This window comes from Pungitius pungitius, chromosome 15, assembly GCF_949316345.1.
Source record: "Pungitius pungitius chromosome 15, fPunPun2.1, whole genome shotgun sequence".
In the NCBI taxonomy this organism is placed as follows: Eukaryota; Metazoa; Chordata; class Actinopteri; order Perciformes; family Gasterosteidae; genus Pungitius; species Pungitius pungitius.
The window spans coordinates 2,139,822-2,280,332 of NC_084914.1; the positions used below are offsets into that span (position 1 = coordinate 2,139,822).

The following is a 140,511-nucleotide window of genomic DNA, read 5'->3' on the forward strand; positions in this document are numbered from 1 at the left end:
CCACCTGTAATTACCTTAGCTGTTATTTCTGCCTACTATAGTTCCTATTGACCAACTACATAAGGGATATTTCCACACCATGTTGACTATGATAAACGTATACAACTCTTATTCACATATGGACGTTGCACTTTAGAATGTGTATTGATTAACTCGGCATGTACCAAACCATATTGACAAGTAAAAAAAACAAAATATGACTAAACATGACTGAATAAATCACCGCCCAAAACATGTTAAAGATAAGTGGCATTATAAGTACAATTTAAGTGCTACCATTTGTTAGTGCTACGGTTTGCTAGTGTTTTAGTCAAGGTAGAGTCTAAAAAGGTGTGTCTTGAGTTTTCGACGGAAGATGTAGAGGCTCTCTGCGGTCCTGATGTCATCAGAGAGCTCATTCCACCATCTGGGAGCAGGACAGCAAAGAGTCGCCATCTCGTCGAGTGCTTTTCTCTCAGTGAGGGAGGAACAAGCAGCTTGCCAGATGCAGATCGGAGTGCGTGGGTTGGGATGCAGGGTTTCACCATGTCCCGGATGTAGACTGCTCCCGATCCATTCACAGCGTGGTCCGTCAGTACCAATGCTTTGAACTGCATGCGGGCAGCCACTCGTATCCAAAGAAGAGAGCGGAGAAGTGGTGTGGGAGTATTTTGGAAGGTTGAAGACCAGTCGAGCTGCTGCATTCTGGATGAGCTGCAGTGGTCGAATGGCGGCAGCAGGGAGACCTGCCAGCAGAGAGTTACAGTAGTATTTGGTGTATTATCAGAATACGATTAGGGCTGTCAACAGATTATAGACAATTAACTAGTTAATCACACATTTTGAAAAACATTTATCTTGATTACAATATTTTTTTCTCTTATATTAACTGTTTACAGTTTAGTAATTTGTTGTTTCAACTCCATAATGAGCTTGACGTGTGTATATTATTTCATTGGAATGAGGGGCATATGAATCATATCATTTAATGTTAGATTCATGCTCATTGTGAAGGAAATGAATATATAACATATTGAAAAGCATTGAAGACGCACATTACATTACGTGTCATTTAGCTGACGCTTTTAAACAACAAAGTAGTTAGTTAGCTGCTGCGAGCACGGTTCTACTCAGTGTGTAAATAAAGTGATTCAATCGGGCCAAGTTATTTAGGGCACACGGAAACGTAAACAAAGTGGCGTTAATAGCGTGAAGAGGTGTCTTTTGACGCTGTAAAGCTACCGTAGTTAGCTTAGCTAAAAGACGTATGCTGGGTGAGACTGGAGAACGCACAAGGAAAACGTAATCACTCACCGTCAAAGGCGTTTCCACTTCGTTGAGTACATGTGGACGTAAGCACCGGTGTGTAGTTAGCAAGCTGGCTGACTGGCTGCTCCATCCGGCAGCCGCTAGCTCCACTCGCTATCCCAGTTAGCTGTCCGTGCCGTCGAGCAGATATAACAAGCCCTTAAACAAAACGTACCTCACTGGCTGCACACATCCAAGAGGGAATGAGAACACTTTGCTTACATCCACATAGTAGTAATAGTTCCTGAAGTATAGGTGTGTAGTTAGCAGTTTAAAATACGGAGCGGTGATACTTTGCCTGTTCAACACAAAACCGGAACATGCGCAGACTACGTGCGCGGCTGTGCGCACGTAGTCTGCGCATGTCCGTCAACCAAGAATAGGGAATTCTGGGTGATGAAGTTCTTTAACTTAAAATTTCCCCGTAACATCTATTTACATCACCAAACGTGTTTGCATCTCCACCCGTATGTTGCAGAATACGTGTATTTAAATCCAGATGTAAATATATTGAACTGTCCGTGTTATTTGTCTAGGTTAGATATGTCAAACCCGCGACACGCTGCCAAACGGCTGCGCCGTGAGCCAGCTGTCCTGCATCAGCCTTACCTTCTTCTGTCAGCTGTATGCGCGGCCACGGAGCAGTTTCTGGCCTTAAACTGAAACGAGTTTGACATACCTGCTCTTAAGTGTACAAAGTCCATAACCTCAGCAAGGAGAGTAAACTGAATCATTTTGTCCGTTAGATCAGCCGGACACACGTTTAAAAAAAGAAGAAAAAAAAATAATTTCGCCGGGAGTCGATCCCACGACCATAGCGTCGGGGGGCCAACACCTTACTCACTGAGCTATTCTTCCAGATGGATTTTAGAATTCGAAAAGTCATTGAAATAGGATTGGTCACTCTCCGCCAAAAATACAGGTAATATTCACACTATAAAAATTATAACTGCCTTCCTGTTTGTTTTAGAGAAAATTCCTCAGAGACTTTTTTAAGTCTCCCTTTAATACATTTGGTAAAAAATCAGCGGACTTGTCAGTCAAACAGGGTGCGGGCGGGGCGTCGTCAAAATCTTCCAGGGGGCGCAATGGAGGCAATTTTTCACTTTTGATCCAAAACTGCACATCAGGTCTGTAAAGGTCATCACGTAGGATACTCACAGAGGTTTTCAAGAGTTTTGGAGTGTGCCGAGGCTCAGAAGATGTGCTTGAACTTTCATGCGAATATGGCGACGTCACAGCCACAAAGTTGGTCCAAAACTCCCAATTCTCACTGTGAGCCATCGTCACAGTCTTACGTCTTATATTCCCAGATTTGAAGTTGATGGGATTAAAGGGCTAGGAAATGGACATGTAAATGTAGAAACTTTGCATTGACCTAAGCCAATAGGTGGCGCTATACTTTTTCGAAAATCACTGCATGGCATTACTTAAAGGCCTACACAAGCATCATGAATATACATTTATAGCCAGAAATATCAATGTTCCTTGGAGTTATACCATTTTACATTTTGGAAAAAAATCTTCCAAAATTGTCCAAACTGCACGCAAGCTCACGCCCAGGTAGTTTTATGAAAACTCTTGATTTTAATAACTTTTGACCCCAAGGGTGTCAGGAACCAGTTGCCAGATTTTTAAATGGATCGGATTTAAACTCTCGGAGGAGTTCGTTCGTTTGTAAATGCAAAAATTGAAGGAAATGGCCAAAAATACACAGAATCACTACAGCGCCCCCTAATGTTCAAATATTCTGGGAAAATTTGGGGATGTTCTAGGACTCATTGTGAACATGTCCTCAAAATTTGGTGAAAATGGGGGTTGGAAAAAAAAAAGTTATAGGACTTTGAACTTTCAGGACACAAACCTACAAACTTCATTGGTCCATAACTTTATTGAAAAATGAGATATCAACATTCTTTCAATAACTTTTGATCGCATCGAGCCAACGATCATTTTGCCGAAGATTTCGTAAGAATCGGATCAAGCGTCTGGGAGGAGTTCGCAAAAACGTGTTTTTCACAAAATTCAAAATGGCGGCCATAAAACGGTAGGCGCATTTGCATACCATAATTTTTTTTGTGTACAGCACATCCAAGAGCACCTGTGTGAAAAGGTTCCAGGTCGATCGGTAAAAGTAAAAAAATCAATTAACATTGCGGCCACTTTGGGGGGCGCTAGAGAGTTCTTTTTTTTCTCCTCTAATTGCGGGACCCCAATCATACATCAATTTTGCGCACTTCTGATGCGCGTGCAAAAATTCAAGAGTTTTTGAACATGATGAAGTCCCCAAAAGTGCGTTCGAAGTGGCGAAATAATAATAATAATAATTCTTGCAATTTCAATAGGGCTTTCGCCCGACTTTCAGTCGGCTCAGGCCCTAATTAAAGCTGCAAGCAGCGATGAACGGGCCTTCGCCTATTCTCGCACGTCGGGGTGGGGCGGCGGTCGGCCGGGCTCGCGGGTCAAAAAAGACTAAAGAGACTAAACAAATCACTCTCGGGGCTTCCATTCAAACCTGAATCTGCGGCCTCGCGAACGGAATCCACCGACGCCGGGCTGTTGCCCCGCTGCAAAAGACCTGCGGAGTAATTGTTACGGGTCTCGGGCACGATGACCACAATAAGTATCACAGCAACACTTGTCTCGTTCTCCAGTTTGCGTCTGTATAATTGATTCAACACATATACACATCCAGTGCATTTTTCTTGTCCTGTATATCTTAGATATCATAGATGCAGTCTCAATCAAGGTTAATTCCCAGAAATATCCACCTGTAATTACCTTAGCTGTTATTTCTGCCTACTATAGTTCCTATTGACCAACTACATAAGGGATATTTCCACACCATGTTGACTATGATAAACGTATACAACTCTTATTCACATATGGACGTTGCACTTTAGAATGTGTATTGATTAACTCGGCATGTACCAAACCATATTGACAAGTAAAAAAAACAAAATATGACTAAACATGACTGAATAAATCACCGCCCAAAACATGTTAAAGATAAGTGGCATTATAAGTACAATTTAAGTGCTACCATTTGTTAGTGCTACGGTTTGCTAGTGTTTTAGTCAAGGTAGAGTCTAAAAAGGTGTGTCTTGAGTTTTCGACGGAAGATGTAGAGGCTCTCTGCGGTCCTGATGTCATCAGAGAGCTCATTCCACCATCTGGGAGCAGGACAGCAAAGAGTCGCCATCTCGTCGAGTGCTTTTCTCTCAGTGAGGGAGGAACAAGCAGCTTGCCAGATGCAGATCGGAGTGCGTGGGTTGGGATGCAGGGTTTCACCATGTCCCGGATGTAGACTGCTCCCGATCCATTCACAGCGTGGTCCGTCAGTACCAATGCTTTGAACTGCATGCGGGCAGCCACTCGTATCCAAAGAAGAGAGCGGAGAAGTGGTGTGGGAGTATTTTGGAAGGTTGAAGACCAGTCGAGCTGCTGCATTCTGGATGAGCTGCAGTGGTCGAATGGCGGCAGCAGGGAGACCTGCCAGCAGAGAGTTACAGTAGTATTTGGTGTATTATCAGAATACGATTAGGGCTGTCAACAGATTATAGACAATTAACTAGTTAATCACACATTTTGAAAAACATTTATCTTGATTACAATATTTTTTTCTCTTATATTAACTGTTTACAGTTTAGTAATTTGTTGTTTCAACTCCATAATGAGCTTGACGTGTGTATATTATTTCATTGGAATGAGGGGCATATGAATCATATCATTTAATGTTAGATTCATGCTCATTGTGAAGGAAATGAATATATAACATATTGAAAAGCATTGAAGACGCACATTACATTACGTGTCATTTAGCTGACGCTTTTAAACAACAAAGTAGTTAGTTAGCTGCTGCGAGCACGGTTCTACTCAGTGTGTAAATAAAGTGATTCAATCGGGCCAAGTTATTTAGGGCACACGGAAACGTAAACAAAGTGGCGTTAATAGCGTGAAGAGGTGTCTTTTGACGCTGTAAAGCTACCGTAGTTAGCTTAGCTAAAAGACGTATGCTGGGTGAGACTGGAGAACGCACAAGGAAAACGTAATCACTCACCGTCAAAGGCGTTTCCACTTCGTTGAGTACATGTGGACGTAAGCACCGGTGTGTAGTTAGCAAGCTGGCTGACTGGCTGCTCCATCCGGCAGCCGCTAGCTCCACTCGCTATCCCAGTTAGCTGTCCGTGCCGTCGAGCAGATATAACAAGCCCTTAAACAAAACGTACCTCACTGGCTGCACACATCCAAGAGGGAATGAGAACACTTTGCTTACATCCACATAGTAGTAATAGTTCCTGAAGTATAGGTGTGTAGTTAGCAGTTTAAAATACGGAGCGGTGATACTTTGCCTGTTCAACACAAAACCGGAACATGCGCAGACTACGTGCGCGGCTGTGCGCACGTAGTCTGCGCATGTCCGTCAACCAAGAATAGGGAATTCTGGGTGATGAAGTTCTTTAACTTAAAATTTCCCCGTAACATCTATTTACATCACCAAACGTGTTTGCATCTCCACCCGTATGTTGCAGAATACGTGTATTTAAATCCAGATGTAAATATATTGAACTGTCCGTGTTATTTGTCTAGGTTAGATATGTCAAACCCGCGACACGCTGCCAAACGGCTGCGCCGTGAGCCAGCTGTCCTGCATCAGCCTTACCTTCTTCTGTCAGCTGTATGCGCGGCCACGGAGCAGTTTCTGGCCTTAAACTGAAACGAGTTTGACATACCTGCTCTTAAGTGTACAAAGTCCATAACCTCAGCAAGGAGAGTAAACTGAATCATTTTGTCCGTTAGATCAGCCGGACACACGTTTAAAAAAAGAAGAAAAAAAAATAATTTCGCCGGGAGTCGATCCCACGACCATAGCGTCGGGGGGCCAACACCTTACTCACTGAGCTATTCTTCCAGATGGATTTTAGAATTCGAAAAGTCATTGAAATAGGATTGGTCACTCTCCGCCAAAAATACAGGTAATATTCACACTATAAAAATTATAACTGCCTTCCTGTTTGTTTTAGAGAAAATTCCTCAGAGACTTTTTTAAGTCTCCCTTTAATACATTTGGTAAAAAATCAGCGGACTTGTCAGTCAAACAGGGTGCGGGCGGGGCGTCGTCAAAATCTTCCAGGGGGCGCAATGGAGGCAATTTTTCACTTTTGATCCAAAACTGCACATCAGGTCTGTAAAGGTCATCACGTAGGATACTCACAGAGGTTTTCAAGAGTTTTGGAGTGTGCCGAGGCTCAGAAGATGTGCTTGAACTTTCATGCGAATATGGCGACGTCACAGCCACAAAGTTGGTCCAAAACTCCCAATTCTCACTGTGAGCCATCGTCACAGTCTTACGTCTTATATTCCCAGATTTGAAGTTGATGGGATTAAAGGGCTAGGAAATGGACATGTAAATGTAGAAACTTTGCATTGACCTAAGCCAATAGGTGGCGCTATACTTTTTCGAAAATCACTGCATGGCATTACTTAAAGGCCTACACAAGCATCATGAATATACATTTATAGCCAGAAATATCAATGTTCCTTGGAGTTATACCATTTTACATTTTGGAAAAAAATCTTCCAAAATTGTCCAAACTGCACGCAAGCTCACGCCCAGGTAGTTTTATGAAAACTCTTGATTTTAATAACTTTTGACCCCAAGGGTGTCAGGAACCAGTTGCCAGATTTTTAAATGGATCGGATTTAAACTCTCGGAGGAGTTCGTTCGTTTGTAAATGCAAAAATTGAAGGAAATGGCCAAAAATACACAGAATCACTACAGCGCCCCCTAATGTTCAAATATTCTGGGAAAATTTGGGGATGTTCTAGGACTCATTGTGAACATGTCCTCAAAATTTGGTGAAAATGGGGGTTGGAAAAAAAAAAGTTATAGGACTTTGAACTTTCAGGACACAAACCTACAAACTTCATTGGTCCATAACTTTATTGAAAAATGAGATATCAACATTCTTTCAATAACTTTTGATCGCATCGAGCCAACGATCATTTTGCCGAAGATTTCGTAAGAATCGGATCAAGCGTCTGGGAGGAGTTCGCAAAAACGTGTTTTTCACAAAATTCAAAATGGCGGCCATAAAACGGTAGGCGCATTTGCATACCATAATTTTTTTTGTGTACAGCACATCCAAGAGCACCTGTGTGAAAAGGTTCCAGGTCGATCGGTAAAAGTAAAAAAATCAATTAACATTGCGGCCACTTTGGGGGGCGCTAGAGAGTTCTTTTTTTTCTCCTCTAATTGCGGGACCCCAATCATACATCAATTTTGCGCACTTCTGATGCGCGTGCAAAAATTCAAGAGTTTTTGAACATGATGAAGTCCCCAAAAGTGCGTTCGAAGTGGCGAAATAATAATAATTAAAGCTGCAAGCAGCGATGAACGGGCCTTCGCCTATTCTCGCACGTCGGGGTGGGGCGGCGGTCGGCCGGGCTCGCGGGTCAAAAAAGACTAAAGAGACTAAACAAATCACTCTCGGGGCTGCCATTCAAACCTGAATCTGCGGCCTCGCGAACGGAATCCACCGACGCCGGGCTGTTGCCCCGCTGCAAAAGACCTGCGGAGTAATTGTTACGGGTCTCGGGCACGATGACCACAATAAGTATCACAGCAACACTTGTCTCGTTCTCCAGTTTGCGTCTGTATAATTGATTCAACACATATACACATCCAGTGCATTTTTCTTGTCCTGTATATCTTAGATATCATAAATGCAGTCTCATTTAAGGTTAATTCCCAGAAATATCCACCTGTAATTACCTTAGCTGTTATTACGGCCTACTATAGTTCCCATTGACCAACTACATAAGGGATATTTCCACACCATGTTGACTATGATAAACGTATACAACTCTTATTCACATATGGACATTGCACTTTAGAATGTATATTCATTAACTCAGCATGTACCAAACCATATTGTCATGTAAAAAAACCAAAACATGACCAAACATGACTAAATAAATCACTGCCCTTGCATACTGAACAAATATTGCATTCTGGATTCATTTTAAGTCACATGAGGAGTCTTGTGCATGCCAAGAATCAAACCCTGGTTTACTGCGCCAGGGGCCAACGCTCTGCAGATGACCTATATGGTCCAATACAATTTCACAATCGAAACGTCACTCAAATAGGATTGGTGCCTCTCTTGCAAAAATACAGCGAATTTTAATACTTAAATGAGAGCTAAAGGAGAAAATAAACGCAGTAGGTCACATAAGTTCTGTCGGATGTTCAAGTTGCCCAGAAGGATGAGCGGCGAGCTGTCATCTGGAAGTTGTAACTCTTCCATTCGTTGTAGAAGTAAATAACTTCTTCTCTGGAAGGATCATTTTCCGCTGTGGTCCAGTCGACTTGGGTCTTTGCCACGATTGCCCGCGGTTAAGCCCACCCGTGCCGTGTGGTGGAAGAAAAAAAGAAGGCCAAATTATTACATCCATCGACAGTCACACGATATGGAATGCTGTTGTACGAATGCGGGAAGAAGTCTTTTACAATTATGCAGACAGAACAAAATATACATAAAGAAATGCTTTCCCACCTCGCTGGAGTTGAAAGCCACGTGTCCCATGTGCCATTCCCAGTGATGTCCTCAGACTGGTGGCATGACTTTGCACGGGCCATCTGAAAATATTTGAGCACCAACGTGTATTATCAGAATACGATTATGGCTGTCAACAGATTATAGACAATTAACTAGTTAATCACACGTTTTGAAAACATTTATCTTGATTACAATATTTTTTTCTCTTATATTAACTGTTTACAGTTTAGTAATTTGTTGTTTCAACTCCATAATGAGCTTGACGTGTGTATATTATTTCATTGGAATGAGGGGCATATTAATCATATCATTTAATGTTAGATTCATGCTCATTGTGAAGGCAATAAATATATAACATATTGAAAAGCATTGAAGACGCACAATACATTACGTGTCATTTAGCTGCGCCCGGCTGCACGCTGCGGGGAGATTATAGACAATGAAGTTAAACAACAAAGTAGTTAAGTTAGCTGCTGCGAGCACGGTTCTACTCAAAGTGTGTAAATAAAGTGATTCAATCGGGCCAAGTTATTTAGGGCACACGGAAACGTAAACAAAGTGGCGCTGATAGAGTGAAGAGGGGTCTTTTATCCCCGTGAAGCTACCGTAGTTAGCTTAGCTAAAAGACGTATGCTGGTTGTTATTGTTCAGTGCTAAATAAAAACCCTCTTGAATGTAGAACACAACTCACGTCTGGCCTCATACCATGACAGGCACATTAATGTTGACAATTAACTTCGTTAGCCTTGTGTTCACCTTTCCTGCCGGTCCGTCTCTGACCGTAGTCGGAGTTTGCAGGGGGAGGCGTTGCTGTCTGCTCCAGGGCCAAAGTACTGTCGGCTAAGTAAACTTTGGGGTTAATTCCCTTCGTCCCGGGGTTGGTGAATAAAAGTCCGCTTTACTTTCTTTGAGGATTTATTAATCTAACACTGAGTAACAAAGTTACAGTACAGACAATTCTCCGGCCGCTACATCCACTCCGTCATCACAACAACAACACAACTTCCTCATGCGCTCTCCCCCTCCGTAGCCCGTGCGTGTAGCTCTTAAAGGGGCCGCACCATTTTCTCTAGTAACATCACCATGACGTATGTTGCAGAATACGTCTATTTAAATCCAGATGTAAATATATTGAACTGTCCGTGTTATTTGTCCAGGTTAGATGTGTCGTAACTCGCAACCAGCTGCCCGGTCCGCCAGCTGAGTGCCTCAGTCTGCTGTTTCATTCTGTTCATGTGCCACGGAGCAGCTTCTGTCCTTAAACTGAAACGATTTTCACAAACCTGCTCTTAAGTGTAGTTGTTTAAGTCAAACACATCAGCAAGGAGCGTAAACTGAATCATTTTGTTCGTTAGATCAGACGACACGCGTTTAAAAAGAGGAGGAAAAAAAAATAATTTCGTCGGGAGTCGATCCCACGACCATAGCATCGGGGGGCCAACACCTTACTCACTGAGCTATTCTTTCAGATGGATTTGAGAATTCGAAAACTCACTGAAATAGGATTGGTCACTCTCCGCCAAAAATACAGGAAATATTCACACTAAAAAAATTATAACTGCCTTCCTGTTTGTTTTAGAGAAAATTCCTCAGAGACTTTTTTAAGTCTCCCTTTAATACATTTGGTAAAAAATCAGCGGACTTGTCGGTCAAACAGGATGCGGGCGGGGCTTCGTCAAAATCTTCCAGGGGGCGCAATGGAGGCAATTTTTCAATTTTGATCCAAAACTGCACATCAGGTCTGTAAAGGTCATCACGTAGGATACTCACAGAGGTTTTCAAGAGTTTTGGAGTCTGCCGAGGCGCAGAAGATGTGCTTGAACTTTCATGCGAATATGTCGTCGCCACAGCAACAAAGTTGGTCCAAAACTCCCAATTCTCACTGTGAGCCATCGTCACAGTCTTACGTCTTATATTCCCAGATTTGAAGTTGATCAGATTAAAGGGCTAGGAAATGGACATGTAAATGTACAAACTTTGCATTGACCTAAGCCAATAGGTGGCGCTATACTTTTTCGAAAATCACTGCATGGCATTACTTAAAGGCCTACACAAGCATCATGAATATACATTTATAGCCAGAAATATCAATGTTCCTTGGAGTTATACCATTTTACATTTTGGAAAAAAATCTTCGAAAATTGTCCAAACTGCACGCACGCTCACGCCCAGGTAGTTTTATGAAAACTCTTGATTTTAATAACTTTTGACCCCAAGGGTGTCAGGAACCAGTTGCCAGATTTTGAAATGGATCGGATTTAAACTCTCGGAGGAGTTCGTTCGTTTGTAAATGCAAAAATTGAAGGAAATGGCCAAAAATACACAGAATCACCACAGCGCCCCCTAATGTTCAAATATTCTGGGAAAATTTGGGGATGTTCTAGGACTCATTGTGAACATGTCCTCAAAATTTGGTGAAAATGACGGTTAGAAAAAAAAAAAGTTATAGGCCTTTGAACTTTCAGGACACAAACCTACAAACTTCATTGGTCCATAACTTTATTGAAAAATGAGATATCAACATTCTTTCAATAACTTTTGATCGCATCGAGCCAACGATCATTTTGCCGAAGATTCCGTAAGAATCGGACCAAGCGTCTGGGAGGAGTTCGCAAAAACGTGTTTTTCACAAAATTCAAAATGGCGGCCATAAAACGGTAGGCGCATTTGCATACCATAATTTTTTTTGTGTACAGCACATCCAAGAGAACCTGTGTGAAAAGGTTCCAAGTCGATCGGTAAAAGTAAAAAAAAAAATTAACATTGCGGCCACTTTGGGGGGCGCTAGAGAGTTCTTTTTTCTCTCCTCTAATTGCGGGACCCGAATCATACGTCAATTTTGCGCACTTCTGATGCGCGTGCAAAAATTCAAGAGTTTTTGAACATGATAAAGTCCCCAAAAGTGCGTTCGAAGTGGCGAAATAATAAGAAAAAGAAAAATTCTTGCAATTTCAATAGGGCTTTCGCCCGACTTGCAGTCGGCTCAGGCCCTAATAATTAAAGCTGCAAGCAGCGATGAACGGGCCTTCGCCTATTCTCGCACGTCGGGGTGGGGCGGCGGTCGGCCGGGCTCGCGGGTCAAAAAAGACTAAAGAGACTAAACAAATCACTCTCGGGGCTGCCATTCAAACCTGAATCTGCGGCCTCGCGAACGGAATCCACCGACGCCGGGCTGTTGCCCCGCTGCAAAAGACCTGCGGAGTAATTGTTACGGGTCTCGGGCACGATGACCACAATAAGTATCACAGCAACACTTGTCTCGTTCTCCAGTTTGCGTCTGTATAATTGATTCAACACATATACACATCCAGTGCATTTTTCTTGTCCTGTATATCTTAGATATCATAGATGCAGTCTCAATCAAGGTTAATTCCCAGAAATATCCACCTGTAATTACCTTAGCTGTTATTTCTGCCTACTATAGTTCCTATTGACCAACTACATAAGGGATATTTCCATACCATATTGACTATGATAAACGTATACAACTCTTATTCACATATGGACGTTGCACTTTAGAATGTGTATTGATTAACTCGGCATGTACCAAACCATATTGACAAGTAAAAAAAACAAAATATGACTAAACATGACTGAATAAATCACCGCCCAAAACATGTTAAAGATAAGTGGCATTATAAGTACAATTTAAGTGCTACCATTTGTTAGTGCTACGGTTTGCTAGTGTTTTGGTCAAGGTAGAGTCTAAAAAGGTGTGTCTTGAGTTTTCGACGGAAGATGGAGAGGCTCTCTGCGGTCCTGATGTCATCAGAGAGCTCATTCCACCATCTGGGAGCAGGACAGCAAAGAGTCGCCATCTCGTCGAGTGCTTTTCTCTCAGTGAGGGAGGAACAAGCAGCTTGCCAGATGCAGATCGGAGTGCGTGGGTTGGGATGCAGGGTTTCACCATGTCCCGGATGTAGACTGGTCCCGATCCATTCACAGCGTGGTCCGTCAGTACCAATGCTTTGAACTGGATGCGGGCAGCCACTGGTAACCAATGAAGTAAAGGGAGAAGCGGTGTGGTGTGGGAGTATTTCAGAAGGTTGAAGACCAGTCGAGCTGCTGCATTCTGGATGAGCTGCAGTGGTCGAATGGCGGCAGCAGGGAGACCTGCCAGCAGAGAGTTACAGTAGTATTTGGTGTATTATCAGAATACGATTAGGGCTGTCAACAGATTATAGACAATTAACTAGTTAATCACACGTTTTGAAAACATTTATCTTGATTACAATATTTTTTTCTCTTATATTAACTGTTTACAGTTTAGTAATTTGTTGTTTCAACTCCATAATGAGCTTGACGTGTGTATATTATTTCTTTGGAATGAGGGGTGTAGGAGCCATACATCGTTTTGATTATTCTTTTGTATTATTCTTTCCTTCTACATTGTTTGTATGTGTGCGTGTGGTGTGACGTCATTTGTATCCACGACACCGTAAGGGGGTGTGGTGTGTGTGTGTGTGTGTATATTAGTGTGTGTCTGTTCACCTGTGGGGTGTGGTGGTTTGGAGCATGGCTGCAGGGTGAGCATGGGGAAAAACTCTCTTTTGACCGTCAGCGTCATTGTAATCGTCACCGTCATTGTTATCACCATCGTCAATGTCATCGTCACTTCAATGGAGTTTCATGTGCTTTGATACTCACTTGACCAATAAAATGCATCTGGTAAAGTAAGCGATTTGCGTATGTTACTTCTCGGTGAAACGGACGCGTCATTAGTATGATCCCCTCATGTCTTAGCCTGCTGCGGCTTTTTGGATATTGTTTATTGTGTAAAAGCCGCTATAAGGGGCATATTAATCATATCATTTAATGTTAGATTCATGCTCATTGTGAAGGCAATAAATATATAACATATTGAAAAGCATTGAAGACGCACATTACATTACGTGTCATTTAGCTGACGCTTTTAAACAACAAAGTAGTTAGTTAGCTGCTGCGAGCACGGTTCTACTCAGTGTGTAAATAAAGTGATTCAATCGGGCCAAGTTATTTAGGGCACACGGAAACGTAAACAAAGTGGCGTTAATAGCGTGAAGAGGTGTCTTTTGACGCTGTAAAGCTACCGTAGTTAGCTTAGCTAAAAGACGTATGCTGGGTGAGACTGGAGAACGCACAAGGAAAACGTAATCACTCACCGTCAAAGGCGTTTCCACTTCGTTGAGTACATGTGGACGTAAGCACCGGTGTGTAGTTAGCAAGCTGGCTGACTGGCTGCTCCATCCGGCAGCCGCTAGCTCCACTCGCTATCCCAGTTAGCTGTCCGTGCCGTCGAGCAGATATAACAAGCCCTTAAACAAAACGTACCTCACTGGCTGCACACATCCAAGAGGGAATGAGAACACTTTGCTTACATCCACATAGTAGTAATAGTTCCTGAAGTATAGGTGTGTAGTTAGCAGTTTAAAATACGGAGCGGTGATACTTTGCCTGTTCAACACAAAACCGGAACATGCGCAGACTACGTGCGCGGCTGTGCGCACGTAGTCTGCGCATGTCCGTCAACCAAGAATAGGGAATTCTGGGTGATGAAGTTCTTTAACTTAAAATTTCCCCGTAACATCTATTTACATCACCAAACGTGTTTGCATCTCCACCCGTATGTTGCAGAATACGTGTATTTAAATCCAGATGTAAATATATTGAACTGTCCGTGTTATTTGTCTAGGTTAGATATGTCAAACCCGCGACACGCTGCCAAACGGCTGCGCCGTGAGCCAGCTGTCCTGCATCAGCCTTACCTTCTTCTGTCAGCTGTATGCGCGGCCACGGAGCAGTTTCTGGCCTTAAACTGAAACGAGTTTGACATACCTGCTCTTAAGTGTACAAAGTCCATAACCTCAGCAAGGAGAGTAAACTGAATCATTTTGTTCGTTAGATCAGAAGACACGCGTTTAAAAAGAGGAGGAAAAAAAAAAAATTGATTTCGCCGGGACACGATCTCACGACCATAGGATCGGGGGGGCGGTTTCTTACCAGGAGAGCTAAACCTTCTGATGGGTTTGAGAATTCGAAAACTCACTGAAATAGGATCGGTCACTCTCCGCCAAAAATACAGGAAATATTCACACTAAAAAAATTATAACTGCCTTCCTGTTTGTTTTAGAGAAAATTCCTCAGAGACTTTTTTAAGTCTCCCTTTAATACATTTGGTAAAAAATCAGCGGACTTGTCGGTCAAACAGGATGCGGGCGGGGCTTCGTCAAAATCTTCCAGGGGGCGCAATGGAGGCAATTTTTCACTTTTGATCCAAAACTGCACATCAGGTCTGTAAAGGTCATCACGTAGGATACTCACAGAGGTTTTCAAGAGTTTTGGAGTGTGCCAAGGCTCAGAAGATGTGCTTGAACTTTCATGCGAATATGGCGACGTCACAGCCACAAAGTTGGTCCAAAACTCCCAATTCTCACTGTGAGCCATCGTCACAGTCTTACGTCTTATATTCCCAGATTTGAAGTTGATCAGATTAAAGGGCTGGGAAATGGACATGTAAATGTACAAACTTTGCATTGACCTAAGCCAATAGGTGGCGCTATACTTTTTCGAAAATCACTGCATGGCATTACTTAAAGGCCTACACAAGCATCATGAATATACATTTATAGCCAGAAATATCAATGTTCCTTGGAGTTATACCATTTTACATTTTGGAAAAAAATCTTCCAAAATTGTCCAAACTGCACGCAAGCTCACGCCCAGGTAGTTTTATGAAAACTCTTGATTTTAATAACTTTTGACCCCAAGGGTGTCAGGAACCAGTTGCCAAATTTTGAAATGGATCGGATTTAAACTCTCGGAGGAGTTCGTTCGTTTGTAAATGCAAAAATTGAAGGAAATGGCAAAAAATACACAGAATCACCACAGCGCCCCCTAATGTTCAAATATTCTGGGAAAATGTGGGGATGTTCTAGGACTCATTGTGAACATGTCCTCAAAATTTGGTGAAAATGACGGTTAGAAAAAAAAAAAGTTATAGGCCTTTGAACTTTCAGGACACAAACCTACAAACTTCATTGGTCCATAACTTTATTGAAAAATGAGATATCAACATTCTTTCAATAACTTTTGATCGCATCGAGCCAACGATCATTTTGCCGAAGATTTCGTAAGAATCGGACCAAGCGTCTGGGAGGAGTTCGCAAAAACGTGTTTTTCACAAAATTCAAAATGGCGGCCATAAAACGGTAGGCGCATTTGCATACCATAATTTTTTTTGTGTACAGCACATCCAAGAGAACCTGTGTGAAAAGGTTCCAAGTCGATCGGTAAAAGTAAAAAAAAAAATTAACATTGCGGCCACTTTGGGGGGCGCTAGAGAGTTCTTTTTTCTCACCTCTAATTGCGGGACCCGAATCATACGTCAATTTTGCGCACTTCTGATGCGCGTGCAAAAATTCAAGAGTTTTTGAACATGATGAAGTCCCCGAAAGTGCGTTCGAAGTGGCGAAATAATAATAATGAATTCTTGCAATTTCAATAGGGCTTTCGCCCGACTTGCAGTCGGCTCAGGCCCTAATAATTCTTGCAATTTCAATAGGGCTTTCGCCCGACTTTCAGTCGGCTCAGGCCCTAATGAATTCTTGCAATTTCAATAGGGCTTTCGCCCGACTTTCAGTCGGCTCAGGCCCTAATAATAATTCTTGCAATTTCAATAGGGCTTTCGCCCGACTTGCAGTCGGCTCAGGCCCTAATAAACCCATCCTCTCGTCTGTCAGAAGGAGGGAACCATCACAACCATTCCAGACATTCTTGGTTACCTCACTTGATGTCTTGCACTGATTGGAGTAAACCTGGGTTGCTTGTGAATGAAATTAGATGCATCTATTAGTTAGCAAAAAACGCTAATTAGCATTATTCTTCCGTTAGCTCCCAAGGTCGACCGAGCATGCGCGACGTGGTATTTTTTTTTCTCGACGCCAGACGATCTACCGGCACTGGTATCCAGAGACACCTGAACGGGCTATAGGGTAAATACATTTTCGTAAATTCAAAAAATTAAGAGACAGTGTTGAGGTTCGACGTCATTGTTTATTGATGGGGCAAAAAAAAAAGGCACGAAATGCAAATAAACTGAATCATGTTTTTTTAATCATAAAGACTGATGAAGACATTAGCAGAGGGTTTTCAGGTCACCAAACAATTGATGCTAATGAGCTTCAGAGCGTCCGTTAATACACGCCGCCCAACATCAGAGGAACGCGTCTCTTCTCAGGCTGATCATTTCTTGCCATGTGCTGTTGTACCTTCCACCCAGACTCTGCAGCTCCACTGGTCTTTAGCCTAAATTCGCCCATTCTACCGTCACTGGCACTCTGGTGCTTGACAGATCCAGTCCACATCAACATCCAGGACCCGGTCTAACCGTAGGTCCCTAACCCGCTCCCCCCACTCTGCATCAGTCTGCTTGCTGCTGCCTCGCAGGGAGCCAAAGACAACTCGACGGCGTGCCGGCCCGTTTTCTGCCTGGGCTTCAAAATGGTGGAATGAGCTCTCCAATGACATCAGGACAGCAGCGGCGAACAATGGCGCGTGGCACACTCTGTGGTTTGGCGTTCTTGAAGAAATTGTACTTCCTTTCTCGGAAAGTATAATTTCTTGGGTGGTTCTTGGTTGAAGGCACTTAATGCAAGTTGCTTTGGATTAAAGCCTCAGCTAAATGAAACCTGTGGATGTAATCTCAACACATTGGTTTGTTAATTTACTCAAAGCTCGTTAACTGACACATTAGTTGATTTACTCACAGTTCTACAATAAATACATGTTTTTGTTAATTACACAGCAAAATGTACAGACTCAAATGAACACTATTTGGAGTTCATTTGAACACTTTTAAAGTGTCCCATGGGGTCCACACTCCACAGTGTCAACGTAACACTTTTTAAAGTGTTGTCATTTTAACAGAGAGTTCATTTTAACTCTCATTAAGTTGAAATTTAACAATACTCAAGTGTGGGTAGTGAGTTAAATTGACTCTGAGAGTCTATTTTAACTATAAGCTGGTGTTTCTATTGTCCCAATCTTGTCAGTGTTAAATCAACACTCAACAATTTAACTCGGAATAAGTGTCAAAATAAAAACTGCTCATTGTTAAATACAACGTCATTTAGCTGAAGCTTTTATCAAAAGCAACTTATGTTGCATTTTTTACATTTTTTAATGTGATGCTGTACAGTTACATTACAAAGAGTTCATTTAACTCTACTAAGTGTCGCAAATGAACCTGACCTTGACACCTGGATGATGACTCAAACTCCTTCGTACACTTGACTCTGTAAGAGTCAAATGGACCCTTTTGCCCAACACCAGAAAATTAACTCTAAGAACTTTGCTGTGTAGCGACGGATCGTCGACTTACAGATGAGTTCATTTATTCACAGCTCACACATCGTGCAGTTCATTCATTCACAACTCCTCAACCGACACATTGTTTAGTGGACTTAATCAGTGTTGGTAACTGACTCATGGTCCAGTAAATTCAATCAGGGCTCGTTAACTCACTTTTTTTTTTTGTTAATTTACTCAGAGCTTGTCAACTGACACATGGTGCAGTTAATTCATTCAAAGCTCGTTAACGTCCACATCATCAAGGTAATGTTCTCATCGCTTAGTAACGGACACCTTCAAACCTTCCCCGACTGTGTCTTTGGCTTCCTTCTGAGTCTTGATATGTCCCATGTGTGGAACTACCAACCGTCAACTTATTTAACAACAATATTATGTTCATGATGTTCACGATGTTTCGGCTCCATGTGCCGGTTTGACACATTTCAACAGCGTCACACGCCGTTGCACCGCGTGGATAGAAAACATTAGACAGATCTACAGACATGTAGACGTTGCAGGAGCTGTTGCACATTTTTTTATCATGTCGTTCCAATGTGGAAAAGAGTCTCTCCCCACAGGTAATACAATGGCTCGTCACTAATCATAAATACTCCGTCTTTACTGGGAAAGCGCTGGACCAATGCAGGAAGCAGGAACTGTTTTTTTTTTTTTTTTTTTTTTTTTTTACGTGCTTATGAGCAACTGCACTCGTCCACGATCATGTCCTGGATGTCCTTCTTGATGATCTTCTGCTCCTCGTTGTAGTAAAGCATCGACATGGCCCGCAGCCTCGTCGGCACGCAGCACGACTTCGTGTTCTGGAACGGGCCGTAGCCCCTCATGCGATAGTGGTTGATGACCGTCGAATGGAAGGACAGGGCCGAGCCGCCGAAGCTCGCCACGTGGCTCGGACACTCCCCCTCGCAGTAGTTGGCGTGGTAACCGGACGGCGCGATAATCCAGTCGCTCCAGCCGATGTCTTTGAAGTTCACGTAAAACTGCCGCTTGCAGCAGACGCGGATCTTCCCGTCGCACTCCAGGCCTCGTTTGACCCGCCGCTGACCCGCCGCCTCCCCTTCCTCCTCCTCCTCCTCCTCCTCCTCCCTCAGGACCACCGCGAGGAACGGCCGGTGGGACTGGCGCCTCCCGCCGGCGTGCTCGCCCGCGGCCGGCGCCAGGGCGGGGGAGGCCCCGGCCTCGGCGCACAGCGGGCAGGAGACCCGCAGGCCGAGCGAGCTCCTGCCGCCTCCCAGCAGCGACTGGACGGTGCGCGAGGCGGCGAGCGTGTGCCAGCCGCTGCGACGGGCGTCCACCGTCTTCTCCGCAACGCACTCCTCCTCCTCCTCCTCCTCAGCCTCAGGAAGCTGCAGCAGCCGAAGCGTCACTTTGCCTTTTCCTCGGCTCGCAGCGGACACCCTGAGGAAGATCCAGACGTTCGCCTGTTCCACCACCGACGAGCCGCTGCCCTCCTTCGAGATGTCAAAGGTCACCGTGTTCGCCAGGTCTCCTGCCAAGAGAGGGCAAATTCTCATGAATGCTGTTAACATAAATCCTCTAAATCAGCTGTTTTCGGTCTTAAGTGAATGTTTGGCCACATAAAGAAAGTGTGACCCTGTACCCCTTTCGCCCCCCCCCCCCTCCCACCCAGCGCCCCCGTCCGTTTCTGTCTTCCTGTCATTTCAATGAATAAACAATGCCATTGACAATAAATGCATGAATGGAGCCACCTCTAAATATACTCAACATGAGCAGAGACACTAAAAAAAGAAGAGGCCAAACACACACACACACACACACACACACACACACACACACACACACACACACTCACACACACACATATTCTTTGTTTCCTGCTGAAAAATAATTACTGAGGCCTAGATTTATCTGAATGAAGAGATTATTTACGGCCTAAGACCACTTGGTATGCCCCCCCAGCCCCATCCCTCGTTACTGTCCTCTAATTTCAGGCGGCCTTTGAGGGACATTTTTAATTAAAGATTCCTCTCAAAGAGAAAACTATTTATAGCACAAAGCTATTCTGTACATTTATGTAAGCAAACAAGCAGTGAGACCAACCAGCCGCCCACGAGCCACTTCACATTTACCAACATCTTCCAAGATAAGATAAGAGATGAGTTAGTCACGGGGGGGGGGGGGGCTTCTTAGGACACACCGAGCCCCTCCCTCACTCTCTCACTCTCTCCTACAATAATCCACGTTTTATTAATGTACATCACTAATTCAGCTTCTTTCCAGGAGTCTTTGGTGCTTTCTCGCCCAGCAGGTCTCTGTGGATCGTAGTTCCGTGTGGACCCCGGTTCTGACTCCTGGCTCACGGCTCTGATGACACCTGCTGCTGCCATCGTCATTACTTTAAACATGATTCATGTTACTGTCATCAAAAACCAACACCTTTCTGCTCTCCCTCCCCACAGATGCCTCAGTGGATGGTGGTTCTACCTGATGGTGGTTCTACCTGATGGTGGTTCTACCTGATGGTGGTTGTCCCTGCAGTGGTCCTGCCGTACACTTGTTCTGCTACTCTCATTACTTGTATAATTTCTGTTAGAGGAATTGAATGTATTGTACATCTTTTACATTGTTTATGTACACATGACATCCATTGCAGTCTGAAGAATTCATTCAACTAAATCAATCCCTTGATTGTTTAACTCCTCCGTCCGGTCACTCAGCACCGATGTGGTACAAGACACAACGTGGAGGACTTCAATCATGAATGAATAAAAGAACTGACCAAGAGATAATTGGAGCTTGATCATTATTTCATCAGCCACCTCCTGGTTCAGTGCGTGCTGCGTGGAGCAGACTTCACTCCGAGTGGATCAATAGAAGCGGGCTCTGTTCTGACTGAACATCAGCATGCAAACCTTGAACTCTTGGATTAGTGAATGAGCCAATAACACAGCACACAGATAGACACACACACACACACACACACACAGACACACACACACACACACACACACAGACAGTTCAGACATTTATGGAATAAACCTTTTTGTAGTGAAAAACCTTAATTGCGGTAATCATCTGCTGTCCTCATTGGCTCAGGAGAGACCTTATTTATTAGTAGATCTATTAAGGCTGTATGTAGATGATGTTTTCTGTCTTGCTCTTTACAGATTTGTTGCTGATCAACCAATCCAACGCTTACTTGTGAAATTTGGGAGGAGCTTGCATAGATTAAACAGCCGATTGGTCATTTGAAATAGAAATCTAGAGATGGATCGTGTGGATCGTGAGGCTTATGTTCATTATAATTCTTGTTTGACTGAGTGCTATAGTATCATTAAAGCTCTCTACAATACACTACAATGCATTCATGTTGCAGACAATTATTGAATTTGCATTAAGTAGTAATTGAGTATTGTGAATCACTAGAGGCTTTATTAAGTAAACACATTAAAGTGAGCTTTTAAGTGCAATATGTGAGATTCCAGCACAATCAAACTGTGCATTAAACGACAAAGTGGAGCGATATTGTGGACCTGTGCAGAGGAGGTGTGTTGTAACGCCAGCCCTTCCTAGCTTTGTTGACACAGCCAGAGTGCACGTTACCCACAGGTAACCTCTGGTGTCAGACGTGCAGCCTGCCGGGGCCAGATCACTCTGAGATTAAAATCTAAATCTAACTAACCTGCCTAATGCTGCTATGTGTTCAGATCATTGAGTTGGTTTAACTCGTGTTGCTCAACCTAAAGAGTCAACTCATTCAAAATGACACCAACAACGCGGGTTTCCGGTCTGACTTTAGTCGTTTTCAGCTTTAAGCGTTTCCTTCCAAAAAAAAAAAAGGAAGTGCGTGGACCAGAAAAACTCACCAGCCCGAGGAACGCATTGAAAACAATGTTATATCTGTCACTCTGTAAAACCAGAACAAAAGAACTTTAATCTATGCTATATTTTAAGTGTAATTCTGTTCCATTTGGAGTTTACCTCTCTGGCCCGCTACTTTAAGTGGCACATACACAGTTTGCTTACGATACCGAATACGGAATTGACCCGTCAAGAGTAAACCTGACAGGTCGGTGATGGACTCACCTGGCTCTGCAAAGGTGATGATTTCAGATGGAGGTTCGGGATGTGTCTGGGCCCAGGGACCCCTCCCCGTTTCCTGGATCTCCACGCTTCCGTCTTTGGCCACGCGGCCGACGTGAAGCTTCTTGATGGCGTTGAGCAGGGCCGCACGAGGGACGGGCTGCGTCAGGTTGGGCCGGGCGCTCAGGTGCAGCATGTTGAGAACGTGGCGCTTCACGGCCTCCACCATGTCGCTCTGGCCTCCCGGCGAGGACGAGTTCGTCCTCATCTGGAGCAGAGAGCAGGACGGACAGTCTGGAGATGGCGCAACCTCCTGAGGTCGGGACGCCGCGTCAACCCCGGGAGCGGGAGAGGCGGTCGGAGAGGCGTCGGCAAGAACGCCGACCGCCATCAGGAGGAGCACCGAAAACTGGGAGGACATGGCGCTCCGAAAGTTTCACAGCAGAAGACAATATCGGGCACTGTTTTGAGGAGTCTCTGAGTGAGAGACAGCGGGTCTGAGCTCCGAGACAGGAAGCAGCTGGTGAACAGTTCAAGACCTCGGACCAAGACCGAGGAGAGTCCAGTAGAATCCACCCGATGTTCGAGAGGAGTCAGGAGACGCAACGGAAAACACCTAAGAAGTTGGAAATCCTCACCGTCCCCCGATGGTCAGCAGAGCGCACAGGGGAGCAGGAGACTGGTGTTCTGATCCCCCCTCGGGCCGGGCTTTGTATCTCTGAGGCACCGCAGACCTGGTCCCAAGGCTTGTCGACGGTTCTGGTCCTGAGAGTTTGGCGGTCTGAACCGAATGAGCACTGTGTGCAGGGTCACTCTGCTCTGCCTCTCTGCTCTGGTACTGTAATTATACCTCTCTCTGTTTAATCCCTCCCCCCATCCGCAGAGGTATTCCCTGTGATTCACACAAAGGGTGAGTAAAGTCTCTCAGAATATCTCAGGACTCTTTGTGGTGTTTCCTCCTGAACCAACGTCACGACAGAAAAGGAGGAGGAGGAGGAGGAGGAGGAGGAGGAAGGAGAGAAGAGAAGGACGAGGGAGAGAAGAGTAGGACGAGAGTGTCCCTGATTCATTCATACCACACACACACACACACACACACACACACACAGGCACTGGTGAGTCAGCTTAGAATCATCATCACCTCACGTGTGGAGGAAAAACTCAGTTGGTGTAAAATACAGGAGTTTTTAGTTCATGGTCCTGCACGCAGCAGATGGAGCCAGCTCAGAACAGACTTGTCACACACAGACGCACGCACACACAAACTGTGTGACATCAGCATGCCCACACACACACACACACACACACTGTGTGACATCAGCATGCCCTCTCCTGGTGGAAGACAGGTGTTACAGTTCCCTCACCTGAGCCACAGCCTGATTCTCATTTTGTCTTCTTAACTTGTCTCAAATAAAGACACAAACAGGCTCCCACTGGAGTGGTAAATAACCAAATATTGAAGAGGAATAATTTGGACCACATGATTAATAATAAATACATAATCCTAATAACAACAAGTATTTGATTGTATATATAATCTCCAAGCTCCAGTGTTGTGCTTGTCCGTGAGATTCCAGAATAAAGCCAAAGATCACGTGTGACATCATGTTTGTCCATTCTGGGCACCAGTAGAAACACTGGCACCGACTTCCTGTGTGGACACAAACGGCTCCTTTCAAGGTGATCAGATCACAATGATCCGTATCCCCATGTGATTACATACTTTAAAAAAAAAAGGCAAAGGTATCACTGTTGCATTTCATGTTCAAAATCATTTATTAATCCGATTGAGGTCTGTAAACCACAAGTGGCCCACAGACCCAAACCACTCACCCCCCCCCCCAACAGGAAGTCAAGGTCCATTTAAATGCACATTTATTTCAGTCGACAGTGTTTCATAGTTTCATTCAAAGAAAAGAGTGGAGGCTGAAACAATCCAATCAGCTGAGTCGTTGCCCTAAACCCCGCCCACTACACGCACACACACACACACACACAAACACACACACGCTCCCCCCCCCCCCCCCCCGTCAGTTGGTGTCTCTTTCTAGTTGTTAATCCGCCTATCTCTCTCCGCAGGCATCATGGCGGAAATTAAAACCGGGATCTTTGCTAAAAACGTGCAGAAAAGGCTGAACCGCGCGCAGGAGAAGGTAAGAGCAGCCTGTGGTGATGATGATGATGGTGATGATGATGATGAGGGTGAGGAGGAGGAATGAATGTGGGTTGATGAAGCAGGTGGTGACGGTGGTCGACAGATGGAGGATCACGGGGATATGGGTGGAGGTTGCAGGCCCGCAGAGCTCCGTGATGTTATTATTATTCTTTTGCGATATTCTTGCTATTTTTTTCACGAGCCGATATTGATCGGCAAAGAGGGGGTGACGTCATGATGTTTCCGTTCAGATCGGCACATAAAACTGAAATCGTCATCATCGGGACGTGACGGAGAGGGTTTTATTTTGGAAGCAGAACAATCATTCAATCATTGTAACCCTTTGCAACGATGTCACATGATATGCATGTATTTTACGTACATGTTAAATAAATGACGGTGAGAACGAGTTTTCCTGCTGCCAAGGTCGGGAGGGGGAGGGGGGTGTCTGTGGCGTAATGACGTTATTTCTGACGCAGGATCAGCTACCTGCACGTTATTAATAGGAGAGGGCTTTTGGACTGCGGATATAAACATGAGATGCATGTATACAGTCCACACACATTCTACATGTATCTGTCAAATTGATGTAAATCAATACTTACAAATAACCTTCCCATAAAATCACATGTTATCTGCAGTGTGTGAATACACAGAGCACAAATGGTCAACTTTGACGTTCATTGGACAGCGTAACGCCGTATGGTACGAACTGGGCCAGTTTCTCAACACCGCAGACCGCGAGAACGGACTCACGGGTTCTGGAGAACGGACGTTTCCGCAATTGGAACGGCAGCTGACTTGATGACGTCACCACGTCAGCTGGTCTTGCTAATACGTTTTAATATAGTTTTTGACTTAAGTATTTTACTATTAACAAGATTTTGTTTCATTTTCATTTAAAATTATAAATGGTGTACCGGTAGATAATATTGAGCAGTATATATTTATATATAATCAGTCATGAAATAATTAAACAAAATACCTAACTGGATCAGATCAGCGTTGTTATACAGTCCAACATCTTTATAAAGCAGATGAAGCAGCTGTAGTTTGTGGTGCTGCTGAACTTTACTGGATTACATTGACAGGCGTACATCTAATATTTATTCATATTGGATGGAAGATACACAAAACATTACTGAGGTTTAACATTTAATTCATGGCTTTTGAATTACATCCCACTGCATTAGCTTTATCATTTTAGGAAGAGGAGGTTGAATACAGTAACAAAAAATAAACAGTAAATATTTTAATGCAACACACACCTACCGTTTGTCTTGTTACTCAAACATCAAGAGGCTGATAATCAGTGTGGTGTACTCGTACAGTTAAACGCACAAACATCACTACGAATTAAATTGGCGATGTACCTGAACCTCTTCTGTGTCTCTACATTGATAGTGATTAACCTCATAGTATTATATGTATATAATATAGTGATCAATGAGGCTGCATACCGTTAAATAGATGACATGATCATTAGTGATTAAAGTCATAGTATTTAATATCTATGACATCTATGACAGGTTCATGTTTTTCAATGTGTTGCTATGGTGATTTAGTCAAATTTGTTCAGGGAACCGAAAAGCCTGATCTACGTCCTCTTATCCTGAAAATGATCCTGCTAACTCAGTTAGCCACGTACGAGGAACGTGGCCCAGGACTTGATGTCCTCAGATATATCAGTATATATATATGGATAACTTAAAGCCGAGATTGTGGCTTCACACTGTGGCAAGGTAAGAGTTACATTTGTAAATGAGACATTTTCTTCACACTGAGCAGGTGGAAATCCAGTCAGCTCTTGGAGTACTAGCACCCACAAGCTAATGTTGGCACTAGCGTTAGCTGTTAAAGGAAACCTTGCCTTTTCAACCTTAAGTCTAGTTTATGCTTCAAACAGAAGAGGCTGGGCCGGTAGCTGATGATGTAGAGCGCTTTTTTTCCTTGCAAGTAAAAGAAACGGGCGCAACATACAACGGAGAGCCGTGCAGAGGAATTCCTCAAACATTAACCCTTCCAACACAGTCGTGAAATGATGGCGAGTCGAGAGCAAAGTGCACAAGGACAGCAGGAAGAGTCCGTTTCACCCAGTGGAATGGTCACGAATTGGGGCTTCTTCCTGTCTTATTTTGTAGTTTCATGTCTCTTGTTCCTGGGGCTAGCGTCACTTCCTGCCTTGTCCTGTGATTGTCTGCAGTGTCTGATTGTTTCCACCTGTGTCCAATCACCCGCCCCTCCTTGTAGATGCACCAACATGGATGCATGTTGGTGCACGTTCGACAGACGTTTTAAAAAAAATTCTACATTCAATATAGTGCGTCAATATATAAACAGGCACTGTATTGACTAGTGTATGATGCACGGTTTGTTACTAAAGCAGAACTGCTAACGCTAGAAAAGCGCCGTTGAAGACATCAACTCCATCATCCCATGGAACTTTACAGAAACACGCACAATATACTTCAAATATCTTTCTAATCTACATTTGCTGGGATACACTATCAACTGTTAAGGGATTAACAGTTCAAATTAATGACAAAACTGGCTGTATTTTATGTTCATGAATCTGTATTATTTTGTGATTTGTCAGGTGCTCCAGAAACTGGGAAAAGCAGATGAGACCAAAGATGAGCTGTTTGAACAAGTGGTCGTCAACTTCAGGAGACAGGAGGTGAGAAGAATACAGGGTTTACTGTAGTGCCATCAGATTTATTTCCATTTATCATTTCAACATTTGGTCATAAACTAATGTGTAAACAACCCGTATCAAGCTTACTTTGTGCATACGTGGGTCTGTAGTTTACTTTGTGTAGGTGTCAATCTTAGAACAATTCCCCTCTCCGGTTTAACTTAAAAGGGGAAAAAATGCCCAACGCTAAATTATAAAGGGAATGGGCGGATCGACTGTTGATGAAAGTGAAATTAGTTTTAGTGTGCCGATATGTTCCCCATACAGTAGTTTACTTTGTCGGAGGCGGTCTGTAGTTTACTTTGTGTGGAAGACTGAAAGCTATTTTATTTCAATTCATTTTATCTTGTATAGCCCAAAATTACAAAATAGACTCAGAAAGCTTTACAGTCTGTACACTTTAATGGTAAAATATGTTATAACATAGTCTTATGCTAAAAGAGTGATTTTTGATTGTAACCCTCACATTTATGTTACTAAAAGTACGGACTGATGTGTGTTTGTTATTAACCATCAATGTGTCTATTCTGTCAGTCTGAAGGTTCGCGGCTGCAGAGGGAAATGAAGGCCTACATGTCTGCCATTAAAGGCAAGAGTATTTATAGTAAAGCACATTGATTATTTCATACAACACATATGAAACCAAAAATACATAACCTGTGTTTTTGTCCCAGCAGGGATGCAGCAGGCCTCCATCAACTTGACCCAGTCACTGCATGAAGTCTATGAACCAGACTGGCACGGAAAAGATGACATCATGGTCATTGGAAAGGTCAGACTCGTACAATACTCATACTGGAGACTTTTGTATTCAAAAGTGTCCAGGTCTTACTGTAACATACCGTTCTCTAGGTCTTACTCCAACCTACAGGTCACTCTAACCCATACTAATGGTTTTCTATAACGTCTGATGGTGGAGCAGTTTGTGTGGGCCATTGACCTTGGGAGCTTTGCTGTTGGCGACCACCTTTAACCCCCAGGGCCCAGTCAGCCCTGGCCCAAAGAAAGCATGCTTATCCTGGCATTATAGATCTTACAGAGTCATTTCAACGTTTTCGATGTGTTACTGTGACAACAAGTTATTTTGTGATTTCCACAGGACTGTGACGCAATGTGGGAAGACTTTCATAACAAGCTGGTGGACTCGACGTTGCTGAACCTGGACGAGTACCTGCTACAGTTTCCTGACCTCAAAGTAACAAACACCTTGTCTTTTGATTTAAAAAAAAATAAATAAATAAAAATCGATGGCGGTTTTGATGTAGGAAGTGTCATGTAAAAACCTGAAACCATGTGACATCGCAGACCCGTGTGGCCAAAAGAAGCCGCAAACTGATCGACTACGACAGTGCTCGTCATCACGTGGAAACACTGCAGTTGTCAGGCATGAAAAATGACCGCAAGGTGATGAAGGTGAGTCCTTGTGCGATGACCTCAGGAACCAGATGCTGTACCAACTTTTCACGTGATGTGTGGAGTTGATTTGATCAAATATACTTGTTGTCGTCTGAAGGCAGATGAAGAGTTGAAAAAGGCGCAGAAAGTGTTTGATGAGTTGAACGTTGGCCTGCAGGATGAACTACCGACTCTCTGGGACAGGTGAGTAACATCTCACACACACACACACACCCTTTACACCATTGTAAGCAACGTGAGTGTATCATCAGGAATCAATTCACTCCAACTTTTTTTGGATTTTCCTCCTAACTTTTAACAGTTCCCACAGCAACCCTCCAACCTCACCTTCAAGTTCCCCTTTTTCTTCTTCTCCCCTTCGCTTTACCCTCTCATCTTGGTGCATTGGTGCGACATAATAACCAGTTCAATTGATTTGCCGCTTATCTGGAGAAAGACATCAGATTACCGAGAGTCAGACTTTGTTTTCTTCTTCTGTAGCCGCGTTGGATTCTACATCAGCACCTATAAGAGTGTGACCAATCTGGAGGCCAAATTTCACCGCGAGATCTCTCAGGTGTGTGTGTGTGTGTGTGTTAAAGATATCATGACTGATTAGTGATGGACCAATAGGGTGTGGGCACTTTATGAGTACATGTGGAGGGTGAAACCTTTCTTCTCACTGACACCCTTCAGGTATGCAGGCAGCTGTATGAGGTGATGACACAACTGGCCGAGCAGCACTCTGACAAAATGTTCACCATTCAAGGAGCACCAAGGTCAGTTTCATTTAAAAACACGAGTGTAGTTTGATTAAAAACGTATCGACTTACATAGAAAGTGTGTATGTTTGTGATTGAATCATCTTTCTGATTGATCGAATGCTTTGGAAATTGTTCTTGAGACATTATTGGTATAATTTGTGCATATGTTTTCTATCCATTGACAGTCTGCTTTAATGTGACATGTCTTCCAAAACGATGTGAAGTTAAAGTGACGTGTGGATAAAACAATACAATGAAATGAACTGGTTGTTTTTAAATGGAATGATATTTGGTCAGTTAGATAAGTAAACTTTTACAATGTTGATTTTCTTATTGCATTAGAACATCTGTGATACAGGTGCCTGTCTATAACATCTGACACCGGCCATAGGAACGACTTTGCAACCATGTGATGGTGTGAATTCTGTCTCGTCCCTCAGTGATTCAGGACCACTAAGACTCGCCAGGACCCCGTCACCAACAGACGACGAGAGTCCACCTGAGAGTCCAGATGCCATCCCTAATCACATGCTCCGCCCCGTCTCCCCCGGACCACCGCGGCCCAAATCCCCTTTACAGGTAGATCTCATGCTTAATAGTTCCAGATTCACTGAATAGGTGGATCCAGATCTCCATCACAGTTAGATGTTACCCTGATTGGATCCAGATATGCGGTTAGATGTTACCCTAAATGTATTCAGATCTCCATCCCATAATGAGAGTTTCATGGCGATGTAATCCTAACTGGATCCTTGGTCTTCATCAGATAGTAGATCTAATCCTAATTGGATCCGGATCTCCATCACAGGAATATTTTATCCTAACTGGATCTAGGTCTTCATCATGGGAATATCTAAACCTAATCAGATCTTCATCACAGTTAGATGTTATCTGTAACTAGATCCAGATGTCCATCCCAAATGATCTAATCCTAACTGGATCATGATCTTGTTGAGTTTCATAATGACACAATGTAAGAGTATTGATAGATAATTGTATAGTGATATATACACTCTAACCCCACAAAAACTGTGATTATTTAATAGTGATTGATTAATAACTGTTTGAACTTCTCTACCAGAGAATTTAAAACATTTATTAGAAGAATATTACTTTTCTCAAATCTGTTTGCTTGTTTAGTCAACTGTTGGAACATTACAGTAACTTTATGTGACTGTTTTTCTTTGCTGCCCCTTTTTGTCTGTTAACTGGTGAGTGAACATGTAACATTTGCTCTTTTTAATGTATGTGTAGAGTGAATAAATCACAACATAGCTGTTCAGTTTATTGCTGACATTTGAATAGTTATGGTTTGCCTTCAATAGCGTTTACAGGTTTGTAATTTGGACAAATGCGTGTGTTGGTGTGTGTTTGTGTTTCACATCTGTAATGTTGTTGTATACATGTGATTGTATGTGTCATGTAACCTTTAAACATGAAGGGGTGTTAAACTGGTGTTGCTTGGCTTTCCTATAAGCTCCTTAAGCTACAGCGGTGCAGTAAAGTACTTTTTTTTACATAATTAAGGGACTTAGCAGTGTGATATTATTATATTCGGTTATAGGCCAAAATGATGTATCATCCTTTAGCCTAATACAACTACAACTTAAACAACACACTTCTTTTGGCAGCTTAAAAAGGGGCCGCCGGTACCTCCACCACCAAAAGCCACACCTACCAAGGAGGTGGCAGAGGAGCAGATCATCAACCTATTTGGAGGTGATTTTTTACCAGCACCTTCCCTATCACAGGTCTGTGGATTCTTCTTCTACTTTAACATTTCTAAGAACAAACCGATGCAGTGAATATTTATCTCTCTTGTGGTGTTGTTGTTGTTCACAGCCTAATGAAAGACCAGGAGAATCTCTTCTCGACATGGACTTCGATGCTTTTCAGCCAGATGAAAGTGTTTCTCCAATACCGCAGGTTGTCTTTGACTGACAGACGATAAACATTCACTTCTTCCTGGCAACAGCTTGAACCCGAGTGTAGTCAAGAAAACTTGATTTTGTCTGATTGGACAAAGCGATGCCAGAACCCCGAGTTTCCCCAACAAAGTTCATTCCCATCCATCCCAGTTGATATTAATCTGTTTTTTTAAATGTGGTTTATAATGAGTAACATGAACCACCTTCCTCTTTCAGACAGCTGTGCCTTGGGACATGTGGGCTGTAAGTCAAGTCTTCTACCTTTTTATTTATAGTTGTTAAAAAATAGGATTTTCAACCTTCTTCTACCTCTTTTTTAAAAAATTTTTAGGCAAATGCGCAAACAGCTGAATCGGTAAGTACACACATTACTTTACGATAGACCTGTCCATTAGAAGTGTAGTTTCAGAGCGGTGGGGGGGGGGGGCTAAACTTTTAACACCTCCTGCCTTTTCCAAGCAGGCTGCAGACACCAACTTCGTCGCCGACTGGTCTGCTGACTTCGGTTCTTTGCCGGCAAATGAAGACACTCCTCCGGCAGTGGATGCCCCCGCTGTAGGGCTGGAGGGGGCACGGGGGGAGGTACAGGGGGGGACCCAGGACTTGCCCCAGACAGACGGCTGGCAGCCAGGTGCAGACACGGCCACCCCTCCCCGGGACAGAGAGGTAGCCACAGCCGCTGAAGATGAGGTTAGCAGCTGGAACCCTCAAACTGACCCCGACCTTCATCCATCTGCAGTTGGAGTTGGTGAAGTTGAGGCAGGGCAGTCAGACTCAGTGGGAAATGCATGGCAGGAAGATCGCAGGAAGTCCACCCCAGGGTTAATAGTTACCAATGAGTATGGCAAACGGATTGAGGACAATACAGAGGACAGGTGGTCCAGGTCTCCAGAATGGTCTGGATCCGAGTACGAGACGGCTGAGGAGTGGGGAGACGGAGGTCAAGGCGGAGATTGGGCGAGTGCAGATGCCGAACTTTCACGTGTAGATCCCCCCCCGGTGAATGTGTCAGAGGGATATGATGGCGTGCCAGCAGATTGGTCTCAAGCAGTGAAACAAGCTTCCCCCGGGAGCAATGCAACAAAAATAAACTGTTCAGAAGAAGAGTTGCCGGGAAAAATAACTGATCTCAAATCAGCGTGCACAGATCCTTCAGCGGAAACACATGGAGGAGGTGCGTTTGATTCAGTTGAATCACAGGGGGGCGGAGCGTTCGATTCAGATCCTTTTGCTGAAACACAGGGAGGAGGTGTGTTCGATTCCCATCCCTCACTTGAATTACGAGGAGGAGGTGCTTTTCAATCAGATCCTTTCGGTGAAAAACAGGGAGGTACGCTTGATTTCGATTATTTTGCTGAAACAGAGGGAGGAAGTGCATTCAATTCAGATCCTTTTTCTAAAACACAGGGAGGAGGTGCGTTTGATCCAGATCCTTTTGGTGAAAGACAGGGAGGAGGTGCGTTTGATCCAGATCCTTTTGGTGAAAGACAGGGAGGAGGTGCGTTTGATTCAGTTCCCTCACTTGAATCACAAGGAGGAGGTGCGTTTGATTCACAGGTGTTTGCAGAAACACGGGGAGGAGGTGCATTCGATTCAGATCGTTTCGGTGAAGGACAGAGAGGAGGTGCGTTTGATTCAGTTCCCTTACCTGAATCACAAGGAGGAGGTGCGTTTGATTCACAGGTGTTTGCTGAAACACGGGGAGGAGGTGCGTTTGATTCAGTTCCCTTACCTGAAACTCACAGAGCAGGTTGGTTTGATTCAGATCCTTTAGCTGAAACACAGGGGGGAGGTGCGTTTGATTCACAGGTGTTTGCAGAAACACAGGGGGGAGGTGCGTTTGATTCACAGGTGTTTGCAGAAACACGGGGAGGAAGTGCATTTGATTCAGATCCTTTAGCTGAAACACAGGGGGGAGGTGCGTTTGATTTAGACGATTTTGCTGAAACACGGGGAGGGTTTGATTCGGATCCTTTTGCTCAGACGCAGTTTGGAGACAAGGGGGCTGGTTTTGAATTTGATCCTTTCGCTGAGGCCGCAGGAGAAAGTGGGGTTGTGCCCTCTTGGGTTGGAAGAAGCGGGTGGGATGCGGACCCTTTTGCCGACGCTTTCCCGGCAGCTTCTTCAGGAACGAAGTGTCCCGCCTCCAACGCCATGTCCTGGCAGGAGGCCGGTGGCTTCAGTGGCTTCGACTCTCAACCAATCTCTGCTTCTGCTGCTGTCTCTGGAACAGCTGTGGGAATAAAAGATGTAATCGTTACCAGAATTCCCAAAGAACCAGAAAATTCAGACATGTCCGAAGACGAGACGGCAAACCGGAGATTTGGGAAATTGTACCAAGAGCTAGATACAGAAAAGGAAGAGGTACTTGACTTCCTCCCGTCTTCTCTGTGGTAGATTAGCACAGGTTAGAATAGACCAATCGGAAACCCCCTTTTCCCGTCTTCTACCTTCCCGCAGTACGAGCACCACAGTGGTATTTGTCCTGAAACCTGGATCCCAGCTTGAGCTCCTCCCACTTCTCCACCTGCCTGCTGTTTGCTTTGTTTGCTCGTTCATGCTTTCATTTGCACATGGAGTCCATCCTTAACACATCTCTGTCTCACATTGGGCTTGTTTTTATCCTGGAACCTTCAAACACTAATTGTGTCTTTGCAATTCAATTTAGGTGATCAATACATTTACCGGATTCCCACAGGTAACCTTTTCAAACTAAACTTGAATTTAAATGTATCGTCTATTGTCTGTGTTAAATTAGTTGTAGTTTTTCCAAAATGCATCAAAACATTTAAATGAGCAGTTTGCATTCAGCTGTTATCATTAGTCGCACATCGTTAATGGGGGCGTCCTTTATTTTTATTGTAAGTTTTGCTTTTAACAACACAGAATTCCTTTTTCTTAATGGAAAATAATCCTGTATTTCCAGGTTGTGACTCTTAATTTTGACTGTTATTGCCTTTTCTCTTTTTTTCACCCCGAAGGAGACCACTGGTCAATCGTTCTTTGCTGATTTTGATGAGATGGTGAGTTTAAATTTTAAGTTTGAGTTTATAGTTTAATTGTTTAAGCTGTAGTTCTCTGGAAAAACATATTCAGTACTGTACAGACCAAATATGTGCAATACATTATCAGATAGAAAAAGAGTGTGTCAAAGAGACACAATTCTCCTTTTTGTTATAAAAATAAACACTTTTGTATACTTTTAATTTGATTACAAAATGAAACTGGTCAAAATAAGCCATAAAAAGAAAATCTTTCATACAATTAAAAAAATATGATGTCTTCTTTATGGTTGGAACCCTGCATCTGTTTAAGATTATTTTTAATGACTTTTGCATGTATTTGCGGATTTGCAAATTGAAAGATTTGTGTATGTTCCTCAACTTTTATGGACATTGAAATGAGGTCTGAAATGAATGGTCCATTTTCACATTCTAAACCTTACATTAAGTTTCTTGTTAAATAGCTGCAGCAAGAATTTAAGGGTTGACCCAAATATTTCTTTCTAAAAGAATGAAGGTCCTGCAGACTCAAAAGGTCCTCCAGAAGCTTTAGTTAGAGAAGCTGCTGATGAACAAGACAAGGCTCCATCTGCCCTCGAGGGTGAGAAGTCTTCATCTCCTCCTGCTGGTGAGGGTCCTTCATCTCCTCCTGCTGGTGAGGGTCCTTCATCTCCTCCTGCTGGTGAGGGTCCTTCATCTCCTCCTGCTGGTGAGGGTCCTTCATCTCCTCCCGCTGGTGAGGGTCCTTCATCTCCTCCCGCTGGTGAGGGTCCTTCATCTCCTCCCGCTGGTGAGGGTCCTTCATCTCCTCCTGCTGGTGAAAAGTCTTCATCTCCTCCCGCTGGTGAGCATCCTCCAGCTCCCTCTTCCGGCGAGGAGCTTCCTACAAGAGAGGAGGTGGAGGAACTTGGAGGGCCCTCTGTTGGTGAGGAGGATCCTCCAGAAGGTTCTAGCAACAAAAGCAAGCCTGATGTGAGTCGGTGCAAAAGATAAATAACAACTCACCATTATTATCATTCCTTTCTATTCGATTTGAACAATGTGCAGAACTGGGTATTGTGGGAACTCTTTATATTGCAGGTTTTTGTCGGATTGTTTGCCCCAAATAAGCATGTATGTGAATACATTTAAACTAATATGCAGCTCTAACTCCATACGTTACTGTTCCTGTTTAACAGGTTGCTCCTGACAACAATGCTAAAACATTACCTGTTGAAGCAATTCCATCGGTAACTATAATTATCCTTTATTACGACGAGTTATCAAAGCATCAAAAGCATTCAAGTTAATTATTGTTTTGTTTGAAAATGTTAACCCTTACATGACCAGACATAGAGTTTTTAATTACTATTTGACTCTACAACATGTTGTTCATTGAATTTTCGATTCTGATCAGTAACATTCATGTATATGTAGTTTAGGTGTAGCACATTTAGTTGTGCTTTATTCTTGTTATTAGAAACCCAAAAACAAGTTTATTGTTGTCTTTTCCAGGAACAAATGCCGATACCATCCGTGGTCATCGAGCCTGCCTCCAGCAACGAAGGAGACGATGACCGGGATGCTGACATCATCTCTCCCACAGCCATCGGCGACAATGGTGTCACCCCTGAGAACCAGAAGGTCAAACACATGAGTCCGTCTGGTGGAGTGTCAGGACTCCCGGATGATTTCCTTTACAAGGTGGGGCTGAAAAATGTGCACAAACTATTTCAACACAAATAGTGTACGTGGTCTTCCTGTGCTCAGCAAAGGGTGTGTGGGGGGGGGGATGTTTTTTCTATTTGCAGGTGGAGACGATGCATGACTTTGAGGCAGCAAATTCGGATGAGCTGGAACTGAGAAGAGGTGACGTGGTGTTGGTGGTTCCCACTGCCTCGGCGGAGGATCAGGTAACGAATGGTTGCGAGGTCTTTTTTTGGGGGGGGGGGGGCGGTAGTTGGAGGAGTCTGCGGTCATGCAGGGCGGAAGTGAATGTAGTCTCTGTTGCTGCAGGATGCCGGCTGGCTCACAGGAATCAGAGAAAGTGAGTGGTCGGCGCTCGGCTCCGGCGCTCACCGAGGACTCTTCCCGGACAACTTCACACAGCGGTTGGAGTGAAAAGTCTCGTTCGACCCGTCCGCGCCCCGAGCACCTCGAGCCGCCTTGAAGCCGGATCCCAGAAACACCTTCTGACCCGCCGCTGGACACGATGCTTATTCACTCTGCAACATGCAGAGTCCGAGTTCACAGAAAGTAAAACTAATCCCCATAATTACCATGCATGATGTGATAGTCTGGCCTTCCTGGAATTGAGTTTTAATTTTTGATTTTGTGGAAAGAATAAAGTGTGACGCAGTGGGATTGCTGCAATCTACAGAAAGCTAAAATAGATACTGAACCTTTTTTTGCACCAAGTGTGTTGTATGTATGTTATTCTGCTATTCGAGAATAAGTAGTGCTGTGTTCTATTTAAATGTTCTCGAGTGTTACATGACGTTTTTTTTTTTTTTTCATTACTGTAGCCCTTTTATCGATGACTGTTTCTACTTCGCTGTTGACCGTATGTGGTGACATTTCTTTTGGTATTTGTGGTGAGTCAAGTGTTGCTTTTTTTCTTCTTCACAAAGACATTTATCATCTGAGCGTTGACAAAGTAGTGCACCTCCAGCATGGCCATCTCAAATATGGCACGTTATTTCCCCCCCCAAAAATAGCATCTTCCCACAATTGTAAATATCCATGCTTAGATGTTTAAGTCACATGTCTTATTAAAATGGTCGTGCAAAAAAACATAACCAACCACAATACTTTAAGTGAATGATCACAGGTGAGCTATTAACAAATGTCCAATCTATGGAGATCTATTTCAGGTCTCCATATTTCTCCAGAGTGGTTTAAAAGAGCAAAATGGATGTCAAATCCTCTGATATTAGAGTGTAACCTAGAGCTATTTGTGATGTACATTCCATGCATAATTATGTGGTCAATAAATAAGATTTAATGAGAGTACTAAGTGTGTCTGTATCCCTACATCGGCCTAGGTGTGTAAAGCTCTGGAGAGTTTAGGACCTTCCTTTGGCATCATCTCCCGTGTCAAATGACTTTGAGCCGGGACAGGATTTTCCTAAAATAACTTCTGATAGGGAGGTGCTAGTCACCTAAACGTTTATTCTGCGAATTTGAACTGCACTTTCAATGAAAGTGATCAAAAATATGTGATTTTTCTCTGTGTGACAGGTCTTCAAAAAAAAAAAAGGAAAGGAAAAGGTCTGTCTTGTCGGTCCTGGGGGGTTTTGTTGAGTGCTTTTGGTATGAATCATATTTTAAGGAGTGACTTTCTGGCCTTAATTGTCGACAGGTGCGTCTCAGAATTGTCTGCAGGTGCGCTATATCTCCCCTTTAGGAAGCCTGCTGTGGTAGTGGGGTGGCATGAAAAACATGACATTACATTTATATGAGTTACTGGAAAAAAAAGAGTCTGGTGAAATTTGGTTTAATTTTTTTGTTTTCCTTTTTGAAGATAACTGGGTAATTTGTAAGGCTTTGGGAAAGTGTTGGATGACCTCCTGAACCACACTCCACTCCAGTCCAGATGGTGGCGGTAATGCTCCAAAAGTTGGTTGCCAATCAAAACCAAGAAGAAGCAGAAGAAGAAGAAGAAGAAGGGATGCACGCATTCAGCAGGTGGTGCAGCATGGCGCAGAGGTGGCGCAGACAGGATCGCAAAGTATTGGTTTTTACAAATCTTTACAAACCATTTAGCCTTTAAATTGGTGAGTCTTTGTGGCGGTAATCACTCCTGACTGTAGTGGCCTGGTTTGGTGTCCTTTTTCTAACTTGTGTTTTTGTTACACTTTTAATGTGTCCGTACATTTTAGGAGATTCTTCAGTGGTTACTTTTGTTAACATTTGTATTTGTATCGTCAGGATACCGAATCAATTTTATTTTTATTTGGATCAATGCAGAGGGTTTCAGATGTTCCTGCTGAGGCAGAGCGCATGGCGCAGGTAGACGTGCACTAGTCTCCTAATGAGAAGACCGCTTGCATCATGGCTGCTTTGGACTAGGTAGGTCTCATTAATCATGGGACTCCCTGGAAGGTTCACTTTCTACATGAACTAGTTCAAAGTTCAGGTCACACATTTTAAAATTAACTTGTTCAGTTCAAACTTCAAAATATTTGAACTAAGTTCACAGTTCCAACTAGTTCAGTTATTTTTTCCATGTTGCTGCAAGCTATTATTTTTCTAAATTATTGCCAGAACCACAGACAGCAATTATTTTATCAGTTTTCAACACTGAAGCTATGCCTCAGATTTAATCTTCATAATCCAATTTTGAATCCTTATCCACCCAGGGTTCACATTAGCATTGAGGGGATTGTTGCTTTAATGTGGCGAGGAGATCACCGTCTCCTATGGAGACAACTTTATTTTTTGGAGAAGGCAATGCCTTCTGTGAGAGAGAGGGACGGGGTGCCTGCCTCGTGGGGACAAAAAGTCACTCACACCCAGCACTTGTGTCAAGTAAATCAGAGTGGTAAAAGTACAGAAGCAGAAAAAGAACATTTTGTGTGCTGGGTCGTGCAACAGAAAAAAGTTTTCATTGTTTGAAATAGGGTCAGTTTTCACATTTTTGACAAACACTGGTCTTTCTTAAACCCCTCCAGGTACCAGTGTAGTCGAGAGTCTTTGCCAAGATGGTAAGTAGAAGTCAGTAGAGTGTCCTTTGTGACATGTTGCTTAGAATGGCAGCTACCTGAAGCAGCACCTGGGGGTCAGCCACACGGTGCCGAACCAGGAGGAGTTCTGGCTCCTGATGAAATGTGGCAGTGCACGGTAAGAATAATGCAAACGGGTTTGTCACATTTATGCAAAGGTACCCTGTTATTAAAACCCTTTACCCTGACGACACCCACCATTGTGACACTTCCTGGACTCGCTTATTGTTCATTTCCTATCTCCGTACATCAGATCGCCTCCACTGCGACCTGTGGGAAGAGGAACCACCTCACAGACGCCATGTTTGCAGTGGAGGTAAGTGTGTTTAATTCGTTTTAATTTGACAAAAAGCATGTAGGCAGGATCTGTTGTAAATCTAATGTTTTGTTTTTCCCAAGTTTGTTTAATATTAGAATTCTCTGTTGATGGGAGCGTGACGCTAAGAGGGCGGTGAAGGAGCGTCGCCGCTCCCAGCCGGAGCCGCCCTGGACACGAGGAGCCTCCGTCGACTAGGGGGCTGAGAGCTCATCATATTCCATTAATTTTCCCATCCAACTATACAGAAATATAACTTTAGCAGGTTGTTATGGCTTTTCTGTACAAAGCGGAAATTGTGTGACATAAACTTGGAAGCAGAGGGTTTTTAATTTCAAATTTAAATCGACTAAATGTCATTACAGAGGAGGACCACCCGGAGTTTGCCCTCGAGTTCCAGGATTCCGAGGAGGAGGCTCAAGCTTCACCTGTTTTGCCACACAGCCCCATCCCTGGGCCCCCCACGGCTCCCCTGCTGCTGGTCCAGGTGTGGCCTGCCCACATTTGTTTTCGACCCCGGTCCGCAGCGGCTCAGTTACATTTTCACCTTTTTGTTTCTTGTGGTTGTTAGAATAATATAAACTGTTTATCAACTGCAGAGAGGATCGCAGCTGATTTTCAGCGCTTCCGCCAGGGGGGGGCAAGGTCGGGGGGGGCGCAGAAAACGCCTTGGCAGTCCACAAGCGCTGCGCTTCCCCCACGCAGGTGGACAAGTTGCGGGCGCAAGTATTTTGCATCGGATGCTTTTCTTGAGCATGGAATGTGTTGGAACTGAGAGTCAGATTTTATCACTTGTAACTCCTCCCCTTTTCCCACTGATGGCCCGGACACCCCTTCGGATTGTTCATCCTCCCAGGAAGAAGAAATCCGCCCTAAAAGAAGGCGGAGGCTGTTCAGCGACCCCCCCCACCCCCCGTAAATAATTGTTCATAGCTGTTTCCCCCCCCACTGTAAATAAATGTTGATAATTGTTCCTTTTTGTCTCTGCCTTATGCTTTTGTTGGCGCTGACATCTGAAGAATTAAATCAAAATGTGGAAGCACTTTATCGGGTGATATCTCCTTGACCTTTTGGCCCCACTTTTGGGACCTTTCCCTTGGGTCTACGGGGGTCAAACGATGAATTTGACCTTTTTCCTTCTAAAGTGATTTCTCCGCAACGCAAGGGGCTAGGCGCGCGGGCCCAACGGTTCCCGGACTTATTTGGTAATAAATACCGTAAGTCAAAAAACTAGACTAAAAATGTCATGGAAATAAAAAGAAAAAAAAACATATGTTTGAAAAAATATATTTAAAAAGTCTATGTATGGTCGAAAAAAGTCAAATATTTTGAAGAAAAAAATCCAAATATATTAGGTCAAAAAAATGCAATGGGGAAAAATAAGTCACTGTAATAATCAAATAGATCCACCCAAATGTAAACAGCTGGTCTACTGCAACATGACAGGTGACACATGCACACACGCACACGCACACACACACACACAACGGCAACAAAAAAAAACTGCAAAAAATTCCTCCAGCAGCTTCCTCCAGATCGTTTCCGGGACTGGGAATAATATTCTATAATCCTAATCTAATTCCTCCAGTTTCCTCCAGAATACCTCCGTGGCTGGAAATCCTAATTTAAAAAACCCAGTGGATCTACCACTCGGCCAGAAGGCTTTCCTGCTTTGGAAAGGAGAATTTGGGTCTATTTCTAAAGTCTGATGGCGACTCTCTGGGATGTCACATGATCACATTGTGATCAGAAGCAGAAGGGCCCTTTGGAACTAAAAGATATACGTATTTAGCCACAAAATCTGGCACGAGAGCAGTTTCAACTTTTTAGCAGTGCCTATCGCTTTCTTGTCATTAACTATTAAAGAAAAATTCAACAGTTGGAGCTTGTTTGCAAACTCTCTTACTCCTGTGGCTAAAGCCACGGGGCTGAAACACAGTGATGAGAACCACGTCCTCCTCTCAGTGGAAATCCAGTTCCACTGAGAGGAGGACGTGGTTGAATACAAACATTGTGCAAAAGGACAGGACAGGCAGATAAAAGAAAGGTGGGTGGACCTTCATTGATACAGATGCAGTAGTAAGAACATGAAGTATGAACATGAAGCTGCTGTCTTGATGAGTTTGCAGGAGCCGCATGGAGAAATAGCACGTGATCTCTAAGTAAATATATTTGAGATAATGTTGGCCTTCAAAGTAAGGCGAAAGCACACTTTTAGATTCTACAAATAGATTATTTGCAAAGCGTATCTACCTCAATCGTTTAAGTATATGTATCAGTATGGTTACGACCCCGCCCTTCACCTGCTCCCTGCTGGTGGCGGTGTCTTCCAGGGAGGGCGTGGGAGATGGCACACCCCTGCTCCCTGAATACCTCTTGATTGTGGAGGGGATAAATCTTTGGTTTTCCCCTCTCCAGAGAGTCGGCATTCCTCCAGGGGAGCGACTGCTGGTCTACCTTTGTTTCCTTATCCAACGCATACCAACCTTTCCTCTCCCACATTTGGACTATGATTTTCCCTTTTGTTTTTGAACCTAGACTTTGTTTGTTTAGTAACTTTGGTTCTAAAAGATTGAATAAACTCTTGCAGTTAATTTCAGTGGGCTTGTTTTCTTTATGTTGCGGTCAAAATGAGCTGGCCGTAACAGTATTTGTACCTATATTCTGACTTTAATCTGCACATCGCATCTCAGGTGAGTCCTGAAGAACTCCTGGATCTAGATGGTGCCCCGCTCCGGGGTAACACACACTCTCAAAAGTTGTCCTTCCCGTGGCGCTGCAGTCGCCTATCTATTTAAACAGTGATGACATCAGCGGGGAATCTGGGGGCAAGTAGATCAGATAAAGTTAGGTGTAATTGTTTTTAAATTCTATATATAGCTTGTGCTCAAATTGAGTAAAACAAATGAAATTTTCAGATATAAATCTCCAAATAAATGAACAAATGAAACTCACCTTGAGCCTTTTTTTAAAGCTTACATTGACATCTTGTGACCACAGTTACTCTCCTAGATTAACTATGAATAAATATGACTGCCAAGTTAACACACTGTGTAATGTAATCATTTGAGTGTTGAAGAAAGACAAGGAGGCAATTAGGGACTGCTTTGTATGTTTTAAAAAACATCTCAAAAGAAAAACATTCACATACCAACACTCATACTAATAATGCTGTATGTTTGTATTTCTATAGGTTTTTTTCAGCTATTCAAACCATTCAAATATTAAAATGTTCAGCTCATTCAGGGAAGGTGGGCTATGACTTTTCAGCTTTTAAGCTCTTATAGTTGAATTAATATAAATTCAAATCAACCTTTTTAACATGGTTTCCAATGGATTACATTTTAAAATCCTCTCAAAACTTCTTCAACTTTCGACTTTTTCAGCTTTTCCAATCTTTCAGCTAGAGACACCATTTAAACTTTAAAATGTTGCCACAAGTCTTAACAATTTCATAAAAAAACAGCTTGTTGATATCTATTATAGTTTTTTCATAATCACTAGTTATGCTTCATTAGTTTTAGGGTCCTTTTCGAATTTAGAGTGTGAGCTAGAGTGAGGACAAAGTCGGAAGACAAGAGAGGGTCCATGTTTTGTAAACTGCTGGTAGAGCAGTTTTAAAACACATAGAGACATAAAAACTACACTCAAACGTTCGCTAGAGTCTTGGGTCTCTCAAAATCTAATTATTTTTTGTCTACTCCAAATAGTTTTGCTCCAGGAAGCATTTGTTTGACGTGTGGGTTCTCAGTAACTGTCTGTGAGCTAAGTGCAGCTGCTCCGTTGCCGCGGCAAGCAACAAGCTTAGGATAAAGCTGTTTCATTGAATACTTATTGCACTTTCAAATAGTACTACAACCACTACTAATATTTCTAGTACTTCTAGTAGTACTTCTAGTATTTCAACTGGTATTATTACTAAAATGACTTTTACTACTACTAATATTACTAGTACTACTAGTATTTCAACCCCAATGGAGGGAATTCTTACTGTAATGTTTGATAATAACTTTAGGTCTATTAGCTTAGGGCGACTGTGGGTGAGTGGGGAGGGCGGCCGTCCTCCAATCAGAGGGTTGGCGGTCTGATCCCAGGCCCGGCTAACCTGCATGTCAATGTGTCCTTGGGCAAGACGCTTAATCCCAGCATTGTTCCTCTAGCTGTGACTACAGTGTGTGTGAATATTAGTTACTGGTTGGGCAGGTGCCACTGTGTATGGTAGGTCCTGTCATTGGTGTGTGAATGGGTGAATGATGTTATGTAGTGTTAAGGTGCTTTGTTTTTTTGCAATTGTTTCAAGTTGATTTCAGCTTTTCTCATTTCTGTATTTTCAGCCATTTTTAAATGTATTTCAGCTTTTTCTATTCATTCAGCAATGTTTAGAATAATTTCAGCTTGTTTCATTTCTGTACTTTAAGCAACTTTTTGAAATTAATTTCAGCTTTCTGCATTCCAACGCATTTTCAGCAGGAAATTCTAGTTCTATTTCTTCCGCCGCACCTTTCAACTCCTTCACACTTTCAGCTATTAAGACCATTCAAATAATAAAATGTTCAGCTCCTTCAGGAGAGGTGTGCTATGACTTTTCAGCGTTTTAGCTCTTATAATTGAATTATAATAAATTAAAATCATCAACCTTTTTAACATGGTTTCCAATGGATAAAATTTTCAAATCCTCTCAAAACTTGTTCAACTTTCAACTTTTTCAGCTTTTCCAATCTTTCAGCTAGAGACACCATTTAAACTTTAAAATGTTGACACAAGTCTTAACAATTTCATTAAAAAACAGCTTGTTGATATCTATTATAGTTTTTTCATAATCACTAATTATGTTTCATTAGTTTTGGGGTTTCTTTCGAATTTAGAGTGGAGTTTTCCGGATTGTCATCGCATAACTGCATTCCAACAAGTAGAATAAAGATTAGGATAACAATACTTGGAATGCATGACTGCATTCCAACAAAAATTAAATGAGTTGAATAAAGATTAGAAGAACAATATTTGGAATTATTAGTTGGAATGCTTGAAGCATTCCAACTAATAAGGCGGAATAAAGAAAAGAAGAACAATACTTGGAATGCTTGAAGCATTCCAACTAATAAAGATTAGAAGAACAATAGTTGGAATGCTTGAAGCATTCCATGTATTGTTCTTCTTTTCTTTATTCCGCCTTATTAGTTGAAATGCTTCAAGCATTCCAAGTATTGTTCTTCTAATCTTTATTCCGCCTTATTTTTATTATTATTATTATTAGTTGGAATGCTTGAAGCATTCCAACTAATAAAGATTAGAAGAACAATAGTTGGAATGCTTGAAGCATTGCAAGTATTGTTCATCTTTTCTTTATTCCGCCTTATTAGTTGAAATGCTTCAAGCATTCCAAGTATTGTTCTTCTTTTCTTTATTCCGCCTTATTTTTATTATTAGTTGGAATGCTTGAAGCATTCCAACTAATTATCTCTCTTTGGAACACACGGTGGATATGCTAAGAAATGGAACTGAAGATATTAGTCTCCAAATTAACTAACAAATGAAACTCAATCACCTGGAGCCTTATTTTAAAGCTTACATTGGCATATTGTGGCCACAGTTACTCTCCTGAATTAAAACCCCATAAATATGACTTTGCCAAGTTAACACACTGTGTAATGTAATCATTTGAGTGTTGAAGAAAGACAAAGAGGCAATTAGAGACTGCTTTGAATATTTTAAAAAACATTCACATACCAACACTCTGTAATAATGCTGTATTTTTGTGTTTCTGTAGTTTTATCATTTTCACTTTCTTTGATACGACAGTTGTAACCCCCCCTCAGCTGTTACCCATGTCTCTCACATCAGGATATGTGCATCTAGAGTTTAGCTTTAGTCTGCGTGGCGTCACAGCTCAGGTGAGTCCTGAAGAACTCCTGGATATTCTTCCACAGGTGGACCTCAGCAGCAGCGTGGGACCTGGCCTCGCCCCCGAACAGGACCACCCTGCCGGTAACCACATGAAAAGCGGAGGGGAAGTAGGGTCCGTAAGGCGGCTCTAGACAGTGCCCCGCTCCGGGGTAACACACACTCTCAAAGTTGTCCTTCCCGTGGCGCTGCAGTCGCTCCACCATCATGTCCACATGAGCTTTGCTGTCCCAGTTGAGGTCGTCCTCGGCGGCCGCAAAGAGGAGACGTCCCTCTGCCCGTTCCACAGGAATCAGGGTGGCCTCGTTCTCCTCTGCACCAGGGTCGTTCAGAACCTTTTTTATATTGAAGGCCCCCGACTCAGTGGGAATCAGCTGGCTGAGGTCAAGCATTAACGCCGGGAGGATCTGGCTCTTCTTGTAGTAGAGGGGAAGAAGTGTGTTGGCGGAGCAGCCGTTGATCCACACCACGGCCCTGACACCTTGCAGGTAAGAGGCCATCGATAGTGCCAGATCTCCGGTTTTTGAAATGGATATCACACCAACTCCTTTACTGCCAACCTGCAGGGGGGACAAAATGAATGACTCATTAGTTTTACTGCAGATAGGCATAAAGTATACTCTGATGGTATCAAGTCTAAGGGTGGTTAGACAACCAAACCATAAAATGTGCCACAAAAAAACCCTCAAAAGATTGAGAACTCCCCTTATCTTGTTTTCTCAAAAACTGTATTGCTTCTTCAAAATAATCCAGATGGACCTCGTCGATCTTCTTGGGCAAGTCATCGTAACCGTACGCCACTACGGTCAGGACCACAAATCCTCGAGTGGCGAGCAGAGCGCCTTTTTTCTCAGAGAAACCTCCCCCTAAAATGTACAAATCTAGCACTGCAGGGAATGGACCCAGTCCTGGATCGGAAGACACGGGAGGATTCAGAGTGACGTACATACATGACATGCGTGCTCTGTTCTGTTGTCTCATTTTCTATTTAACTTAAAGCCTTAAAGGCCACGGACCTGGCGGAGTGAAGAGGACCCCACGAATATTCCCTTCTCTGATCGGGCGCCGGATGACCCCGTCTCCGATCAGGAGCCTCTCATTGGTCGCCTCTGCCAACATCCCGCCCCCCTCCTCGTGCACAGAGAACTTCACCACGTAGGGGTTTAGTGAACTGTAAAGCTGAAACCTCTTGTGCAAAGTGTCCGACCTCATGGACCAAAGCAGACCCATGGGTTCGACGCCGGTGTAGGTCCCACCGAGGGAGGGGTCCCTCTCCAGGTCGATCCGCCCGCTCCCATCGGCCCTGACGGTGGCCGAGGAGCTGAACACGACTCCCTTCTCGTCAGTGGATCTGGCTCTCAGGGTGACCACCTGCCTCGACCTCAGCCCGGCCACCTTCACCTGGACGGGCTCGTCAAACATGCACCTGGCTCTCGGCAGCAGACTCAGGCGGACTTGGGAGGACATCCTTCTGAAAATCCTTTGTTTCTTTACAAATGTCCACTGTAATAGTTAAAGAAGAGTTTGGAAATTATCTTGACTCTAAAACACCAACAAAGCAGATGAACACGTTATGAATGTTTTTGTTGGACCTTTGTTTTCTTTAAGTTTCACACCTGAAGTCACCAGTAAATAGAACATTAAGTAATATTTAACCAGCTTAATGTTCCTCTTACTTCAGAGGTGAAGTATTGTTATTACGCTGGTAGTAAATAGTTTTAACAAAAAAAACTATACTATTGTATAGTTTGAACTATACTAAATCAAATTATATTATTCAGAATGTTTTTTACCCTCTGTAACTGTATTGCTTGTGTTATTAAATTCATTATCATTTTAACACTCAAGCCAGTTGACTCTTTTTTGACTCCTCGTCTCAGAAGGGGCGAGGGGACCAGTAGTGTTCGTCTGTCACCAGTTCAGAACTTCACAGAGAACAGAACCAAAGGATGTTCAATGACTATTATTTAATTAACAGTGAATTTCCATTTCTCGTTATTAGCCTGATCGTTAACCCAGTAATTACATAAATATATTGGTATTTATTAAAGACAAAAATAGAAATAGTCTGTTTTTTTGGATTTTATGCAATTAGTGGAGAAGGTGTTAAAGTAACTTTGTCCTTGACTGTCAATGCTTTCAGACATGAGATGACTCTCTGTATCTCTCTGCTTCACTCAAATACTTGTGTTTATTCCCTATGATGACAGGAGAGAACACTCTGTAATACATAGCTGTGATTAGATAATCCTAGACATAAAAAATACACTCCAACTCACACTATTGACACAAAATTTTATTTAAAAATGATTACTTGTCTTGTTTCATCTTTTTATTTTCCTGTTAGAAAGTTGAAATAAAATATAAATGTGTCTTACCTGCAGCACGGTGCACAGCTAGAATGAGACTATTGGATGTGGGTTTTAAAGGCTCTGGTCAGTCAATAATTTTGGGTCGATTGATGGAATGGACTGTTCCTACTGGGACCGTACAGGGTGAGTTCATCTGATTTGTTGAATAGCCAATAAAGAAGAGAACTATGTTTCAGGAGTAATACTTATGATACTAGAGTTCTATCCCTGGCTGATACGTCTGAGGCAAACGCTCATTTGTGAGCGTTATGTCAGGATTAAAGTGGATAAAATGATAAATTGAATGCATTCATCTACATTGTCAAACAGGTATTTCAACGGTTCAAAACATACATTATGTGAATCATGTCTAATGAGCCCAAGGTATCTTAAAGGTGCTTGTATTGGTAAACATGCAAAAGTGGGTGACAACATGCAACTTGTGCCTATTTTTCACAGCCATATTTTGACAAATACTTTTTTTTCAGCCAGTTACAGCGTGATCACTCAGATACTCAACCTTCAGACCCTTATTGTCCACCTTCAGTCACTTATTAATATAACATCAACATTGGTAATCAAAGTACACTTTAGTACTCATTCAGTTTAGCTATTGTTCAGTGATTGATTTGTGCATTGCATTAGTTAAATATAAAACGCTTTCCTGCTGAAAATGCGTTGGAATGCTGAAAGATCAAAAGAATAAAAAAATAAAAAAATACAGAAATAATAATTACTGAAATTAATTTCAAAACATTAGTGAAAATACAGAAATTACAAAGCTGAGATAGATAATTTTGTATAGATAACTTGTAGTATTATAAGTAGTAGTAGTATTAGTTGTAGTTGTCATTGTTGTACTGGTAGTACTAGCAGTAGAAGTAGTAGTAATTTTAGTATAACTAGACAAATCCGCAGAAATATTAAGTGTGGCCTAAACTGATGTTGCAATATACACATTTAAGTACAGTATGAGTTGCAAACCATTGTGACAGGTATATGCATGTGGAGTGAGAAGGGAGTGGAAAAGTGACCAAAAAAGGGATGTCAGAGTCAGTCAGTGGGGACCCGGGATCTGTTGATGAGCCCGACTGAAACAAGAGAGGAATTTTGTTTTTTATCGCCAAAAATCTTTATTTTCTTAATAAAAACACGGACATGTCACATGACGAAACTGAAGTCTAAATGTTGAACTGTTTGTCAATCTTGACTCTGGCTCCAGTCCTCAGTCGTTCTCCACCAGTATCTCGTCCTTCGTAAACCCGCCAGGATCCTCCTCCTCCGCCGGATGGAACTCGTCTCAGTCCACAGAAGAACCTTCACCTCATTTATTTATCTTCAGGATGATCTTCCTCATCAAGACTTCCTGCTGGGTGTATCTCTCACTACTCTTTTTACTTACGTCCACCCGTGCAGTGCGAGAGAAGTATTTCTCCAGGTCCTTCATGTTCTTTGTTACCTTCAAGAAGAGCTTGACTCTCCCCACCCCGTACTTGCTGGTGACTGTCCCACCAGAAGATGCGCCGTCAGTGGAGTCCCAATCAGCAGAGGACGCAGAATCATCTGCTTCCCTCTGGTTCTCCTTCCGTTCCTTGACCCCTTCGTGGCTCGAGAGGCCCCCGTGCTGCTCCCCGTCTTCCTTCTTTTCAGGGAAGCTTTACGTCCCTCCTCCTCCATGTCCCCATCGCCGTTTTGAAACGGAATTTAACCAGCGTGTGTCTCTTGACTTTTTCCCCGCTGTTAGGGAGGGGGTGAGGAAGTGAGGGATGGAGAGAGAGGGCCAGGAAGGGAGAGAAATAGACCGAGAGAGTGAGTGAGAGGTCAGGGTGGGGGAGGGGCAAGAGAGTAGATTGATGTTGAAAAGCATAGCTGCGTCATGTTACATGTCATTTAGCTGACGCTTTTATCCAAAGCGACGTACAATAAGTGCATTTACACATAGAGATACAAACTCAGAAGAACAAGTAACAAGAAAGTACATTTTTCATCAAATAAGCAGTTACAAAACATGTTATAGAAGAGTGCCATTATAAGTACAATTTAAGTGCTATCATTTGTTAGTGCTACGGTTTGCTAGTGCTTTAGTCAAGGTAGAGTCCAAAAAGGTGTGTCTTGAGTTTTCTACGGAAGATGTAGAGGCTCTCTGCAGTCCTGATGTCATCAGAGAGCTCATTCCACCATCTGGGAGCCAGGACAGCGAAGAGTCGCGATCTCGTCAAGTGCTGTTCTCTCAGTGAGGGAGGAACAAGCCGCTTGGCAGATGCAGATCGAAGTGTGCGAGTTGGGATGTAGGGTTTCACCATGTCCTGGATGTAGACTGGTCCCGATCCATTCACAGCATGGTACGTCAGTACCAATGTTTTGAACTGGATGCGGGCAGCCACTGGTAACCAATGAAGTGAACGGAGAAGCGGTGTGGTGTGGGAGTATTTCGGAAGGTTGAAGACCAGTCGAGCTGCTGCATTCTGGATGAGCTGCAGTGGTCGTATGGCGGTAGCAGGGAGACCTGCCAGCAGAGAGTTACAGTAGTCAAGGCGGGAGATGACAAGGGCCTGAATCAGTACCTGTGCCGCCTTCTGAGTGAGAAGGGGTCGTATTCTCCTGATGTTGTAGAGCGTGTACCTACAGGATCGTGTCGTCGCTGCGATGTTGGCAGTCAGGGAGAGTTGGGAGTCAAGTGTCACGCCGAGGTTCCTGGCACTCTGAGTGGGCGTTAACACAGAGTCGCCGAAGTTAACGGTCAGGTCCTGAGTGGGCGAGGTTTTTCCAGGGAAGAAAAGTAGTTCGGTCTTGATCTTCAGGTGATGAGCGGACATCCACTGGGAGATGTCAGTCAGAAATGCAGAGATCCGTGCCGCCACCTGAGTGTCCGAGTCGAGGAAGGAGAGAATTAGTTGGGTGTCGTCGGCATAGCTGTGATACGAAAAACCGTGCGAGCGAATGACGGAGCTGTGGTGGCGGGCGTGGTTTTGGCTCGGCTGCAGGGGGAGAGAGAGGGGGAGTGGCTCGGGGAACAGTGCCAGGTGGAAACACTTGGCAACCAGCTGGGGGGAATTAACGGGTCTCCTCTCGCCCCTATAAACAGTGAGGCGAGCGAGGAGGAGAAGGAGACCGACCGACCGAGCGAGCGAGCGAGCTAGTTAATTAATTGTGTAAATAAAAGCATTTTTGAAACCCACCACCCTGCGGTCCTGTGCCGTGTCTTCAACCCCACGCACCCACACCGTACAGTGGCGCCCAACTCGGCAGAGGATGACGGACGAGGGGCAGCTGGGTATGCCGACCCAGCCAGCAGTCGCGCTGGCGCAGATGATCGGGGAGCTGGCGGGGATTCAGAGAGAACAAGCGGAGGCGAACCGCCAGTTCATGGGGGTGCTCCAGGCCCAGGTGGGGAGACAAGCCCAGGCACTGGAGCAATTGGCGGCGCGGTCCGGACTCGCGCCACCACCACCGGGGCCGACGACACTGGTGAGCCCGACCCTCCACCGAATGACAGCGGAGGACGACGCCCAATCGTTCCTGGAGGCGTTCGAGGCGACGGCCGAGGCGTGCGGATGGCCGGTGGGGGAATGGGCCGTTAGGCTGCTCCCACTGCTGATTGGGGAGGCGCAGACGGCCGCCATGGGGCTACCTCCAGCGGCCCGGCGGGACTACCCAGCGGTGAGGAAGGCAGTAGTGGACCGACTGGGGCTGCTGCCGGAGGACCACCGGCGGCGATTCCGGGGTGCCAGGCTGGGACCGGAGGACCGGCCGTTCGCCTACGGGCAGCGGCTCCGGGACGCAGCCGCCAGGTGGCTCCTGCCGAACGGGGTGGGAACAGCGTCGGAGGTACTGGAAAAGGTGGTAGTGGGGCAGTTTATGGAGGGGCTCCCAGCCCGAACAGCGGCGTGGGTCCGGTACCACCGCCCACCGACGCTGGAGGCAGCCACCACCCTGGCCGAGGACCACCTGGCGGTGCACCCCAGCGGGCGCGACGGCCGGGAGGGCGCTCCACCCTCGACCCTGCAAGCAGCCGCACCACGGGGATGGGGCCAGCAGCCGACCACAGGGCGACCCCGACCAGCCCCACGGCGGGAGCCGATGACCCGACACCGGGACCCCCCGACCGCAGCAAGCCCCGGCACTCTTCCTGACCCACCCGGAGGTTCTCAAACGCCAGGGCAGGAGTGCTGGAAGTGTGGGCAGCCCGGCCATCTGCGGAGGGAGTGCCCGCTGATGGAGGTGGGGCTGGTGATCCGGGTTGCCGGCGCTCCATCACCCTCCCCCGGCCCGGGAGCGATGTACCGCGTTCCGGTAAGAATCCAGGGGGGTACACGCCAGGCGATGGTGGATTCGGGCTGTTCGCAGTCCATGATACACCAGAGCCTGGTTCGGCCAGGGGCATTGGTAGAAGCGTCGCGGGTGAAAATAAGATGTGTGCACGGGGACATTCACGAGTATCCCATAGTGTCCGTCGAACTTAGGTTCAGGGGAAAAAAATATAGAATAAAGGTCACGTTTAGCTCCCACCTGACGCACCCCGTAATTTTGGGAACGGATTGGGAGTGATTTAACACGCTAATGGGGCAGGCTGTGGGGGTGCGTTCACGACCGACAGGGACATGCGGTATGTGTGCGGTGCTCAGCGGTGACGCGAGGTCGTCCGACGCCGCTGGTGTGCGTCCTGCCCGGAGTGTCAATTGGTTAATTCACCAGCCATACCACGTGCCCCGCTGCGGCCGCTACCGTTGGTGGAGGTTCCGTTCGAGCGCATCGGCATGGACCTCATCGGGTCATTTCACCGGAGCGCACGCGGATACCGCTTTGTGTTAGTCCTCATGGATTACGCAACCCGGTATCCGGAGGCAGTGCCATTGCGCAATATCTCTGCAAAGAGCGTCGCGCAGGCTCTGTTTCAGGTCGTCTCCCGGGTTGGAATCCCGAAAGAGATTCTAACAGACCAGGCCACCTCGTTCATGTCGCGTACACTGGGAGAACTTTACGGGTTACTGGGCATTAAGTCCGTCCGCACGAGTGTGTACCACCCCCAGACCGACGGGTTGGTAGAGCGGATGAATAGGACGCTGAAGTCCATGATTTGTAAATTTATTAGTGACGATGAACGTAATTGGGACAAATGGCTTGACCCTCTGTTGTTTGCAGTCCGGGAGGTCCCCCAGGCCTCCACGGGATTTTCTCCCTTTGAGCTTCTGTTTGGCAGGTCACCAAGAGGGGTGCTGGACCTTATTAAGGAAAGCTGGGAGGAAGGTCCGAGCCCCGGAAAAAACGAGATCCAGTACGTCCTGGACCTGCGAGCAAAGCTCCACACACTGGGGAGGATGTCACGGGAGAATTTGCTCCAGGCCCAGGAACGACAACAACGGCTGTACAAGAGAGGGGCCAAGCTGCGAGAATTCACACCGGGAGAAAAGGTACTTGTATTACTTCCCTCTTCCAACTCAAAACTCCTGGCTAAGTGGCAAGGGCCCTTCGAGGTCACACGCCGGATGGGGGATGTCATGTGACTTGGACTCGAGTCTGACTCGAGTCCAAGTCACATGACTCGGACTCGAGTCTGACTCGAGTCCAAGTCACATGACTCGAGTCCACACCTCTGGTAAGTGGTGTAAGTCATGTGATTCCTCTAATCAGCTATTAAGGTTCTGTGAGACAGACTGCAGCTTGTGTCTGGGTAACCACGGTAACTGCGCACCTGGGATCATTAACAAGCTGCTCAAAGGTCATTTTGCGATTTACACAGAATCCACACCTCAAACAAGTACTTTACCACAAAACTATGGCTGTCTAAAGATTAATGGTGGTTTTCAAGAGACCCAAGACTTGACTGAACGCGCTGACGTGATCTATATGTCTCTGTGGTAATAAATACAGCTCTGATGGCAGTGTACAAAATGTGTAACTTTTTTTTTTTTAACATAATTTAGTCCCCAAATTTGTATTGGAGCCCATGGAGCTTAAGACAGTGAAGCAGCATACTAACAATTATCTCTTTGGAACACACGGTGGATATGCTAAGAAATGGAGCTGAAGATATTAGTCTTAGGAGGCTTATTTTAAAGCTCACATTGGCATCTTGCGGCCACAGTTACTCTCCTGGATTAAAACCCCATAAATATGACTTTGCCAAGTTAACACACTAGGTAATGTAATCATTTGAGTGTTGAAGAAAGACAAAGAGGCAATTAGAGACTGCTCTGTATATTTAAAAATCACATCTCAATGAAAGAAAAACATTCAGATACTAACACTCTGTAATAATGCTGTATGTTATTATTTCAGTAGATTTATTATTTTCACTTTCTTTGATAGGACAGTTGTAAACCCCCCCCTCTCAGCTGTTACCCATGTCTCTAACATCAGGATATTTGCATCTAGAGTTCAGCTTTAGTCTGCGTGGCGTCACAGCTCAGGTGAGTCCTTAAAAACTCCTGCATCTTCTTCCACAGGTGGACCTCAGCAGCAGCGTGGGACCTTGCTTCGCCCCCGAACAGGACCACCCTGCCTATGAACCGATGTAAACCGGAGGGGAAGTAGGGTCCGTAAGGCGGCTCTAGACAGTGCCCCGCTCCGGGGTAACAAACACTCTCAAAGTTGTCCTTCCCGTGGCGCTGCAGTCGCTCCACCATCATGTCCACGTAAGCCTTGCTGTCCCAGTTGAGGTCGTCCTCGGAGGCCGCAAAGAGGAGACGTCCCTCTGCCCGTTCCACAGGAATCAGGGTGGCCTCGTTCTCCTCTGCACCAGGGTCGTTCAGAACCTTCTTTGCATTGAAGGCCCCCGACTCAGTGGGAATCAGCTGGCTGAAGTCAACCATTAACGCGGGGAGGATCTGGCTCTTCTTGTAGTAGAGGGGAAGAAGTGTGTTGGCGGAGCAGCCGTTGATCCACACCACGGCCCTGACACCTTGCAGGTAAGAGGCCATCGATAGTGCCAGATCTCCACTTTTTGAAATGGATATCACACCAACTCCTTTACTGCCAACCTGCAGGGGGGACAAAATTAATAACTAATTAGTTTTACTGCAGATAGGCATGAAGAATACTCTGATGGTATCAAGTCTAAGGGTGGTTAGACAACCAAACCATAAAATGTGCCACAAAAAAACCCTCAAAAGATTGAGAACTCCCCTTATCTTGTTTTCTCAAAAACTGTATTGCTTCTTCGAAATAATCCAGATGGATCTCGTCGATCTTCTTGGGCAAGTCATCGTAACCGTACACCACTAAGGTCAGGACCACAAATCCTTGAGTGGCGAGCAGAGCGCCCCTTTTCTCAGAGAAACCTCCCCCTAAAACGTACATATCTAGCACCGCAGGGAATGGACCCAGTCCTGGATCGGAAGACACGGGAGGATTCAGAGTGACGTACATACATGACATGCGTGCTCTGTTCTGTTGTCTCATTTTCTATGCAACTTAAATCCTTAAAGGCCACGGACCTGGCGGAGTGAAGAGGACCCCACGAATATTCCCTTCTCTGATTGGGCGCCGGATGACTCCGTCTCCGATCAGGAGCCTCTGATTGGTCGCCTTTGCCAACATCCCGCCCTCCTCCTCGTGCACAGAGAACTTCACCACGTAGGGGTTTAGTGAACTGTAAAGCTGAAACCTCTTGTGCAAAGCGTCCGGCCTCATGGACCAAAGCAGACCCATGGGTTCGACGCCGGTGTAGGTCCCACCGAGGGAGGGGTCCCTCTCCAGGTCGATCCGCCCGCTCCCATCGGCCCTGACGGTGGCCGAGGAGCTGAACACGACTCCCTTCTCGTCAGTGGATCTGGCTCTCAGGGTGACCACCTGCCTCGACCTCACCTGGACGGGCTCGTCAAACATGCACCTGGCTCTCGGCAGCAGACTCAGGCGGACTTGGGAGTACATGGTTCGGAAAATGATGTGATTTTTCCTTTACAAATGTTAACTGTAAATGTAAAAGAAGAGTTTGGAAATTCAATTGACTCTAAAACACCAATAAAGCAGATGAACAGGTCATGAATGTTTTTTTTGAACCTTTGAAGTTTCACATCTAAAGTCACCAGTAAATAGGACATTAATATGTAACCAGCTAAACATTCCCCTTACCTCAGAGGTGAAGTATTGTTCTTATGTAAACAATAGTTTTAAACACAGCAAAATGGTTGGCTCTCTGATCTTATGGAGAATTCTTCTATAATGCTCAAATTTGTTAGGGATTTAAGCAGCGCACGTAGCGGTAGAAAGGATGATACATGTGATAATTAGTGATAGAATAGTATTGTGTTATTAGATATTAGTTACTACATTATCATGTTATAATAATCATTGCACTTTAAATCAAACACAATGTATAGTCATTTCATTGCTGTACACATTAACATTCTGCCACAATGTAACATTAAACCTGGGAAAGGACACTTTTAAATTAAAGCATTTCTACCACATTTTTCCTAAAGAGGGTTTTTTTGAAAATTGTTTTCTCCGGTCAGGTTGTTTATGGCAAGGGATGAACGCCATCAAGGCAAATGTTGGTTTTGAGTTAAACATAATGGTTAAAATGTGAAGAACGGCTATGGTTTAAGATGTGTTATTGTTCTCTCTCGATACCAGTGTAGAAATCATCAAAACAGGACATTAAATATTTGCCAAAAGGAGACAGAGCTGACACACATACGAGTCATGCACCAAGCCTACTCAAAGGATGTCATCTTCAGAGCAGGAATATACAGTTGTAAGATGCTAAAACAAGAGGGGACTCTGGGCGAAACCCAAGTACTGGTAGCCGACCTCGGATGTAGACGATGATCTTTGCCACCACAAGGTCACAAACATAGAGGCACAAAACATGACCCAGAACACCGTGTGCCTCCATGTGAAAGAGCACAGTCGGTCGTACTGAGGTAGAACATTAACTTTTTCCAAAAAAAGTGTACTATCCAGTAGATGATTATATTATGCATGTCATGTGTACATGAAGCTTTAGGCCAAAGGTGAGATCATCGGGTATTAAGTGAACAGGGATCGGTCAGGTCAGTGAGGCCTTTCAGATTCAACACAGAGCGAGTCATGTGACGCTTTGGAGCAGAAAGGAAGGTAACAAAGGCCTACGTAGGAGGATTCGTGTTTAAATCGGCAGTCAATCGCATTCCGTTGTACAGTGAGGAGAGAGCCAGCTTGATAGGTCGCTTTAGACCTGGACCAGGGGACGAAAATATTAAACAATTCATAAGGTTTTTAACTTTGTAACTGTATTGCTTGTGTTATTAAATTCCTTATCATTTTTAAACTCAAGCCAGTTGACTCTTTTTGAGTTTGTCTCAGAAGGGGTGAGGGGACCAGTAGTGTTCCTCTGTCACAAGTTCAGAACTTCACAGAGAAAGGAACCAAAGGATGTTCAATAACTATTTAATTAACAGTGAATTTCCATTTCTCATTATTAGCCTGAACGTTAACTGAGTAATTACACGAATATATTGGTATTTATTAAAGACAAAAAAACAAATAGTCTGTTTTTTTGGATTTTATGCAATTAGTGGAGAAGGTGTTAAAGTAACTTTGTCCTTGACTGTCAATGCTTTCAGACATGAGATGACTCTCTGTATCTCTCTGCTTCATATTCATATATTCATAATCATATTGAGTCTGTTATTTTGCTTTTTCCTATGAAGGACAAGCACCCATTGGCAAACACATAAGATAACACCAGTGTGCTCACACTGTAATTGTCACAATATCGGGCTGGCGCAGGTTGCAGGGAGGACTCAAACGCAGGACTTCTCGACGTGCTCTTTATTCAAAAAGACCAAAAAGACCAAACTCACCAAACCGAGGACCGTACACCAACGAAGAGTGACATTAGACAATGACGCGACAAGGGACCACAGGCACGCAGGGCTTAAATACACATGGGAGGTGCAGGTGATTGGACACAGGTGGAAACAATCAAACAATCACAAGACAAGGCAGGAAGTGAAGTTAACCCAGGACCACAAGGAACATGAAACTTCAAACTAAAACAGGAAGAGGGACCAAACCGTGACAGTAATGTTGTCAGTCACATGCATTTGGTGACAAATACAATTCCTATTAGTTTACTGTATGAATTTGTATCTTAGTTTTTTTTTAATCTTTCTGTGTCATTTTTGTTTGTATAAAATGTCATTAAAGTTTGCTTAACTTTTACAGGTTGGGCAGTAAAGGAGAGAACACAATACATGGACACTAGAAAATATATAAAACTCACAGAGCCATGCTCTTTGGAGTTTGTCACTGAAGGTAAGTCTATAAATTAAGCTATATTATACGGTAAATGCACAAAGTACTTTGATGTCTTAATGATAATATTTTGGTGGGTAGTAATGAAGTTATTGATTTACAGCAAAAAAAGCATTTGCCATTCGAGAACAGACACCTGTTAAGGTAACAGATGACACCTCTACAGAAGTGGACAAGGATGTATTTCCTGAACTTGTTGCTGAAAGGGGCATGTGCTTTAGTTTACATACTAATAATGGTAATTATGTTTATACTTTTCTGGTCTTATTTTTAAATTGTGGTGATGTTTACATTTTTGTTAGTAATATTTGTATATACTTTATACAGATTCCACTTCTGCACATGAGTTGTCCCCTCTTCTGACTGATGGGAACTCTGTCAGCAAGATTTCAACCTTTACTAAATGCAATGAAGGCAACAAAACGTTTGCATTACATTCCAAAAGACCCAGGTTGGATGATTCCGAGCTTGCAAAAGAGGTTGGTAAGAGAAGGGATTTAACCCAGCTTAATAAAAATGTTCACCAGTTTATAAAAATAAATAAAAGCTTTTCAATAGATTGTGTACATTTTGGTGTTGTCTGTTTAGACCATTGAAGACATCCTGAAGTGCAAACCTGGTGGCGTAGAAGTAATGCAGCACTATAAAGACACTGGTAATCTCTCAACCTCCAAAAGAAAGGAGATGATTAATATATTGGTTGCACACATGACTGAACAAGAAGGGTAAGCTTTGATCATTTAATGTGTTAAGATCACTGTACCTACAACTTATTCAAATGTGACCCTGCCTGTGAAATACTATTAAATATTTAATACAATTTATTAATAAATAAATAAATCATCTAGTTGCTTAACTCGTGTTTTCTAAAGTGATCCAACATTACTTTTACGCCAAGTGTACCAAGAAAGGTTTTTATAGATGCTATTGTTTTTACCCCCAGTAAACAGGAGGTTTTGGTTTCATGGTGTGTTGTTTATTATTGCAGAAGGATACCGCTTAAGGCCACAAGAGAGATGTATGCCCTTGGCATTATTACTCTCTTTCCAAACCTAAAAGATCCTGAAGGGAAGACAGGCTATCTAAGTATATCTGCTTGTTGTTTAAGATGTTTGAAACTTAAAATCGTAGCTTTTTTAATTAATTCATTTTACCCAAATTTGTCTCTTTAACAGGAACAATACTATGACGCACAGAGAGGCACAGGTTATTATGAATCGCCTAAAGACGGTTCAGAGAAACACTAATTGTAAAATGCCCTCTCAATCAAATGAGAAATCTTGTGGCCCTAGAATGGAGGAAAATATCTGCCTTACAGATCAGCTAACAGGTGATGATTGCCAAGAAGCAATCTCACTGCTTAAACACAGCACTGATCGTGATATCATCTTCTGGAAGATGAAAGAAACCTTTCAGTACCGTCAGGAGATTGTAAAGGACCCAAAGTCGTCCACTTCCATCTTTCACATTTTTCCTCGATTCCGGGACACCAAGGGTCTGGTGAGTATTCATGCTAGCTGACTTAACAATCCAAAGTATTATATTTCAGCTTCTCTGTTGCAACCTTCACCTAAAATGAACAACTTAGAATTATGGATGTTAACGATTAATCAATGATCGATTAATTGTCGATTAATACATTTGCAACTGACCTTGAGTTTTAAAGAAGCATGCGCCAATGAGCAGTTATAAACTGTCACTCACTTACAATACAACACGTTTGGCAAGAAAGGCAGCAGCAGAGAAATTCTATGTTTAATATTATATTGTACAGGTCTAATCTTCAGTATAGCCTGAATACGAACCCATGTTGACTGGCCAGTGGCTTTCCTTTATCAGGACTTAATGTTGACTTCTTCACTGCAACTTTAAACTACCATATGTAACACAAATACAGTGAGCACTGACTCACTGTTTAGTTAAGCATGTCTTTCAGTACCATATCAGTGTAGATCAGTACATGATTTATGAACATCTGAATTTTTTTTTCTTTTTCTGACTACATTTTTTTTTGTGCTAAAATGTTACCAGTGCTAATTTCTGATGTCATTATTTGGTAGTGTAAGCAGTTTTTTGTTTGTTTGGACCTATTTTTTCTTCAGATACATCAAGACGTTGTTTTGATGTTTGGCCTGGAAACAGCCTCCAGATTTTTGGAGAAGTGGAATACCTCCTTCAAGGAAAATGTGATTAAGCAGGCAAAAACTCTAAATCCATCTGCATTCCTGCTACAGCTACTGAAATCTGCTGAAAAAATCAACGGAGACAACAGTAATGAAGGTAAAAGTACTTCACAGTTCTCTCGAAAATGCTACAATTTGTATTTATGAAAGCTAACGAAATGTTCTCTGTGTTCTGTAATTATAGAATGGGATAGTGACATAGCATCCCTGCTTTTGCTGTTACACCTCCTTGCACCCCAACCTTCTGGAAGGAAGCGAGCAGCCAAGATTAGTGTGAGAGATGCTGTTGGTCGCCTCCTGAAATTTGAAAAGGTTAGCTTAAGTTCTGAATTTTTCCTTGAGCATAGCAAATATAACTGTAAACCGAACCATTAGAATAGTGAACTGTTATAACTAAAGGATGTAGGGTTTTTCTTTTTTTAAAAGATGCAATTTTCTCTTAAGAGTCTAAATTTGTGGTAAATATACTATGTTCTGATTTTAAATGTATGCTAGAATTTATGGCATTTGAGTAATTTTTATATTGTTATTAATCAGTCCTGCAGAAGTTTGGAGGACCATCTCTCAGAGGTGGAGGACAGACAACCCTATCTTCTGGCCACTGGACAAACCAAAGCAGATGCACTTAAATTCTACATTGTGGTCAACAAGAATCTCATACCCTGTCAAGCAAGTACTTCACTTGTAGCTTTTGATGAGCTTTTTAAAGCTCATTATGTCTTTGGTGCACAATATGACCCATCTCTCAGCAACATGTTCACCTTTATCCAGACAACAATCTACAAAATCCATCCTAGCACGTCCAGCCAATCATCACGCACTCGAGAGCTGAGAGCGAAACTGTTAAACAGTTCAATGGAAAGTACACAATGAGAAGATGTTTCATTTGTAAGTCTTTGCTGGGTACAAGCATTAAATTGTTTCCACACCTGAAGTCAGCTCATGGCATGAACTCAGGTAAGAAGCTGAGACTTATTGTGTCAAGAGGGATGCAGCTTACAGTTTACCACCTATTTTCGGAAGCATTTACATTATATCCATTGTGAAGATGAGAATAATGCAGAAACGGATGCAGCTCCCAGCCATCAAACACAGGCTCCAGAGTTACCTTCTATTGAAGAGACAAATGTTGACCATATTTTTGAGACACCTGATAGCCCACAGCAACCTACAACCTAATTTCAAAGCCTGGATATGTGTGCATCAGTTATTTCAAAATTGATGGCAAGTAATGTGCCAAATACTGTTGTATTTTCAATTTAAAGATGTTATTGCAGTGTTGCAATGTTTACTTTTAAAATTTAAGTAAATTTCTATTGAAAATGTCAGAGCAGATTATTTGACAGTATATAGACATGTACAGATGTCCTATCGTGCTGACAAATTTGTCATATTTTTACAAAAATGTATATTTTCACACTATTAAGATGCTATTGCATTGGAGACTGCATTGTTTTATTCAATTGTATGTCATTAAAATATATTAAAAATGTATGTCTAAATAAATTCAGTCACTTGGTTTTTGAAAAATATCTACAGGTATATCTTTAAAATTTCATCTGCATTACCATTTTAAAATAAGTATTTACATTAAATCAACATAAAATAAATACACTAGGGTTGTGTGATTAATCACCATAAAGTGTTACATGTGTACACTTAAAGTGTTGAGAAATTATCACTCTTAAGTGATAAAATGAAACACTAACACAGTGTTTGAATAGTAAACACTTTCGCCAGTGTTGTTTTAACACTAGCAAAGATGGACCTGTATGTTCACCCGGAAAGTAATAAATTTAACACCCATGGTAACAAATCTCCCAACAAATTTTTGCTGTGTAAGAACATCATGAGGTGAAATAAAATAGAAATGTGTCTTACCTGCAGCTCGGCTAGAATGAGTCTGCGAACCCACCCCATCCCACCCAATTGCCTCATCACCCCCTCACAGACTTCACTGTGTTCTCGTTCCAGTTGTCACATGGGACATTTCTCAATTTAATTTAGTTTTTGACTTAAATATTTTACTATTAACAAGCTGTTGTCTCATTTTCATTTAAAATTAGAAATGGTATATATAATATTGAGCACCATATATATTATCAGTCATAAAATAAATAGCTTTATCGTTTTAGGAGGAGGAGGTTGGATACAGTAACAAAAAAAAACTATTATACTAAATTACTCGAATGCACACACACCTACCGTTTGTCTTGTTACTCAAACATCAAGAGGCTGATAATCAGTGTAGTGGTCCTCGTACAGCAAGCTGCTGACCACACATCAAAGATCTCACAGAGAACTATACAATAATTCATATGTGGAGTTTTATATTTATTATTATTATAATTCAGAGCTTCAGAGTTTCTTTGAAGCTGAAGTTCTGCTGCCGATTTGGAGTCTTGAGGACGGTCCCCTCATGTCCTTTAATTAAAACATCGTTCGTTTTAATGTGCAATGATGGACAATAAACAAGCTGCACTCTGCGGATACAGACAAGACGTTAAAGTTACATTTAAACATGAAGTTATGAATCTAAACTCTGTCCTCAAACAGACGTAACCGGTGAACAACATCAGTCTCTGACACCACATTAAAACGTATGAAGACTCGTTATAGTAGGCCTACAGTTAAATCTCATGTATAACCGCTACGGAGACGTGAAAACCGGCGGAGCATTTCACAGAAGACTCGCCGAAAACAGGCTGCTTTCTGTGGGCTGAGATGAGCTGACCGCCCGGTGCTGGAGGGTCTGACGGTCCGTTAACTACAAATGTATATTTTCACACTATTAAGATACTATTGCATTGGAGACTGCATTGTTTTATTCAATTGTATGTCATTAAAATATATTAAAATGTATGTCTAAATAAATTCATGGTCACTTGGTTTTTTGAAAAATATCTACAGGTATATCTTTAAAATTTTATCTGCATTACCATTTTTAAATAAGTATTTACATTATATCAACATAAAATGAACACACTCGGGTTGTGAGTTTAATAACCATAAAGTGTTACATGTGTACACTTAAAGTGTTGAGAAATTATCACTCTCAAGTGAAAAAATGAAACACTAACACAGTGTTTGATTATTAAACACTTTCGCCAGTGTTGTCTTATTATTAATAACATTACGTTCACCCGGAAAGTAATAAATTTAGCACCCATGGTAACACTGACGGTCCGTTAACTACACCTCACATCTCCATCCACGGAGCAGACTGTAACAACAAAAGTTGCTTAAACAACTAACTTCAGTCATGAAATTACATTACGTTACTTAAATAAAGTAGTATTTATAAACTTCGACATAAAGTTGTTTACTTTCCCCTGCCGTTGTTGCCTGTTGCTGAGATGAAATGCATTCTGGGATATTTGGCTCTCACAAGAACAGACGAGCCTGCTCCGACGCATGCCCGGTAAAGTGGGCGGGGCGAGTCACATCCGGGTATTTAACCGATCTCGGCCAGATGCGGACTTTAGAATTGGAACAGAACTCGGGTTGCGACTGATGACGTTTCACGAGTCCACGAGAACAAAAGTCCACACAAGAACGCATATTGAGAAATGGCCACGGACTCGGGAGTCCTGACTCACCGGAGAACGGAGATCGGTCATTTCCGCAATTGGAACAGCAGCTGACTTGATGACGTCATCATGTCAGCTAGTCTTGCTAATAATATTATCAAGCATTTGTTTCATTTTTTTTTTAAATTAGAAATGGTATATATAATATTGAGCACCAGATATATAATCAGTCATAAAATAATATAAACAAAATATCTCAATGGATCAGATCAGCGTTGTTATACAGTCCAATGTCTTTTTAAAGCAGATGAAGCAGCTGTAGTTTGTGGTGCTGCTGAACTTTGCTGGATTACACTGACAGGTGTAGATCAAATATCTATTCATATTGGAAGGAAGATTCTAGAGGTGTGGACTCGAGTCATGAATTTGATGACTTGAGACTCAACATGCCAAAAAGTTCAAAGACTTGCAACTGGACTTGGACTTTAACATCGATGACTCGTGACTTGACTTGGACTCGAGCCTTTAGACTCGAGAAGACTTGCTACTTCCCACGAAAACTGGGGGAAACATTTTCACACGGCCGCGCCGCTCTGTTTATCTGCATCTATCAAAAATGTGCGCTACCTTTATGCAGAGGGCGCGCGATGCCTGAACAACATCCAATCACTGCAGTCCATTTGACCGTATCAACGAGACAGCTCGTTCATGGTTACAAAAATCGGGATTTTTGAACCCGGATTCAGACTCCGATGGAAATCCTCGCCAACATTATGTCAACGTCCGTTTTAAAGTACTGTAATGAGCTGAGTTAATGTTATTAGTTAATCAGTTATGCAGATGTTGCATGTGTTCACGTTATGCTCCGTTACCAGCTGTAGTTACGCGAGACAACCCGAGTTTTGGGGGGCCGTGTATGCGGAAGTGTTCGTTCGGCGTGGTGACGGCCAACAGTGACCGAAGTTGAGTTGTTTTATATAAATAAATGCAGCGGAGTTGCAAGCCAGTCATCGCCTCCTTATTACTATAACACAGTCACAGTCGATCCACCATTACCCTTCCCTTCGTAGTCTAGGTCTGTGAGGCAGCGCACCATCACCCAGGGTTCCCCGTCCCCACTATAATAAAAGGACTCGAGATGACTCGAAACTGAAATGTTCAGTCTCTGGACTCGATTTAACACTTGTTGGCTTTGACTTTCGACACGACTTGATACTTGCTTGTGACTTGCATAACAATGCCTTGGTCCCACCTCTAGAAGATACGCAAAACATTGAGATAAATATTTAATAAAAGGCTCTTGTAGTACATCTCACTAGATTACCTTGGTCATTTTTTGCAAGACTCAAATCACCTGGAGCCTTTTTTTGAAGCTTACATCGGCATCTAGTGGCCACAGTTACTTCCCTTGTTTTAAACCCCTAAATATGACAAATTAACAGTGTAATGTAATCATTTGAGTGTTGGAAAGAGGCAAAGAGAGAGACTGCTTTGTGTTTATGATGAAACATCTCAATAAAATGTTCACACTCTGTAACAATGCGGTATGTTATTATTTCAGTAGTTTTATTATGTTCACTTTCTCTGATATGACAGTTGTAACCCCCCCCCCCCCCCCCCCCAGCTGTTACTCATGTCTCTCACATCAGGATATTTGCATCTAGAGTTTAGCTTTAGTCTGCGTGGCGTCACAGCTCAGGTGAGTCCTGAAGAACTCCTGGATCTTCTTCCACAGGTGGACCTCAGCAGCAGCGTGGGACCTGGCCTCGCCCCCCCACAGGACCAGCCTGCCCACAACCCCATGTAAACTGGAGGGGCAGTAGGGTCCGTAAGGCGGCTCTAGGTAGTGCCCCGCTCCGGGGTAACACACACTCTCAAAGTTGTCCTTCCCGTGGCGCTGCAGTCGCTCCACCATCATGTCCACGTAAGCCTTGCTGTCCCAGTTGAGGTCGTCCTCGGCGGACGCAAAGAGGAGACGTCCCTCTGCCCGTTCCACAGGAATCAGGGTGGCCTCGTTCTCCTCTGCACCAGGGTCGTTCAGAACCTTCTTTCCATTGAAGGCCCCCGACTCAGTGGGAATCAGCTGGCTGAGGTCAAACAATAACGCGGGGAGGATCTGGCTCTTCTTGTAGTAGAGGGGAAGAAGTGTGTTGGCGGAGCAGCCGTTGATCCACACCACGGCCCTGACACCTTGCAGGTAAGAGGCCATCGATAGTGCCAGATCTCCGGTTTTTGAAATGGATATCACACCAACTCCTTTACTGCCAACCTGCAGGGGGGACAAAATTAATGACTCATTAGTTTTATTGCAGATAGGCATTAAGAATACTCTGATGGTATCAAGTCTAACGGTGGTTAGACAACCAAACCATAAAATGTGCCACAAAAAAACCCTCAAAAGATTGAGAACTCCCCTCATCTTGTTTTCTCAAAAACTGTATTGCTTCTTCGAAATAATCCAGATGGATCTCGTCGATCTTCTTGGGCAAGTTGTCGTAACCGTACGCCACTACGGTCAGGACCACAAATCCTCGAGTGGCGAGCAGAGCGCCCCTTTTCTCAGAGAAACCTCCCCCTAAAATGTACAAATCTAGCACTGCAGGGAATGGACCCAGTCCTGGATCGGAAGACACGGGAGGATTCAGAGTGACGCACATACATGCCATGCGTGTTCCATTTTTGTCACTTTCAATTGTAAAAAAGGGTAAATTCATTGCATCATTGATCTCTGGGGTGAACATGTTCTATGCAACTTAAAGCCACCAACCTGGCGGAGTAAAGAGGACCCCACGAATATTTCCCTCTCTGACCGGGCGCCGGATGACCCCGTCTCCGATCAGGAGCCTCTCATTGGTCGCCTCTGCCAGCATCCCACCCTCCTCCTCGTGCACAGAGAACTTCACCACGTAGGGGTTTAGTGAACTGTGAAGCTGAAACCTCTTGTGCAAAGTGTCCGACCTCATGGACCAAAGCAGACCCATGGATTCGACGCCGATGTAGGTCCCACCGAGGGAGGGGTCCCTCTCCAGGTCGATCCGCCCGCTCCCATCGGCCCTGACGGTGGCCGAGGAGCTGAACACGACTCCCTTCTCGTCAGTGGATCTGGCTCTCAGGGTGACCACCTGCCTCGACCTCAGCCCGGCCACCTTCACCTGGACGGGCTCGTCAAACATGCACCTGGCTCTCGGCAGCAGACTCAGGCGGACTTGGGAGGACATCCTTCTGAAAATTTAGCAAAAAAAACTATACTATTGAATAGTTTGAACTATACTAAATACATTTATATTATTCAGAATGTTTTTCACCCTCTGTAACTGTATTGCTTGTGTTAATAAATTCTTTATCATTTTTACACTCAAGCCAGTTGACTCTTTTTTGACTCCTCGTCTCAGAAGGGGCGAGGGGACCAGTAGTGTTCCTCTGTCACAAGTTCAGAACTTCACAGAGAACAGAACCAAAGGATGTTCAATGACTATTATTTAATTAACAGTGAATTTCCATTTCTCGTTATTAGCCTGATCGTTAACCGAGTAATTACATAAATATATTGGTATTTATTAAAGACAAAAAAAAGAAATAGTCCGTTTTTTTGGATTTTATGCAATTAGTGGAGAAGGTGTTAAAGTAACTTTGTCCTTGACTGTCAATGCTTTCAGACATGAGATGACTCTCTGTATCTCTCTGCTTCACTCAAATACTTGTGTTTATTCCCTATGATGACAGGAGAGAACACTCTGTAATACATAGCTGTGATTAGATAATCCTAGACATAAAAAATACACTCCAACTCACACTATTGACACAAAATTTTATTTAAAAATGATTACTTGTCTTGTTTCATCTTTTTATTTTCCTGTTAGAAAGTTGAAATAAAATATAAATGTGTCTTACCTGCAGCACGGTGCACAGCTAGAATGAGACTATTGGATGTGGGTTTTAAAGGCTCTGGTCAGTCAATAATTTTGGGTCGATTGATGGAATGGACTGTTCCTACTGGGACCGTACAGGGTGAGTTCATCTGATTTGTTGAATAGCCAATAAAGAAGAGTACTATGTTTCAGGAGTAATACTTATGATAATAGAGTTCTATCCCTGGCTGATACGTCTGAGGCAAACGCTCATTTGTGAGCGTTATGTCAGGATTAAAGTGGATAAAATGACAAACTGAATGCATTCATCTACATTATCAAACAGGTATTTCAACGGTTCAAAACATACATTATGTGAATCATGTCTAATGAGCCCAAGGTATCTTAAAGGTGCTTGTATTGGTAAACATGCAAAAGTGGGTGACAACATGCATCTTGTGCCTATTTTTCACAGCCATATTTTGACAAATACTTTTTTTTCAGCCAGTTACAGCGTGATCACTCAGATACTCAACCTTCAGACCCTTATTGTCCACCTTCAGTCACTTATTAATATAACATCAACATTGGTAATCAAAGTAGACTTTAGTACTCATTCAGTTTAGCTATTGTTCTGTGATTGATTTGTGCATTGCATTAGTTAAATATAAAACGCTTTCCTGCTGAAAATGCGTTGGAATGCTGAAAGGTTAAAGCTGAAAGAATTGCTGAAAATACAGATATTGCAGTAGCTGAAATATTTTTTTTTTAAAACACTGAAAGTAAAAATGGCCGAAGCTTAATTGAATAATAAAATACAGAAATAATAATTACTGAAATTAATTTCAAAACATTAGTGAAAATACAGAAATTACAAAAGCTGAGATGAATTTAAAAATGTATTTCCTGTGAAATAAAATATAAGGCTATGGGGACATAAAATAAGCAATTTAAAGATAAAGGATAAGAAGGAAGAAAAGTTCAAAATAAAGCACACCAGCGAACAGATAATTCTACACATCTGTGTTGTGAGTGTATGTGAAAGTGACAGGTGACAGGTATATGCATGTGGAGTGAGATGGGAGTGGAAAAGTGACCAAAAAAGGGATGTCAGAGTCAGTCAGTGGGGACCTGGGATCTGTTGATGAGCCCGACTGAAACAAGAGGGACTTTGTTTTCTATCCCCAAAAATCTTTATTTTCTTAATAAAAACAAGGACATGTCACATGACGACACTGAAGTCTAAATGTTGAACTGTTTGTCAATGTTGACTCTGGCTCCAGTCCTCAGTCGTTCTCCACCAGTATCTCGTCCTTCGTAAACCCGCCAGGATCCTCCTCCTCCGCCGGATGGACCTCGTCTCAGTCCACAGAAGCACCTTCACCTCATTTATTTATCTTCAGGATGATCTTCCTCATCAAGACTTCCTGCTGGGTGTATCTCTCACTACTCTTTTTACTCACGTCCACCCGTGCAGTGCGAGAGAAGTATTTCTCCAGGTCCTTCATGTTCTTTGTTACCTTCAAGAAGAGCTTGACTCTCCCCACCCCGTACCTGCTGGTGACTGTCCCACCAGATGATGCGCCGTCAGTGGAGTCCCAATCAGCAGAGGACCCAGACTCATCTGCTTCCCTCTTGTTCTCCTTCCGTTCCTTGACCCCTTCGTGGCTCGAGAGGCCCCCGTGCTGCTCCCCGTCTTCCTTCTTTTCAGGGAAGCTTTACGTCCCTCCTCCTCCATGTCCCCATCGCCGTTTTGAAACGGAATTTAACCAGCGTGTGTCTCTTGACTTTTTCCCCGCTGTTAGGGAGGGGGTGAGGAAGTGAGGGATGGAGAGAGAGGGCCAGGAAGGGAGAGAAATAGACCGAGAGAGTGAGTGAGAGGTCAGGGTGGGGGAGGGGCAAGAGAGTAGATTGATGTTGAAAAGCATAGCTGCGTCATGTTACATGTCATTTAGCTGACGCTTTTATCCAAAGCGACGTACAATAAGTGCATTTACACATAGAGATACAAACTCAGAAGAACAAGTAACAAGAAAGTACATTTTTCATCAAATAAGCAGTTACAAAACATGTTATAGAAGAGTGCCATTATAAGTACAATTTAAGTGCTATCATTTGTTAGTGCTACGGTTTGCTAGTGTTTTAGTCAAGGTAGAGTCCAAAAAGGTGTGTCTTGAGTTTTCTACGGAAGATGTAGAGGCTCTCTGCAGTCCTGATGTCATCAGAGAGCTCATTCCACCATCTGGGAGCCAGGACAGCGAAGAGTCGCGATCTCGTCAAGTGCTGTTCTCTCAGTGAGGGAGGAACAAGCCGCTTGGCAGATGCAGATTGAATTGTGCGAGTTGGGATGTAGGGTTTCACCATGTCCTGGATGTAGACTGGTCCCGATCCATTCACAGCATGGTACGTCAGTACCAATGTTTTGAACTGGATGCGGGCAGCCACTGGTAACCAATGAAGTGAACGGAGAAGCGGTGTGGTGTGGGAGTATTTCGGAAGGTTGAAGACCAGTCGAGCTGCTGCATTCTGGATGAGCTGCAGTGGTCGTATGGCGGTAGCAGGGAGACCTGCCAGCAGAGAGTTACAGTAGTCAAGGCGGGAGATGACAAGGGCCTGAATCAGTACCTGTGCCGCCTTCTGAGTGAGAAGGGGTCGTATTCTCCTGATGTTGTAGAGCGTGTACCTACAGGATCGTGTCGTCGCTGCGATGTTGGCAGTCAGGGAGAGTTGGGAGTCAAGTGTCACGCCGAGGTTCCTGGCACTCTGAGTGGGCGTTAACACAGAGTCGCCGAAGTTAACGGTCAGGTCCTGAGTGGGCGAGGTTTTTCCAGGGAAGAAAAGTAGTTCGGTCTTGATCTTCAGGTGATGAGCGGACATCCACTGGGAGATGTCAGTCAGAAATGCAGAGATCCGTGCCGCCACCTGAGTGTCCGAGTCGGGGAAGGAGAGAATTAGTTGGGTGTCGTCGGCATAGCTGTGATACGAAAAACCGTGCGAGCGAATGACGGAGCTGTGGTGGCGGGCGTGGTTTTGGCTCGGCTGCAGGGGGAGAGAGAGGGGGAGTGGCTCGGGGAACAGTGCCAGGTGGAAACACTTGGCAACCAGCTGGGGGGAATTAACGGGTCTCCTCTCGCCCCTATAAACAGTGAGGCGAGCGAGGAGGAGAAGGAGACGGACCGACCGAGCGAGCGAGCGAGCTAGTTAATTAATTGTGTAAATAAAAGCATTTTTGAAACCCACCACCCTGCGGTCCTGTGCCGTGTCTTCAACCCCACGCACCCACACCGTACAGTGGCGCCCAACTCGGCAGAGGATGACGGACGAGGGGCAGCTGGGTATGCCGACCCAGCCAGCAGTCGCGCTGGCGCAGATGATCGGGGAGCTGGCGGGGATTCAGAGAGAACAAGCGGAGGCGAACCGCCAGTTCATGGGGGTGCTCCAGGCCCAGGTGGGGAGAAAAGCCCAGGCACTGGAGCAATTGGCGGCGCGGTCCGGACTCGCGCCACCACCACCGGGGCCGACGACACTGGTGAGCCCGACCCTCCACCGAATGACAGCGGAGGACGACGTCCAATTGTTCCTGGAGGCGTTCGAGGCGACGGCCGAGGCGTGCGGATGGCCGGTGGGGGAATGGGCCGTTAGGCTGCTCCCACTGCTGATTGGGGAGGCGCAGACGGCCGCCATGGGGCTACCTCCAGCGGCCCGGCGGGACTACCCAGCGGTGAGGAAGGCAGTAGTGGACCGACTGGGGCTGCTGCCGGAGGACCACCGGCGGCGATTCCGGGGTGCCAGGCTGGGACCGGAGGACCGGCCGTTCGCCTACGGGCAGCGGCTCCGGGACGCAGCCGCCAGGTGGCTCCTGCCGAACGGGGTGGGAACAGCGTCGGAGGTACTGGAAAAGGTGGTAGTGGGGCAGTTTATGGAGGGGCTCCCAGCCCGAACAGCGGCGTGGGTCCGGTACCACCGCCCACCGACGCTGGAGGCAGCCACCACCCTGGCCGAGGACCACCTGGCGGTGCACCCCAGCGGGCGCGACGGCCGGGAGGGCGCTCCACCCTCGACCCTGGAAGCAGCCGCACCACGGGGATGGGGCCAGCAGCTGACCACAGGGCGACCCCGACCAGCCCCACGGCGGGAGCCGATGACCCGACACCGGGACCCCCCGACCGCAGCAAGCCCCGGCACTCTTCCTGACCCACCCGGAGGTTCTCATACGCCAGGGCAGGAGTGCTGGAAGTGTGGGCAGCCCGGCCATCTGCGGAGGGAGTGCCCGCTGATGGAGGTGGGGCTGGTGATCCGGGTTGCCGGCGCTCCATCACCCTCCCCCGGCCCGGGAGCGACGTACCGCGTTCCGGTAAGAATCCAGGGGGGTACACGCCAGGCGATGGTGGATTCGGGCTGTTCGCAGTCCATGATACACCAGAGCCTGGTTCGGCCAGGGGCATTGGTAGAAGCGTCGCGGGTGAAAATAAGATGTGTGCACGGGGACATTCACGAGTATCCCATAGTGTCCGTCGAACTTAGGTTCAGGGGAAAAAAATATAGAATAAAGGTCACGTTTAGCTCCCACCTGACGCACCCCGTAATTTTGGGAACGGATTGGGAGTGATTTAACATGCTAATGGGGGAGGCTGTGGGGGTGCGTTCACGACCGACAGGGACATGCGGTATGTGTGCGGTGCTCAGCGGTGACGCGAGGTCGTCCGACGCCGCTGGTGTGCGTCCTGCCCGGAGTGTCAATTGGTTAATTCACCAGCCATACCACGTGCCCCGCTGCGGCCGCTACCGTTGGTGGAGGTTCCGTTCGAGCGCATCGGCATGGACCTCATCGGGTCATTTCCCCGGAGCGCACGCGGATACCGCTTTGTGTTAGTCCTCATGGATTACGCAACCCGGTATCCGGAGGCAGTGCCATTGCGCAATATCTCTGCAAAGAGCGTCGCGCAGGCTCTGTTTCAGGTCGTCTCCCGGGTTGGAATCCCGAAAGAGATTCTAACAGACCAGGCCACCTCGTTCATGTCGCGTACACTGGGAGAACTTTACGGGTTACTGGGCATTAAGTCCGTCCGCACGAGTGTGTACCACCCCCAGACCGACGGGTTGGTAGAGCGGATGAATAGGACGCTGAAGTCCATGATTTGTAAATTTATTAGTGACGATGAACGTAATTGGGACAAATGGCTTGACCCTCTGTTGTTTGCAGTCCGGGAGGTCCCCCAGGCCTCCACGGGATTTTCTCCCTTTGAGCTTCTGTTTGGCAGGTCACCAAGAGGGGTGCTGGACCTTATTAAGGAGAGCTGGGAGGAAGGTCCGAGCCCCGGAAAAAACGAGATCCAGTACGTCCTGGACCTGCGAGCAAAGCTCCACACACTGGGGAGGATGTCACGGGAGAATTTGCTCCAGGCCCAGGAACGACAACAACGGCTGTACAAGAGAGGGGCCAAGCTGCGAGAATTCACACCGGGAGAAAAGGTACTTGTATTACTTCCCTCTTCCAACTCAAAACTCCTGGCTAAGTGGCAAGGGCCCTTCGAGGTCACACGCCGGATGGGGGATGTTGATTATGAGGTGGTGCGGTCGGACAGGGGCGGGGCTACACAAATATACCACCTCAACCTCCTGAAACCCTGGAGGGAGGCGGAGTCTGTTTCTCTGATTTCCACAGTATCGGAAAGAGAGGACCTGGGGCCGGAGGTGCCAAAAGCGGTCAATCCCACCCCGCTCCCGTGTGAGGGTCATCTCTCTGAGGACCAGAGAGCGGACATTGCCCAGTTGCAGAAGCGGTTTGCTGATGTGTTCTCCCCCCGGACAGGCCGCACCGACCTGATAATGCACCGAATCGAGACACCCCCGGGGGTGACGGTGAGGTCACGACCCTACAGACTACCCGAACACAAAAGAAAAGTGGTTCGGGAGGAATTAGCGGCTATGTTGGAGATGGGGGTAATAGAAGAGTCCAACAGCGCCTGGTGCAGCCCCATCGTTCTGGTGGCTAAGAAGGATGGGACTGTGCGGTTCTGCGTGGACTACCGCAAGGTAAACGACGTGTCACGATTCGACGCCTACCTAATGCCCAGGGTCAACGAACTCCTGGACCGGCTGGGCACTGCACGTTTTTTTACGACCCTGGATTTAACTAAGGGCTACTGGCAGATTCCCCTGTCGTCAGAGTCCAGAGAGAAAACGGCTTTCTCCACTCCGTATGGTTTGTACCAATTCACCATGCTTCCCTTCGGCTTGTTCGGTGCACTGGCCACGTTCCAGCGCCTCATGGACAAGGTGCTGCGCCCGCACGCCGCATATGCAGCCGCATACCTGGATAATGTAATTATCCACAGCACCACCTGGGCGGAGCATGGGCGGCGGGTGGACGCGGTGCTGGAGTCGCTGAGGCGGGCCGGGCTCACCGCCAACCCGGGGAAGTGTGCAGTTGGACGGAGGGAGGTACGGTATTTGGGGTACCACTTGGGGGGGGGCAGGTGCGTCCTCAGGTGGACAAGACAGCGGCAATTGCAGCCTGCCCGCGCCCCAAGACAAAAAAGGAGGTGAGGCGGTTTTTGGGGCTGGCAGGTTACTACAGACTGTTCATCGCCGGTGTTGGAGCTATATTTTTATTTTTGTTTATTTTTGGGCTTAAGTTAATTTATAGCCTCATTTATTCATTTATTTTCTTGTTAAGGTTAATTTGGTTTATTAGGGCCTGAGCCGACTGAAAGTCGGGCGAAAGCCCTATTGAAATTGCAAGAATTCTTTTTCTTTTTCTTTTTATTATTTCGCCACTTCGAACGCACTTTCGGGGACTTCATCATGTTCAAAAACTTGAATTTTTGCACGCGCATCAGAAGTGCGCAAAATTGACGTATGATTGGGGTCCCGCAATTAGAGGAGAAAAAAAAGAACTCTCTAGCGCCCCCCAAAGTGGCCGCAATGTTAATTTTTTTTTTTACTTTTACCGATCGACCTGGAACCTTTTCACACAGGTGCTCTTGGATGTGCTGTACTCAAAAAAAATTATGGTATGCAAATGCGCCTACCGTTTTATGGCCGCCATTTTGAATTTTGTGAAAAACACGTTTTTGCGAACTCCTCCCAGACGCTTGGTCCGATTCTTACGAAATCTTCGGCAAAATGATCGTTGGCTCGATGCGATCAAAAGTTATTGAAAGAATGTTGATATCTAATTTTTCAATAAAGTTTTTACATGAGAATATGCTTCGGTACATGCTGAGTTAATGAATATACATTCTAAAGTGCAATGTTCATATGTGAATAAGAGTTGTATACGTTTTATGATAGTCAATATGGTGTGGAAATGTCTCATGTAGTTGGTCAATTGGAACTATATTAGGCAGTAATAACAGCTATGGTTTTTATCTTAAAACAAAAAAGGATAACTCTGTTGGACAACTACTCAATTGTCTTGACGACATATAGGCCTGGATGGCTTGGAACTTTTTTAATTTTAATGACTTGGGTCAATGCAAAGTTTCTACATGGCTTAACTGATTCAAACTGAACTTACCAATATATTAAGCCCTGGAGGAAGAGCGTATCTTAGTCAATGTATTATTAATTATTTCATTCAGCAAAGCTCTCTTCAGGAAGACAGCCACGTCGTCATCCAGCGGGTTTGGTTAAAAAGTTAACATATCTTGATGGAGCAAAAGAGGTGGGGTTAGCTGTCGTCCTTGTACCTCGACTAAACCAAGGTGTGAATTAACCTTGATTGAGACTGCGTCTATAAGATATACAGGACAAGAAAAATGCACTGGATGTAAACTGTACGCGTGTTGAATCAATTATACGGACGCAAACTGGAGAACGAGACGAGCGTTTCCTGTGATTCTTGCGCTTCAGACTCTACCTTTATTTTACAGGAATGCATCTTTTTGTTATCGTGGTCATCGTGCCCGAGACCCCTAACGATTCCTCCGCAGGTCTTTTGCAGCGGGGCAACAGCCCGGCGTCGGTGGATTCCGTTCGCAAGGCCGCAGATTCAGGTTTGAATGGCAGCCCCGAGAGTGATTTGTTTAGTCTCTTTAGTCTTTTTTGACCCGCGAGCCCGGCCGACCGCCGCCCCACCCCGACGTGCGAGAATAGGCGAAGGCCCGTTCATCGCTGCTTGCAGCTTTAATTTTGTATTTATGCTTTACTTGTATTGTTGTTTATTGGTCACATGGTGTTATGTTCATTTGCATAAGTAGGTCAAGGTGGGAGGTACTTCAGGCTAGGAGGGCATATGGTTTTTTACCAGCGTGAGAGAGGCAGCAGGAGTGTCTGTGAGCTTGCTTATGTATGTGAATAAACCTTCTTAAACTCAATCTTGGTATGGACAGCACTTTGCTTTGGTACCTCTGAACCTGCGTAAAGCCTAACCATGACCTAGCCTCAAGTGGCCATTTGAGAAGTTTGTTATTATTTATTTTGTTTAAGTTTATGGACAAATGGCCACTACATTAAGTAAAAAACCCGCCCTGGATATATCGTTGGTTTACGTGGATACTGGACTTGTCGTTTGCTGGATTACCGTTTGGAAAGTGGATTACTCACCTGGATGCGGGAGACAAACAAAGGAAAGGGCCTAGGAGTGAGGGAGGCGTGGGCTGGATACAGTGCAAACATCGAATAATACGACCCATCCGACAGTGTAAAGTTTCCTTGGACACCGTACTGGATAACGGTGACACTACTGGAGCGCTGGAGCCGCACTACGGAGTGGAGGACATTATTTGCTGCAATTTGAATTCGCAAAAGCCCAAAGCCTTCACAGGTGATGCGCACGGCCGCGCGCAACAACAATCAGCTACTGCGTGCATTCAACTCCGTGTACAAAGGCAACCACCGCAACAAACAAAGTTCCACAAGGTATGTGCTTTATTCAGTCTTGGCAAACAACTCTGTGTGTGTACATGACCGACATCAACAAAGAGTAAAATGTCTGACGTTGCATCTAAAGCCACGAGCGACATGGCGCTTCCTACAAGAAGACGCACAAGTTTTACTGCTAAAGGAATGATGTTTTTTATGCAAACGTGTCAGGAAAAGAGATCGATGCAATGCAGACGAGCCAAATCGTGCATGAATCAGATGGATAAGTTGATGCATTCTGCAGACAATATTGATGCAGTCAAGTCTCTTTTGGATCAAATGATAATATGTGTTGATGAGGCAAAACAACATCATTTGTCATTTGTGTCACTGGACATACCTCAGGATGAGAAGGAGAAACAAGATAAATATTTTGAACAAAAGGAAAAGTGTTTTTCAAGCTTTATTGATGACGTCAAAGGTTGGTTATCAAACACATGCCATTCATATGAACTTCCGATTAAACCACCTGATAATCCAACTGATATTGGGCCTGAGAACAGTGTATCCAATAAAGGTTCTGCAATGTGTTCAAAGGCTGGTTCTAAGCTTTCAAAGACTTCATCCAGTGCATCTGCAAAAATATTAGCGCAAGCAGAAAGAGCAGCGTTACAGGAACGCATGGCTGCTCTGAAACAAAGGCATATTTTGGAGGATCAGGAGGAACAAATACGACTTGAACAAGAGGACTTACGTAAGAAACAGGAACATTTAAGGAGAGAAAAGGAACAACTTGCTCTGGAGGCAGAATTAAAGGTGACAAATGCAAAATTGCAGGTTCTGGAAGTAAGCTCAAAGTATGGCGGTAACGTGTCAAGATGTGCATCTCAAACATCAGATGGTATGAATTCTTACTTGAAAAGGTCAGAAACTCAAGGGACATATGAACTAAATCCGAATGCTGAACGCTATGTGCCCACCAATAAAAGCTCTGAACCTACCTCCAGTCGCTTGTTAAATTCTGTCCCTGTTGGTGTTCAACCCAAACATGTTGTAAAACAACTACCCATACCTAATGTCATTCCTGTGTTTCAAAGGCAAGGTACACAATCACTGGGTTTGCAAGATGTTTGTGATGATAATCAATCCATCAATTCTCTGGACATTTTGAACATCATGCAGCGTCAAAATGAAATAACTACGCTGTTGGTCCAACAAAACACAGCCTCTGCCCTGCCTATGAGAAATATACCTGTATTTGATGGTGATCCCCTGTATTTCAAATCTTTTCTCAGAGCCTTTGAAAATTGCATTGAGGATAAAACTCAAAATTTCAGTGATTGTCTGTACTTTCTAGAACAGTATACTAGGGGGCAACCAAGAGACATTGTAAGAAGTTGTCAACATATGCCCTCTGAACCAGGTTATCAAAGAGCAAAAGCGCTTTTGATTGAACGTTTGGCAGTGAACATAAGATCTCTTCTGCTTACATGGACAAAATCAACAACTGGCCCTCAATAAAACCTGAGGATGTTAATGCTTTGCAGTCATTTGCTTTGTTCCTTCGAGGTTGCTCCAATATAGTACATCATATAAAGTATATGAAGGAGTTGGACATGCCAGCTAACCTCAGGACGATCCTAATGAAACTCCCATACAAGCTGAGGGAAAAGTGGAGAAATGTGGCATGTGACATACTGGAACAAACTGGAAACAGAGCAGTGTTTGTTGATTTTGTGAATTTCATTGAAAAACAAGTCAAAATTGTTTCAGATCCTCTGTTTGGAAATATTAATGATGTTTCTCCAGCCAGCTATACAAAGCTATCCATGCAAGTTAACCAGAAAAGGATAAGTGGTACATTTGCCACCAGCATTAATGCACCAAAGGATGGGCATAGAGAAATGGAAAACTCGACAGCTCACAGTAACCAGCTCAAATGTATGTTCTGCTATCTTACCAATCACACTCTGGAAAAATGCCTTCAGTTTAGAAGAAAGACACAACAGGACAAGATTCAGTTTCTAAAGGAGAAGGGCGTTTGTTTTGGGTGCTTGAAACATGGACACACGAGCAAAGACTGTAGGAGTCGTTTGGATTGTGAAGTGTGTCACAGGAAACACCCATCTGTCCTGCATGTGGAGAAGGATACTACAAGGATAACCTCCAAAGAAACTGTAAGCACTGTACCCGGGAAGCAGCAGACGTGTGGTCATATTGGGGCTGGTGATAAGGATACTGCTGTCTTTTCCATTGTGGCTGTGCAGGTGAAAAGTCAGAAAAGTAATAAAGTTGTGCATACTTATGCTTTCCTGGATCCTGGGAGCTCTGGTACCTTCTGTACTACAAGTATGGCTGAAAGGCTGGGAGTATCAGGAAAAAACTGTAATGTAGTGTTGAGGACAATGGGGCAGACTAAAACCATTAACACTACTATAGTTACCGGTCTGGAGGTGTCTGGATTCGACACCGATGATTTTATTGAGCTACCATCTGTTCTGACACAAACAAAAATGCCTGTATCTAAAGTCAATGTGCCATGTCAGGATGATGTTGCCAAATGGGCGTATTTGAGTAGCATTAGGCTACATGAAGTAGATGCAGATGTAGACTTGCTCATTGGAACCGACTCCTCTAAAGTTTTGGAGCCATGGGAACTGATAAACAGTCAATGCGGTGGACCGTATGCAGTGAGGACCAGAGTTGGCTGGGTCATAAACGGGCCTCTTCGTGCTGGAGACTCTGAAGGTACTGGTGTCAAATCAGGATGCATTGTTGTAACTGCTAATCACATATCTGTGGAACACTTGGAAAGTATGTTGATGCAACAGTATAATCACGACTTTATTAAAAGAACAAGTGATGAACAACTTGAGATGTCAAGAGAAGACATTAAATTCATGAAAATTGTGGAGAGTACGACAGTGCTTAACAATGAACATTATTACATTGACTTACCTTTCAGAGTTGACAATCCTGTTTTACCAAATAATCGCTGCATCGCACTACAAAGACTCCAAGGCCTGAAGAGGAGATTTAATAGAGATATTTCATTCAAGGCTCAATACGTTGATTTCCTTAACAACATGTTAAAACAAGGATATGCAGAAAGGGTTCCCACAAATGAGCCCACTCTGGAACAAGGAAAGGTGTGGTACATTCCCCACCATGGTGTACATCATCCAACCAAAGGAAAGTTGCGTGTTGTGTTTGATTGCGGCTGTACTTATAAGGGTACATCATTGAACAGTCAGCTCCTGCAGGGCCCAGACTTTACTAACACGCTAATTGGTGTCCTCCTTCGGTTTAGAGAAGAGCCCATCGCTGTTATGGCTGATATCAACGCCATGTTCCATCAGGTCCGGGTTCCATATAAGCTCGTTAACTTCTTGCGCTTTCTATGGTGGCCCAATGGAGACGCTACAGCGGAGCCAGAGGAATACAGGATGTGCGTGCATTTGTTTGGAGCTGTATCCTCACAAAGCTGCTCAAACTATGCACTGAGGAGAACTGCTGAGGATAATGCACTGCAATACTCACCCGATGTCCTCCGTACAGTCAAGACAAATTTCTACGTGGATGACTGTCTTAAGTCTACTGTGACAGAGGAAGATGCAGTGGAGCTCATACATGGATTAACATCTCTCTGTAAAAAGGGCGGCTTCCATCTCCAAAAGTGGGTCACAAATAACTCAAATGTGTTTGCACTTATTCCTAGTGACATCAGAGCAGTGGGTTTGGGGAACATGGATTTGGACAGAGATCAACTCCCTGTGGAAAGAGCTCTGGGGATGCAATGGTGTGTTCAAGGAGATACGTTCAGCTTCAGGACTGCAGTGCAGGAACGTCCACACACTAGGAGGGGCATCCTTTCTGTGGTGAGCTCTCTTTACGACCCGCTGGGTTTTCTGTCTCCTTTTATAATACCTGCCAAGTTACTGTTACAGGAGCTGTGCAGAATGAACTTCAAGTGGGATGAGCCAGTTCCCCATGACGTCTCCGAACATTGGTCTGAGTGGCTCTGTGAACTTCAGCATATGAGTGGATTTAAGGTGGAACGGTGTATTAAACCCAAAACCTTTGGAACACAAGTGAAAGCAGAACTGCATCATTTTTCAGATGCCAGTCAAACAGGATATGGCACTGTTTCATACTTGAGATTGGAGAGCACTGACAATGTGCATGTTTCATTTATCACAGGCAAGGCTCGTGTCGCTCCTCTAAAGCAACTAACCATTCCACGCCTTGAGCTTGCTGCAGCTGTGCTTGCTGTTCGAGTGAACACAATGCTGTTGAAAGAGCTACAGTTGCCATTGCAAAGGTCATTCTTTTGGACTGATAGCACTACTGTTCTCAAGTACATCTTCAATGAAACAAAGCGCTTTCACACATATGTTGCCAATCGTGTCAGCACCATAAGAGAATCCACAGACAAAGATCAGTGGAGGTATGTAAACACCAAAGACAATCCTGCAGATGAAGCTTCTCGAGGACTAAGAGCTCAGGAGTTTGGGAAAGGAAAATGGCTAAAAGGACCGGACTTTTTGCTCTTGCCCCCCACCAGGTGGCCAAAGCTTGACTTGGACTCCTCTTCCATTCCATCTGATGATGCGGAGGTGAAAAGGGAACTCAAGGTGAATGTTGTTACAATACACAGTGACAATCCCCTCAGTCAGCTCATTCACTATTTTTCATCCTGGAGAAAGCTTAAAACATCAGTGGCCTGGCTGATGGAGCTGCAAGAAAGACTTTTACTTTTGAGCCGAAAGAGGAAAGAATATGTGGTCAACCAGAATGAGAATGTGGAAAAGGAGATTAAAAAATTCAAAGCCGCACTTGGAAAATCCAGCTTGACACCAGAGCGCTTGGAGGAAGCCGAAAAGGCAATAATTCAGTTTGCGCAAAACCAAAGATTCAGTACTGAAATTTCCTCACTAAGACGTGACCCAAAGACTGTTTTTAAAGACAGTCCTCTGTATCGCCTCGACCCCTTCATCGAAGATGGCATCCTCAGAGTTGGTGGACGTCTGTTTAAATCTGCACTGCCGTGGGAGGTAAAGCATCCTGTGATTCTGTCAAAGGATTTGCACGTTTCCCAGCTCATATTGCGTTACATCCATTGCCAACTTGGACATGCTGGACGCAACCACATGCTGCACAGATTGAGACAGAAGTATTGGATCATAAATGCCAACTCTGCAGCCAGGAAGATTCTCTCACAATGTACAGTGTGCAGAAGGTACAGAGGAAAGCTTGGAGAACAGAAGATGTCCGACTTACCGGAGGAACGAGTTGTGCCTGATAACGCACCCTTTACAAATGCGGGAGTGGACTATTTTGGACCATTGGAGGTGAGGAGAGGTAGAACTGTGCTGAAGCGATATGGAGTGATATTTACTTGTATGAGTAGCCGCGCAGTACACCTTGAGGTGGCGCACTCCCTCGACACAGACTCCTGCATCCATGCTGTGCGAAGATTTATCTGCAGAAGAGGACCTGTGACAAGTATAAGGTCAGATAACGGCACAAATTTTGTTGGTGCGAAGAAGGAACTGAGGCAGGCATTGGCCGCTTTAAATCATTCTAAAATTGAAAGGACTTTTGTGCAGGAAGGAATGACGTGGAGTTTTAACACCCCAGCTGCATCTCACCAAGGTGGCGTTTGGGAACGTTTGATTCGCTCTGTGCGCAGTGTACTTACCTCTGTTGTTGGACATCAACTGCTGGACGAGGAAGGCCTGCAAACGCTGTTTTGCGAGGTGGAAGCGATACTCAATGACCGGCCAATAACTAAGGCTTCAGAAGATCCCAATGATTTAGAAGCGCTTACTCCAAATCACATTCTCCTGTTAAAAGGCAAGCCTATTCTGCCATTAGGTCTGTTCGAGAAATCTGATCTGTACATTAAGAGGAGATGGAGGCAAGTGCAGTACGTTGCGGAGCTTTTCTGGAAAAGGTGGATAGCAGAGTATTTGCTTGTAATGCAAGAAAGGCAAAAGTGGATGAAGCAAAAGAGAAACTTCATTCCAGGAGATATTGTTGTAATCGCTGATGCCACAGCTCCAAGAGGCTCATGGATGATGGGCAGAGTTCTAAGCACCACAGCTGACTCCAGAGGACTGGTTCGCTCGGTGAAGGTCCAAACGAAGAACAGCATCCTGGACAGACCAATAACCAAGCTCTGTCTTCTCTTGGAGGCAAATAATTGACTATACAACTCATTCTTTCTCCTATCTCTGTCTTCCATCTATTTGTTTCTTTCAGGTGTGGAGAATCCAAAGATGTGAAGATTTCAGTTTAATGCTTAAGCTACAATTAGAAAATAGCTCCTTTGTGATAAAGGTTAATTGTGGGTAAAGTACCGTTACAATTAGGGGCTGGGTTGTTGGAGCTATATTTTTATTTTTGTTTATTTTTGGGCTTAAGTTAATTTATAGCCTCATTTATTCATTTATTTTCTTGTTAAGGTTAATTTGGTTTATTTTGTATTTATGCTTTACTTGTATTGTTGTTTATTGGTCACATGGTGTTATGTTCATTTGCATAAGTAGGTCAAGGTGGGAGGTACTTCAGGCTAGGAGGGCATATGGTTTTTTACCAGCGTGAGAGAGGCAGCAGGAGTGTCTGTGAGCTTGCTTATGTATGTGAATAAACCTTCTTAAACTCAATCTTGGTATGGACAGCACTTTGCTTTGGTACCTCTGAACCTGCGTAAAGCCTAACCATGACCTAGCCTCAAGTGGCCATTTGAGAAGTTTGTTATTTATTTTGTTTAAGTTTATGGACAAATGGCCACTACAGCCGGGTTTGCGGACCTCACCAGCCCCTTGACCGACCTGACCCGGAAAGGTGCATCAGTGGACTCGAGTCATGTGACTTGGACTCGAGTCTGACTCGAGTCCAAGTCACATGACTCGAGTCCACACCTCTGGTAAGTGGTGTAAGTCATGTGATTCCTCTAATCAGCTATTATGGTTCTGTGAGACAGACTGCAGCTTGTGTCCGGGTAACCACGGTAACTGCGCACCTGGGATCATTAACAAGCTGCTCAAAGGTCATAACAGCTATTTACACAGAATCCACACCTCAAACAAGTACTTTACCACAAAACTATGGCTGTCTAAAGATTAATGGGGGTTTTCAAGAGACCCAAGACTTGACTGAACGCGCTGACGTGATCTATATGTCTCTGTGGTAATAAATACAGCTCTGATGGCAGTGTACAAAATGTGTAACTTTTTTTTTTTTAACATAATTTAGTCCCCAGATTTGTATTGGAGCCCATGGAGCTTAAGACAGTGAAGCAGCATACTAACAATTATCTCTCTTTGGAACACACGGTGGATATGCTAAGAAATGGAGCTGAAGATATTAGTCTTAGGAGGCTTATTTTAAAGCTCACATTGGCATCTTGCGGCCACAGTTACTCTCCTGGATTAAAACCCCATAAATATGACTTTGCCAAGTTAACACACTAGGTAATGTAATCATTTGAGTGTTGAAGAAAGACAAAGAGGCAATTAGAGACTGCTCTGTATATTTAAAAATCACATCTCAATGAAAGAAAAACATTCAGATACTAACACTCTGTAATAATGCTGTATGTTATTATTTCAGTAGATTTATTATTTTCACTTTCTTTGATAGGACAGTTGTAAACCCCCCCCTCTCAGCTGTTACCCATGTCTCTAACATCAGGATATTTGCATCTAGAGTTCAGCTTTAGTCTGCGTGGCGTCACAGCTCAGGTGAGTCCTGAAAAACTCCTGCATCTTCTTCCACAGGTGGACCTCAGCAGCAGCGTGGGACCTTGCTTCGCCCCCGAACAGGACCACCCTGCCTATGAACCGATGTAAACCGGAGGGGAAGTAGGGTCCGTAAGGCGGCTCTAGACAGTGCCCCGCTCCGGGGTAACAAACACTCTCAAAGTTGTCCTTCCCGTGGCGCTGCAGTCGCTCCACCATCATGTCCACGTAAGCCTTGCTGTCCCAGTTGAGGTCGTCCTCGGAGGCCGCAAAGAGGAGACGTCCCTCTGCCCGTTCGACAGGAATCAGGGTGGCCTCGTTCTCCTCTGCACCAGGGTCGTTCAGAACCTTCTTTGCATTGAAGGCCCCCGACTCAGTGAGAATCAGCTGGCTGAAGTCAACCATTAACGCGGGGAGGATCTGGCTCTTCTTGTAGTAGAGGGGAAGAAGTGTGTTGGCGGAGCAGCCGTTGATCCACACCACGGCCCTGACACCTTGCAGGTAAGAGGCCATCGATAGTGCCAGATCTCCACTTTTTGAAATGGATATCACACCAACTCCTTTACTGCCAACCTGCAGGGGGGACAAAATTAATGACTCATTAGTTTTACTGCAGATAGGCATGAAGTATACTCTGATGGTATCAAGTCTAAGGGTGGTTAGACAACTAAACCATAAAATGTGCCACAAAAAAACCCTCAAAAGATTGAGAACTCCCCTTATCTTGTTTTCTCAAAAACTGTATTGCTTCTTCGAAATAATCCAGATGGATCTCGTCGATCTTCTTGGGCAAGTCATCGTAACCGTACACCACTAAGGTCAGGACCACAAATCCTTGAGTGGCGAGCAGAGCGCCCCTTTTCTCAGAGAAACCTCCCCCTAAAACGTACATATCTAGCACCGCAGGGAATGGACCCAGTCCTGGATCGGAAGACACGGGAGGATTCAGAGTGACGTACATACATGACATGCGTGCTCTGTTCTGTTGTCTCATTTTCTATGCAACTTAAATCCTTAAAGGCCACGGACCTGGCGGAGTGAAGAGGACCCCACGAATATTCCCTTCTCTGATTGGGCGCCGGATGACTCCGTCTCCGATCAGGAGCCTCTGATTGGTCGCCTTTGCCAACATCCTGCCCTCCTCCTCGTGCACAGAGAACTTCACCACGTAGGGGTTTAGTGAACTGTAAAGCTGAAACCTCTTGTGCAAAGCGTCCGGCCTCATGGACCAAAGCAGACCCATGGATTCGACGCCGGTGTAGGTCCCACCGAGGGAGGGGTCCCTCTCCAGGTTGATCCGCCCGCTCCCATCGGCCCTGACGGTGGCCGAGGAGCTGAACACGACTCCCTTCTCGTCAGTGGATCTGGCTCTCAGGGTGACCACCTGCCTCGACCTCAGCCCGGCCACCTTCACCTGGACGGGCTCGTCAAACATGCACCTGGCTCTCGGCAGCAGACTCAGGCGGACTTGGGAGTACATGGTTCGGAAAATGATGTGATTTTTCCTTTACAAATGTTAACTGTAAATGTAAAAGAAGAGTTTGGAAATTCAATTGACTCTAAAACACCAATAAAGCAGATGAACAGGTCATGAATGTTTTTTTTGAACTTTTGAAGTTTCACATCTAAAGTCACCAGTAAATAGGACATTAATATGTAACCAGCTAAACATTCCCCTTACCTCAGAGGTGAAGTATTGTTTTTATGTAAACAATAGTTTTAAACACAGCAAAATGGTTGGCTCTCTGATCTTATGGAGAATTCTTCTATAATGCTCAAATTTGTTAGGGATTTAAGCAGCGCACGGTAGAAAGGATGATACATGTGATAATTAGTGATAGAATAGTATTGTGTTATTAGATATTAGTTACTACATTATCATGTTATAATAATCATTGCACTTTAAATCAAACACAATGTATAGTCATTTCATTGCTGTACACATTAACATTCTGCCACAATGTAACATTAAACCTGGGAAAGGACACTTTTAAATTAAAGCATTTCTACCACATTTTTCCTAAAGAGGGTTTTTTTGAAAATTGTTTTCTCCGGTCAGGTTGTTTATGGCAAGGGATGAACGCCATCAAGGCAAATGTTGGTTTTGAGTTAAACAAAGGTTAAAATGTGAAGAACGGCTATGGTTTAAGATGTGTTATTGTTCGCTCTCGATACCAGTGTAGAAATCATCAAAACAGGACATTAAATATTTGCCAAAAGGAGACAGAGCTGACACACATACGAGTCATGCACCAAGCCTACTCAAAGGATGTCATCTTCAGAGCAGGAATATACAGTTGTAAGATGCTAAAACAAGAGGGGGCTCTGAGCGAAACCCAAGTACTGGTAGCCGACCTCGGATGTAGACGATGATCTTTGCCACCACAAGGTCACAAACATAGAGGCACAAAACATGACCCAGAACACCGTGTGCCTCCATGTGAAAGAGCACAATCGGTCGTACTGAGGTAGAACATTAACTTTTTCCAAAAAAAGTGTACTATCCAGTAGATGATTATATTATGCATGTCATGTGTACATGAAGCTTTAGGCCAAAGGTGAGATCATTGGATATTAAGTGAACAGGGATCGGTCAGGTCAGTGAGGCCTTTCAGATTCAACACTCAGAGCGAGTCATGTGACGCTTTGGAGCAGAAAGGAAGGTAACAGAGGCCTACGTAGGAGGATTCGTGTTTAAATCGGCAGTCAATCGCATTCCGTTGTACAGTGAGGAGAGAGCCAGCTTGATAGGTCGCTTTAGACCTGGACCAGGGGACGAAAATATTAAACAATTCATAAGGTTTTTAACTTTGTAACTGTATTGCTTGTGTTATTAAATTCTTTATCATTTTTAAACTCAAGCCAGTTGACTCTTTTTGAGTTTGTCTCAGAAGGGGTGAGGGGACCAGTAGTGTTCCTCTGTCACAAGTTCAGAACTTCACAGAGAAAGGAACCAAAGGATGTTCAATAACTATTTAATTAACAGTGAATTTCCATTTCTCATTATTAGCCTGAACGTTAACTGAGTAATTACACGAATATATTGGTATTTATTAAAGACAAAAAAACAAATAGTCTGTTTTTTTGGATTTTATGCAATTAGTGGAGAAGGTGTTAAAGTAACTTTGTCCTTGACTGTCAATGCTTTCAGACATGAGATGACTCTCTGTATCTCTCTGCTTCATATTCATATATTCATAATCATATTGAGTCTGTTATTTTGCTTTTTCCTATGAAGGACAAGCACCCATTGGCAAACACATAAGATAACACCAGTGTGCTCACACTGTAATTGTCACAATATCGGGCTGGCGCAGGTTGCAGGGAGGACTCAAACGCAGGACTTCTCAACGTGCTCGTTATTCAAAAAGACCGAACTCACCAAACCGAGGACCGTACACCAACGAAGAGTGACATTAGACAATGACACGACAAAGGACAACAGGCACACAGGGCTTAAATACACATGGGAGGTGCAGGTGATTGGACACAGGTGGAAACAATCAAACAATCACAAGACAAGGCAGGAAGTGAAGTTAACCCAGGACCACAAGGAACATGAAACTTCAAACTAAAACAGGAAGAGGGACCAAACCGTGACAGTAATGTTGTCAGTCACATGCATTTGGTGACAAATACAATTCCTATTAGTTTACTGTATGAATTTGTATCTTAGTTTTTTTTAATCTTTCTGTGTCATTTTTGTTTGTCTAAAATGTTATTCAAGTTTGCTTAACTTTTACAGGTTGGGCAGTAAAGGCAAGAAAGAACACAATACATGGACACTAGAAAATATATAAAACTCACAGAGCCATGCTTTTTGGAGTTTGTCACTGAAGGTAAGTCTATAAATTAAGCTATATTATACAGTAAATGCACAAAGTACTTTGATGTCTTAATGATAATATTTTGGTGGGTAGTAATGAAGTTATTGATTTACAGCAAAAAAAGCATTTGCCATTCGAGAACAGACACCTGTTAAGGTAACAGATGACACCTCTACACAAGTGGACAAGGATGTATTTCCTGAACTTGTTGCTGAAAGGGGCATGTGCTTTAGTTTACATACTAATAATGGTAATTATGTTTATACTTTTCTGGTCTTATTTTTAAATTGTGGTGATGTTTACATTTTTGTTAGTAATATTTGTATATACTGTATACAGATTTCACTTCTGCACATGAGTTGTCCCCTCTTCTGACTGATGGGAACTCTGTCAGCAAGATTTCAACCTTTACTAAATGCAATGAAGGCAACAAAACGTTTGCATTCCATTCCAAAAGACCCAGGTTGGATGATTCCAAGCTTGCAAAAGAGGTTGGTAAGAGAAGGGATTTAACCCAGCTTAAAGAAAATGTTCACCAGTTTATAAAAATAAATAAAAGCTTTTCAATAGATTGTGTACATTTTGGTGTTGTCTGTTTAGACCATTGAAGACATCCTGAAGTGCAAACGTGGTGGCGTAGAAGTAATGCAGCACTATAAAGACACTGGTAATCTCTCAACCTCCAAAAGAAAGGAGATGATTAATATATTGGTTGCACACATGACTGAACAAGAAGGGTAAGCTTTGTTCATTTAATGTGTTAAGATCACTGTACCTACAACTTATTCAAATGTGACCCTGCCTGTGAAATACTATTAAATATTTAATACAATTTATTAATAAATAAATAAATCATCTAGTTGCTTAACCCGTGTTTTCTAAAGTGATCCAACATTACTTTTACGCCAAGTGTACCAAGAAAGGTTTTTATAGATGCTATTGTTTTTACCCCAAGTAAACAGGAGGTTTTGGTTTCATGGTGTGTTGTTTATTATTGCAGAAGGATACCGCTTAAGGCCACAAGAGAGATGTATGCCCTTAGCATTATTACTCTCTTTCCAAACCTAAAAGATCCTGAAGGGAAGACAGGCTATGTAAGTATATCTGCTTGTTGTTTAAGATGTTTGAAACTTAAAATCGTAGCTTTTTTAATTAATTCATTTTACCCAAATTTGTCTCTTTAACAGGAACAATACTATGACGCACAGAGAGGCACAGGTTATTATGAATCGCCTAAAGACGGTTCAGAGAAACACTAATTGTAAAATGCCCTCTCAATCAAATGAGAAATCTTGTGGCCCTAGAATGGAGGAAAATATCTGCCTTACAGATCAGCTAACAGGTGATGATTGCCAAGAAGCAATCTCACTGCTTAAACACAGCACTGATCGTGATATCATCTTCTGGAAGATGAAAGAAACCTTTCAGTACCGTCAGGAGATTGTAAAGGACCCAAAGTCGTCCACTTCCATCTTTCACATTTTTCCTCGATTCCGGGACACCAAGGGTCTGGTGAGTATTCATGCTAGCTGACTTAACAATCCAAAGTATTATATTTCAGCTTCTCTGTTGCAACCTTCACCTAAAATGAACAACTTAGAATTATGGATGTTAACGATTAATCAATGATCGATTAATTGTCGATTAATACATTTGCAACTGACCTTGAGTTTTAAAGAAGCATGCGCCAATGAGCAGTTATAAACTGTCACTCACTTACAATACAACACGTTTGGCAAGAAAGGCAGCAGCAGAGAAATTCTATGTTTAATATTATATTGTACAGCTCTAATCTTCAGTATAGCCTGAATACGAACCCATGTTGACTGGCCAGTGGCTTTCCTTTATCAGGACTTAATGTTGACTTCTTCACTGCAACTTTAAACTACCATATGTAACACAAATACAGTGAGCACTGACTCACTGTTTAGTTAAGCATATCTTTCAGTACCATATCAGTGTAGATCAGTACATGATTTATGAACATCTGAATTTTTTTTTCTTTTTCTGACTACATTTTTTTTTGTGCTAAAATGTTACCAGTGCTAATTTCTGATGTCATTATTTGGTAGTTGAAGAAGTTTTTTGTTTGTTTGGACCTATTTTTTCTTCAGATACATCAAGACGTTGCTTTGATGTTTGGCCTGGAAACAGACTCCAGATTTTAAGAGAAGTGGAATACCTCCTTCAAGGAAAATGTGATTAAGCAGGCAAAAACTCTAAATCCATCTGCATTCCTGCTACAGCTACTGAAATCTGCTGAAAAAATCAACGGAGACAACAGTAATGAAGGTAAAAGTACTTCACAGTTCTCTCGAAAATGCTACAATTTGTATTTATGAAAGCTAACGAAATGTTCTTTGTGTTCTGTAATTATAGAATGGGATAGTGACATAGCATCCCTGCTTTTGCTGTTACACCTCCTTGCACCCCAACCTTCTGGAAGGAAGCGAGCAGCCAAGATTAGTGTGAGAGATGCTGTTGGTCACCTCCTGAAATTTGAAAAGGTTAGCTTAAGTTCTGAATTTTTTTCTTGAGCATAGCAAATATAACTGTAAACCGAACCATTAGAATAGTGAACTGTTATAACTAAAGGATGTAGGGTTTTTCTTTGTTTAAAAGATGCAATTTTCTCTTAAGAGTCTAAATTTGTGGTAAATATACTATGTTCTGATTTTAAATGTATGCTAGAATTTATGGCATTTAAGTAATTTTTATATTGTTATTAATCAGTCCTGCAGAAGTTTGGAGGACCATCTCTCAGAGGTGGAGGACAGACAACCCTATCTTCTGGCCACTGGACAAACCAAAGCAGATGCACTTAAATTCTACATTGTGGTCAACAAGAATCTCATACCCTGTCAAGCAAGTGCTTCACTTGGAGCTTTTGATGAGCTTTTTAAAGCTCATTATGTCTTTGGTGCACAATATGACCCATCTCTCAGCAACATGTTCACCTTTATCCAGACAACAATCTACAAAATCCATCCTAGCACGTCCAGCCAATCATCACGCACTCGAGAGCTGAGAGCGAAACTGTTAAACAGTTCAATGGAAAGTACACAATGAGAAGATGTTTCATTTGTAAGTCTTTGCTGGGTACAAGCATTAAATTGTTTCCACACCTGAAGTTAGCTCATGGCATGAACTCAGGTAAGAAGCTGAGACTTATTGTGTCAAGAGGGATGCAGCTTACAGTTTACCACCTATTTTCGGAAGCATTTACATTATATCCATTGTGAAGATGAGAATAATGCAGAAACGGATGCAGCTCCCACCCATCAAACACAGGCTCCAGAGTTACCTTCTATTGAAGAGACAAATGTTGACCATATATTTGAGACACCTGATAGCCCACAGCAACCTACAACCTAATTTCAAAGCCTGGATATGTGTGCATCAGTTATTTCAAAATTGATGGCAAGTAATGTGCCAAATACTGTTGTATTTTCAATTTAAAGATGTTATTGCAGTGTTGCAATGTTTACTTTTAAAATTTAAGTAAATTTCTATTGAAAATGTCAGAGCAGATTATTTGACAGTATATAGACATGTACAGATGTCCTATCGTGCTGACAAATTTTTCATATTTTTACAAAAATGTATATTTTCACACTATTAAGATGCTATTGCATTGGAGACTGCATTGTTTTATTCAATTGTATGTCATTAAAATATATTAAAAATGTATGTCTAAATAAATTCATAGTCACTTGGTTTTTGAAAAATATCTACAGGTATATCTTTAAAATTTCATCTGCATTACCATTTTAAAATAGGTATTTACATTAAATCAACATAAAATAAATACACTGGTGTTGTGTGATTAATCACCATAAAGTGTTACATGTGTACACTTAAAGTGTTGAGAAATTATCACTCTTAAGTGATAAAATGAAACACTAACACAGTGTTTGAATAGTAAACACTTTCGCCAGTGTTGTTTTAACACTAGCAAAGATGGACCTGTATGTTCACCCGGAAAGTAATGCATTTAACACCCATGGTAACAAATCTCCCAACAAATTTTTGCTGTGTAAGAACATCATGAGGTGAAATAAAATAGAAATGTGTCTTACCTGCAGCTCGGCTAGAATGAGTCTGCGAACCCACCCCATCCCACCCAATTGCCTCATCACCCACTCACAGACTTCACTGTGTTCTCGTTCCAGTTGTCACATGGGACATTTCTCAATACCTAAGGCGGCGAGAACGGACTTGCGTTCCCGCGAGAATAGACTCGGGAGTCCTGACTCGCAGGTTCGGGAGAACGGAGAACGGTCATTTCCGCATTTGGAACAGCAGCTGACTTGATGACGTCACCACGTCAGCTGGTCTTGCTAATACGTTTTAATTTAGTTTTTGACTTCAATATTTTACTATTAACAAGCTGTTGTCTCATTTTCATTTAAAATTAGAAATGGTATATATAATATTGAGCACCAGATATATAATCAGTCATAAAATAATATAAACAAAATATCTCAATGGATCAGATCAGCGTTGTTATACAGTCCAATGTCTTTTTAAAGCAGATGAAGCAGCTGTAGTTTGTGGTGCTGCTGAACTTTGCTGGATTACACTGACAGGTGTAGATCAAATATCTATTCATATTGGAAGGAAGATTCTAGAGGTGTGGACTCGAGTCATGAATTTGATGACTTGAGACTCGACATGACAAAAAGTTCAAAGACTTGCAACTGGACTTGGACTTTAACATCGATGACTCGTGACTTGACTTGGACTCGAGCCTTTAGACTCGAGAAGACTTGCTACTTCCCACGAAAACTGGGGAAAACATTTTCACACGGCCGCGCCGCTCTGTTTATCTGCATCTATCAAAAATGTGCGCCACCTGTATGCAGTGAGCGCGCGCTGCACGACATCCAATCACTGCAGTCCATTTGAACGTATCAACGAGACAGCTCGTTCATGGTTACAAAAATCGGGATTTTTGAACCCGGATTCAGACTCCGATGGAAATCCTCGCCAACATTATGTCAACGTCCGTTTTAAAGTAGTGTAATGAGCTGAGTTAAAGTTATTAGTTAATCAGTTATGCAGATGTTGCATGTGTTCACGTTATGCTCCGTTACCAGCTGTAGTTACGCGAGACAACCCGAGTTTTGGGGGTCCGTGTATGCGGAAGTGTTCGTTCGGCGTGGTGACGGCCAACAGTGACCGAAGTTGAGTTGTTTTATATAAATAAATGCAGCGGAGTTGCAAGCCAGTCATCGCCTCCTTATTTACGCTGCAGCATTGGGGTGAGCGTTACAGTACTATAACACAGTCACAGTCGATCCACCATTACCCTTCCCTTCGTAGTCTAGGTCTGTGAGGCAGCGCACCATCACCCAGGGTTCCCCGTCCCCACTATAATAAAAGGACTCGAAATAACTCGTAGCTAAAATGGGTAGTCTCTGGACTCGATTTGAGACTTTTTGGCTTTGATTTTCGACTCGACTTGAGAGTTGCCTAGTCTTGACCCGGGAGTCAAGGGCAACTACTTGAGACTTGATTCTGACTTGCACAACAATGTCTTGGTCCCACCTCGGAAAGATTCACAAAACATTACTGAGATAAATATGTAATTCAAGGCTTTTGTATTACATCACACTGGATCACCTTTATCATCTTATGCAGGACTCAAATCACCTGGAGCATTATTTTAAAGCTTACATCGGCATCTAGTGGGCAGTTACTCCCCTTGTTTAAAACCCCTAAATATGACAAATTAACAGTGTAATGTAATTCGAGTGTTGGAAAGAGGCAAAGAGAGAGACTGCTTTGTGTTTATGATAAAACATCTCAATAAAATGTTCACACTCTGTAACAATGCGGTATGTTATTATTTCAGTAGTTTTATTATGTTCACTTTCTCTGATAGGACAGTTGTAACCACCCCCCCCCCCCTCAGCTGTTACCCATGTCTCTCACATCAGGATATTTACATCTAGAGTTTAGCTTTAGTCTGCGTGGCGTCACAGCTCAGGTGAGTCCTGAAGAACTCCTGGATCTTCTTCCACAGGTGGACCTCAGCAGTAGCATGGGACCTGGCCTCGCCCCCCCACAGGACCAGCCTGCCCACAACCCCATGTAAACTGGAGGGGCAGTAGGGTCCGTAAGGCGGCTCTAGGTAGTGCCCCGCTCCGGGGTAACACACACTCTCAAAGTTGTCCTTCCCGTGGCGCTGCAGTCGCTCCACCATCATGTCCACGTAAGCCTTGCTGTCCCAGTTGAGGTCGTCCTCGGCGGCCGCAAAGAGGAGACGTCCCTCTGCCCGTTCCACAGGAATCAGGGTGGCCTCGTTCTCCTCTGCACCAGGGTCGTTCAGAACCTTCTTTCCATTGAAGGCCCCCGACTCAGTGGGAGTCAGCTGGCTGAGGTCAAGCATTACCGCGGGGAGGATCTGGCTCTTCTTGTAGTAGAGGGGAAGAAGTGTGTTGGCGGAGCAGCCGTTGATCCACACCACGGCCCTGACACCTTGCAGGTAAGAGGCCATCGATAGTGCCAGATCTGCGGTTTTTGAAATGGATATCACACCAACTCCTTTACTGCCAACCTGCAAGGGGGACAAAATGAATGACTCATTAGTTTTACTGCAGATAGGCATGAAGAATACTCTGATGGTATCAAGTCCAAGGGTGGTTAGACAACCAAACCATAAAATGTGCCACAAAAAAAACTCAAGATTGAGAACTCCCCTTATCTTGTTTTCTCAAAAACTGTATTGCTTCTTCAAAATAATCCAGATGGATCTCGTCGATCTTCTTGGGCAAGTCGTCGTAACCGTACGCCACTACGGTCAGGACCACAAATCCTCGAGTGGCGAGCAGAGCGCCCCTTTTCTCAGAGAAACCTCCCCCTAAAACGTACAAATCTAGCACTGCAGGGAATGGACCCAGTCCTGGATCGGAAGACACGGGAGGATTCAGAGTGACGTACATACATGACATGCGTGTTCTTTTTTTGTCATTTTCAATTGTAAAAAAGGGTAAATTCAATGCATCCTCGATCTCTGGGGTGAACATTTTCTATGCAACCTAACGCCACCAACCTGGCGGAGTGAAGAGGACCCCACGAATATTCCCCTCTTTGATTGGGCGCCGGATGACCCCGTCTCCGATCAGGAGCCTCTCATTGGTCGCCTCTGCCAGCATCCCACCCTCCTCCTCGTGCACGGAGAACTTCACCACGTGGGGGTTTAGAGACTTGGTTCTTCGAAACCTCTTGTGCAAAGCATCCGGCCTCATGGACCAAAGCAGACCCATGGGTTCGACGCCGGTGTAGGTCCCACTGAGGGAGGGGTCCCTCTCCAGGTCGATCCGCCCGCTCCCATCGGCCCTGACGGTGGCCGAGGAGCTGAACACGACTCCCTTCTCGTCAGTGGATCTGGCTCTCAGGGTGACCACCTGCCTCGACCTCAGCCCGGCCACCTTCACCTGGACGGGCTCGTCAAACATGCACCTGGCTCTCGGCAGCAGACTCAGGCGGACTTGGGAGGACATCCTTCTGAAAATCCTTTGTTTCTTTACAAATGTTCACTGTTATAGTTAAAGAAGAGTTTGGAAATTACCTTGACTCTAAAACACCAACAAAGCAGATGAACACGTCATGAATGTTTTTGTTGGACCTTTGTTTTCTTTAAGTTTCACACCTGAAGTCACCAGTAAATAGAACATTAAGTAATATTTAACCAGCTTAATGTTCCTCTTACTTCAGAGGTGAAGTATTGTTATTACGCTGGTAGTAAATAGTTTTAACAAAAAAAAACTATACTATTGTATAGTTTGAACTATACTAAATCAAATTATATTATTCAGAATGTTTTTCACCCTCTGTAACTGTATTGCTTGTGTTAATAAATTCTTAATCATTTTTAAACTCAAGCCAGTTGACTCTTTCTTGACTCCTCGTCTCAGAAGGGGCGAGGGGACCAGTAGTGTTCCTCTGTCACAAGTTCAGAACTTCACAGAGAACAGAACCAAAGGATGTTCAATGACTATTTTTTAATTAACAGTGAATTTCCATTTCTCATTATTAGCCTGAACGTTAACTGAGTAATTACACGAATATATTGGTATTTATTAAAGACAAAGAAAGAAATAGTCCGTTTTTTTGGATTTTATGCAATTAGTGGAGAAGGTGTTAAAGTAACTTTCTCCTTGACTGTCAATGCTTTCAGACATGAGATGACTCTCTGTATCTCTCTGCTTCACTCAAATACTTGTGTTTGTATTCCCTAAGATGACAGGAGAGAACACTCTGTAATACATGCCTGTAACTAGATAATCCTAGACATTAAAAAATACACTCCAACTCAAAATATTAACAGTAGAGTTTATTTATAAAAATGATTACTTGTCTTTTTTCAGCTTTTTAGTTCCTGTAAGAACGTCATGAGGTGAACTAAAATAGAAATGTGTCTTACCTGCAGCTCGGCTAGAATGAGACTGATGTGGGTTTATTTGTCTCTGATCCTGTAACGTCTCTAGTCTTGTCTCATCTGTGTGTGTGTGTGTGTGTGTGTGTCTTTACCCTGATTGCACTCTGCGAACTCACTCATCCCACCCAGCTGCCTCCAATTGCCTCATCACCCACTCACAGACTTCACTGTGTTCCCGCTCCAGTTGTCACATGGGACATTTCTCAATACCTAAGACGGCGAGAACGGACTTGCGTTCCCGCGAGAATAGACTCGGGAGACGGACTCGGGAGTCCTGACTCACCGGAGAACGGAGATCGGTCGTTTCCGCAATTGGAACAGCAGCAGCAGCTGACTTGATGACGTCACCATGTCAGCTAGTCTTGCTAATGCGTTTTAATATAGTTCTGGCTGTTAAGTATTTTACTATTATCAAGCATTTGTTTCATTTAAAAAAATTAGAAATGGTATATATAATATTGAGCACCAGATATATAATCAGTCATAAAATAAATAAACAAAATATCTCAATGGATCAGATCAGCGTTGTTATACAGTCCAACATGTTTTTTAAGCAGATGAAGCAGCTGTAGTTTGTGGTGCTGCTGAACTTTGCTGGATTACACTGACAGGTGTAGATAAAATATTTATTCATATTGGAAGGAAGATTCACAAAACATTACTGAGATAAATATTTAATTCACGGCTTTTGTATTACATCACACTGGATTACCTTTATCATTTTAGGCAGGACTCAAATCACCTGGAGCCTTATTTTAAAGCTTACATCGGCATCTAGTGGCCACAGTTACTCCCCTTGATTGAAATCCCTAAATATGACAAATTAACAGTGTAATCATTTGAGTGTTGGAAAGAGGCAAAGAGAGAGACTGCTTTGTGTTTTTGATAAAACATCTCAATAAAATGTTTCTCTTCACTTTCTCTGATAGGACAGTTGTAACCCCCCCCCCCCCCTCTCAGCTGTTACTCATGTCTCTCACATCAGGGTATTTACATCTAGAGTTTAGCTTTAGTCTGCGTGGTGTCACACCTCAGGTGAGTCCTGAAGAACTTCTGGATCTTCTTCCACAGGTGGACCTCAGCAGTAGCATGGGACCTGGCCTCGCCCCCCCACAGGACCAGCCTGCCCACAACCCCATGTAAACTGGAGGGGCAGTAGGGTCCGTAAGGCGGCTCTAGGTAGTGCCCCGCTCCGGGGTAACACACACTCTCAAAGTTGTCCTTCCCGTGGCGCTGCAATCGCTCCACCATCATGTCCACGTAAGCCTTGCTGTCCCAGTTGAGGTCGTCCTCGGCGGCCGCAAAGAGGAGACGTCCCTCTGCCCGTTCCACAGGAATCAGGGTGGCCTCGTTCTCCTCTGCACCAGGGTCGTTCAGAACCTTCTTTCCATTGAAGGCCCCCGACTCAGTGGGAGTCAGCTGGCTGAGGTCAAGCATTAACGCGGGGAGGATCTGGCTCTTCTTGTAGTAGAGGGGAAGAAGTGTGTTGGCGGAGCAGCCGTTGATCCACACCACGGCCCTGACACCTTGCAGGTAAGAGGCCATCGATAGTGCCAGATCTCCACTTTTTGACATTGATATCACACCAACTCCTTTACTGCCAACCTGTGGTTTAACAAACCAACTATGAGCTGCTTTGTTTTGCCAGTGTGGCCAGAAAGAAAAACTACAACTGTAATATCAGAGATTAGGAGTTTACTGTTCAAACAACTCGCCTTATCTTGTTTTCTCAAAAACTCCACTGCCTCCTCTAAATAATCCAGATGGACCTCTTTGATGTTCCTTGCCATGTCTTCGTGACCGTACAGGGCTACAGTCAGAACCACAAACCCTCGGCCGGCCAGCAGCGAGGCCCTTTTCTCTGACAAACCTCCACCGAAGGTATAGAGATCCAACACTGCGGGGAACGGACCTTCTCCTGGATCAACACACGAGAACCCAAACGGTTAACACAAAACATGATAACCAATTACTTTGAATGTTGCCTATTGAAGGATTTGCATGTTAGATAAGAAGAACCTGGCGGAGTGAAGACGACCCCACGAATATTCCCCTCTTTGATTGGGCGCCGGATGACCCCGTCTCCGATCAGGAGCCTCTCATTGGTCGCCTCTGCCAGCATCCCGCCCTCCTACTCGTGCACAGAGAACTTCACCACGTGGGGGTTTAGAGACTTGGTTCTTTGAAACCTCTTGTGCAAAGCGTCCGGCCCCATGGACCAAAGCAGACCCATGGGTTCGACGCCGGTGTAGGTCCCACTGAGGGAGGGGTCCCTCTCCAGGTCGATCCGCCCGCTCCCATCGGCCCTGACGGTGGCCGAGGAGCTGAACACGACTCCCTTCTCGTCAGTGGACCTGGCTCTCAGGGTGACCACCTGCCTCGACCTCAGCCCGGCCACCTTCACCTGGACGGGCTCGTCGAACATGCACCTGGCTCTCGGCAGCAGACTCAGGCGGACTTGGGAGGACATCCTTCTGAAAATCCTTTGTTTCTTTACAAATGTTCACTGTTATAGTTAAAGAAGAGTTTGGAAATTACCTTGACTCTAAAACACCAACAAAGCAGATGAACACGTCATGAATGTTTTTGTTGGACCTTTGTTTTCTTTAAGTTTCACACCTGAAGTCACCAGTAAATAGAACATTAAGTAATATTTAACCAGCTTAATGTTCCTCTTACTTCAGAGGTGAAGTATTGTTATTACGCTGGTAGTAAATAGTTTTAACAAAAAAACTATACTATTGTATAGTTTGAACTATACTAAATCGAATTATATTATTCAGAATGTTTTTCACCCTCTGTAACTGTATTGCTTGTGTTATTAAATTCTTTATCATTTTTAAACTCAAGCCAGTTGACCCTTTTTTGACTCCTCGTCTCAGAAGGGGCGAGGGGACCAGTAGTGTTCCTCTGTCACAAGTTCAGAACTTCACAGAGAACAGAACCAAAGGATGTTCAATGACTATTATTTAATTAACAGTGAATTTCCATTTCTCATTATTAGCCTGAACGTTAACTGAGTAATTACACGAATATATTGGTATTTATTAAAGACAAAGAAAGAAATAGTCCGTTTTTTTGGATTTTATGCAATTAGTGGAGAAGGTGTTGAAGTAACTTTGTCCTTGACTGTCAATGCTTTCAGACATGAGATGACTCTCTGTATCTCTCTGTTTCACTCAAATACTTGTGTTTGTATTCCCTAAGATGACAGGGGAGAACACTCTGTAATACATGGCTGTAACTAGATAATCCTAGACATAAAAAATACACTCCAACTCAAAATATTAACAGTAGAGTTTATTTATAAAAATGATTACTTGTCTTGTTTCAGCTTTTTAGTTCCTGTAAGAACGTCATGAGGTGAAATAAAATAGAAATGTGTCTTACCTGCAGCATGGGAGTCCTGACTCACCGGAGAAAGGAGATCGGTCGTTTCCGCAATTGGAACAGCAGCTGACTTGATGACGTCACCATGTCAGCTAATCTTGCTAATACGTTTTAATATAGTTCTGGCTGTTAAGTATTTTCAATGGATCAGATCAGCGTTGTTATACAGTCCAACATCTTTTTAAAGCAAATGAAGCAGCTGTAGTTCGTGGTGCTGCTGAACTTTGCTGGATTACACTGACAGGTGTAGATAAAATATTTATTCATATTGGACGGAAGATACACAAAACATTACTGAGATAAATATTTAATTCAAGGCTTTTGTATTACATCACACTGGATTAGCATTATCATTTTATGCAGGACTCAATCAACTGGAGCCTTATTTTAAAGCTTACATCGGCATCTAGTGGCCACAGTTACTCTTCTTGATTAAAACCCCTAAATATGACAAATTAACAGTGTAATGTAATAATTTGAGTGTTGGAAAGAGGCAAAGAGAGAGACTGCTTTGTGTTTATGATGAAACATCTCAATAAAATGTTCACACTCTGTAACAATGCTGTATGTTATTATTTCAGTAGTTTTATTATTTTCACTTTCTCTGATAGGACAGTTGTAACCCCCCCCTCAGCTGTTACCCATGTCTCTCACATCAGGATATTTACATCTAGAGTTTTGCTTTAGTCTGCGTGGTGTAACAGCTCAGGTGAGTCCTGAAGAACTCCTGGATCTTTGTCCACAGGTCGACCTCAGCAGCAGCTTGGGACCTGGCCTCGCCCCCCCACAGGACCAGCCTGCCCACAACCCCATGTAAACTGGAGGGGCAGTAGGGGCAGTAGGGTCCGTAAGGCAGCTCTAGGTAGTGGTGGACTATGAAGGAAGGGCGTATGATTGGCGCTGTTCAAAATCAACGCTCTTTGCTTCCGCCTTCCGGTGTAACTGAGATTCTCTCACACTGTATACTGAGATTCTCTCACGTTGTATAGTGAGATGCTCTCACGCACACTAGTGAGATGGCATGAGTGTCTCAATAGTGTGTGTGAGAGTGTCTCAGTAGTGTGTGTGGGAGTGTCTCAATAGTGTGTATGAGAGTGTCTCAATAGTGTGTGTGTGAGAGTGTCTCAATAGAGTGTGTGAGAGTGTCTCAATAGTGTGTGTGTGAGAGTGTCTCAATAGAGTGTGTGAGAGTGTCTCAGTAGTTAAGTCCTAAACGGCCCCTCATATCTTCCTGCCTGCCTCTCGGTGGCTCCTTCGTGCTTGGAATTTACGCCCGGTATGGTAAAGGCGTTCCTACTTCCTTCCCCCGGCTATATTCCTAAGGCGCCGTGCGGTTCGGTCGGGCCTATCGTGCTGCAGGCCTATCTGTTTTGAAAGAGCGCCACCAGCCCAATGCAACTTCGCTGTGGTTGAAAACGGTACTGCACCCAAATGACGTTCTATGACGTATTGACGACAATTCAATAGAACGCAAAACAAGCTAACGGCTCGGATTTCATGCTAGCAACAAAAACAGTCGTATAATCACCACTGTGGCAGGAACAAATGTGATTTAATCCGGGGACACCTCACCAACCAGCACCTGAACTGAGCAAAGGGATTTTTTAAAATGAATATGTCTTGATAATTCGTAAAAGATATGCGTTTACGCGGCGGTAGGTAATTACCCACAATGCAACGGGGCAGCTTTGGCCTGTTTTTAAAAAACAAAAACATGTATTTCATTGTACACTGAAATTCTAATGTCACTCATTAACTATCAGTGATTGACTAACTCCTTCTTTAGACCCTCCGCCTTTGGGACCCGCCCGAGATGAAACAGCTGATACATGCAATCAAGTGAGAGAGCAGTTCTAAATTTACAAATATTACTAGGTATAAAATCCATGTTTCAAAAACACAGCTATTAACTATTTCTAAAATGTATTTTAAATATAAACAAAAATGTATTTTTTTCTTTTTCCCCGTCAGTCGTCAGTACTATATTTCTAAATATGCTATTTCTACACTTGTCTGCTGGAATTGGTTGAACAAAAATAAAAATCCATGTGAAAAGAATTACTTCTCAGTGTTGTCAGGTCAAATATTTATGCAATTAAAATGCAATTGATTTCGATTATTTAATTACAAAGCCTCTAATTAATTAGATTAATATTTTTAATCGAGTCCTGGCACTACTAAATACATATTTGTTTTTTATGTTTTGTGTGACTTTGCAGCATGGATGATACTAAAGCGCAAACCGGTGCCCCTCAGTATTGGGGCAGGGCAGAGGAAACGGGGTGGGGGGGGGGGGGCTGCTCCTCACTCCCGCCCCGTTTGAATGTTAACGGCGGTGAATCACAGGCCTCCGGTCGATGTGCTGCAGGCAGCGAACGAGACCAGGGACCACCCAGATCTCCCTCTGAAACAGTTAGCGGTGTAATTATGTGGGAGGGGCGTGCGAACTACCCTCAACGTAGAAACATGGAGGGTAGTTTGTGCGTTCTGTCCTCCTGGAGCCCGGCCTTTAGTCTGAGCTGTTGGGATGTGCTGTCTTCTAGGTGATTTAATTAATTATCTTCACAGAAAAAAAGAAACCCTGAAAGAAAAGCATGTTTCTCTTCACGAGGTCACCCTGTGGGAAGATCCCGCAGATTTAGAGAAATCGAAATGTTACCCTGCCAGTGCGCTGTTACAGGGAACTGTGTCAGCAGACCCCAGAGTTCCAGAGGCCAGTCTCGAGAGGCTGGTACCCTTAAATTGATACACTTAGATGAAACCATTATTGAAACCTTCAGGGAGGATGCATGTCATCGACAACATACCTCGCAACAAATTGATTGACTTCTGCTTGGCTTATCGGTTGCACTGCGAACCGTGTAGAGTCAAGCTCTGTTTGTTTGCAATGCGGACCGTGAAGATTCAAGTTCTGTTTGTTTGCAATGCGGACCGTGAAGATTCAAGTTCTGTTTGTTTGCAATGCGGACCATGTAGAGTCAAGCTCTGTTTGTTGGCACTGCGGACCGTGTAGAGTCAAGCTCTTGTTGTTATCATGCATTTGCGTCTTCAACATCTGTAGGGCTGTCTTTCGCTACCAGCTCGAAGAGTGTTTTACCAACAGTTGCTTCATGAGGTTTAAGAGAGTTTCTTGGAGACTGGCGAGCCCTCCCCAATGTAATTTTTTTTTGTGCCAAGGTTTTTTCCAGGTGTCTTTGTGCTGCTAACTGCTACGTGCACACACCTGCTACGTGCACACACCTGCTGCTTGTGCTCAGATCCTCTGGGAGGAACCTGATGATCCATCGATCCAAACCATCCTATTTACTCCGGTCCTTCTCTTCTTATTGATCAATACGCTCTACAGCCACAAGATGGCGACATCATCAATAAAAACCTTTACGACTTCTCTACCTGGAAGACTCAAAGCCAGTGACATCATCTGTGGAGGGACAGAGGGTGAGCGAAGGACAAATGTCTTGAGACGCGTTACGTCATCCTCCACTAATATGAGAATACATCTCTGTGAGAGGAGCCAGAATCCACAGGACGACTGCTTCAAACAAGGGGACGAAATGGAAGTGATTGGTGGATGAAGAGGAGGAGGGGGGGTGAAGGTTATTCCAGACATTATTCCTCAATGAGAGCAGAAGGAAAGAGGAGATGATGATCTGTTACGCCCTCCTCTAAAGTGAGGATACCGTAACTCGCCGTCACACGTGAGCTGGTTACAGGGAGGGTGAGGTGAATCCAAAACAGTGGGCGCACAAGCAGGACAAACAAAAACACCGTACCGTTCAAACCAGATTTATTTGACCTATAATACGGTAGTGGGGGAAAAGGGGCTTAGCGGAACCAAAGCAAAGAAATGAATGAAAAAGACCCCTAATCTACCTAGTCTAAACACAAGTTTGTTAAACTCTCTGAAAAGTACAGGTGGGTGGTCCGCCCAGATCTTACCTAGTGTGTATAGACAGAGGTTTATCTACGGGTAGTATGTAAACCCCAGGGTCTCTTACCTACACACTCCCATTGTGCGGTCCCCTTTTCCCTGGGACAAACAAAACAAAGAAACTGAATAGCACAAACAACGTGATAACAGAATAACAAAAATAACTGAACCTTCACTAGTTCAAGTGACCAAATACATACATACACCAAAACAAAAGAAATGTCACTTGAACGCCGCTCAAAACAATCGTTCGTTTGCAAAAAGTTGTTTCCCGACAGTCCTTCCGCTCTCTCTCTCCAACAACTCTCTTCCTCTTGTCTACCCCGACCTCCTTTTAAGCCTCTGCATCCTGCCGTTGATTGGCTGTGGTTGAGGGTCATTAGTGGCTGCAGGTGGGAGCTGGCAGTGGAGATGATTGCCTGGTGGGTGTGTCAGAACACCTGTGGGAACACAAAATCAAAACACACACACACACCCCCTCCATCGCGCTGAACGCCGCCGCCGTTTGAGAGCAAAGGGGCGTCCAGTCCGGAGACGGGGAGTCAGAGGAGGAGTTCCACGCCAAACGCAGACCTCCATCCAACAGCGTTTGGCCCTGCTGGATGTTCATCATTTTAGGATGAAGCTCTTCTAAAGTCTTCTCATTTTTAGACATCAGCTATTTTTTCTTTTAAGGAAACTCCAAACGTTTCCAATAACGATCACATTAAAAAGTGAGTTTCCCCCCAAAAACGCTGAACCTTTGGTCCAAATCTCCTTATAAAAATACTATGAAATGTTTCTGAATGACTTTTCTTTCGCTATACGCTTCGGTATAAATATGGAGAGAAAAAACAAAGTGAGAGAAACACATCCTTCTGGACACTTGAGGGAAGGGAAGAACCTTTTTGTACAAAGTGCAGGATGAAAAAGCGCCCCCTATCCCGGCCCACCCCTCCATCGCCATCCGCTCTTTACAAAAGAAGACATCGCTCATCAGTCTGAGTGTGTTGGCACAGAAGCATCGGCACTCTGGTCTCTAACCCAATATAAAGACAAATATATTCATAGTGTCGCCCCGTGTGCCCTTTGACCCGTACGCCTCCTCTCGTGGCCCCCGGCGACTCAGCGGATGGTCGCGCAACCCCCGTCTACGGGGCCATACGCGATCGTGCCACCTGATGCCCGATGGTTTCACTGGTTACTGATTTCTGAGAAAAGCAGCTTCCTCTTTCTTTGGCACATTCTCTATTTTCGAGGTGCAACATTAAAAAAAAGAGGAAGTAGTCGTCTCTGTGAGTGCACTGAACTACAAAGGTGTGTTAGGTGTTAAACTGAAGAAAAGCATCAACTAACACTCACAGTACAAACAACACTTTATATTCATGTAGTGTATGAACACAAATTATTGATATAATGATGTTTTGTCATGTCTTTTGATTCTCTCAAATAAAGGTTTTGTTCCAGGGACCAAAGATGAAAAGCATCCTCTACAACATCCTCCCATAAACATGAACAGTGCCTTTAAAGTGGTGCACGTGAGGTCCTTTGTGTCCTGGTGTCCTCTGGCTCTCGTCCACTCGCTGTGTCCACAGTTTGTAGATTTAATTTAGCACCTTCAGGATCATCATGGAGCATGTAGAAATGCATAAATGTACTATAAACACCTGCTATTAAAATGGTTGTACTATAGAAATGAATGAATTTATTATAAAACCAAAATGCCCCCTGCACAGTATGGCGAGGTCAGAGAACACATCACTAATCACCTCTAAAGAAGGGTGCTATTCATGGAAGCACGAGTGCATTTGCTCCATTTTCTGGTCAGAAAATCTGACGGTAGTCTACGACTCTGTGTTGATTACAGGGAATTAAACTCAGAGGATGTCAAGGAGGAAAAGGCCGAATGACAATGTGTATTCGTATCATAGCAGAGAGGCTACAAGTAGTTTTTATTACATCACTAGAATTGTGGGGACAGAAGAAGCCCTTTTAGTAAATCCAAAGTGGCCGTACCAGGTTCAAAGTTGTGCAAAACAACACTAAAGGCAAAAACTCTCTCTCGGAAGAGGAAAAAACCCAATAATACACAAAGTACAAAAAAACAATAGCAGGAGTTGGCAAAAGACACAGAGAGACGCAGACAATATATATGTGGCACACCCAGAAATGTAACCACATTGATGGAAAAGCAAATGTTTAATTTAATATGTAGAACACAATGTAATAATTACAAAAGTCTGAATCCAAACATGATTTTAAAATCTGCAACCAAAAAATATAACACACTGTATAGTATATAGTACAAGTAAAGAATGAAAAAAATAATAAAACTATATTCAACCCGAAAATATTTTTCTTCCACTTATTTTTATCTTGAATACAGTGTTGTATTTTTCAATGTTCAACAACAAAACTTAAACTTTTAGGGTTCACATTTTTTTTCAAATGAACAAAACTTTTGACCTGGATTTGGCTCCTTATGTAACCGACCCCAGATACAAGCTTAGCCTTTAGCAGACAAGCTAGCAGCTACTACACAGTAAGGGGGTGTGGCCCTCAGTGGCGTCTTCCAGGGAAAGCGCCGACACCGTTTTCTTTTACACGACAACAATGCTGTTACTGACTATCTGTATTAACTAATATGTTTCGTGTAGAACAAGAACAGCGCTAGTTTGGTTAAGACTCACTTAAAGATGTAATTAGTAGTATTATTATTAATGTTATTTTCAGACAGTTGTGCTGTGGTACCATTCCTGGGACCTGTAACATATACACAAAGGCTGAGGGCACAGGTGGAAACAATCAGGGGCCTTGCATGCAGACTATAACTAGAAGCAAGTTGCCTGAAATGAGAGGAAGGTTAAGTTTCAAAATAAAACAGGAAATCACGAGACAACATAGACACGAGAGAACCTGATTAGCATCGCTTCTTGGACAGGACAGTGCCCCCCCCCACCTGTAGGGACGGCTCCTGACGGACCAGGAACCCGAGAGCTGCGGTTGTCGAAGTCCCTGGTTTTTCCCCTTTCTGAAAACCGAGAGAGGAGTTGGGGCCTCCACATACTCCCGGACCTCGCGTTACTTGGAAGGCCTTCAGTACCTTGGTCTGAAGGCATACATGGTTCTCCTGATCCCCGGATGGCAGGTGAGCTTTGAGGTGTGAGCACAATGTGGGCGCATAGCAACCGGAACAAACAGGCGAATGAGTGGACTGCCATTAGGTGTAGGGTTCTCACCATGGTGACGCTCCACCTCTGATGCTATCTGCCAGTATCTTATCTTACGGCTCCTACCACACGCTGCAGTGGCAGGATGGGCTCAGGGTTCTTGGCAAAAGGCAAAAGGGTCAAACGGACGAGACACGCGGCAAAACAGAGTCAAAGCGGTTAAAGAACAGAGTCCATCTGTTGAGTCCCCTCTAACTAATGTCTCCACTCTTCTAATGCCAACTTTACTGCAAGTAACTCACGGTTACCGACATCATAGTTCTGCTCCAGCGCTGTTTCCTGGACAGGAAGGCACATGGATGCAGCTTGTGGTCAGAACCGCCCCCACACCGCTGTTACAGGCATCCACTTCCACTACTTCAGCTGGGGTCTGGAACAGTGAAAATGGGGCCGTGGTAAACATCCTGTTGGGTGAAAGCCTCCTCGGCTTGGGGAGACCACAGGAACAGAGTTTGAGAGGAGACACTATGGCGCTGATGTTTTTGATAAACCGCCTGTAAAATTTTGCAAAACCCAGAAATTGCTGAACCTTCTTGAGGTTACCAGGTGTAGGCACAGCGTGGAATGATTAATCAAGCTTCAGGAGCAGATCACGTCCCTTCAGCACAAACACAGGAGTCTCAATGGTTCCTGTAAAAACAGTAGACACATGATACAATAAACATCACACACAACGTATGATGAATCATTCATTGCTGAATGTGACTCCACCCCTTTACTTTATTTCTCACACATTGAACCAGCGGTTCACCTTCAGCTCATCACTGCTTAACATGAAGTGACAGAGGTCTCTTAAAATGTCTCACGTCGTCTCTTCCTGAGGACACAGAGAAGCTTAACAGCACAAACTAAACCCACTGAGACCAAGTTGGTGCCCAAAGTTCTTCTTCTTGACGTGACAAAGTATTTCCATTGTGAAAAACAGGGTCTTTGTGTCCCTTTGTCCTCTTTCCCTCCCTCTCAGCACACTAATGTCCCCCAGCATCAGCTACACTGAACATGGATGCATTTAGAAAATAAGACGTCCACAGACTGTACACTGAAGGAGTTCAACTCTGAGAGGAGTAAAGGTCAACATTTGTCTTGGAGGGAAAGATGCGTTCAGCCCGTTTCAACAAGTGGTTACAAAGTATCTAAAAGCACCTTCAATGTTTCCTCTGTATCACACACGTCTTCTAATGGAACGCCTACTTTATTTGTCACACATTGAACCAGCGGTTCATCTTCAGCTCATCATCACTTCTCAATGGTTGCAAGAGGTCTCTTTAAATGTCTCACTCAGGACGTGTGCGCGTTGGGCCAAACTACAACCTCCAACTGTTACATTATTGGACGATAAAGTACAGCCTCTCGTACCTTTTTGCTTTAGTAAAACAAACAAAAGATTTTTATACCACCTTGTTATAACAAGCGGAGCAAAATAAACACAACTATCTATTTACTGTTACCACTCGGCTCAGAGGTGGCAACAAAAAGGGAGGTCACACGCAAACATTGTACATATATAGTTTATTTTTAGGTGGGGCGGGTGCCGCAGGCCCAACTGTGAGAGACCGACACTCCTCCAAGTGAGGTCTTTATTTTCCTCCTGGAGGTCCCAGTCAGCGTAATTCGTGGGAGTCCCAGCTCCTCTCACCAGGAGGCTCCTGGCAGAGCTGAGTTGGAGGGTCCTCACATTACTTTGCTTTATTTGTGATTAGTTAAAAGTGTGTACTTGTTTAAGAATGAACACATGAGATGTGCATCAAGTATGTGTATTAAACGTCATCCTAAAAATGAAGCCAGTAGAAGGCCGTGCGTGTAGATGTCCCGTCCAGAAGAAGAGGAATCCTTCATGGCCCTCTGCTGCAGTGACCAGGCTGTGGATCAGCACCGTCAGGTCCTCTTTGTGTTCTGCCTGCAGGATCTGAGATGGACCGAATACATCATGTTACAGCATATATATTATGATTAAAGCGACTAACTTGTTTTTTCACATAATGGAGAGTCTAGACGATCTATTGTTAATATGTATTCATTTAGGTTGGAGAGATATAGCAAATAAAGTCTTATTATATAATAGATTGAAGAATAATAGATGTTGCTTTAGTATTCATGGATGTGTATGAACATGGTTGAAAAAGTATTGGTGAGAATATGACACCTAAAAGGAGGCGTGATGATGTTTCTGCATGAAGTGTTTACTGAAGTGGATAAAACACCATTTGTATTTAGTCCATTTCCCGAATATCATCTCAAACATCAACTAACTCTAAAAATGCAAACCCATTAAAACAAAGACAAAAAAGTGATCTAATCAGGAAGGCAGATGAGGATGATATATTTATATTTCCTGTTTTACAACAACAGAAGACCCAAAGACAAAATGACAATGAACTGTAAAATGTTAGTGAAGCACTTTCTGTTAAAGTAGAACAACATACTTCAGATTGAATTTATTGTGTTGAAGTTTCGACTGAATCCATCAATGGTTTGGTCTGTTATTGACATTTATCATTTTATATCTTAAATAAGCCCCTGATGTACATTTGCACCTTCAGAGAGTCAGCTGTTGAACTTGTGACCTTGTTGTAGGAAGTTGTGCTTTTTGATGCGACTAAAACACTTTTTATATTAAATATCATTGAATTTGAAGTGGTCACACACTTCTGAACAAAGCTGATGTGGATTTTGTGTTTCTGTCTCTCAGCGACTTCAAACTAACGACAAAAGTTGAAAAAGTTTCATCTCAAACGTCTGCGACCTGCATATAAAAACCCATCAGGTCACTGAGGTTTGCAGCAGTTACTTTATTAATAGAAGCTCTTTCTTTGTGAAGAGGAACCCTGTTCTTCTATTTCTTTTAGAGTTACAAACATTAAATTAACAATAAATATTTAGTGGAATCCTCTTTTATTTCTGGGTCGAGGCAACAAGGATGTGATGAGGACCAGAGGTGAGAGCTGAGGATGTAAAAGTGATCTTTGAGTCAAAGGTGTTGATGACATTCTGATGGAAATGTGTGACGATGATGAAGCAATGATGAAGATGATGGAGTTAAATATGTGGGTTTATATTGTTTATATTTGTTGAATGACGTTTTATTAAATCAACATCAAGCTGTGGAATGTTAATAGTGTTTAAAGTGCAGATGGACACATTTCTCTGGTTTAATAAAATAAAGTATTTTGCTAAAGTTCCTACAGACGAGCAGTGGAAGCTGAAGTGAAGAGAACATTAATTATTAAATATGAGTCCACGTCATGATGTGAAGGTAGTTACAAGTCAACCACATAGAGACATATAAGGCTTTATTTTAACATCTTTGAAGTGATTGGTTGTTGCTTCGAAGGGAAGTAAAACGTTCTTCACTCGTTTCATCATCATTCTTCCATTCTGCAGAATGAGGCTGTGCGTCGTGCTTCTCTTTGTTTCTCTGCTGACATCATGTGAAACACAAGGTGAGGACTTTATTTTATGTATATTTTGTTGTTGTATTTCTTCAAGATTAAAGCAATTATACATTAGCACTATTTCTGCAATGGAAGTTTGGTTAAAGAACATATTTTTGGTCTCTGTGTTTCTTTGTGGTTGTTCCTTCTTGTTCTGAGCTCTTAGAGGCAGGAAAATGTCTCAGTAAAAAGTATGAATATATATATATATATATATATATATATATTTATATATTATTATTTTCTATATTTTGGTGAAGATCTGGATCCACACGCAGACCTTTAAGTCCTTCAGTTTTGATCTCAAAATCTTGCATATTCACCACGTTTTATTCTAATGAATATTGTAACGTTCCAATAGAAGACGTGTGTGATACAGAGGAAACATTGAAGGTGCTTTTAGACACTTTGTAACCACTTGTTGAAACGGGCTGAACGCATCTTTCCCTCCAAGACAAATGTTGACCTTTACTCCTCTCAGAGTTGAACTCCTTCAGTGTTCAGTCTGTGGACGTCTTATTTTCTAAATGCATCCATGTTCAGTGTAGCTGATGCTGGGGGACATTAGTGTGCTGAGAGGGAGGGAAAGAGGACAAAGGGACACTAAGACCCTGTTTTTCACAATGGAAATACTTTGTCACGTCAAGAAGAAGAACTTTGGGCACCAACTTGGTCTCAGTGGGTTTAGTTTGTGCTGTTAAGCTTCTCTGTGTCCTCAGGAAGAGACGACGTGAGACATTTTAAGAGACCTCTGTCACTTCATGTTAAGCAGTGATGAGCTGAAGGTGAACCGCTGGTTCAATGTGTGAGAAATAAAGTAAAGGGATGGAGTAACATTCAGCAATGAATGATTCATCATATGTTGTGTGTGATGTTTATTGTATCATGTGTCTACTGTTTTTACAGGAACCATTGAGACTCCTGTGTTTGTGCTGAAGGGACGTGATCTGCTCCTGAAGCTTCATGCTGATCCTCCTGAGGGGGTTTTAGCTGTTGACTGGAAAATCAATAAAACAGTCACTTTAGTAAGATTTGATCCTAGTGGAAAAGCAACTGCAACTCTAAGGTTTGAGTTAGGTGGGAATAAATTCTCTGTGATATTGAAGAATCTCCAAGAGGCCGACAGTGGAGTTTATTCTGCTGTAGCATTAACATCTACAGTAGACAAGCTAGTAGCTGAATACAAGGTCACAGTTCAAGGTGAGTCTGTAAACCAGGGGTCCCCAAACTTGTTCCTGTCAGGGCCAGGTAACTTTTCCCTTCTCTGGAGGGGGCCGGGGTCAGAAAAAGTTTGACGATTGCAGTGGGAGCCTAAATGTAAACATTTATTGTTTTCCAGAAAGCCACATATAACCAAATATTAATAATCCGGGATCTTCACAGAAAAAAAGTCAGGAAAATAAATAATATCACTTAATGAAATAAATAATAACCAAATAATCTACTCTGGGATCTTTACAGAAAAAAATGAAATAAATAATAACCGCCACCGCCTGACAGATGAGAGCATTGAACAAACAAATAATCGTTTGACCACTGCAGGTTAAATACCCTGCATTCTGAATCAACCTTTTCTCCATTATTCCGTTCTACTTCACAGGGGCTAGTCTAGGATTTGCGTGGCCGTATCCGGCCCGCGGGCCTTAGTTTGGGGACCACTGCTGTAAACATTTCACTGGTAGAGTTTCTGTCGCCATGTTTCATAAACTCTTCACAGAACCCCCTCCCCCCCTCAGGACCAGTGTCTCCAGTTGAACTGACCGTGGACCGAGTGGACTCCAACAGCTCAGAGTCATGTGACCTCCATGTGACCTGCAGGACTCACAACTCTCACATCAACAGCACTTTCAGATGTGTCGACCGGGTCTGCAGTCAGGAGGGAGGAGAGCGATCAGAGGTCACGACCTCTGGGGCTTCTCTCCAGGTCTACCTGCTGAACAACGTGATCATCTGTAACCATAGCAACCAGGTTCACTGGACCCAGGACTTTAATACGACTGAACATCTTTGCTCCTTAAAACTTGGTAAGAATGAAAGAGGAGACGACTTCATGATGATAATAAACCCTCTGCCCCCCCTCCCCCATAAAAACATCTTATAGTTTTAACCATTAATAACTATATAAAACTATTAAAGTTGAGAACTAAATTCTCTGTTTTAATTGAATAAATGATTTCTTACTATAGATCACGTTACAAAGATGTTTTCACAATCCAAACTGCAGTCCGTCAGAAGCACATCAGGCTGTGAACATGTGACACATTCTCAGCTGTGCTGCTTCATTTAAACCAGGAAGACTCTTCTAATCTGGTTCTTGTTTTCTTTTACAGATCCTCCCCTTCGCTATGGCTGGATGATTGTTATTTGCATTCTCACTGTCATTGTCATCATTATTATGGTTCTATTCGTCTGGCTTCATCATCAAAGGAGAACATTCAGTAAGTCCAAGTAAACATTCCAACAAATAATCCCAACATGTGTAAAATCCTCTTTGTTTCCTCTACATAGAAACTCAATGTTTCCAAGTCCTCCATAACTATGGACCCACCTGTTTGGTTAAATAGTCCAATATCACAAGTCCCAGTTTGCCTCAGAGCGCTGTACAATCTGTACAACACAGGACGCCTTTTACTGCATCACATGAGCAAATAATATACATGTGATTTATTACCAAAAGGTGCTTTTTATCACACTGGGATTGTCATGATTTGCTGTTTTGATTCAAGCTCTAAGAGTCACAAACATCCATCACATCAACATGTGCTTCTGTTTGAGGGTGGAGTAAATTAGACACCACCCAAAAGATGGACTCACTTTATCTGCAGCTCAAGTAAAGTAAATGTACAACAGTTCAAGTCTTTAAAGGACTATTTTTCTTCTTCTATCACTGACCTGCAGGTTCAAGACAGAGTGTTGATAATGTGATTTATGAAGCTGCTCAGGTAAGAATTACATCTTTTTAACATCACCCTTAGTAGTATTCATATCAGTGTTAAATGTTGGTAGATGACTCCTCACCATTAAAAAGTAGAAAGTAACCTTTTCTTCTGTATGTGGTTTAAATCCTGCAGGATGAAACATCAGCATCACGTCAGGATCAGAACGACGTCACCTACAGCTCAGTGAAGTTTCACTCTAGATCTCTGCAGGCAGCCGGGGCGACAGACACGGATCAGTCAGACACCCTCTACGCTACGGTGAAGAAACCTGGCAGGTCCTTCAACTAATGAAGAGGAAAGATTCCCCAAATCCTGGAATTCTGTTGGAAGTTTTCAGTGTTATCAAAGCTTTCTATGTATTAGTTTATGTGACCTGCTTTAATGCTGAAAGATTAAATGTGTCACTGGAGAGAGCTTAAAAAACAATGAATAAATGTTACTAAGCATCAGAAGCATCACAAATAGCAATATTAGCAGGGGTGAAAGTAGTTTTTATTTCTTGGTGGTACTATGATACGTCACTGACGTCACACGTGACATTTAGCCTCTTCTGGGTCCAGATCTAAAAACAATGGCGGAACGTGTTAATTTATTTACGATCACGTCCTACTTTAGTGATGCACCCTTGGTGGTCAAAAAGGGTTTAAGCTTAGTTTAGTCAATTTAGTAGTGAAGCATAATTCCGCTTCATGATGACTGCCGACCTCATGAGAGGGGCCCCTTGAGGGGGACCCGATAACAGTGTCATTGCACTTTACTGCATTGACTATCAAAGGGGCCTCACACAGTTTGTCGTTGCATTTTATTCTTAACCAGTCGTTGTCTCGGGGCCCCAAGCAGTTGCTTGTTTTGCTTGCCTTGTCGCGACGGGCCTGTGTGCGTGTGTCCTAATTTCTTCCCGGTACGGCGCACTGGCTTACTTTCACCACTGGATATTAGTAATTACATCTTTTACATTTATGATCAATGTATATGTTGTTGTCCCTGCAGGATGTTTCTTCTGTTGTTGTCTTGTTTTATTTTGTTTCTGGGTAACTTCACTTCCTGTCTCCCCCTGTGATTGTGTGCCTGCCTGATCGTTTCCACATGTGTCCAATCACCTGCACCTCCCTTGTGTATTTAAGCCCTGTGAGTCTCTTGTCGCATAATTGTTGTCTACTGCTGTCTACAGGTCTCGTCCTTGTCATGCCAAGTAATTCTTAGTTCATGTTGTTTTCTTTCGTACGATTTTTGTTTTTTTCCCCCTCCTTCCCCTTTTTCATCGGTTGGAGTGATTTTGAGTTTTTTTTTTTTACTAGTGATGACAAAGTGAAGCTTTCTGATCCAGTGAAGCTTTCCAGCCAATTGTATCAGAAAAAAGTTCATTCATTCAATGCCTCGCAAACTCTATGAGGACCTCTGCTGTTGAAAACTTGTAGTGCATGTTTCAAATACACTACCAGTATATTTTGGCCCAGTCTCTGTGGGTTGAACATGATTATGAAAGGTTGAACCAATAACTCATCTAATAAATACATGGATTCCTATATGAATACAACTATTGTTTTTCAGGTTTGAAATGTGTCCTTGTTTGTGTTTTTCAATTCTCTACATTGGGAAGAAGTGGAACAAACACTTATCTATGTGTCTTTCTGCACCTTTGTGCATGTATGTTTGTGATCATACTAGCAAAATAATTAATAGAAGATATATATATATATATATATATATATATATATATATATAATATAATATAATTTAAAATAGCAGCCAGTACTTTCTCCTGCATGTGCAGTTCATGGCAGTCATAGGGACTTATCTGGAATGTGGGAAGTGATTTACAGAGCAAAGGTCAGTGGGGCAGTGATTGTGCAGGTTTGTTATGACAGGATATTGAGGTGCGTGTGGACACATGGGATGGGGCATGAAATTAATTTTATTGAGATATAATATCCACAATTAATTAATAATTACACAAAACAAGTGACAGACTTGGCCTCCCTATTGCCAACCTTGTTAGAGTAAATCAAATTGAAGTGCTCCCACATCTCGGAGCGACCTCTTTGCCAAAAGGTTCCATTGTAAATTTCCTCTTTGCTACTCACAACAACACTGTATCAAACAGACAAGCCTGAACCCTGTTTCGCACCCATTTAAATCAAATCGAAGCGGTCACGTGACTGTGCGCCGGAACGAAGCTTCGGACGTCACTGATCACGTGATCAGCACCGATACATTTGCTTCGCCTTGCACTGGTTCATATTTCGACACAAGCTTCGAAGCAGGAGAGTCGGAGGTAACAACACTACTTTTTACTATCAAAGTCCTTTTATTTTGCAACTCCGCATCTGAGTCCTCCCTCCTTGCCTACAACCCGCCCACACTGACACCATTAGTGTTTCAACTATCTTTACTATATTATAGTTACAGTTCTAATGTTGCTTAACTACACCCTCAAACTGTTACATTATTGGACGATAAAGTACAGCCTCTTGTACCTTATTGCTTTAATAACATCACATATTTATTCTTTTGTAATAATTCACAGCACAGCAGAGAGGGACGCGCAACCTCTTAATCACTGAAATACAGTATGAAGATTTAACAAGTTTCCTCCCAAAATAAAAACATGCTGAACAGAATTAAATATTGTAAATGTAAGCAGACAAATATGCAAAGTGTATTTATAATTGTAAATAGGACCATATGAAGTATTATACAGTGTATTTTTGATTTGCTTACATATAGTTGGTCCTGATTAAACATTCATGATAATATCCACCAAAAACATATTTGCATGGTATTCTGTGTTCTATTTGATATTCTGTGAAATATTGTGTTTAATCAATGGATATCAGCATTTGTTTTTTCAAAGTTTTCTTTTCAGATTTTTCTATCTTGCCAAAATGCATCTTTGAGTCCACGTATTAAACGTCTTTCCTTCACCAGTAAATATCTGCAAAGCTGAATTGATAAATACTTTAAATCCTAATAGTTTGCGTCCATGTTTGCTGCTTTGCGTCGTCTTCCTCTTTTCTTCTCCTGGTGTGTTGCTGCCACCTGCTGTGAGTCAGTGGAACATCATCAAGGGTCTAAAAGGTGACCTTTAGGTGGGAGCTTTCCTCCAGGGCAGCGTGAGGGGTTTGACCTCCATTTCTTTCTTGGTGCTTCTTGAAGTCCACGAGGTGAACAGTGATGACGGCAGACACCATGATGATCAGAGCCACAGAGAACACCACCATCTTCACCAGGAACACGGAGGGAAGCTCTGCACCTGAAACACACCACAAACACAACACATCTGTATTTGTATTTAAGCCCTGCGTCCCTGAAGAGGAGCTTCAGAGATGCTCAGAACTCAGAAAACACACAATAATTCATTTAAAACAGAGAAAGAATGAAACTACAAAGTGTCATCAGGAAGTCGTCTCCTCTTTCAGTCTTACCAGCATATTTGGAGCAAAGGTGTTTTGCAGTATTTAGGTCCTGGGTCCAGTGAGCCTGGTTGCTATGGTTACAGATGATCACGTTGTTCAGCAGGTAGACCTGGAGAGAAGCCCCAGAGGTCGTGACCTCTGATCGCTCTCCTCCCTCCTGACTGCAGAACCAGTCGACACATCTGAAAGTGCTGTTGACGTGAGAGTGGTGAGTCCTGCAGGTCACATGGAGGTCACATGACTCTGAGCTGCTGGAGTCCACTCGGTCCACGGTCAGTTCAACTGGAGACACTGGTTCTGAGGGGGGGGAGGTTTCTGTGAAGAGTTTATGAAACATGGCGGCAGAAACTACCAGTGAAATGTTTACAGACTCACCTTGAACTGTGACCTTGTATTCAGCTACTAGCTTGTCTACTGTAGATGTTAATGCTACAGCAGAATAAACTCCACTGTCGGCCTCTTGGAGATTCTTCAATATCACAGAGAATTTATTCCCACCTAACTCAAACCTTAGAGTTGCAGTTGCTTTTCCACTAGGATCAAATCTTACTAAACTGACTGTTTTATTGATTTTCCAGTCAACAGCTAAAACCCCCTCAGGAGGATCAGCATGAAGCTCCAGGAGCAGATCACCTCCCTTCAGCACAAACACAGGAGTCTCAATGGTTCCTGTAAAAACAGTAGACACATGATACAATAAACATCACACACAACATATGATGAATCATCCCTTTACTTTATTTCTCACACATTGAACCAGCGGTTCACCTTCAGCTCATCACTGCTTAACATCAAGTGACAGAGGAATTTAAAATGGTGGAATAATTGTTTTAAGTTCTCTCGGGTCTCTGGCGCAAACGACTTGCTGAACCTGACGGCCTGACATATGCCTGCAGGTGGCAGTAATGTGTTGTATAGGATGAAGTGCATTCCCTAGAAGAAGAGGTTCCTTCCGGACCTGAATAATTTGTCACACTGCGCATGCGTGAAATGCGTCAAAAAAATTGACGTAATTAACAACAAACAGCCGTTAACGCGCTATTTTTGACAGCCCTAATTTTTATATAAGGAAAGTGTTAATATTATTATTATACTTATATATTATATAAGAGGAAAATGTTGTTTAAGACAAAAGTGTTTTAACTTTTGTTGTGTTTGTATTGTAAAGACTAAAACATTTATTTTAGCATTCTAATAAGATTTTGGTATTTTGTTTTTTAAAATCTTTTAAATTGTTGTACTGATGTTTCGTGTTTTTTTCGTGTTGAAAAGAAAAATACAGTTATTTTTCTTCATTTAAATCAAGAAGCAGAATTGTTTTTTATTCTTTAAAAAGTCAAAAACATGTCTTTCATTTTAAAAACATATAAAACAAAGCAAAACCAAAATAAACTTCATAAGATTTATATTAACGTCCCCTCAATGTTTTCAGAAATCACTCAGTCTTCTTGTGTGACATGTATAAACACACAAATACATACATATTTATGTATTTGTTGGAAAAAACTGCAATAATGTTGTAATTTAGTACAACAGTCTGTGCCCTTCCACATAGAGACACGTTGTGTTCTGGGTCTTCTGATAATCAAGATGGTTTGTGCTTCGATTTTTATAATCTTGTGGCGTCAAAGATGATCGTCTACATCCGAGGTCGACTACCAGCCCCTGGGTTTTAACCAGAGCCCCCCTGTTTTATTATGTTTATCTTACAACTAAATAGTCCTGCTTTGAAGATGACAACCTTTGAGTAGACTTGATGCATGACTTGTATGAGTCAATTCTGTCTCCTGTTGGCAAACATTAAATGTCCTGTTTGGATTATTTTACACTTTTCTTGCTTTACAGTACTAATTCCTACTAATCTGTAAGATGGAGAGCAAAGGCCTCAGTGGTTTCTCACCTTGAGCCTGGATGCAGACGAGCAGCCCGAGTATCACAAACAGAGACATGACGGAGTCTCCGACCCCACGCTGCAACAACCTGTGTTCTGCTTCACAAGAAACCAACAGCTCGCCTCTTATTTAAAGAACCTCGGAGACGTTTGACCACAGCTGCTCGTCATCAGCTCCTTTTGAACTTCCTCTCTGAGCTCTGTCTGACTGCTGAGATCTGTTCCTGCAGAGAGAGATTTAGTTCAGCCCTTTGTCAAGGAGGCTCATTTACACCTACAAGTTCATCCAAGTAACAAAGTACAATTATTCACTTCAACGTATCCTGCAAGCTTCTTTAAAAGACTGTTTAATAAGTATCAGCACTATATTCTTTGAATGATTTATCCCCTTAAGATGAGCTACTTGTGCATGTTGCTCCATGATGATCCTGAAGGTTCTAAATGAAACCTGGAGGCTCCACATGGCTCCACATGCTGCTATCGGTGCAGCGTTAAATCTACAAACTGTGGACACAGCGAGTGGACGAGAGCCAGAGGACACCAGGACACAAAGGACCTCACGTGCACCACTTTAAAGGCACTGTTCATGTTTATGGGAGGATGTTGTAGAGCAGTGGTCCCCAAACTAAGGCCCGCGGGCCGGATACGGCCCGCCTCGACATTAGGCCCGGCCCCCTGAACAATACCAGAGGGGCATTATGATTTTTTTTTCAGTCTGGCCACGCAAATCCTAGACTAGTGAAGTAGAACGGAATAATGGAGAAAAGGTTGATTCAGAATGCAGGGTATTTAACCTGCAGCTGTCAAACGATTATTTGTTTGTTCAATGCTCTCATCTGTCAGGCGGTGGCGGTTATTATTTATTTCATTTTTTTCTGTAAAGATCCCAGAGAAGATTATTTGGTTATTATTTATTTCATTAAGTGATATTATTTATTTTCCTGACTTTTTTTCTGTGAAGATCCTGGATTATTATTATTTGGTTGTATGTGGCTTTCTGGAAAACAATAAATCTTTACATTTAGGCTCCCACTGCAATCGTCACACTTTCTGACCCCGGCCCCCTTTAAAAGTTATCTGGCCCTCACAGGAATAAGTTTGGGGACCCCTGTTGTAGAGGATGCTTTTCATCTTTGGTCCCTGGAACAAAACCTTTATTTGAGAGAATAAAAAGGACCAAACATCATTATGTCAATGATTTGTGTTCATACACTACATGAATATGAAGTGTTTGTACTGAGTGTTAGTTGATGTTTTGCTTCAGTTTAACACCTAACACACCTTTGTAGTTCAGTGCACTCACAGAGACGTCCACTTCCTCTTTAGCTCCATATTTAAAATGTTTCTGCTGAGAACAGAGAATGTGTCAAAGAAAGAGGAAGCTGCAAAAGCATCTTTCTCTTTTTGAGCAGTGTCTAATGGCAGAAATAAGTTTGAATATAAATAAAAATACAAAACAAGTTACTGACATGAATGAAAGAAGTGGATAACAGAAAGTAAAGAGTTAATATTAAGGTACGCATTTGGACACAATTTGGATTAAAAAATGTATCATCGAATATTTTTATCATTGATTTCTTTTCTTAATCACATTCGGTCTACAGTCCTGCAGGAGAGGACACTACATCAAGGTTAATCTCATTATGTGCAATGCATTGTTGCTAGAAGCAACCTTTAAAAGAGTTAAATAAATAATAATGTATGCAAAGCAGGGTTCAGCTGGTTGTCACACTTCTGTTCAGAGTTAAAGAGGGCGTAGTGAGGAGGAAGTGTCTCTGACACAGAGACACACAACCATCACTCTCACATTCACACACACCAATTAACCCCACAGAGTCTTTCAAACCGTGTAAGTATAAGTAATGTAAAGTATAGTCGATGTATGTTATTAAAAGTAAATAGAAACCTCAGTATAGAATTTAAATAATAAGTTATAGGATTGCATGTATTAGCTTCATTCATTGAAGTTTGCCAAAAAAGTCATGAGAAGTATTACATACACCAGGGGTCCTTAACCTTTTTGACCCCAGGGCCCAACTTTTTAAGTAAAAATTGTAGTATCTTGGATTGGCCGTCGCGAGTTGATGACGTCACGGACGTGCGCGGTTTGTGAGAATAATAAAAGATGGACACATACAGCGCCAACAACTTTTATTAATACGTGTTTTACCTGGACAACTAAATGTCAGTAGACGCACAAATACTACATGGTGTTAGAATAGCTTTTCCCTTCGCCCTGACAACGGAAGATGGAGAATGCAAGTGTCCCCACGCCACGGATGGATTGGGATTCGTCTAACAATCTACATCTACAATACATGGACCCTCACGGAAGATGGGAGAAAGGTACTGTTAGGAATTTAAGTAGAAGTGCACCCCTAGCGGTGAGAAGTATGTTACATGTAACAATGTTTAGTGTAGAATTGGAGTTTGTGTGATGTTAGATAGTAGATATTACATTTGTATATTAAATGAAGTAAATGTATTATAGTCAATAACAATTTATAGTCATGTAAATCATATAAATGCTGTACACATTAACATCCTGTCATGATGTAATGTTAAAACCTGGGGACGGAAGTTAATTGCCGTCCTTTATGGATCTTTCCCCAGAGAGGGTTTTGTTGGGAGTTTTTTCTCCTGTCAGGTATTAGATGAGCAACTGGATGCAAAGTGTTGCACCAGATAAACTGATAAACCAATAAGTACTGTGATCTTATATGTTGTATTGCAATTGAAGTGTACTAGTTATAGGATGAAGACAAACTATGTATACAATGTTATATTCACTCATTGAGGCATAAAGCCCAAATGTTTCTACATAGAATGCATTGGAATGTGAGGGAGAGAAGAGGCAGAGAGGGGTTTCAGATTCACACGTGGCAGTTCACACCTTGATGTGAAAAGGCTGGACCAGGAGGAGATACATTGAAGGAGCCAATGACATTCAAATACACCCAGAAGACCACCCCCCGGGAGCTTCGAATCATCGAAAGGGAAGGAGAACAGTTCGAATTTTCCTGCAGCCGCTTTGATAAGTCACCTTTGACTTGGTCGGAGAATTCTCTATTTTGCGAAATATATTACTATTCACATTGTATTTCACTTCACAGATCGTTGTGAAGTCAATCAGGTCTCTTTCGGTCGCCGGTCCCCTCTCTCTGAGTCTGATGAGGTTTGGGGCAGAATTACTTTTTGTGGATCCTGAAGAGGCCTCTTCCCGGACGTCCTTGGAGTCCCGACGGAGCTTCAAACGATCCCACTTCTGACACCAAATTGTTGTGGAAGATTTTCTCATGCAATCGGGAATCAGTTGTAAAGTCTCTTTTAAATCAAAGTTGCATTTTCCGTTTATTTCTTGCAAGGAAGAAGAGGTCTGCAACAGCTATACAGTGACAGGCAGTGGCAAGCTTCTTCTTAATGTTTGAGAGGAACACTGCTATATTTATACATTGGCAGGGTTAACACCTTGGTTTTGTTATGCTAAAGAAGAGTTTGAGACAGGCAAGGAGGTCCGAGACCTAAAGGAAAACTCAAGGTGCTTACAACAGATGTTTGATTAGATCTAGGACAATAGCCAAAGAAGTTCACACCTTCTCCTTCCTCCACGCAGCGGTGTTATGCAAAGACAAATGGGATCAAAGAGGAGAGGTGCTCTGAGATTCTTCTGCTTAGATAGTTCCCACACAGCTGGTGTCTTGGAACTTCCTCAGAATTAAAGTCACGATTGGTTTTAGACATTAATCTAATAAAACATTATGGCATCATTATATTTTGCCATTACACCAGTTTGCTAATTTGTGTAGGACAAAAACACAGTATCAATCAACAAAATACAAGCCCAAGAAAGTCCATACTGTTTCAGATAATACAGAACAGGCACCAGCGGACCTGTATATTGACACGATCATAAAAAGACATGCAAATACAGCAAGGGAACAGGCATTTGCAGAGGTGGAAATCGGAGAAGCCACAAGCTAAAGCTTTAGCACAAGCTAAAGCTCAAAATAAACACAGGTACACAGGCTAATGTAATACCAGTAAACATATTCCACAAGATGTTCGGAAGTATTGCATTAGGTCCTGTTGAGGATTAAATATAATCATGCATGCCCACGCTAGACTGCAATTACACTTGAACAATAATGTAATACTAATAATGAGTGGAGGCCGTGTATGACCCGGAGCACACCAACATGTTGATAAAAAGGCTGCACACACTCTCGTCCATACATGGGACTGGGTGACCATGGCTCACACGCAAAACAGCCTTAATATGGAGTGAACCTGTTGCTAAAGAACTACACGCACTCCCAGGGTCAGTTGTAGATAAAACAGAATATTGAGACTAACATGTCTCACACACAAAGTATCTCAAGTATGCAGTGAACTCATGAACAACAGGAGACGTGATGATCCGAGAGCCTGAAGGGATGGACGTCCCTGTGCTCCAATGGGGCTCTCCGAAGGTCATAAACAAGGAGCCGCCTCCATCATAGTGAACCAATCAAAAATGCTCTTAAAGACTATATATTCCGAGCGCACTTTGTATTAAGCGCCCTTTCATTGCTGTTGCTAGACAGATTGAAACAGGTCCGTATGACTGCAGGACTGAATACTCCTGTCACAAATAAACATTGTCATATTGCTTTGATTAAAGTCTCAAGTCTGGTCCTTGCTTTGCGTTCACGACAGTCCCTCAGACAGCAACATCTCAGGATATGGTGGACAGAAACTTGAAGTTAAAGGTGTTTGCAAGTTAGCATGCAGATACAGGCAGAAAACGGCCGTGCTAGAGTTTGACATAGTGTAAGCAGAAAATGCTCCTCCTGTTTTGGGCCTACGTGCATGTTTAGATCTGAATTTGGTCATGCTAGTGCACATGGTCGACGCACAGCCGAAAAAACACACCAGCATTACTGAAGAGTTTGCGGATGTATTTAAAGGCATTGGACTGTTTCCAGGGGAATGCACTTTTCACCCTCGGCAACACCGGTGGTGTGCCCACCGTGCCGCATCCCATATGCACTGCGCAACAGACTCAAAGAAGAGCTTGACGAAATGGAGAAAATGGATGTAATCCAAAAGGTCACTGAGCCGACTGAGTGGGTAAACACACGAATGGTGGTGGAAAAACTAAAGACAGGAAAGCTCAGGGTGTGCTTAGATCCCCGCCCCCTAAACAGCTATCCAGAGACCCCACTATCCACTTCCAACTCTAGACGATGTCACACCAAGACTAGCCGGAGCACAGTACTTCAGCGTACTAGACGCTAGATCTGGATACTGGACGATTCAACTCAGCCAAGAATAATCCATGCTGACCACCTTCAACGTCCTCCGTTTGTGATTGTGGAGCAACTCGGGATGTCTTTTTGACACAGCCGCACCGCCACGCTTACAACGCATGATGCTACAACTACAAAGGTACGATATTATCATCACACTCAAGCCTGGAAAGCAGATCCCGGTCGCAGACACGCTGTCCAGTAAGCCAATAGAGTGTCTTGATGAATCTGTAAGCGAAGGCATGGATGTACAAATCCACACAGTGATCAGCAGTGCACCAGTGAGTGATCGAAAAATGGCAGAGATCAACGCTGCCACAGCACAAGATTAGCAACTGTCAATGTTAAGACAAGTTATTCAAGCAGGATGGCCTGAATCAAACCGAAGGTGTCCTGATAATCAAAAGCTTTTTCGTAGTGCTGAGTTAGTGAATCTTTGCCCTGTTTTGCTGAAGATTTCAAGGCTAGAGGGGGAAGCAAGATGTGCCGAGCAGCCACAGTCTGAGAGGATGGGGGTTTGCTGTCTGGACTTGATTTAAAGAGTTGGGACACACACGGACAAAGAGAAGCTTCTCTGTGTGTACTGATAAGATCGGTTTCTGTCCTGGCTTAGGGGGAAAGGTCAGCAGGTTAACCAGCAGATGTGCCAGATGAGGGGGGTTGAAATTCACATCACATGATCCAACACACACACTTTATTAAGTCAGGAGTTCTGGACATTGGATGTGACCGGATCTTTAGATGCGGGGGGAGGAAGAACCTCCTTTACGCCAGCTTAGGGGCAATAGAAATCTTTCCTTCTCTGTCTCAGTGGGTTATAAAACATGATGTTCTTGCTGATGTTAGTTGGTGTGTTCTTCCGGCCTGCGGGCCTGTAGGATTGCTCCTGCCTTTGCAAATGCAGCGCTTATACTTGACCTGTGATCTGATGAATAAATCTACCAGAACGAGAGAAGTAGTTTGGCTGAATTCTTCCAGACGTCCTCATCCAGGCTTCCAATTTTTGAACACGTGCCTCTGATGCGTTCGTTCGCTCCTTCTCTAATTATCTAACAGTCCGCTTACCGTCTGAGTATTGGAACCATCGGGATGAGATATCCGAGACAAACGGAATCCTGCTCAAAGGTGAAAAGATCATTGTGCCACACTCACTCAGAGCTGAAATGTTGTCACGCATACACACTGGGCATTTGGGGATGGAAAAATCTTCAAAATAATTTGATTAATGCTTCAGCTCCTCTTTATACGAGGCACTAGGGGTATTCTGTGCATCCGATGTAAAGTCATACACAAAGGGACGTTTTTGAGAGAGGAGGTCATTATATCACCGTTAAGATTTGGACACACAGGACTGAACTCATCTCTAATCCTAATGGAGATCAGATAAGTAATATTTGCAATGAGATGTGCAACATGTTGTGCAACATGTTATCACAAAGGGCCAAAATACGACATTGACAGAAATAACTTGAAAGTTAAAATTTGCCAGCTGGGATGATTGTGGAGTGTGGAGGGTAGTGATGGCAAAGTGAAGCTTTCTGAACCAGTGAAGCTTTCCAGCCAAATGTATCGGGAAAAAGGTTCATTCATTCAATGCATCGCAAACTCTATGATGACCTCTGCTGTTGGAAGCTTGTAGTGCACGTTTCAAATAGACTACCAGTGTATTTTGGCCCAGTCTCTGTGGGTTGAACATGATTATGAAAAGTTGAACCAACAACTCATCTAATAAATACATGGATTCCTATATGAATACAACTATTGTTTTTTCAGGTTTGAATTGTGCCCTTGTTTGTGTTTTTCAATTCTCTGTATATTGGGAAGAAGTGGAACAAACACTTATTTATGTGTCTTTGTGCATGTATGTTTGTGATCATACTAGCAGAATAATTAATAGAATATATATATAGTACAGAGTTATATGTAAGCAATATAATTTAAAATACCAGCAAGTGCTTCCTACTGCATGTGCAGTTCATGCCAGTCATACCCCCAGAAATCCTGTTTCACGCCCATTTGAATCAAATCGAAGCGGTCACGTGACTGTGGGCCGGAACGAAGCTTCGGACGTCACTGATCACGTGATCAGCACCGATACATTTGCTTCGCCTTGCACTGGTTCATATTTCGACACAAGCTTCGAAGCAGGAGGGTCGGAGGTAACAACACTACCTTCAAGCAGCAATTTCAGCTTTACATGGCCGCGGTTGGAGTCGATCGTCAAGCGGAAGTAAGAAAAATAGCCCTTTTGCTAATCATTGCCGGAACGGAGGCTATTGAGATATTCAAGACCTTTGTATTTGATGAACCTGACGAGAAAGACAAGTTTGATGAGGTCCTAAAGAAATTTTATGAACACTGTCTTTCAAAGAAAAATGAAACTTATGAAAGATACGTATTTCGTTCTCATCTCCAACAGCATGGTGAGTTGTTTGATAATTATCTTACCGATCTCAAAATAAAAGCTCTGTCCTGCAACTTTGGTGATCTAAAAAACTCAATGATAAGGGATCAGATTGTGTTTGGGACAAATGAAAAGAAGCTAAGAGAAAAGCTGTTGAGGGAAGCGGATCTCACACTGGAAAGTGAAATAAAAGTATGTCAAGCTAATGAACTGGCAAAGCAACATGCTCTTATTTTTCAAGCGGCGCCATTTGACCAAGAAAACAAGTCCGTGAACGTAGTGAAAATGAAAGGACAAAAACGGTTCAAGTTCAAACAAAAAGACAAAAACAGAGACAATGATCAAACACAGTTTGACTGTAAGAAGTGTGGTGAAATGCACAGACCAAGACAATGCCCTGGATTTGGGAAAACTTGTGCAAAGTGTAAAAAGCTAAATCATTATGGGAAAATGTGTCATACAAGAAAAAAGATACACACAGTGCAGGAAGACTCCGATGACAGTGATGATTTGAGCGAGACATTTTTCATCAAAATTGTGTCTTGTGAGAAAAACAATGTGCAGCCCAAAATTGCAAGTGACACAGAGCATGCAGTACGTTCAGTAAAAGATGACAAATGGATGCACCTCTGTTAGTCAATGGGACACTAGTAACCTTCAAAATTGACACCAGAGCTAAAGCCAACTTGATCAATGAAAATGATCTGAAAGCTCTAACAGAGAAACCAAAAAGAGTTGCAGATAAATCGATGTCATTAAAAGCATGCAACAATCAGCCAATTAAAACTATGGTTGGTTGTAGGCTCAAAGTGACCACAAAAGGCAGGCAACACAACTTACAACTTACACTAGTGCCAAGTGGACACGAGTCAATCCTTGGAGACAAAGCATCTGAAGACCTTGATTATTCAAGGTATTGATCTACCAGATCAACAGTGACTACATGGAAACAGACAATCAAAGCGAAAGGCTGTCACAAAGCAAAGGTAGTACAAGTATTGTGAACAAATACGCAACTGTCTTTAAAGGACATGGTACACTACCTTCCACTTACAAAATACAGCTCAAGGAAGATGCTAAACCTGTAGTGCATGCCCCAAGGATGGTGCCAGCACCTCTTAAAGCAAGACTTAAAAAATAACTGAACAGAATGACACAGATGGGAGTCATCGAGCAAGTGGAAGAGCCCACTGACTGGGTTAATTCCATCACCTGTGTTAAAAAAAATTAACTCCCCTGAGTTACGTGTCTGCCTAGATCTTAAAGATTTGAATGAGAACATTAAAAGAGAACATTATCAGATCCCGTAGCGAGAAGAAATCCTGAGTGACATGGCTGGTGCAAAGTACTTCAGCAAATTAGATGCCTCACATGGATTTTGGCTGCTGAAACTGGACCCAGAAAGCAGCAGGTACACCACATTTAACACACCTTTTGGGCATTACTGTTTTCTGAGGCTTCCATTTGGCATTAAGTCAGCACCAGAGATCTTTCACAGAGAAATGGAGTCAATCATTGAGGGTCTGGAAGGAACACGAGTGTATATTGATGATTTAGTTGTTTGGGGAAACACGAGACAACAACATGATGAGAGACTTGAGAAGCTGTTACAGAGAGGGAAAAGGTACGGATTGAAACTAAAAAGGTGAGAAATGTCTTGTCAGTGTGACAGAAATGACATACTTAGGGGACAAGCTCACAGCAAACGGCGTGCTACCAGACAAAACAAAAGTGCAAGCCATACTGAATATGCTGGCTCCAACAGATAAAAAAGGACTTTTGCGAGCAATGGGGATGGTTAATTTTTTGGGTAAGTTCATTCCCAACCTTTCCTCAAAAACGACATGCCTCAGAGTTGCTGCATCATGACGTTGCATTTGAGTGGACAACAAAACATGAACAAGGATGGGAAGAACCGAAGAGAACAGTGACAGCTGAAACAGTTTTAACCTTCTTTGATCCATCGAAACCAACCAAAATCTCAACTGATGCATCAAAAGACGGACTAGGAGCCGTACTGCTACAAATGAATGAAGAAAACTGGCAACTTGTAGCATATGCATCAAGAACAATGACCGAGACGGAAAAACGCTAATCTCAACGCTCGCTGAGAAGGAGACGCTGGGTGTGGAAAATGTCACACTTATGTTTATGGACTGCCCACATTCACAGCAGAAACTGATCATAAACCACTTGTAGGAGCCATATTCATTTGGTATTATTTAATTTAATTTGGCTCTGTGCCACTAGGGGGCTGTATGTGCTTTGTGGCTCAGCTGACCTCGGATCTGCCCAGGTAGGCCATTTAACCTGCAGGAATCCCAGACACAGGTGTTGCTAATTTGGGAAGCAAACAGTTTTCGACTGTGCCAGTGTGCGTGTGTGCCTTTGTGGTGAGCAATGCGGTTTGTTATTATGGGTAAATGTATTATGAGCAAAAGTTTGCTTCTGTATGATATGTGGATGTAAAATAAACATGCAAAATAATTGTAACAATCAAAGAACTCTCCGTTTTGCTGTGTTCGAGCGCACCGGGCGCACGTCTAAACCTATCCGCCGTATTAGCAACCAGTACTAGACTTCGTTTAGGACTTCGTCAGTACACCACTCATATCAATACGTAAAAAGAATCTCAATGACATGTCACCCAGAATACAACGCATGATGATGACATTGCAGCGCTATGACTTTGACCTAATATACATGCCAGGTAAATACAAAGTGCTTGCTGTCATACAAAGCACCAGAACTCAACAGTGGCACAGCTGAGGACACCGAAACAGGAGATGCTGAAACACACATCAACATGGTCACTGTCTCACTGCCTGTGTCAGACACTATGCTGCAGCAGATAGCTACAGAGACAGCAAAAGACCCTATGCTTCACAAAGTGTCCCAGTGTAAACAACGGCTAGTCGAAAGGAGTTAGCCCACAGATTGTCCCGGTGCGGACAGAGCTGTGTGTGTCAAAAGGACTTCTGCTGAGAAAGAACAGGATTGTTATCCCACAGGCCATGCGAAAGGACATGCTTCAGCGTCTTCATGAAGGACACCTGGGCGTGGAAAAATATAAGAGAATAGCATGTGAAACAATCTACTGGCCAGGTATCAACAAAGACATAGAGGAAATTATGTGAAAAATGTGACATCTGCCTCAGACACCACTACAAACAAGTCAAGCAGCCAATGCTGATGGCCGACCTTCCCACTGCTCATTGGCAAAAGGTGGGCACATATTTATTTCATCTGTATGGCAAGGACTATCTTCTTGTTATAGACTATTACTCAAACTACCCTGAGATTGCGCGACTCTCCAGCACCACCGCACAGTCTGTTATACTGCACATTAAAGGGTTCTTTGCCAGACACAATTCAATTTTCAATTTATTTTATTTTGTATAGCCCAAAATCGCAAATTTGCCTCAGAGGGCTTTACAGTCTGTACACATGCAACATCCTCTGTCCCCAAACCCTCACATCGGCACAGGAACAACTCCCCAAAATATGAAAAAACCCTTCAATGGGGAAAAAAGGGAAGAAACCTTAGGTAGATCGTCAGAGGAGGGATCCCTCTCCCGGGATGGACAGACTGCAATGGATGTCATGTGTACAGAATCAACAATGTAAAAGATGTACAATACATTCAATTCCTCTAACAGAAATGATACAAGTAATTGCAAGTAGCAGAACAAGTGTACAGCAGGACCACTGCAGGGACAACCACCATCAGATAGAACCACCATCCACAGAGGCTTCTGTGGGGAGGGAGAGCAGAAAGATGTTGGTTTATGATGACAGTAATATGAATCCTATTTAAAGTAATGATGATGGCAGCAGCAGGTGTCAGCAGAGCCATGAGCCAGGAGTCAGAACCGGGGTCCGCACGAAACTATGATCCACGGAGACCTGCTAGGCGAGAAAGCACAAAAAACTCCTGGAAAGAAGCTGAATTAGTGATGTACATTAATAAAACATGGATGATTGTGGGAGGAGAGAGTGAGAGAGTGAGAGAGGGGTTCGGTGTGTCCTAAGAAGTCCCCCGGCAGTCTAAGCCTAGAGCAGCTTAACTAAGGGCTGGTCCAGGCTAACCTGAGCCAGCCCTAACTATAAGCAATATCAAAGAGGAACGTTTTAAGCTTTATCTTAAATGAACTGACCGAGTCCGCCCCCCGGACTGAAAGTGGAAGCTGGTTCCACAAAAGAGGAGCTTGATAACTGAAGGCTCTGGCCCCCATCCTACTTTTTAAAACTCTAGGAACCACAAGTAGCCTAGCATCTACGGAGCGCAGATGCCTTGTAGGGCAATACGGTCTAACAAGCTCTTTAAGATAAGACGGTGCCTCACCAGTTAGTGCTTTGTAGGTGAGGAGAAGTACGTTAAATTCTATTCTTGATTTAACAGGAAGCCAGTGCAGAGAAGTTAATACAGGAGTTATATGATCCCATTTCTTACTTCTTGTTAATACACGTGCTGCAGCATTCTGAATCAGCTGGAGAGGTTTAAGCGATTTACAAGAGCAGCCTGATAACAAAGAATTACAGTAATCCAGTCTAGAAGTAACAAATGCATGAACTAGTTTTTCTGCATCACTTTGAGACAGGAAGTTCCTGATTTTCGATATATTACGTAGATGAAAAAAGGCAGTCCTTGAAGTCTTCTTTATATGAGAGTTGAAGGACATATCCTGGTCGAAGAGAACTCCAAGATTTTTGACGGTGCTGTTGGATACCAGAGCAATTCCATCCATAGAGACTGTATCACGTGACAGCTGACTTCGAAGGCGCTCTGGGCCTATCATGATAACTTCCGTTTTTTCCGAGTTTAACATCAGGAAGTTGCAGGTCATCCAAGTTTTGATGTCTCCAAGACAATCCTGAAGTCTAACAAGCTGGTTGGTGTCTTCTGGCTTGATCGATAGATACAGTTGAGTATCGTCTGCATAACAATGGAAGTTTATGCGGTGTTTTCTGATAACGTCGCCCAAAGGAAGCATATACAGGGTAAATAGAATCGGTCCAAGCACAGAACCTTGTGGGACTCCGTGACCAACATTCGTGGTCCTTGATGATTCACCGTTCACAAACACAAACTGGGATCGATCCAATAAATAAGATTTAAACCAGCTGAGTGCAGTTCCTTTGATGCCAATCAAGTGTTCCAGTCTCTGCAGCAGGATACGGTGATCGATGGTGTCAAATGCAGCACTGAGGTCCAGCAATACAAGAAAAGAGACAAGTCCTTGGTCCGATGCAAGTAGAAGATCATTTGTAATTTCACCAGTGCCGTTTCTGTGCTGTGATGCACTCGAAATCCTGACTGGAAATCCTCGAACAAAGCATTGTTTTGTAGAAAGTCACATAATTGATTTGTGACAGATTTCTCAAAGATCTTAGCGAGGAAGGGAAGATTAGAGATGGGTCTGTAGTTAGCCAACACCTCTGGAGCTAGAGTAGGTTTCTTAAGAAGAGGTTTAATTACAGCTACCTTGAAGGACTGTGGTACATGTCATATCAACAAAGACAGATTCATAATATCCAGTAGGGATGTGCTAATTAACGGAAAAACTTCCTTAAGCAGCTTAGTTGGAATCGGATCCAGGAGACAAGTGGAAGAGTTGGATTTCAAGATTGTAGAAGTCAGTTGATCAAGGTTGATGGAAGAGAAACCATTCAAGTAGGTATCAGGGCCCACGGCTGCATCCAAGGATCCTACATCCGAGGACGGGTCGGCTCCGGTTGGGGGCAGGAGACCATCAATTTTCTCTTTGATAGTCTGAATTTTATTATTGAAGAAGTTCATAAAGTCGTTACTACTGAGGTCCACAGGAATACACGGCTCGACGGCGCTGTGACTCTCTGTCAGTCTGGCTACAGTGCTGAAGAGAAACCTGGAGTTGTTTTTATTTTTCTCGATTAATGATGAGTAATAAGATGCTCTTGCGTTACAGAGAGCCTTCTTGTATGTTTTAACACTGTCTTGCCAAGTTAGCCTAGATCCTTCTGATTTGGTGGAACGCCATAACCGCTTAAGTTTCCGCACAGTTTTCTTTAAGTTCCGGGTTTGAGAGTTATACCAAGGAGCGAACTTCCTTCTTGTTGCCATTCTTCTTTTGAGGGGAGCAATACCGTCCAGTGCCATTCTCAAAGAGCCTGTGGCAGTATCGACAAGATGGTCAATTTGTGACGGACTGAAGTTTTCACAGGAGTCTTCTGATATCTTGAGAATTTAGGGGCATAAGGATTACTCCCGTGAGGACAGCGTTCGGGGATCCCGGGGTGCTCCCTACCAGCCGGGTCCAGCAGAGAGGTGAAAGCAGATGAGCTGCCGGGGGCGCGCGCCGGTCGGGCACTCTGTGGAAAGGCACAGTCACAAATACGCGGACGGTGAAGGTGCAGGGCAAGACAGGACGAGACGAGTGCTGACGCGTGTGTCTACATTCATGGAATAATCCGACAACAAGACGAGACTAGAGGGAGGGAATAAGAAGCAGGCAAAATCAGGTGGAAGTGGTTTCAGGTGAGACAATGATGAGGACGAGAGGGGAATCAGCTGTGAGGGGTAATGAGGGGAGAGAGAGAGCAAGGGCAGGGGGTGTTTGCCTGAGAGTGCCACAAGAGGGAGACAGGGGACGAAGAGGGAAGAGGAAGCCAGGGGCATGACAGTACCCCCCTCTCAATGAGCGCCCCCAGGCGCTCCTTGAGACAGTTGGCGAGTCCGGAGGAAGTCATCGATGAGTGCGGGATGGACGTCCCGGGAGGGGGTCCAACTCCTCTCCTCTGGGCCGTACCCCTCCCAGTCGATGAGATATTGATGGCCGCGACCCCGGCGGCGCATATCAAGAATACGGCGAACCCTGTAGGCAGGAGCATCTTCGACAAGACTAGGCGATCGAACAGGACGAGGGGGGGGGCGAATGGCGGGCTTGATACAGGAGACATGAAACACAGGGTGGACACGGCGGAACTTAGGCGGGAGGCGAAGCTTCACCGCGACTGGGTTAATGATCTCAGTGATACGGAACGGTCCTATGAAGCGGTTCGATAGTTTCCGTGACTCCGACCGGAGGGGTAAGTTAGAGGTGGATAACCAAACCCTCTGGCCGCGTGCGTAACGCGGGCTCTTAATTCTGCGTCGGTTGGCCGCGGCTGACATGCGTCTACCTGCTCGACAAAGGGCTGATCGCACTCTCTTCCAGGTGCGTTTGCAACGGCTGATAAAGGCCTGCGCGGACGGAACGTTGGAATCTGAGTCTTGGGACGTAAACAGCGGAGGTTGGTAGCCAAGGCAGCAGTGGAAGGGCGAGAGACCGGTACCCGCGGTGGGAAGAGAGTTGTGGGCGTATTCGGCCCAGGATAGTTGTTGCGACCATGACGAGGGGTTCTGATGGGTGAGGCTGCGAAGGATGCGGGCGACGATCTGATTGGTGCGCTCAGCCTGGCCGTTAGTCTGGGGGTGGAACCCGGACGACAGACTAGCGGATGCCCCAATAAGGCGGCAGAACTCCTTCCAGAATTGGGAAGAGAACTGGGGACCCCTATCCGAAACGATATCAGTGGGCAGACCGTGTAACCTAAAAACATTATCAACCACGATCTGGGCGGTCTCCTTGGCGGAGGGGAGTTTAGCGAGCGGAACGAAATGGGCTGACTTAGAGAAGCGATCGACCACAGTAAGGATTACGGTGTTGCCTGCCGAGGGCGGAAGCCCGGTGATAAAGTCGAGAGCTAAATGGGACCAAGGGCGGGTGGGGATGGGTAACGGACGGAGCAGGCCGGCTGGGGGGGAATTGCCGGCCTTGGTCTGCGCGCACGTGGCACAGGAGGCAGTAAACCGACGTGTATCTTGTTCCATGGAGGGCCACCAGAAACGCTGACGAACTACCGCGAGGGTGCCCCGAACGCCGGGGTGGGCAGCTAATTTAGAGCAGTGTCCCCACTGTAGGACCGCCCGGCGCGTTGACACGGGGACAAACAGGAGTCCCTTAGGGCAGTTCTGGGGGGCTACGGTTCGCGAAAGGGCACGCTTAACCAGCTTCTCAATGCCCCAGACGACCATGCCGACCACACGACCCGGGGGGACAATCTCCTCCGGAGTGTTCGGGGGGGAGGAGTCAAAAAGACGAGACAGCGCGTCCGGCTTGATGTTCTTAGACCCCGGGCGATACGAGATGGTGAAGTTAAAACGCGTAAAGAACAGAGCCCAGCGGGCTTGGCGCGCGTTGAGTCTCTTGGCTTTCCGGATGTACTCTAAGTTTCGATGGTCCGTCCATACGATAAAGGGTACGTGGGCTCCCTCCAGCCATTGTCGCCACTCGCCTAATGCCAGACGGATGGCAAGTAGTTCGCGGTTTCCGACGTCGTAATTACGCTCAGCGGGGGATAGGCGGTGGGAAAAAAACGCGCAGGGGTGTATCTTACCATCAGTAACGGAGCGCTGGGAAAGTATAGCCCCGACACCCACCTCTGACGCGTCGACCTCCACTATAAACTGCTTGGTGCAGTCAGGAGTGAGGAGGATGGGCGCGGTAGTGAAAAGGCCCCTAAGGACGTCAAACGCCTTCTGCGCGGGCTCTGACCACCTGAAACGGGACTTGACTGAGGTTAGCACGGTGAGGGGTGCGGCGACTTGGCTGAAGCCTCTTATAAAGCGGCGGTAAAAGTTGGCAAACCCGAGAAAACGTTGTAGCGCGACACGGGAGTCTGGTACGGGCCAGTCAGCGACGGCTTGAACCTTGGCCGGGTCCATACTGATCCCCTCGGCCGAGATGACCGAACCCAGAAACGTGACGGAGGAGGCGTGGAAAGAACATTTCTCGGCTTTGACATAGAGTCTGTTCTCTAGAAGGCGCTGGAGAACACGACGAACCTGTTGGACGTGCACCTGGAGCGATGGTGAAAAGATAAAAATGTCGTCGAGGTAGACAAAGACGAAGATGTTAAGCATGTCCCGCAGGACGTCATTGATTAGAGCTTGAAAAACCGCGGGGGCGTTTACTAAGCCGAAAGGGAGCACCCGGTATTCGAAATGTCCGAGGGGGGTGTTAAACGCAGTCTTCCACTCGTCCCCCTCCCTTATACGCACAAGGTGGTAGGCGTTGCGTAAATCAAGCTTGGTGAAAAATCTAGCTCCCTGCAAGACCTCAAACGCAGACGACATCAGTGGCAGGGGGTAACGGTTCTTGACAGTGATGTCGTTTAGGCCTCGATAGTCTATGCAGGGACGCAGCGAGCCGTCCTTCTTCTTAACAAAGAAGAAACCGGCCCCTGCCGGGGACGCGGAGGGAACGATGGTGCCGGCGTCGAGAGAGTCGGACAGGTACCTCTCTAGCGCTTCGCGTTCGGGAGCGGATAAGGAGTATAGTCTACCCCGCGGGGGCGTTGTGCCCGGGAGAAGGTCTATACTACAGTCATACCGGCGGTGAGGGGGGAGAGAAGTGGCCCGGGAACGGCTGAACACCTCCCGCAAGTCATGATACTCCTCCGGTACTCCTGACAGATCACCTGGCTCCTCCTGAAAAACAGTAGCAGAAGAGACAGGGGGCACGGCAGAGGACAGACAATCAACATGACACGACAGTTTCCACGAGATTACAGAGCCGTTAGCCCAGTTAATCTGGGGGTTATGAAGGACTAGCCATGGGTGGCCTAATACCACCGGAGTATAGGGGGAACGGAAAATCAGGAAGTCTATAGTCTCTCTATGATTTCCTGAAACAGTGAGAGTGAGTGGTAGGGTCTTTCTCTGCACCATGGGAAGGGAGCTACCATCAAGAGCGAACAGGGGGGTGGGGTCATGCAGGTCTGCGAGGGGAATACCTTGTTCTAGAGCCCAAGTCTCGTCAATGAAGTTCCCCTCTGCTCCTGAGTCAACCAATGCGGCGCAGGAGGCAGATGATCCCAGCCACTGGAGATGTACTGGAAGAGAGGTGCAGGACTTAGAAGGAGAGGACCCGGATGTAGCGCTTGTCAGCAACCCTCCGCCTACTGACGAGCGGTGGCTTTTACTGGGCACTTTGAGGCAAAATGGCCAGCCGCAGCACAGTACATGCACAGGCGGTTCATAATCCTGCGCTGTCGTTCTTGTGGAGATATACGGAGCCCCCCCAGCTGCATTGGCTCAGGATCAGCAGGAGATGGTTGCGGAGGGGGTGCTGCCGCAGAGGCCGGAAGTGGCGGAAGGTCCATCCTGCGGGTCCTCCGTCGTGTTTCGAAACGCCTCTCTATGCGGAGAGCCAAATCGACGAGGGCATCGAGGGCATCGGGGACCTCACGGGCAAGGATCTCATCCTTGAGCTCAGGGTTAAGACCCTCGAGGAAACGGGCGACGAGGGCCGTCTCGTTCCAACCACTAGTGGTGGCCAGGGTGCGGAATTCAATAATTCAATTCAATTCATTTTATTTTGTATAGCCCAAAATCGCAAATTACAAATTTGCCTCAGAGGGCTTTACAGTCTGTACACATGCAACATCCTCTGTCCCGAAACCCTCACATCGGCACAGGAAAAACTCCCCAAAATATGAAAAAACCCTTCAATGGGGAAAAAAGGGAAGAAACCTTAGGGAGAACGTCAGAGGAGGGATCCCTCTCCCGGGATGGACAGACTGCAATGGATGTCATGTGTACAGAATCAACAATGTAAAAGATGTACAATACATTCAATTTCTCTAACTGAAATGATACAAGTAATTGCAAGTAGCAGAAGAGGTGTACGGCAGGACCACTGCAGGGACAACCTCCATCAGATCGAACCACCATCCACAGAGGCTTCTGTGGGGAGGGAGAGCAGAAAGATGTTGGTTTTTGATGACAGTAATATGAATCATATTTAAAGTAATGATGATGGCAGCAGCAGGTGTCAGCAGAGCCATGAGCCAGGAGTCAGAACCGGGGTCCGCACGAAACTATGATCCACGGAGACCTGCTAGGCGAGAAAGCACAAAAAACTCCCGGAAAGAAGCTTAATTAGTGATGTACATTAATAAAGCATGGATGATTGTGGGAGGAGAGAGTGAGAGTGAGAGAGGGGCTCGGTGTGTCCTAAGAAGTCCCCCGGCAGTCTAAGCCTAGAGCAGCTTAACTAAGGGCTGGTCCAGGCTAACCTGAGCCAGCCCTAACTATAAGCAATATCAAAGAGGAACGTTTTAAGCTTTATCTTAAATGAACTGACCGAGTCTGCCCCCCGGACTGAAAGTGGAAGCTGGTTCCACAAAAGAGGAGCTTGATAACTGAAGGCTCTGGCCCCCATCCTACTTTTTAAAACTCTAGGAACCACAAGTAGCCCAGCATCTATGGAGCGTAGATGCCTTGTAGGACAATACGGTGTAACAAGCTCTTTAAGATAAGACGGTGCCTCACCAGCAAGTGCCTTGTAGGTGAGGAGAAGTACCTTAAATTCTATTCTTGATTTAACAGGAAGCCAGTGCAGAGAAGTTAATACAGGAGTTATATGATCCCATTTCTTAATAGAGAAGTCCGTGACAGATCTTCCTCCTTGGCGCAGCGTCGATAGGAGGCGGGATGCTTCATCTCCGTGTGCAGACCGGTCGAAAACTCTGATCATCTCTCCCTTGAAGAGGGAAAACTCAGACATGCAGTCTGCCTCTACCTCCCAGTTAGCCACCGCCCACTCTCTTGCGCGCCCGTCGAGAAGGGAAATAACGTAGGCCACTCTGGACCTCTCCCTGGCATAAGTGGACGGCTGGAGAGAAAAAACAACCTCGCATTGGGTGAGGAAAGCTCGACACTGTTTTGGCTCACCCGAGTAGCAAGGCGGGTTGTTAATTCGCGGCTCAGATGAGGTGCGCGCCCCGGTCGACCCAGTAGCCTCGAGGCGATGGAGGTGGAACTGCTGGGTGAGGTCCAAGATCTGGGCGGTCAGGGAGTCTATGGTCCGTCTCGCGGAAGATAGGTCCTCTTCGTGTTTGCCCAAGAGGGCTCCCTGAAGTTCGACGGCCTGGTGGAGAGGATTGCCACTCGCCTGGTCCATCTTCTGGTCGGATTATTCTGTTATGATGGAATGATGGGAAACCAGGAGCGAGATGCAGTAGAGAGTCTTTTAATGGTCAAAAGGAAAAACAGTCCTCAATAACGAATAAACTCAAAGTCCTCTGGCGTTGGCCGGAAACATAACAAAAGCAGACAGGGGAAATCAGGAATTTAGGGGCATAAGGATTACTCCCGTGAGGACAGCGTTCGGGGATCCCGGGGTGCTCCCTACCAGCCGGGTCCAGCAGAGAGGTGAAAGCAGATGAGCTGCCGGGGGCGCGCGCCGGTCGGGCACTCTGTGGAAAGGCACAGTCACAAATACGCGGACGGTGAAGGTGCAGGGCAAGACAGGACGAGACGAGTGCTGACGCGTGTGTCTACATTCATGGAATAATCCGACAACAAGACGAGACTAGAGGGAGGGAATAAGAAGCAGGCAAAATCAGGTGGAAGTGGTTTCAGGTGAGACAATGATGAGGACGAGAGGGGAATCAGCTGTGAGGGGTAATGAGGGGAGAGAGAGAGCAAGGGCAGGGGGTGTTTGCCTGAGAGTGCCACAAGAGGGAGACAGGGGACGAAGAGGGAAGAGGAAGCCAGGGGCATGACATGTACACTATTACAAAGAGAACCGGCTGGATTATTTTCCAGGTTGGTCGTGAACGACTGAAAGTCGACTTTCAAATGAGTTATAATCCAGTTTAGGTCCTAACCCTAAGGTTTGTTAAAACCTAAGAGTCCGAAGACTCCTAACACCTGTAAGAGTGTCACAATGTGTGGTATGACTGTGGAGAGTTTAAAGAGTTTGCGAAGCCCATTGTACCCACAAGCCAATGGCCAGGCTGAAAAGGGAGTACAAATTCTTAAGAGATTTCTGAAGAAAGCCAAGGACGGTAAGACTGATCCTCACCTCGCTTTACTAAGCTACAGAGCTGCACCTCAGTGTCCCCTGCTGAGCTACTGATGTGTCGTCAGCTGCACCACTCTACCGCAATTGCAACAAGGACGAGACAATGACAACTGGAGTAATAAGAAAAAGAGACTCAAAATTAGACATAAAATGGCCTATGACAGAGCTACAAAAAGTCTGGAACCTCTTTCTGAAAAGGACACTGTGAGAATCGAGGGACCTAATGGCTGGGACAGAAGAGCGACCGTGCTCAGTGAAGTTGGACCGAGATCTTACGTCGTGGAAACAGAGGATGGGCATAAAGTGAGGAGAAACAGGAGGAGCCTGTTAAAGAGTCATGAGGACATGGACAAACACGGTGAGGTTAAACCAGAAAAAGAAAGTGATGCACCAAATGCACACCAAGCTGAGCCTCATACCACAGCCTCGCAAATGACTGAACCAATCAGAAGGTCTACTAGACCTAGAAAACCACCTGAGAGATTGAAAAAGTATGATGTTTTACAGTGTTGTTTAAAGTAGAATGCCATGTTATGGTTATTTCTTTATGAGGTACTTGTATTGTGCAACATGTTGACCCTTTGCATTTTCATAAGGTGTTATTGCAATCAAACCTTTGTTTAATCACTTTGGAAAGGAGATGTAATGAGAGGCATTCTATTCAGTAACCACAAGGTGGCAGTATAGCCTTTCCCTACTGTGTGATGCTATATGTGAGGAATAGAAGAACAACCACAGGACGTGGTTGGGGACCATGTGGGGAGTTCTATCAAATAAAGATAAGTTGCAGCTCACAGAAGCTAGCAGCACAAATGTTTATGCGTGACTTCTTGATATACAGAAGGCTGAACATTACATTGAGTTTTTGTGATTTTATTGGGGCAAATTTTTCAACTGAATTAGATAAGTGTCTGGTCCATAAATTCCTTTACGGAATTTTCACTCTTTTGTGAGGCAACAAGCAAATGCTTCTTGATTTCTTCTGTTGCTACTCTTCCAGAAGACACACATGTTATATATATTTTTCATAAATAGTTTTCTATGGTTGATTGTTGTTTTCATTTGTGGATAAATGAATGAAAGAACAAACAAATGCTCATTGGTATAAGTACAATTTCTGCCTTTTCGTGATACAAGGAATGAGGTTTATTTGTCACCTACATAGAAATACTAACGTAAAGCATGTAGTGAAATTTCGTTTGGTGTTAAGCTTTTAATGTGTGAATGTGAAGAAAGAAAGAAAACATTTTTCATAAATAGCAAGGTGTATTTCAAACTTGTTTGAATATTGTCATAGAGATTGCGATGCATTGAATGAATGAACCTTTTTCTGATACAATTGGTTGGAAAGCTTCACTGGTTCACAAAGCTTCACTTAACAATTGTTACACCGAAATATGTGACCCATCAGGAACTGTGACCGCAGAGGGCGCTGTTTCACATCGTCTGCTCGTGCGTGCTTAACAATGGAGGGCGAAGAAGAGCGCCTCCATTTCGGTGTAACACCAGCAGCACGGTGATCACTTTAACGGACCTCCATCACTTCCCGTCTCACCGGGAGAACCGCGACGCACAATCCGCCAGAGAAGCGTCCTCAAGTTGACCAGGATCGACGCGGATAAAACCCTTTTTTTCTTCAATA

General features: G+C 43.9%; 10 protein-coding genes, 1 long non-coding RNA gene and 1 pseudogene across 18 annotated transcripts in view; 5 read left to right on the forward strand and 7 right to left on the reverse strand.

Moving 5' to 3' along the window:
- Nucleotides 1–16,948: 16,948 nt before the first annotated feature.
- On the reverse strand, nucleotides 16,949–23,171 carry inhbab (inhibin subunit beta Ab). The gene is made up of 2 exons (XM_037459560.2): nucleotides 22,242–23,171; nucleotides 16,949–19,683 (listed from the first exon to the last, which is right to left on the reverse strand). The coding sequence occupies exons 1-2, from the start codon at nucleotides 22,657–22,659 to the stop codon at nucleotides 18,869–18,871; spliced, it is 1,233 nt and encodes a 410-aa protein (XP_037315457.2). The 5' UTR covers nucleotides 22,660–23,171; the 3' UTR covers nucleotides 16,949–18,868.
- A 1,086-nt stretch (nucleotides 23,172–24,257) lies between these two features.
- On the forward strand, nucleotides 24,258–37,168 carry amph (amphiphysin). Its single transcript, XM_037458806.2, has 22 exons — nucleotides 24,258–24,391; nucleotides 26,990–27,070; nucleotides 27,623–27,677; nucleotides 27,766–27,860; nucleotides 28,188–28,283; nucleotides 28,394–28,501; nucleotides 28,602–28,687; nucleotides 28,985–29,060; nucleotides 29,180–29,262; nucleotides 29,688–29,826; nucleotides 30,879–30,998; nucleotides 31,090–31,173; nucleotides 31,392–31,418; nucleotides 31,507–31,530; nucleotides 31,635–31,865; nucleotides 33,844–33,873; nucleotides 34,157–34,198; nucleotides 34,688–35,149; nucleotides 35,356–35,406; nucleotides 35,672–35,860; nucleotides 35,968–36,069; nucleotides 36,173–37,168. The coding sequence occupies exons 1-22, from the start codon at nucleotides 24,323–24,325 to the stop codon at nucleotides 36,275–36,277; spliced, it is 2,355 nt and encodes a 784-aa protein (XP_037314703.2). The 5' UTR covers nucleotides 24,258–24,322; the 3' UTR covers nucleotides 36,278–37,168.
- A 632-nt stretch (nucleotides 37,169–37,800) lies between these two features.
- Nucleotides 37,801–40,387, forward strand: LOC119209933 (uncharacterized). Of its 3 annotated transcripts, XR_009942460.1 has the most exons (7): nucleotides 37,801–37,932; nucleotides 38,126–38,227; nucleotides 38,830–38,998; nucleotides 39,134–39,196; nucleotides 39,280–39,461; nucleotides 39,562–39,683; nucleotides 39,796–40,387. It is a non-coding gene; the product is annotated as an uncharacterized LOC119209933 (long non-coding RNA). The 3 variants fall into 3 exon arrangements; XR_005119594.2 differs by having other exon boundaries at nucleotides 39,562–40,387; XR_005119595.2 differs by lacking the exon at nucleotides 38,126–38,227 and having other exon boundaries at nucleotides 39,562–40,387.
- Nucleotides 40,388–44,707: 4,320 nt separating this feature from the next.
- On the reverse strand, nucleotides 44,708–61,800 carry LOC119209340 (acyl-coenzyme A thioesterase 5-like). The gene is made up of 4 exons (XM_062557798.1): nucleotides 61,755–61,800; nucleotides 46,114–46,600; nucleotides 45,805–46,005; nucleotides 44,708–45,659 (listed from the first exon to the last, which is right to left on the reverse strand). Exons 1-4 carry the CDS (start codon nucleotides 61,791–61,793, stop codon nucleotides 45,049–45,051), a joined length of 1,338 nt encoding a protein of 445 aa, XP_062413782.1. The 5' UTR covers nucleotides 61,794–61,800; the 3' UTR covers nucleotides 44,708–45,048.
- LOC134105237 (acyl-coenzyme A thioesterase 5-like) lies at nucleotides 53,622–55,863 on the reverse strand. Its single transcript, XM_062557794.1, has 3 exons — nucleotides 54,885–55,863; nucleotides 54,573–54,776; nucleotides 53,622–54,427 (listed from the first exon to the last, which is right to left on the reverse strand). The coding sequence occupies exons 1-3, from the start codon at nucleotides 55,318–55,320 to the stop codon at nucleotides 53,820–53,822; spliced, it is 1,248 nt and encodes a 415-aa protein (XP_062413778.1). The 5' UTR covers nucleotides 55,321–55,863; the 3' UTR covers nucleotides 53,622–53,819.
- On the forward strand, nucleotides 57,638–60,785 carry LOC134105238 (uncharacterized). 3 transcript variants are annotated; one of them, XM_062557797.1, is made up of 5 exons: nucleotides 57,638–58,415; nucleotides 58,679–59,190; nucleotides 59,793–59,970; nucleotides 60,058–60,185; nucleotides 60,411–60,785. In XM_062557797.1, the coding sequence occupies exons 2-5, from the start codon at nucleotides 58,876–58,878 to the stop codon at nucleotides 60,744–60,746; spliced, it is 957 nt and encodes a 318-aa protein (XP_062413781.1). In that variant the 5' UTR covers nucleotides 57,638–58,415; nucleotides 58,679–58,875; the 3' UTR covers nucleotides 60,747–60,785. The 3 variants fall into 3 exon arrangements, with proteins under 3 accessions (XP_062413781.1, XP_062413780.1, XP_062413779.1); XM_062557796.1 differs by having other exon boundaries at nucleotides 57,638–57,928; nucleotides 58,018–59,190; XM_062557795.1 differs by having other exon boundaries at nucleotides 57,638–59,190.
- Nucleotides 61,801–65,017: 3,217 nt separating the features above from the next.
- LOC119209341 (acyl-coenzyme A thioesterase 5-like) lies at nucleotides 65,018–67,609 on the reverse strand. Of its 2 annotated transcripts, XM_062557937.1 has the most exons (4): nucleotides 67,295–67,609; nucleotides 66,171–66,625; nucleotides 65,773–66,020; nucleotides 65,018–65,672 (listed from the first exon to the last, which is right to left on the reverse strand). In XM_062557937.1, exons 2-4 carry the CDS (start codon nucleotides 66,619–66,621, stop codon nucleotides 65,064–65,066), a joined length of 1,308 nt encoding a protein of 435 aa, XP_062413921.1. In that variant the 5' UTR covers nucleotides 66,622–66,625; nucleotides 67,295–67,609; the 3' UTR covers nucleotides 65,018–65,063. The 2 variants fall into 2 exon arrangements, with proteins under 2 accessions (XP_062413921.1, XP_062413920.1); XM_062557936.1 differs by lacking the exon at nucleotides 67,295–67,609 and having other exon boundaries at nucleotides 66,171–67,266.
- A 15,952-nt stretch (nucleotides 67,610–83,561) lies between these two features.
- On the reverse strand, nucleotides 83,562–85,391 carry LOC134105253 (acyl-coenzyme A thioesterase 5-like). The gene is made up of 3 exons (XM_062557819.1): nucleotides 84,834–85,391; nucleotides 84,522–84,725; nucleotides 83,562–84,376 (listed from the first exon to the last, which is right to left on the reverse strand). The coding sequence occupies exons 1-3, from the start codon at nucleotides 85,282–85,284 to the stop codon at nucleotides 83,769–83,771; spliced, it is 1,263 nt and encodes a 420-aa protein (XP_062413803.1). The 5' UTR covers nucleotides 85,285–85,391; the 3' UTR covers nucleotides 83,562–83,768.
- An 8,121-nt stretch (nucleotides 85,392–93,512) lies between these two features.
- Nucleotides 93,513–96,261, reverse strand: LOC119209342 (acyl-coenzyme A thioesterase 5-like). The gene is made up of 4 exons (XM_062557818.1): nucleotides 96,063–96,261; nucleotides 94,689–95,175; nucleotides 94,335–94,538; nucleotides 93,513–94,192 (listed from the first exon to the last, which is right to left on the reverse strand). The coding sequence occupies exons 2-4, from the start codon at nucleotides 95,137–95,139 to the stop codon at nucleotides 93,585–93,587; spliced, it is 1,263 nt and encodes a 420-aa protein (XP_062413802.1). The 5' UTR covers nucleotides 95,140–95,175; nucleotides 96,063–96,261; the 3' UTR covers nucleotides 93,513–93,584.
- Nucleotides 96,262–97,034: 773 nt separating this feature from the next.
- Nucleotides 97,035–98,778, reverse strand: LOC119209339 (acyl-coenzyme A thioesterase 1-like; annotated as a pseudogene).
- Nucleotides 98,779–109,926: 11,148 nt separating this feature from the next.
- On the forward strand, nucleotides 109,927–114,490 carry LOC119207845 (uncharacterized). Its single transcript, XM_062557947.1, has 6 exons — nucleotides 109,927–110,047; nucleotides 110,945–111,238; nucleotides 111,775–112,062; nucleotides 112,369–112,476; nucleotides 112,937–112,980; nucleotides 113,110–114,490. The coding sequence occupies exons 1-6, from the start codon at nucleotides 109,990–109,992 to the stop codon at nucleotides 113,263–113,265; spliced, it is 948 nt and encodes a 315-aa protein (XP_062413931.1). The 5' UTR covers nucleotides 109,927–109,989; the 3' UTR covers nucleotides 113,266–114,490.
- An 11,175-nt stretch (nucleotides 114,491–125,665) lies between these two features.
- LOC119207491 (uncharacterized) overlaps nucleotides 125,666–140,511 on the forward strand; it is a 39,928-nt gene continuing 25,082 nt past the window's right edge. The window contains exon 1 of one of the 3 annotated variants that reach the window (XM_062557629.1): nucleotides 125,666–125,731. The gene's annotated coding sequence lies outside the window, so the exon portion shown is untranslated. Of the gene's footprint in view, nucleotides 125,732–140,299 lie in introns of those variants that run through there. The other 2 variants (XM_062557628.1, XM_062557630.1) reach the window with 2 other exon arrangements.

What these genes read in the sequence shown, in the direction of transcription:
- inhbab (XM_037459560.2), bottom strand. Translation starts at nt 22,659, where the DNA reads ATGTCCTCCCAGTTTTCGGTGCTCCTCCTGATGGCGGTCGGCGTTCTT. An exon ending in CATCACCTTTGCAGAGCCAG is followed by an intron (nt 19,684 to 22,241) that starts GTGAGTCCATCA and finishes CTCTCTTGGCAG; the next exon opens with GAGACCTGGCGAACACGGTG.
- amph (XM_037458806.2), top strand. Translation starts at nt 24,323, where the DNA reads ATGGCGGAAATTAAAACCGGGATCTTTGCTAAAAACGTGCAGAAAAGG. An exon ending in CTACATGTCTGCCATTAAAG is followed by an intron (nt 27,678 to 27,765) that starts GCAAGAGTATTT and finishes TTGTCCCAGCAG; the next exon opens with GGATGCAGCAGGCCTCCATC. An exon ending in CTGCCTCGGCGGAGGATCAG is followed by an intron (nt 36,070 to 36,172) that starts GTAACGAATGGT and finishes CTGTTGCTGCAG; the next exon opens with GATGCCGGCTGGCTCACAGG.
- LOC134105237 (XM_062557794.1), bottom strand. Translation starts at nt 55,320, where the DNA reads ATGTACTCCCAAGTCCGCCTGAGTCTGCTGCCGAGAGCCAGGTGCATG. An exon ending in GGTCCTCTTCACTCCGCCAG is followed by an intron (nt 54,777 to 54,884) that starts GTCCGTGGCCTT and finishes CTTCCGATCCAG; the next exon opens with GACTGGGTCCATTCCCTGCG. An exon ending in TTTGAGAAAACAAGATAAGG is followed by an intron (nt 54,428 to 54,572) that starts GGAGTTCTCAAT and finishes CCCCCCTGCAGG; the next exon opens with TTGGCAGTAAAGGAGTTGGT.
- LOC134105238 (XM_062557795.1), top strand. Translation starts at nt 58,876, where the DNA reads ATGACGCACAGAGAGGCACAGGTTATTATGAATCGCCTAAAGACGGTT. An exon ending in TCCGGGACACCAAGGGTCTG is followed by an intron (nt 59,191 to 59,792) that starts GTGAGTATTCAT and finishes TTTTTTCTTCAG; the next exon opens with ATACATCAAGACGTTGTTTT. An exon ending in CGGAGACAACAGTAATGAAG is followed by an intron (nt 59,971 to 60,057) that starts GTAAAAGTACTT and finishes CTGTAATTATAG; the next exon opens with AATGGGATAGTGACATAGCA.
- LOC119209340 (XM_062557798.1), bottom strand. Translation starts at nt 61,793, where the DNA reads ATGGGGTGGGTTCGCAGACTCATTCTAGCCGAGCTGCAG. An exon ending in TCATTCTAGCCGAGCTGCAG is followed by an intron (nt 46,601 to 61,754) that starts GTAAGACACATT and finishes TAACTATTACAG; the next exon opens with TGGACATTTGTAAAGAAACA. An exon ending in GTTTTTGAGAAAACAAGATA is followed by an intron (nt 45,660 to 45,804) that starts AGGGGAGTTCTC and finishes TGTCCCCCCTGC; the next exon opens with AGGTTGGCAGTAAAGGAGTT.
- LOC119209341 (XM_062557937.1), bottom strand. Translation starts at nt 66,621, where the DNA reads ATGTCCTCCCAAGTCCGCCTGAGTCTGCTGCCGAGAGCCAGGTGCATG. An exon ending in GGTCCTCTTTACTCCGCCAG is followed by an intron (nt 66,021 to 66,170) that starts GTTGGTGGCTTT and finishes CTTCCGATCCAG; the next exon opens with GACTGGGTCCATTCCCTGCA. An exon ending in TTTTTGTGGCACATTTTATG is followed by an intron (nt 65,673 to 65,772) that starts GTTTGGTTGTCT and finishes TCCCCCCTGCAG; the next exon opens with GTTGGCAGTAAAGGAGTTGG.
- LOC134105253 (XM_062557819.1), bottom strand. Translation starts at nt 85,284, where the DNA reads ATGTACTCCCAAGTCCGCCTGAGTCTGCTGCCGAGAGCCAGGTGCATG. An exon ending in GGTCCTCTTCACTCCGCCAG is followed by an intron (nt 84,726 to 84,833) that starts GTCCGTGGCCTT and finishes CTTCCGATCCAG; the next exon opens with GACTGGGTCCATTCCCTGCG. An exon ending in TTTGAGAAAACAAGATAAGG is followed by an intron (nt 84,377 to 84,521) that starts GGAGTTCTCAAT and finishes CCCCCCTGCAGG; the next exon opens with TTGGCAGTAAAGGAGTTGGT.
- LOC119209342 (XM_062557818.1), bottom strand. Translation starts at nt 95,139, where the DNA reads ATGTCCTCCCAAGTCCGCCTGAGTCTGCTGCCGAGAGCCAGGTGCATG. An exon ending in GGTCCTCTTCACTCCGCCAG is followed by an intron (nt 94,539 to 94,688) that starts GTTGGTGGCGTT and finishes CTTCCGATCCAG; the next exon opens with GACTGGGTCCATTCCCTGCA. An exon ending in TTTGAGAAAACAAGATAAGG is followed by an intron (nt 94,193 to 94,334) that starts GGAGTTCTCAAT and finishes CCCCCTTGCAGG; the next exon opens with TTGGCAGTAAAGGAGTTGGT.
- LOC119207845 (XM_062557947.1), top strand. Translation starts at nt 109,990, where the DNA reads ATGAGGCTGTGCGTCGTGCTTCTCTTTGTTTCTCTGCTGACATCATGT. An exon ending in GACATCATGTGAAACACAAG is followed by an intron (nt 110,048 to 110,944) that starts GTGAGGACTTTA and finishes CTGTTTTTACAG; the next exon opens with GAACCATTGAGACTCCTGTG. An exon ending in ATACAAGGTCACAGTTCAAG is followed by an intron (nt 111,239 to 111,774) that starts GTGAGTCTGTAA and finishes TCCCCCCCTCAG; the next exon opens with GACCAGTGTCTCCAGTTGAA.